Source organism: Lepisma saccharinum, chromosome 8 (assembly GCF_977018435.1).
Source record: "Lepisma saccharinum chromosome 8, izLepSacc3.1, whole genome shotgun sequence".
Taxonomy (NCBI): domain Eukaryota; kingdom Metazoa; phylum Arthropoda; class Insecta; order Zygentoma; family Lepismatidae; genus Lepisma; species Lepisma saccharinum.
In genome coordinates this window covers 29,670,001-29,814,179 of record NC_139236.1, presented here as the reverse complement: position 1 = coordinate 29,814,179, position 144,179 = coordinate 29,670,001, and the positions used below count along the sequence as shown (strand labels likewise).

Sequence of the window (144,179 nt, the reverse complement as noted above, 5' to 3'; positions counted from 1 at the left end):
AAAACTTGCATCTTCCCTTGTAGATGGTTCATTTGTGTTATTTATTTCAACAATTACATAGAAAAATCCATTAGCTTACTTTACGTCATTATTTATATGACTGGTGCTTCGGACTGAGAATGTAGTTTCACCCAATATTTTTTTAATTAATTTCAACCATTTCCGTTATAGTCCCTCCTAAATTGTATGCCGTGTACTCATCTGAGGGCCACTTTGATGTCACTAATCTTAGCAGATGTTTCGGTTACCTCATTTGATACTCCAGCTTCGACTTTTTGTTGTTAATCGTCAACGTACAGTAACCTGAGTGGTTGCTGCACGAGAATGCGCGTTCACACACCTTTCCGGCAAGATCGACACGGAATGAAACTGTTTCTCTGCCTTTTGCATACACTTCGGCTAACCACTTTCTCCTGCACGTTATTCCTTTAATCTTTCGTCAGCGTTCGAGATCGTTAGTTTCCGTCAACGTTCGGGAATCTCCGTTGCATCCAAGCTTTATCTCCAGCACCGAACGCTTCCCTGAAGGAACACGGCGGAAAGGGGGGAAGGGGAGCACTGCGGGGGAAGGGAGAGGGGGTGGCGACCCCTGCTCCAACCAATCTCTTTCGCCTTCTGATTGTTGAAGTGCATGAAGTGTTGTCGCCATTGTTATTCCGACAGAAGCATTCAGCCAATCAATTATTCATGCTACCAAGCTTTTTTAGAAGGGGGAGGGGATGCTGCGTAGAAGGGAAGGGGGAGGATGTAGGGAGTCGGTTGCCTGGATACGAGAGAGAAAGAGAGATCCGGAGAAGAGCGGCGGGAAGACAAAATGGAGGATGCGTGTGCGTTGGAAAGAATCCAAGAGAACGATGCGTAGATGTGCGTTCGATTGTTTTCGTTGCAGCCGTACAATGTAGTTTCTTTGGTTACGGTCTGCTATGAGCACCTACCGAACTGTCTTGTCTTGGCATGGTAACGATAGGACACGAAATTATAACAACTTTCTCGTTTGAGGTTAAGCCAATCTCCGTGGCGGAGCGGTTAGCACAGCGCGATATGCGCCAAGGGTCCCGAGTTCCAATCCCCACCTGGACATGGATGTTCTTTGTGAGTGTCCAAGCATCAGTTTCATCAAATATCACTCATCCCCATCGTGGCGATTAGCCAAAAATTGCAGAAAAAGCGACGTAAAATAACCTAATTCAATCAATCAATAAATTGTTTGAAATAAAAATTTCTGTCGTTCTCGTCTCGTGCTAGGAATTACAATTACCTCGTACTAATATTGGACATCTCCTTCGTCTCGTGCTGAAAATTGCTGTCTCGTTCTTGCCTCGTGGTGAAATCTACTGTATCGTTCTAGTCCGCACTCGGAATTCACCTTCCACGGAGTACTAACCAGCATAGCGTGCGCACGGGAGGAGGGGGCAGTTGCCCCCTAATACTTTTACTTACAGAAATTAAGCGTATCGGAATCTTAGCGCCATTATTAAACAATATTATACTCTTGAAGAAAATGAAGTATTTTCACGCTCATGAAATGTTCCATGCAACTACTGGGGGAGAGGTGCATTATACCCTATGTAATTGTATTACTAACACTCCCGCACAGTTTTGTTAACTTTAGATTGCTGCAGAATAAATTGCTCATACACAGGAAATTAGAAAATTATATGTAGTTGTTTTGAATCTGCTGTAATCTGGGGGAGAAGAATCGAGCGAGCAAAGTCAAACCGTACACGCTGCTACGAAGGCTGTACACCCTCCACGCAATCCCATTCCCTCTCACGTGTTCATAGGTGGAGCTATCTTGGGTCACTACTTGCGCAGAAACTTGTTTCCGTTCGCTTGCTCCAGAGAGACAGTAGAGTAGGAGATACAGTTTAAAAATCGAAAAAAAATGAGGTCTCTAAAAACGAGATTGGACCGAATCTTACTACCCGATAGTCTCGACTACCTCACCAAGACCTAATATCAGGGTTGTTAAAGGTCCAGGAACCCATACATTCTAATGGGTTCTATTGGGTTCCGTAACAGGACCGAAACCTTTTTCTCCCACAAATTAAATTCGGTCAAAGTTGCGTTGTTTCATTTCAATACGGAACTTGGATCCTATTTAAACTGATCCGGAAAAAGTTTCCTGGACCGAATTGAAATACTTTACAGATCAGTGCCGTATACTGAGTCCAAGATCTGGGCTATCTCACTATGTCACGTGGTCCTAGGCTATCAATAGAAATACATTTACCAACTCCTAAGAAACCAGGTTGCCAACTCCTAAGAAACCAGGTTGCCAACTCCTAAGAAACCAGGTTGCCAACTCCTAAGAAACCAGGTTGCCAACTCCTAAGAAACCAGGTTGCCAACTCCTAAGAAATCAGGTTGACAACTCCTAAGAAACCAGGTTGCCAACTCCTAAGAAACCAGGTTGCCAACTCCTAAGAAACCAGGTTGCCAACTCCTAAGAAATCAGGTTGACAAATCCTAAGAAACCAGGTTGCCAACTAATAAGAAACCAGGTTGCCAACTCCTAAGAAATCAGGTTGACAACTCCTAAGAAACCAGGTTGCCAACTCCTAAGAAACCAGGTTGCCAACTCCTAAGAAACCAGGTTGCCAACTCCTAAGAAATCAGGTTGACAACTCCTAAGAAATCAGGTTGACAACTCCTAAGAAACCAGGTTGCCAACTCCTAAGAAATCAGGTTGCCAACTCCTAAGAAACCAGGTTGCCAACTCCTAAGAAACCAGGTTGCCAACTCCTAAGAAACCAGGTTGCCAACTCCTAAGAAATCAGGTTGACAACTCCAAAGAAATCAGGTTGACAACTCCTAAGAAACCAGGTTGCCAACTCCTAAGAAACCAGGTTGGCAACTCCTAAGAAATCAGGTTGCCAACTCCTAAGAAATCAGGTTCCCAACTCCTAAGAAACCAGGTTCCCAACTCCTAAGAAACCAGGTTCCCAACTCCTAAGAAACCAGGTTGCCAACTCCTAAGAAATCAGTTTGACAACTCCTAAGAAACCAGGTTGCCAACTCCTAAGAAACCAGGTTGCCAACTCCTAAGAAACCAGCTTGCCAACTCCTAAGAAACCAGGTTGCCAACTCCTAAGAAACCAGGTTGCCAACTCCTAAGAAATCAGGTTGACAACTCCTAAGAAATCAGGTTGACAACTCCTAAGAAATCAGGTTGACAACTCCTAAGAAACCAGGTTGCCAACTCCTAAGAAACCAGGTTGCCAACTCGTAAGAAACCAGGTTGCCAACTCGTAAGAAACCAGGTTGCCAACTCGTAAGAAACCAGGTTGCCAACTCCTAAGAAATCAGTTTGACAACTCCTAAGAAACCAGGTTGCCAACTCCTAAGAAACCAGGTTCCCAACTCCTAAGAAACCAGGTTGCCAACTCCTAAGAAATCAGGTTGTCAACTCCTAAGAAATCAGGTTGACAACTCCTAAGAAATCAGGTTGACAACTCCTAAGAAATCAGGTTGACAACTCCTAAGAAACCAGGTTGCCAACTCCTAAGAAACCAGGTTGCCAACTCCTAAGAAACCAGGTTCCCAACTCCTAAGAAATCAGGTTGACAACTCCTAAGAAACCAGGTTGCCAACTCCTAAGAAACCAGGTTGCCAACTCCTAAGAAACCAGGTTGACAACTCCTAAGAAATCAGGTTGACAACTCCTAAGAAATCAGGTTGCCAACTCCTAAGAAACCAGGTTGCCAACTCCTAAGAAACCAGGTTGCCAACTCCTAAGAAACCAGGTTGCCAACTCCTAAGAAATCAGGTTGACAACTCCTAAGAAATCAGGTTCCCAACTCCTAAGAAACCAGGTTCCCAACTCCTAAGAAACCAGCTTGCCAACTCCTAAGAAATCAGGTTGACAACTCCTAAGAAATCAGGTTGACAACTCCTAAGAAACCAGGTTGCCAACTCCTAATAAATCAGGTTGCCAACTCCTAAGAAACCAGGTTGCCAACTCCTAAGAAATCAGTTTGACAACTCCTAAGAAACCAGGTTGCCAACTCCTAAGAAACCAGATTGCCAACTCCTAAGAAACCAGGTTGCCAACTCCTAAGAAATCAGTTTGACAACTCCTAAGAAACCAGGTTGCCAACTCCTAAGAAATCAGGTTGACAACTCCTAAGAAATCAGGTTGACAACTCCTAAGAAATCAGGTTGCCAACTCCTAAGAAATCAGGTTGACAACTCCTAAGAAACCAGGTTGCCAACTCCTAATAAATCAGGTTGCCAACTCCTAAGAAACCAGTTTGACAACTCCTAAGAAACCAGGTTGCCAACTCCTAAGAAACCAGGTTGCCAACTCCTAAGAAACCAGGTTGCCAACTCCTAAGAAACCAGGTTGACAACTCCTAAGAAATCAGGTTGCCAACTCCTAAGAAACCAGGTTGCGAACTCCTAAGAAACCAGGTTGCCAACTCCTAAGAAACCAGGTTGCCAACTCCTAAGAAACCAGGTTGCCAACTCCTAAGAAATCAGGTTGACAACTCCTAAAAAAATCAGGTTGACAACTCCTAAGAAACCAGGTTGACAACTCCTAAGAAACCAGGTTGCCAACTCCTAAGAAACCAGGTTGCCAACTCCTAAGAAATCAGGTTGCCAACTCCTAAGAAACCAGGTTGCCAACTCCTAAGAAATCAGGTTGACAACTCCTAAGAAATCAGGTTGACAACTCCTAAGAAATCAGGTTGCCAACTCCTAAGAAACCAGGTTGCCAACTCCTAAGAAATCAGGTTGACAACTCCTAAGAAATCAGGTTGACAACTTGTGACGTTTTTCCTACGCTTTTGTATTTTCGCATGGAAAAGCGTCACAATTCCTCATTTCTTCGTACGCCTTGCGTCCCGCTTGTTTCGTTAATTATAATAGTCTCCGCTAGAGGTCTTCGCTGACCTCTCGCCCCGTGCTCGCTTCTCCAGCGGAAGGCGATAACAGTTCCGATTCTTCAAGCTCCGCGATAGCAACGACGTGACTTCGGTCACGGGAGAGAGAGAGACCTTCAGTGTGTTGCATGGTTAAGCGTGCAAGTTTGCCTCGCGTGCGAGACTTAACCTCCTTTCTACTTCATTTGGCACACACTTTTTACGATATATTCTCTCTCTGCATTTTTACGATTCAACGCGAGCCAAAACTCGTTTGTTCCTGATTAATTATATTCATGCAAATGGAAGGTTGCATTTGACACTTTGTGCGAACTTCGCCGTCGTCCAGTTTGATTTGGGTGTTTTTCCCACAACTTGTGATAGGATTCAGATGTGTGACTGAGGATGGGTTTATGAACCTTTCTAGACGCGAAGCCAATGTTCCGAGGACGGAACGTGAAGGAAGGCAGGACTTCTTTTGGCCAGTCGCTCGTAGCAGTGTTGAAATTGACGTCTGGAACTTCGTGTGCTACTAATGGAGGTATGTACAGTGTCGTCTTTTCCCTCCTCTATATATATATTTCTGCAAAAATCCAAATATCGTGAAGTGTGAAAGAGTGGCGTATCTGTAACTTAATCGAGTCACTGATTTAAACGAATATAAAAGGACCAAAAAAAAAAAAAGAGGAACCGTCAAAAACCCTACTTGTTCTAAATTGGGATTAACGAACCTTATCTAATTAATAATCAACGAATAGGCTGATTGATTACGTGTCAATAATAATACGAAGTAACTTGGGGCATTTTTGCCTGTATTATTAACGTTTACCAAGGCGTGCGCGAGATACTTGATACGCACCATTGCGACCCACTTAAAATGTTGAAATGTCAAATACACGAGGTTGGCACAAGTTAAATTGGGATATATTACGAGCATCAAATAGCCGTAGGAATTATTGTATTACTTGTGGTCAAAAGTAACGATATGTGGCAAAACTAGTAGTTTATAGATAAAAGGTAAATGTTTGAATTCTTTGGCATGATAATTTTTAAATTGGGTGATAAATGGGGTTCACTTGGAACTCGTGAGTTTTTTCTAGTACTTGTTAGAATATGTAATATCCATAATTGTTTGCACGTGTCCCGTCTTGTCAAAAAGCAAATGAAAGAACGACAGTAACAATTGTACTATTGCAAGTGAGATAAATTCTCAAAGGATACGTAGTAACTGATTGATACACGAAAAGATTATTCGTCATGTTGTTGTAGCTTGATAAGTTAATTGTTCCTTGTTTAAGATTGATTATAATAAATACGTAACTCAAAAGGATCTTCGATATTTGTATACTATTTTGTGCCTCACCCTTTTCGTTTATAAAGTTTTCACGTAGGGGAAAAAGACAAAGAACAAAACTATTGTTGGTAAGAAAAAAGTAGTGACAAAGATATTGTGTGACGTAGATTACGTACATGTGTCTATATTAAATTATTGTGCAATATCTTTTTTTTGAAATTGGAAGATCTCTTAACAACTGGTCAACCCTGAGTGAAATTTTCCACGATGTTTTGTGATTTCTTTTTTTTGTTACGTGTAATTTCTTGATTGTGCGAATAATGGACGATAACTATTCTTGTTCTCTTTGAGTTCGCACAAATAGCAACTATTGGTTCTCTTTTGAGACTGAGGGGGCAGCTCTAAACGCAGGCCGTAATCCTCAATAATTCGAATTTGTACTGTTGGTTGCAGCTTAATTTTTAAGCGTGTACTTTAAATTGATCCCGGACCTTTTTCGCGCTTTCCACGGGTCAGTTTTGCCCCCTTTTTCCAAGTACTCAACCAGCAGGTTACAAATTTCCTGGTAGCAGGGCATGGTTCATTAATTTATACACCCCCTAATATCACAAAATTTTTTCCTTTACTGTTATTCATATTTTTTTTTGGTGGTATTGAAGTTACGATCCTCTCGCTTCATAACCTTTTTGTTTAATAACTTCCCCTTTTGTTCTTCCCCCCTATTTTTGTGTGTTCAAAATTTTTTTTGATAACAGTTACCCCCCTTTTTTTTTGCGAATTCTTTGTAACCCCCCCCTCTCCCTTCTTTGTGGTGTGTTTCCAATTTTTTTGATACTCTTCACACCTTCCCCCTCCCCCCCACGTCTCTTTTTTAAGAACGAAAGATTTACCCCACCCCCTTTTGTACGTATATTTTTTTGTTATTATGCCGCCACCAGAGTTGAGCGACGTTACTGATTTACTAACGTTACAACAGGATCCATCCCCTCCTTTTGTTTTACCACCACCTCCTTCCCTAACGGGTCCTCATTTCGTACATCCGTCTCAGATTACCTCTCAGGTACCGTTGACGCAAGCTACAGCGGCTTTAACCTCAACTGTTTCCGCCTTGCCTTCTCCCTTGCCTGTTACAACTGCAGCGCCTGTAATGGCCCCTTCCTCACCTAGTTTGGTATTGTCTTCCCACCACAACGGTGATACGCATATTCTCCATAAAATTATGTTGAAGAACTTAGACACTCGTGTGAACGCTCTAGTTATGTGTGACGGTCATGATCATATTGCCTTATTTACCTTTATGTTGGCTCTCCAACGCCTTGTCACCTCTCACCAATACCCTTTAGTTTGGTTACTTCATAACGTTGTTCGTCGCACCGAGGGAGTTCTACAAACTCTTTGGGCTACGGCTCTGGCATCTTCAATGTCCTGGTCGGATATGAAAACTTACATATGGCGCCATTCGGTACCTATGTCTCTATATAACACCTTGGTTAACGCTTACGTCACTCATCCTCAACGCGAGGGGGAGACTCTCCACCTTTACGTGTCGGACGTGCATGACTCGGCGGAGGCCTTGGCATTGGGCTGGGATTCAAATATTTTGGTCACGTTTATTTTACAACACCTAAATAATACATCTACAAATTGTTTATTATTTCAATCCCGCCCACAGTCCATGTCCGAGTTGGTAACTCTGGCCCATTCCATTACTCCCTTAGAGATGCAAAGCGCTTACTCTCAACGCCCATCAGGTCGTGTTGACCGGCATGTGGATTTTCCACCCCATCCAGCTGCCACCCGAGTTCAGAATTCACAGCATTCTTCACGTTCATCCCAGCCTTTTTATTGCAATTTTTGTCGTCGAACGGGACATTCCGATTCCCATTGTCGACGGCGCACTCCTTCTGCCCATTATACATCCCGTGAGCCTGCTCCCCGCAGATAATACAGAATATTGTGTCTATTTGGCTCAGGTTTGACTTTTTTTTCTCTCAGTGTATTTTGCTATTTGTATTTCTATGCAACTATTGAAGAGTAACTCTTCTGTAACTTTTGATGATGTATTTACATCTTTTTCAATGATTCATGTATTGTTGGTTTAATATCATGTTTGGTGTCATATATTTTTTGAAATTTGCCTTTTATTGCATTTTCAATGTTGAGTCTCCATTTCATTGATAAGTATGTGTTATAGTGTATTTTTACCTGTATCTTTGATATATATGTGAAGGAAGTTTGCCAAAATTTTTAACAACAATTTTGTAATTGATGCTCCTAATATTTATTCTTTTCCCCTCCAATAGGTTTTCCTCGCCTCTATCCTATCCTTTTTTTTTCTCCCCTTCTATTTCTTCTTCCCTTCTAATTCTCTTTTTTTTCTTTTTTTTGCATGTTTTATCGAGGGAACTTATGAGTCGAGTGTGCCATCTTGGAAATCATCGCTTTGGTGCATCAACTATTTAAAAATACCACCAACATATTGTTATTTAGGACTACATATTGGATAATTACAACGTTTTCCGCATTATTTATCAGAATAATTTCGCCGCATAATATTATAATGGACTTTCTTCTATATCATTGTTCTTTATATCCGGTATTCCTATGCCCAGTGTATGGTGAAATTGTGTGTTTCAATTTATGTCAATGTCTCTCCCTCTTTCTTTTTACGTGGATATTGTATTTTCTTACCATTATAAGAGGGTAAAATCAATTTGCATTTCACATATGTCATAAAAAATCATTTGATTGCAATCGATCCATTATCTTCATGCTTCATCTTTCATGATTAATGTTATGCTATTATTTATTGCATTATTTAGCGTGTGTACCTTGTTGATACAAGTGTTTAGTCAGGTTAAAGATTATATTCTAGTTCTTAACTTATTGTTTTTGTGTTTGCCACTATATATATATATATATATAGATATTTATTGATACTGGTTTATCTAATGTCATATAGGATACATGTAGTTATTAATATCCTTGTGTTTTTCGCAATGGGTCCTTTTTATAGACCATTCATTACTTAGGTTATTAGATGCTCTCAGAAGGTGTTATTTGAATGTGGGTATATATTTTGTGCCCTTCTTTAAATTGGGGGTATGTCAATTATTCTAATATTGGTGCCTATTCTTCTTTTGCTACAAGGGGGAGTTTGTGACGTTTTTCCTACGCTTTTGTATTTTCGCATGGAAAAGCGTCACAATTCCTCATTTCTTCGTACGCCTTGCGTCCCGCTTGTTTCGTTAATTATAATAGTCTCCGCTAGAGGTCTTCGCTGACCTCTCGCCCCGTGCTCGCTTCTCCAGCGGAAGGCGATAACAGTTCCGATTCTTCAAGCTTCGCGATAGCAACGACGTGACTTCGGTCACGGGAGAGAGAGAGACCTTCAGTGTGTTGCATGGTTAAGCGTGCAAGTTTGCCTCGCGTGCGAGACTTAACCTCCTTTCTACTTCATTTGGCACACACTTTTTACGATATATTCTCTCTCTGCATTTTTACGATTCAACGCGAGCCAAAACTCGTTTGTTCCTGATTAATTATATTCATGCAAATGGAAGGTTGCATTTGACACTTTGTGCGAACTTCGCCGTCGTCCAGTTTGATTTGGGTGTTTTTCCCACAACTTGTGATAGGATTCAGATGTGTGACTGAGGATGGGTTTATGAACCTTTCTAGACGCGAAGCCAATGTTCCGAGGACGGAACGTGAAGGAAGGCAGGACTTCTTTTGGCCAGTCGCTCGTAGCAGTGTTGAAATTGACGTCTGGAACTTCGTGTGCTACTAATGGAGGTATGTACAGTGTCGTCTTTTCCCTCCTCTATATATATATTTCTGCAAAAATCCAAATATCGTGAAGTGTGAAAGAGTGGCGTATCTGTAACTTAATCGAGTCACTGATTTAAACGAATATAAAAGGACCAAAAAAAAAAAAAGAGGAACCGTCAAAAACCCTACTTGTTCTAAATTGGGATTAACGAACCTTATCTAATTAATAATCAACGAATAGGCTGATTGATTATGTGTCAATAATAATACGAAGTAACTTGGGGCATTTTTGCCTGTATTATTAACGTTTACCAAGGCGTGCGCGAGATACTTGATACGCACCATTGCGACCCACTTAAAATGTTGAAATGTCAAATACACGAGGTTGGCACAAGTTAAATTGGGATATATTACGAGCATCAAATAGCCGTAGGAATTATTGTATTACTTGTGGTCAAAAGTAACGATATGTGGCAAAACTAGTAGTTTATAGATAAAAGGTAAATGTTTGAATTCTTTGGCATGATAATTTTTAAATTGGGTGATAAATGGGGTTCACTTGGAACTCGTGAGTTTTTCTAGTACTTGTTAGAATATGTAATATCCATAATTGTTTGCACGTGTCCCGTCTTGTCAAAAAGCAAATGAAAGAACGACAGTAACAATTGTACTATTGCAAGTGAGATAAATTCTCAAAGGATACGTAGTAACTGATTGATACACGAAAAGATTATTCGTCATGTTGTTGTAGCTTGATAAGTTAATTGTTCCTTGTTTAAGATTGATTATAATAAATACGTAACTCAAAAGGATCTTCGATATTTGTATACTATTTTGTGCCTCACCCTTTTCGTTTATAAAGTTTTCACGTAGGGGAAAAAGACAAAGAACAAAACTATTGTTGGTAAGAAAAAAGTAGTGACAAAGATATTGTGTGACGTAGATTACGTACATGTGTCTATATTAAATTATTGTGCAATATCTTTTTTTGAAATTGGAAGATCTCTTAACAACTGGTCAGCCCTGAGTGAAATTTTCCACGATGTTTTGTGATTTCTTTTTTTTGTTACGTGTAATTTCTTGATTGTGCGAATAATGGACGATAACTATTCTTGTTCTCTTTGAGTTCGCACAAATAGCAACTATTGGTTCTCTTTTGAGACTGAGGGGGCAGCTCTAAACGCAGGCCGTAATCCTCAATAATTCGAATTTGTACTGTTGGTTGCAGCTTAATTTTTAAGCGTGTACTTTAAATTGATCCCGGACCTTTTTCGCGCTTTCCACGGGTCAGTTTTGCCCCCTTTTTCCAAGTACTCAACCAGCAGGTTACAAACTCCTAAGAAACCAGGTTGACAACTCCTAAGAAACCAGGTTGACAACTCCTAAGAAACCAGGTTGCCAACTCCTAAGAAATCAGGTTGCCAACTCCTAAGAAACCAGGTTGCCAACTCCTAAGAAATCAGGTTGCCAACTCCTAAGAAATCAGGTTGCCAACTCCTAAGAAATCAGGTTGCCAACTCCTAAGAAATCAGGTTGACAACTCCTAAGAAATCAGGTTGCCAACTCCTAAGAAATTAGGTTGCCAACTCCTAAGAAATTAGGTTGCCAACTCCTAAGAAACCAGGTTGCCAACTCCTAAGAAACCAGGTTGCCAACTCATAGGAAATCAGGTTGCCAACTCCAGAATCAGCATCATCATCTCACCGATATCTCTAGAATTCAGGCTTCGCAGATAGTCTAGCTAGCCTAGAATATACGCTCCTGTTACAGATATAAAGGTTCTTTACGGTCCAGAACACATTTACGCTTGCAGGTTTTCACTCCAGGACCGGAATTGAATTTATTTAAAATTCCTGGACCTTTAATAACCCTGCCTAACATGCATTTTGCCTATACAATCAAAATTGTGATTTGTTGAGATATATCGAGAGTGGTTGGCCCGTTATTGTCTATAGTTTAACGCCAACAACGTGTTCTTTAGTTTGCATTTTTAAAAATGTTTCTATTATTTCGATATTAGTGATGAGACTAAGACGATTGATTGATTGATTGATTTGGTGTGTTAAGTCTACTTTATGCACAGTAATGTTAATCGGGACTGGATCTATAGTTTAAAGTGGGATCCGAACCACAATGTGTCTCCACCGAGTATCGAACCCGGGACCCCTTGGTTGCAAGGCGACGAAGCTACCACTGCGCCAACTGGGAGGGCCCACTAAGACGAAATCGGGTATCCACGATGAAGTTGCTGCCTATGTCGCCTTGTAGTCGGGTTCGATATCCAGTGAAAGTATATATAGTGTTTCGTATCCCCGCTTCAAAGTCAACTCTCGATTAGCCTAAAGTGGACTTTAACAAAAACATCCAAGACGAGATCCAGACCGAGACAAAGCTTCCGTATTCACCGGCCGAGACGATCCCTGTTGCAAACACAGCTCCAACTTGAGGCTCTCCTGCGGACACTCGTGACGTTCTAAATAACCAAAAAAAGGGAAATTAGGCTGACTTTATTGTTAAGTTAAACGGCATGCTATCACGTAAGTAATTCCTGCCGCGGCTATAGTGCTTGTTGAGTATTATTAATAATTAAGCAAATTAGCTCGCGAAACGCCATATAAAACAAGGTCTTCTCCTTCCTGGTGCAATAATTCCCCTTCCCCCTCTTCCACTCCTGCTCTGAAGGGGAGACGGTTCGTTTCGTCCGTAGACTGCATCAGGTCATGCAACAGTCAGTTTAGTTCGTTCGCGTCCATTGTCAAGCGTCCTCTCTGGCTTGTTAATGTGAGAACATCGCCCCCCTCCAACCCCCCACGCTGCTACCCCTCCCAGCCCCCTGCTACTCCCTCCCTCCCCTGGCGGAAGGGGGCTGAGGTCAAGTAGAGTGGAAGTCCATTAGAGACTGATTTTCACTGAGATCGGTTTTATCTTAGCCGAGCATGAGGTGAGGGTACGCAGTGGATGCTCACGTTGCCAACCCACGAATGGGAATTGTGTCCAAATAGGTTTTTATTAGGATCGTTTTTTAGCACTGATTGGTTGACTTGGTATATTTTATTTCGCTTTTCTTCCACTTTTGGCTAATCGTGAAGATAAGGATGAGTGATGATACGAAATTGATGAAGATACACTCGCAAAGAATACCCATGCTGGGATTCGAACCCGGGACGTCGTGGAGCGCCGTGGTAACCACTGCTCCACGGAGGTCGGTACACAAAACTTAGACTGTGCGTCCTTGAGAATGTCAAACTTCAGATCGATATTTTTTTGTGATTTTTATGGAGGTAGAGTGTGTAGTTATGTGTGGAGGGAGTGTTCAATATGTGGGTTAATTTGAACAGAATGTTTATGCACACCACTGAACTAGAGTTTATTGGAGTACCCAGGGCTGTTGGTGGTTTCATAACCCCATTTTTGGCCAGCTTGGACAAAAAGAACGTCAAACGTAGGAAAAGATGGTTAAATATAAAACAGACTTGTAAAAAATGAAGGTATCCTCGTTTTTACGGTCATATCTCAATCACCTTTCATACAGTTTCACAAGAATTGTAATTTAGAAATTACTATGTAATTTTATAAGTTATTTTAAGATAATTTTAATTGTATACGGCACTCTAATTAAGACATTTTAGTTCGAATTTCTTTTTTGATTTTGATTTGATTTAGTTTATTTTACTTCGCGTTTTGTGCCTCTTGGCTAATTTGCGAAGATGGGGATGAGTGATGAAATGATGAAATTGATGAATGGACATTCACAAACAACCAAGCCCGACCGGGATTCGAACCCGGGACCCTTGGCGTCGCAGCGCGATGTGCTAACCACTCGGCCACAGGGTCGGGCAGTTCGAATTTCTGAGCTCTAATTAATGTTTTCTTTGTTTCAACGCTTTATCCACTTATCCACGTGCAATAACTTATGAGCCACTGCAAAGGCTTTTCCACCCAACTGTCTCCAAAAAGAGGCCATTGTCGAACTTTCTCCTCCATTAGTAAAATTGCTGGTGTGGTAAGCATGGACAGAGATATTAAATTTTCATTTGCAGAGAAATTTCTGTAATTTTTGGCTGACAGAGAGCAAAAAACCACTTCTCTTCACTGGTGCAAGTGTGTAGAGGAGGCGCCTAAAATAACAAAACTGGCGTTTTGAAGCAAGGGGCAAGGGGGGGGGGGCAATTGCCCCTCTAATCATGGACGTGCGCAATCTTTCCCACGGAGGGACAAGCAAGGTGTTTTTCCATGGGGCATATTAACCCGATAATTATGTTACCCTCTCAAGAAACACCACTGGAATTTGAAATTATCGCATTAATGTAAATTACTATGACTGAAATCAAATTATACGTATGATATACAGGGTGGCAAATAATGAACTATATGAAATAAAACCGTCATAATTTCTGAACGGTTCGCCTGATGACGTCCAAACTGCGTGGCTGGCCACAGGGCATGATGGGAATTCGTATGCGCATGCGCACGCAACGTGTTTATATCGGCCATTTGCAAGTGAAAATGTCACGGTACAGCGTGCAGGCCGCCATATTCCCCGGATCTGAACACATGTGACTCATTTTTGTGGGGCTATGTTAAGGACAAGGTGTACAGAAATAACCCCAAAACCATTGCCGAGCTGAAAACTGCCATTCAGAAGGTCATCGACAGCATCGATGTTTCGACACTTCAGCGGGTCATGCAGAATTTTGCTGTTCGTCTACGCCATGTCATCGCCAGAGATGGCAGAAGTATCGAACATGTCATAACCTAAATCCGAATGTCTGTAGTGCCGTTTACATGTGCAATACAGTTTGTGTACTACGTGGTTTGTCACTAATTTCCGTTTTATTTCATATAGTTCATTAATTGTCACCCTGTATGAACTTTTAGGTTGACATTCGATTTTTAAGGGGGAGGTGTAGCCATCCTTGCCCCCTTTCCTTTCCAGACGTCCATGTCCCTAAATTAATAATTATACTTTCACCTAGAAATTGAGAGTAGAGGAATCTTATCGCCGTTATTAAACGATATTATACTCTTAAAGAAAATTAAGTATTTACAAGCCGATAAAAGTTTAAATCAAATACGGGGGAAGGGGGTGCAGTGTCGCAACCACAGGAGGCAACGGGCATTGCGCCTCGCCAACCTTGGACGGAAATCAATTCTAGGGGGTCAAGGGGGGCAAACATTGAGGTAAAAGAAAGCACAGGACAAAGGGTACTCAAGATGGAATTAGTTTTCACGTCTTTCTTGCATTATTTCTTCAGAGCCAGCCATAGCTAGGGGCGGCGGGAGTTGGCCCTTGGTGAAAAAAAATGTAAAAGACAATGCCATGCCCTCTCCCCTCCATGATTTTTTTGTGCCATATTAAATCAATATTGTTTTCTGTTTGCAAAAATTTGGATGTAATTTTTTTTCTTGTTCGCTTCGTTCGCCTTTTTCTTTTGTTGTTGTTTTCTGTAACTCATTGTAAATTACCAGAGAGAGAAGTTATAAGTACTTCAGACTCTTGCTGCTAAAAAGTTTTGTCTTAAATGCAGGAACACAATTGTTTGGAGAAAAAGGACACAGACACAATTTATTTATTCGATTTGGTCTCTATGTTGCTGCATTAAATCTATGTTGCTGCTATGTTGATGCATACATACATACACACACCCATCAATGCAATGAAATATGAACAGTAAGATAAAATGAGGTTTTTCTTTCCCGACTGAACTTTCATCAAGACTTCTGCCCCCCCCCCCCCGCCCCTTGATCAGAGGGTCTGCGCACGCCTATGATTAGTGTTGCAGCCTTAAGGTCATTTTGTAAATAAGAGTTGATACCTCATGTAAATTTGAGCTGTATACAGTCTGTCTTACAATTTGTATTGTACTTTTTAAGGTTTTCTATTTGACTCTTGTAATACAATGCATACTGCACATTTTACAAAACCACTTCTGTTAATTTTAGTGGAGGGGGGAGGAAGAGGAGATTCAGTAACTTCACCATAGGTTTGGCAACACCGCCCGCATCTCATGACTTCGGTGAATGTCCCCTGGGTGTCGCAGATCTTCCTTTGTTTTCTGAGCATCCGTCATGCAGCGCGACCTGCGATTACAACTGACAAAAGAGCATCAATGGCATCCCACGAGAGGGCGCTGGGATGGGCTTGGATTGATGGCGCAAGGGTGGAAACACATCATCAGCCCCCATCGAGTAGGCGGTGGATGTTACCCCATGGGGTAAACCCCCCGTATTACCTCATCGCTGACAGCCTGCCTACGCGAAATAATTAACATTTGTATAGAGAAAAGGGGAGAGTTGGTTGTTTCGGGGGAGCTGGATCGGTTGGCCCCATAAAAATGCGGGGGGTGACCAAGTTATTGGTACTAACATGCCTGAAGGTTGTGCAGAGGAGGGTAATTGGTATTTACAAGGTTTCGTTTCTTTATTTAGCCCCGTTGGACGCCTACGGGGGTGACGCACGGAACGAAATCTGGAATGGACAAGGAACGCACGGACCTAATCAAACAACCCCCTCCACAACCCCTCCCCCATACACAAACACACACACAACTGTTGTGGATTTGGCAAATTAAATTTCGAATACAGGTAGTTCTGTACAACATACCCAAAATTAATAAAGTAAATTAGGGCTGAGGCGATACCGATGTATCGGTATCGGAAAGTATCGGTTGAAATTTATTTACCGATACCGGCCTATACGTTCCCGGCATTTTGTTATTTCAAGGACTTTGCAAAAATGCCGCGGGACTCTCTCGCGGAGTGTAAGTATCCTGAAAATTATGTAAAATTCAAAGCTTATTATTTATTTTGCACCAGTTTTGTTTGAAAAATGAATTATTTGATAACATAACATGAAATTCAATAATCTGGTGTAATTCTTGATTAATATAGTACTAATTCGAGTGGAATATTTACACACAAATGTTACTCAATATTTTGAACAACTTTAAATTACAGTAAAATCTCGTTAATCCGGACCTCGATAAGACGTACTTCTCTTAATCTAAACAGGCCAAAAAATGCAAGGTTTAAGTGTGGCTAGAAGTCAACAAGAGCACTTCGCAAAGAAAAGGCAGTCAAACATTGATGAAATTCTGTTTCCGGCAGGCTTTGAACTGTACTGTATATGACCTTTAAATACACCATAATAAACGTGTTTTGTTTCTATAAACGTAGTTTTAATGCACTTTCTATTGTTATTTTAGGTTATTTCAGTTAATCCGGACTTTCGTTAAACCGGTCAACTTATCCCCCATTAGTCCGGATTAACGAGGTTTTACTGTATTACAATTTTTAAGTATCGGTGGGAGTCTGTGAGATTATTGGTATCGGTTCAAAAGTGGTATCGGCTTAGCCCTAACACACACACACACACGTAATGTCTCTCTGCAATCTGTAGAGCAAGGTCGCACATAACGGAAGAAATGGGGAGAGAGCGATTTGCTGCAAACGGCGGGTAGCTGCACCAACTTCTCCTCTCCTCTTCATTGGTCAAGCCCTCTCGAGTCACTACTTGCGCAGAGACTGGTTTCCCTTCGGTCACTCCAGAGATTTCCTGGACAGAGCGGAGACGGTTTGAAGAGTAAAGGCTGCAACCCTCTGTAGCAGAATGGCTGCATGGCCGTATTTAGAGGAGGGGGGTTTCTAGGTTTCAACCCCCCCCCCCGGAAACTTCTGACATGTTGGATTAATGGAAGTTCAGAAACCAAAATCTGTAACTCATTTTCATTTCTTTTTTCGAAGCATCACAAAAATTCAAGGAGACAATGTTGAAACGGTAGAACTAGAATTTTCATACATTTGGAATTTTGAAACTTGAGTGAAGCAGGATTTATTCTCGGAATCGTAGCCCACAGGCGACCCCTCCATTTTCACTTCTGCTGTCCTCTTTCCAGTGTTATTCCTGGGTCACAAGGAATATAGATTGAAAATTCCCTTATGATTGTCCCAAAATTCCCTTTCCAACTTTTAAATTCCCTTTCCGAAAAAGTCGAAAATCCCCCTTAATAGCAGTTCAAACCTAGGATCTCCAGTTTCTTAGCGCATTACGTTCGCGATTGAGGTTACAATCCATGCACCAGGCTGTTTTTAAAAAGAATAACTGTGGTTAATTGATGAAAAGGCTATAATTTTTCGTAATGAAGTTTGATTTAACCCTCCAATTGCCCCAATAATTGCTCCACACTTTTCAAAATTCTAAAATTTAGTTTTAATGTCAAACAACAAAGACTTTATGACTAAAATTTCCATCTAACTTTGAAAGCTATTTCTTGAAGTTATCTAAAATTTAATAAAAAAAAGTATAATAATTGTGCATTTCAGTACACACTGTATGAAACGTTGAAAAAAACTTGTGCTGGATATTCACTCATCTGCTGGATTGAGTAAGCCCCCTAATGGATATAATAATAATAGTAATTATTATTATTATTATATTATGGAATAAAATTATGAAATTTTAATTATTGTTATTATTTCTATTATTCAAATTTCTGGGGACGCCAATGGGAACAATTATGAATGAACCCCCCTCCGAAAATTTTTCGTGCCTACCGCCATGAGTGGCTGTAGTAGCAATCCCACACTCAGTACCTTGAACCAGTGTGTATTAATAAATATTCAACAGAATAAGGTAAATAATGTCATTCTTTTTAAAAATCGGAAAAACCTAAGAATATTTTCGACTCTAAAATAAACTTTCATTACCATATTAAAGAAACATTAAGAAATGCTTGCAAATCAATTGCGTTCATTATTAGAACGGGTAGGGACTATAGAAATATACAAACACTTAAGATACTGTATTTCTCTTTAGTACGTATACATAACTTGAATTTAGCTCTGTGGTATCGAACACATATTGTCTATACTCCGTACCAGCTAACTGTAGAGTAGGCAAAGGAAATCAAGTCTCTGCGCAAGTAGTGACGGGAGATGGCTCCACCAATGAACACGTGAGAGGAACGAAATTGCGTGGAGTGGGGGAAAGCAACTGCCTTCCCAGCAGCGTCTACTGCTTCGCCCTGACCACTTAATTTCCCTCGCTTCTCTGACGCTATGCTCTGCCTTGCTCCACTGTTAGTTGGGACAGGGTATAACACAGGTTACAAATTTAGAGCGAGTACGGTCAAAACTGTTGCGATACATGAAGTACAAACTTGAATATGTTTACCCCAGATTCTATTCATATATTAATTTAATAGATGAGTTCATTGTGCATACACTTAACTGTAGACGAGCAGTCCGTGACAAGGTGCTGCTTTGGATAACATTCAACGGGAAGCTTCGATCTTTTTTAAAGATCGCTCTATTTAAAATAGACTTTTTCAAAACAAGTCGTGACCAAAACACGAAACGAAATCCTCTTCGTGAACGTTATCAACAGTTCACAGCCTGGAGAATGAGCGTACTCTATAATGCTAAAGAAAAGCATAATAAGCTCAGCGTATGAGTTCTAAGTCCACTTTCTGTACAGTAAGGTTAATCGGGACTGAACCTACAGTAAGATCCAAACCACTATGTGCCTCCTTCGACTATCAAACCCGGGACCGCTTGATTACAAGGCAACGGCATAACCAGGAATGCTCAGCACCGTGCAACTGTCCCCATTGTGAAGCAGTTTGTTGCAATAATTAAGTAAAATAAATTGACAAATGTTACAACCATTTAACTGCAATCACCATAGTAACGACTAACAAGACAAAAGAGCATCAACATTGAATAAAGTATGTAAATAGAATTTCCTTCATTCCTTTCAGATTATGTACAACAGAAATAACAAAACATAATTGCAAAATGTCTTTGAATTAATGAACTGTTGCAACCGTTTGCCGGATACAGTTGGAGTGAAAAGTCCCAGTCCCAGGTAATACCAGAAATATCAGTACCCTGTATGTTTTTCAGGGAGTACCAGGAATACAGTCTCATATTATAGTGCCCTTGCAATGTACAAGGTGGCGCATATTGTATCTACCAACTTCAAATGACAACGAAACGACGGTGAGTGCTTGTAGTAACTTGATATCGTTGTAAAATAAAAATACGTATACACATAGGCATTTGAAACAGTTTAAAATATGGACAACACAGACTACAGTGCACCTTAAAAATAACGACCTCTAAATGTCCTCCCTCCACTTGGATGCGCTGTTGGAGGCGATGCTGGAAGGCTTTCATGACGCACCTCACAACATATGCTGCGGAATAGCGTGTATTTCTCGGCGACTGACAGTTCATATTACCAGTGACTCTCCGCTGTCTAACAACCACCTCACAATGCTGTGTGTCTCTGGAACACATGCATGGCCATCCAGCTTCCACCGTCGCAATCCCTGTCTGCACCGGCCAACGCTCCATGGTATGTATACTAATTGCCTGACCCCCAACTATCCACGGATGTAGGTATGCCACACATGCACACGTACATTATGGCAGGGTTGTCAACTCAAACTGGTAGATTCAATATGCGCCACCATATATGTGTTCGATACCCTATGGAGGCACATTATGGCTCAGATACCAATTTAAATTGTAGGCCCAGTCCCAATTAGGCTATTTGTGAATAAAAGTGTACTTACAAGAAAACTCAAACAATGTACAGTATCCCCAGAAATAAAATTTACGAGTTAAGATGCTTGGCTAAGTCAACATTTTTTGTTTGTTTGCTATATTAGCCCACTTTATGCAGAGATAGGCAAATCTGTATTCTACTTACAGTTTTAAGTTTGGCCAGAAACATTAAAATGTGCCTGCACCAAGAATGGAGCCCGCCATCTTGTGATTAAGAATGGCTAGTCAACGTAAACAAATCTGATTTTCAAATTATCTTGGTTTCTATGTGACCGTTTTTACCTTCTTCAAACCATATGTGGTAGTGGAATGGTATGTTGGTTGGTTTAATAAACGTAGCTTATTTCTGCAACTAGGTAACCGCGACTGTGGAAAGAAAGGGACAAACAATTGGGAATGACCCAGGGTGCGAAATCCTGGGGGGGGGCGGGGTGATTTCCCCCCAATCAATAATCTTGACCTGAAAAATCCCCCCCACCAAAAATTTTCGGGGGGAGAGTTTTTGTTATAACAAACAAAAGATGAGCAATTACTTTTAATTTCAAATATACTTTACTAAGAATAATATCGAAAACACACACAAATTATTGTAGTGAATATTGAATGCATTCTCTCTCAAAAGATCGTTAACAAATCTACACCAATACGCACAATAAAAGTAAAACAAGAATGCAAAACAATAATAACTATGAAATCTAATTGATTTATATTAACATAAAGCAAAAACTAAAAAAAACTTACACATAATAAAACCACTTGAACTATTTCATAATTTATTAACAACTTTAACCAGTTTTTAAAGAAATTAGCTTCTTTGCAATATCAGATATGTATAAAAGTAACAAATTAATTTCCTTTATGTAATTAATAATAATAGTATTAATAATAATAATAATAAAATAATAATAATTTATATTTTAATTGAGCAACTTATTTTTACTTTTATTAACATTACAATTATGTATATCGTATAATATACACATATTTTTGTGGGGGAGAGGGTTTGAAGGTGGAGAACTTTCTCCCCCTATCAGTTTTCAATTATTTCGCACCCTGGAGTAACCATCCTGGTTCTTTGCCCTCACTCTGGAAGAATGTTCTTCGGAAACAGATGTGAAATAAAGAAACCCAAAACTGGGCGCATTCCTATTTGCCAGACAATAATTCCAGTAAGGCATGGGTAAGAATGTAACTTTGGGTTGGGTTCGTTCGCTGTGGAGACACATTCCAGCTGCCTTGCAACCCACATTAAACTAACCAGCCTAGCTCAGAAGATGCAAGACTTAATTCATTATTTACAACTGTATCCAGTGCGTTGTTTCTACAAAGGACGTATGCAAGATATGTAGTTTCAAGTTGACGCAAACATAGGTCTCCGCGATGGTGTAGTGGTAACGTTGTTGCATTGTAATAAAACAAACTTCTCGCATCGTTGGGGAAGTCTATTACCTCTCCCGTTTACAAGGACTGGAGAACTTCACGCGAAATCAGGTCTAGGTCGGTAGCTAGGTGTGAGGTGACCTTGACCAGCAGTATGTCGATTTTTTTTCTAGTCGATAGATTTCGATGTTTATGTAACATGAACTTTGTTTCATGCCGCGGAAACCACACATAATAGAGATATTTGATCCCAAACTATGGCCCGCATTATTAAAAAAAAAGCTCCTATCCAGACTACTATCACCATTCTTTATTCGTAAAAGTGTATGCACACTCAAAAAGCGAAATAACACGTGCAAATGCTAACGCCACCTAAGCTAGCACCTTTAATGTTACAAAAAAAAAAATACTGTCGGCATCAAATCAAACACTCCTTAACTGACAAAAACGTCAAAAATTACTATCAGCATAAAAACCATACACTTCTAACCTAACAAAACAATTAAAATTACTGTCGGCATCAAATCCAACGCTCCTAACCGTAAAACTATTTGTACCATTAAATCTAAACACTCCCAAGCAAATGAAACCGATCATCACTAGTCAACGATCACTGGTCAACATTCATCATACATACTTCGCATTTTCTGTTATGTGGTTGAAGGTTTTTGAACAGTTTTTACTAACAAAAAGCGGCGAAAATGCTCTGAAATTGCAGGTTTTACCTTACGTGGGAAATTCTTTGGCATCAAATATCTCCGTTATTTGTGCTTTCCTAAAGCTGGAACCACTTTTACATTACGTAAAACATTGAAATCTGTCGATTAAAAGAAAATTCGACGTAATTCTCGAGGGGGACAGTGGGTAAACGGCCTCTATAGCTTAAACACACACAACTTGCTTTCCATGCCATGACGCACAAATATACATAATTTCCCATGGGGTTGGCAACGATGCAATGACGTAATAAATGGTACGACATACAATCACTAATCACTTCACTATAGTACATCCCCGCGAGTTAAAAACAACAGAAACCGTTCATAAACTCCATAATCTTCATAAACCATGCGAAATTTTCCACTTTCTATAGCGGAGGTATTGATGGTCAAGGCAAAAGGGTACAAATATATACAATGTGGTTCTATTCGGTATGTTTATGGTTGCTGTAATCAAAAATTGAAGCTTAAAGTGAAAGGGGGATATGAAGGCCATGACAATAGAATTACAAATCTAATACATATGATTGGTACAGCAACGCACAACATACCAAAGACTCTCCTTCGAGTCTTGGTCGAGCCTGAATTTTTAGCTAATTATAGTAAGACTCCTCTAAAAGCTGTAAGCAAAAGTGTAGTAGTCGAAATGAAAACACAAACGATACAACATTCTTCAGTTTAATGTTGTTCATCTCGCAGTCAAAATCAAACTGTCTTTTGCACATCGGTACCGAGTCTGAACGACTCGCCTAAGTCAACCTGATACTACCTTTCCTATTATCAGCATTGCCCTTGTCTAGTACTACTTTAAATGAAAAGAAACACTGACTTACCTGTCGAATACTGCGTGTAATAGAGCTTGATATCTGAACACGGTCCAACGCGTTGTTATGCCTGCTTCGGGTAGAAGATAGCGTCAAGGTCACGAGTTGCAACACTTTTACAGCACTTCTCGTCGCACGAAAAACAACGAACTGACTGCCAAACAAGGTGATTACGCCGATTTGAGATTGACTCACGTAGTAAAACATAGGCACCACCGGAAAAAAAAAGTGTTCAATGCTCAAAACAAAATGTTGCTCGAAGTCCACTTTATGTTCAGACTTGATTATAAGGCCATAGCGTTACCGCTTCACCATCGGGTAGGTTCTTTTACCAAAAAGTTAGACTTACAATTGTACATGGTGTACCAAAAGTCCCATTACCCGCCCTTCCCCTTGGAATTGTAGACAAACCTGCAAAATGTTATTTTAACAGCATGCATATGATGAGAGGATGGTATACCATTAAATCACGCAAATGGCCACCATTTACTCCAGAGGATCTGTGTGCACGCCACCATTTTCATGGCACATGTATTCTCTTACACGTATTGCGAACCTCAATATGTTCAGAGACAAATGGATTGGACGAGGATCGCCAAATTTGCCAGCACCTCTGAAATGGCCACCCCGAAGTCCAGATCTGACATCTTGTGATAATGCGCTATGGGGACACATCAAACAGAAAGTCGCCCGTAATCGTTATCAGACAACTGAGGCACTTCAAGAAGCTGTTCGTTGTGCGTTTGCTTCCCTCACGCCAGACATGTTACGGAGGATTTCACATCGCACCTGGAGGCGAATAATACTGTGCCATAAAAATGGTGGTGTACACACAGATCCTCTGGAGTAAATGGTGGTCATTTGTGTGATTTAATGGTATACCATCCTCTCATCATATGCATACAGTTAAAATAAAATTTTGCAGGTTTGTCTACAATTCAAAAAAGGGTAGCCACGCCTAGTTCGCTGGTCACGTGGTGAGTGCTAACTAATCAAATGAACATTTAAAGCAGCAAACAGACATTTGTTGAATCTTCTGAACTTGAACTCCGCTATTCGTCTCCTTGGTTAAACGTCATTTCCTTACAATAGCCTGGCACCGGGATACACCTGCACTATAGCTAGTGTTAAAAAGTGCACAGAACTAAAAGGGTCTATTGTGTACGTTTTAGTTCTCTTAGCATAAATATACTGCAATATTTCGGGGCTTCACAAACAAGATTTTATTTATGCTAAGAGAACTAAACCTAACAAACCTATTCAGTGGCGGCGATTGGGTTCCAAAACGGTGGGGGGGGGGGCAAGGAGCCAAAACTAGGGGCAAGGACAGTTTATTTTCTCTTGTTAGATAAGGTTTAGCATAGTGCGGGAGCAAAAGTTTAAAATAGACGGGGAAGCGTAACTGCACCCCCCACCTAATCGCCGACACTGAGCCTATCCTAACAACGAGAACATTTATTGTGACGTCAGTTAACTAAGGAGCTCAATCGGGTGTGCGATAAGTGAGATCTTCAGGGAAAATCAGTTGGCTGCCTCTGTAGCTCAGAAGCCGTTCTCGGTGGCGGGTAAGGTATGGAGGTTTGTGTTATGATGGAAAATGAACGCAGACAAGCCGTATAATTTTGTAGTTGTGTTGTATCTTATTTTACTTCGCTTTACCACATCTTTCCAATTTAATCGCCTCTTCGAGAATGAACCATGAACTTACGCAAGGGGAAAAAGAACATTGTCAAACATCCATATTCCTTACCAGGCCAGGATTAGAACCTGCAACTCGTAACAGCGCAGCACTGTGATAGCTACTACACCGTGGAGAAAGGCTGGTGTATTTGTGCACTTGTTATTTAGCATAGCTTTTCTACCACCTTAGGATAATCGCGACGATGAGAAAGAATAATGACACAAAGAACACCCATTCCCAGGTCGGGATTCGAACATGGGAACTTTCGGAAAGTCGACCACTTAACGTTCTCGGCCATCGAGCCACCTACTGGTATTTTACGTCGGCTTAATAACTCCCTAGGTTTATCGCGGCGACGAAAATCGATTATGATGAAGTAATGTAATGAGAAAATAGGCTTGAGAAGTAACAAACAAAACGATGAATTTATTTTCATAAACAGGCGTGAATCCTGGTACTGATGATAAAAACAAAAATAAAATTCGAAAATGAACACGAAATCGTGATTTTCACTTTGACACATATTTTTGGAAACTGTTTATTTGAAGTTCTTTTCTAACGCATTAAAACTGAATCTACTACTGTAATTATTCAGGATAGTAGAAAACGAATTTATAGCCAAGCATGAATAAACAAATGCATTTATTAAATAGCACGTACCACAACTAGTATTGTACAATATTATCAAATATTTACATTATTTCTAATTCAAGATGGGTGCATATATATTGTTATTCTGCGTGCTGAAGTGTAATTCTGGTTTAAACTACGAACCATAACATCAGTATACCAAATAAAATCTTGACGAATTTATCTATGTAGTACAACCTGAAAACGAAACATTGTAGAAGTTTAATTTAAAGGGTTAACTCAAATTTTATATTATGTCTTATACAAATATTAATATTATTATAGTACAACTCTGAAACATATTACATCCACATTTAACATAAGTAAATTTCAAACTTGTAATGTATATCAAACTGTGCTACCACCTATTGAACTAAACCTATAATTTTCAATATTTAAGTGATATAAGTACATCATCGATTAGGCTGTCTGTCTGTTTAGTAAGAAACGTCTGCAATAAGACAAAATGATTTTACGTTGTCTTATTTCTGACTAAATTGATTCTTAATATCCGATTTAACCTGGGTTCAGGTAACGCATGAAAAAGTTCCAGGCAGTGTGTTTGTGACTTCAAAGTGCTTAGAATATGCATGGAGTGTATACACTAGTGTCTACTTCGTTTGTGTAAAGTCCACTTTATGCTGATAGGCTAATCGGGACTAGAAATACAGTTTGAATTGCGATCCAAACCATTGTAAAATGTGTCGCTAGCGGGAACAAACCGGGCTCCCTTGATTACTTCACGACAGCGCAATACGATACTGTAATGAAGTTTCTGCATTTCTACCAAGTTGTACTATTGTAATATATTTCTAATAATAGCATAAGGGCATATTTAGAAGGGGATTCAGATATTGCGAAGATTTGAAATTAAATACACAAAATACTTATAGTACGATATGAAGCTCATTCATTTCTGTGATGAAGATCATAAGAATTGATTTTCGTTGAATTAACTGCTTTTTTATGTAATAATAAACTTTAAGGTTCGGGAATTTTCACCAAGAAAATGGGCTTCACAGACGAAGTGGGCATTAATTTTGTCATATACTCTTAACTTTAAAAGCGCAGTTTGTAAAAATTGTTGGTTGAGTTGGTGTTTTAAGTCCACTTTATGCCCAGTAAGGCTAATTGGGACTTGACCTACAGTTTAAAGTGGGATCCGAACCACTATATGCCTTGACCGGGTATCGAGCCCGGGACCCTCTGATTACAAGGCGACGACGCTACCCTAAGCGGTAGCCCCGTTTTCACTTTTTTCAAAATTTTACATTTCTCGTTATTTTCAATTTTCAGTTTTTTCATTAGGACAAACACAAATATCCATGTCTTACCCGGGAATCGAACCCGGAACCCCTGGCGTCGCAGCGCGCTGTGCTAAACACTCCGCCACGGAGGTCGACATCCAGTGGGTCATCGAGGAGGCATAGAATTGTATTTGGAAACGGCTATTGAAAGCATGAAAATTTCTGTATTTCTTCTGTTCGTAGTAACAACGGTTCTTATTGTTCCGCATACATTGCATTTTGCTAATCTCGACATTAATGTCAGTCCTTGAACAGTTGTTTGTTTTTATCTGGTGGCCTTAACTATAAAATAGAACAAGGAGAGACATCATAAAAAATCATATTTTCCAAGCCACTCAAGAGACTCGGTCAGGCGACCAGTCAACTCAACAAAGAAAACTGCCGACGCTATGTCAGCAATATATAATATCAGTAGAACACAACATTCTTGAATCACTGCCGGGTCTGACTGAAGTAAACAAGAAAACAACAACGAACCCGGAACAATAGATCAGCAGTTTCCAATGCTCAAGGAGATGGATAAAAAATGCCGATTTTGGGCAGAAGGGACACTCGAACGCCAACATCCAGCTAGTTCAGTGTGAGCGGAATAAGCGAGCGTCGTGAGAGGATATCAACACCCACGCCAGACCAGAGACCCTGGGTTCGAATCTCAACATTCATCAATTTCATCATATCTTCATTCATTCTCATCTTTGCGATTAGCCAAAAGTGGCAGAAATGCGAAGTAAAATAAACCCAATAAATCAATATAGGCACCTTTCTTATCACTCTAGCAAAACTAGAGCCTCCCTAGTAGCGCCGTTAACTTGTAATCAAGGGATCCTGGGATGGATACCCTGTGGGAGCCTATAGTGGTTCGGACCCCCCTTTAAACTGTAGATCCAGTTCCGATTAGCCTTACTGTGCATAAAGTGGGCTTAAAACAACAACTCAACACTAAACAACAACAACAATTCTAGCAAAAATAATGAATTTATATGAAATACCAAAGTTTCACTTGTCTATATGTTATTGTGACACAAGAAAAGGACAAATTATTGTGGGGACAAACTTCTTGCATGAAAATTACTAATTTGAAGATATCCACTTACATACAAACATTTTTCTTACGTTGGAATTTAATCAAAAAATGCAGGTTGACTCAAGACTGGAACCCAGGCCTGTTGCTTACCGTGCCATTGTTGTACAGATTAAACAACTGACTCAGCCCTGGTTTAGCCTGATTTTGACCTCTCGCTGTTTTACCTATGTGAAATTGTCCCTGACAGTGCTACCGTAACGAAATCTGTTATCCTTGAAACGCTGTTGACATCGAATGTACCTATACTCTATCCCGGGAATGTCTGGAGCAAGTGAACGAAAAATGAAAAGTCTCTGCTCAAGTAGCTAACCAATAAAAGTGTGTAATAGGTTGACCTCGGACTCTAAGGTTCTAGAAAGGGTGCTTTAGGTTCCTAAAATAGGCTCTAAAAATCCAAATATAGGTTCTAAAAACCTTAAATTAGGTTCGAAAAATCCTGAAGTAGGTTAAAAAATTAAAATTGTTCAAAATTCCAGAAAAACACTAATTAGGTATAACCGTTAAAAACCCAATTTCAAAAGAACGGTAAGAAATTTGAATATGTAGTATGTATAACAACCAAATATTAATTTTCTAACCAAATTTTCATTTGTATACATCATTTTCAAAACTATCCACAAATTAAACGAATTATTATAATACTATACTTGTGCGGTTAGCAAAAGTTACTTGTTGATATGAAGAATGAATTACGTACGTATAATCTGCTGCACAATACAATATTCACAGTCAAACTCCGTCTTGTGTCTTTGAGGATCATATTGTATGCTGAAAATGATCTTTCAACATAAACATAGCCAGTGGTGCAAATTTGAATGCATAAACGTTACTTTGCAAGGCGTGAATGCTACAAAGCACCGAACTAACGAGAAAGTGTGCAAGACCACATGGATCAGAAGTTTGCAATTTGCACTGTGCAGGTAATAGTGGTGAGAGGCATTTTGCTTTGTTTAGAGCTTTTCAAAACCATCATGGACTTGGAGGGAGGGAAATCGGCAGAGAGTATATTTCGAACTCGTCAGTCATTGAAGTTTTCGTCATCAAACAAAACAAATCCTGTAAAGCCTAAAAAAAATGGTAAAAACCTAAAAAAGGTTTGATTTAGGTGTATAAACCTACAATAGGATCTAACAAGGACAATAGGTTATTCTAGACACTATAAAATTTCATCGGTTGGCTTTTTTTAAATGAAACGTTGATGTAACTTGTTAATTCTTTTACCTGCAAAGGAAAAAATAGGTTAAAACCGAAAATCCGAGGTCTAGTAATAGGGTAAGTGAATGCATTAAGAGGAAAATGCGGCTGCAGGTACCAGCATTTAGCAGCAGCGCGTACGGCTTCGCTCCGCCCACTCGCTTTCTTCCCTTCCCTGCCGTTGCTTCATACATTCCCTAGACGAAGTATAGTATCTTTCAGAGTGCCTTACCATGGTCGAGCCTGCATTTTTTGCTAAAATGTATACGCAATTCGACTGTGTGAGCCGAATTATAAGGTAAATATTTTATTTTCTGTTTTGAGCAGAGAAATATCCATTATTCTGAGACAAGGCATAAATAGTTATAAGCTACTAACCGCTTGTAATGTATCCTGGCCTGTGGTAAAGTATCGCTGTCCTCTTTTAATATGTACTTCCGGGCTCCAAGGGCACCGTTCCTGAAATACTCATCTATGTCTGCGTCCTCCATGGCGGCATTGAAGGCTTCCGCATCCTCTGGTGGGACTCTGGCCATGAGCTGGTCGAAGCCCTCTCTCACGAAAGTCCACTGGTTCTCTACGTAGCACTCCACCATCCTCATAGCTCTGAAGACTCTCGTCTGTATCTTCAGCAACCTGGAATGGATTTGAAGTTGGCTGCTTTTTTTTCCCTCAATGGAGACCATAAGAAAAATGAATATTAATTTTCATTAAATTATAATTATCCAGGAGCGTGAAGCATTGTAACTAACTAACTCTCTAGTCTTCTTAAACCCCAATCTTTCCATCCTTACCGATTTCCTTTTATGTCCATCTCAACGTTATCCATCTTCGTCTTGGCTTCCTACAGGTCACTTACCATCAGGTTTCTTAACAAGAATCCTGTAAACTCTTCTATCCTCTCCTATTCGTGCCACATGGTCTGCACATCTAAGTCTTCTTCAATTATACTAATAATATCTGGACAGGAATACGAATTGTACACTTCTACATTATGTAACCTTCTCCACTCACCTGTCTCCTCATCCCTTTTAGGTCCAAATATTTGCTAAGGATTCTACTTTCAAACACTCTCCATTTATGTTCTTCTTTTAAGCATTGTAAGCATTACACAGTTGAGTGTAAAAAAAACAGACCGTTAAGGTAACTGGAGACACCAGTTGCAAGTGTGTTCCACAAGAAAACATAAAAATTGCCCAAGAAAGTTGTCCCACATGACAACGCTTAGATGCTTGCACTGAATCCGGGTCCCGATTAGCCAAAAGTGATAGAAAAGCAACGTAAAATAGCTTAATTGAATCTATCAACACTGGATCCGGTTTCGGTCGAACCTTTACACTCCCTCTGATGGACGTTCTGGCACTGTGGTCACATCACATCATGAAAATTGTCAGGGTACTGGTAGTTTCATGTGCAGAAAGATGTAATATTATATCCAATTCATATTCCTAATAAAATACAAATAACTGCTACGGATATCCTTCCTTAAAAATGGCAACATGAAATCAACTTGGATTACAAGACAGGTCCTGGCCAACTAATATTACATTGGAAAACCCTTTACTGAGAATATTATTGCGTAAGGTGTATTTGCGATTATATTTAATAATAAAAAATTATAGTTAGTTTTTTGCAACCACCCTGTAATTTTAAGCCACAGTTTCCTGTCTTCCGATTATAGATTGATATGTATTATCTAATTGTTTACGTTCGTAAAGCAAGTCAATAAACTTTTTATTGTGCACTGTTGTCACAAAAATAATACAAAAGCTCGATATAAAGAGCTACACTTCTGACGGATTTGAACGAAAAATCAAAATTATTTCGAAGGTCGGTGAAACACAGGGTAGTTCGGTGCCAGTGTGACCACTCACATTTATTTACATGGTTATGTTCTGCCCTGCTTGTTAGTATGATAAAAATATGCACCAGTGAAACAGAAAGTAAAATTCGTGTGGGTATTAATATGTCTGACAAATTTACAATTCATGATGGGTTAAAACAAGGAGATGCATTATCTCCATTGCTCTTTAATTTTGCCTTAGAATATGCTGTAGGGAAGGTACAAGAAACTAAAGAAGGACTAAAATTAAATGGTGTGACTCAGTTGTTAGCATATGCAGATGATGTAGACTTACTGGGGGATGAAGTGAATACAATTAAGAATAATGCTAAAATATTTTTCAAAACTGCTAAAGAGATAGGTTTGGAAGTTAACAAAGAGAAAACTAAATATATGCTTACAGGCCGAAACCAAGTGTTAGGTAATAATCAAAATCTAATTATTGATAACAACTCGTTTGAACCAGTTTCCAAATTCAAATACTTAGGAGTAATATTAACAAATGAAAATTATATTAAAGAGGAAATAAAAAGTAGGCTTAATTCAGGAAATGTATGTTACTTCCCTCTTCATAAACTTTTGTCTTCTCGTTTAATATCTAAGAAACTAAAAGTTAAAATATACAAAACAGTAATTTTGCCTGTAGTATTATATGGGTGTGAAACTTGGTCCCTTACATTGAAAGAGGAACATAAATTGAGAGTATTTGAAAATAAGATCCTTAGGAAAATCTTTGGACCTAAAAGGGATGAGGAGACAGGTGAGTGGAGAAGGTTACATAATTTAGAACTACATAATTTGTATTGATGTCCAGATATTATTAGAATAATTAAATCAAGAAGACTTAGGTGGGCAGGCCATGTGGCACGAATGGGAGAGGAAAGAGGAGTTTACAGGATTCTTGTTGGGAAACCTGATGGTAAGAGACCTGTAGGAAGGCCAAGACGAAGATGGAGGGACAACGTTGAGATGGACCTAAGGGAAATTGGTAGGGATGGAAAAGAGTATATAGAACTTGCTCAAGATAGGGAAAGATGGAAGGCCTGTGTTGCTGCAGCCATGAACCTTCGGGTTTAAGAAGGCTAGGGAGTTAGTTAGTTAGTAATGTTCTGCCCTTTCTTTCTATTTCTTGGGAAAATACTATGTACATTTTAACCTTATATCCGGAGTCAAGGTAATTTTATACGAGCGTAAAAAAACATGTATGTTGTACATTTAGAGCGTTACACAAAGAAAGTGTGTGTTTCAGTTGAACAAGGAGACATCATGCAAGTTTCAAAGACTATGAACTGCACTCCCAAACTCAATAGCGAAATTTATTTTGATTCAGACATTGCAAGAAAAAGGTGTTGTATGGAAGCTATTCATCGACATAGATTGGGGTGCCACATTCTGCTGATGTCAGTGTTCAGTGCCCGAGTGGAATTTGTTGCTTTGGGGTTTATACCGATTGAAGTAACCATAGATGGTACTATGGTACTACAAGGTGTTTCTCAGTCTTATTCAATATTTTGATTGCAAAGCACGGGTTGTACAGAACAAAGTTATTAAACTAAAAATCAAAAAATCATCTCAAATGAAACTTATAGATCCATTTCAAGTCCTGTTAAGGGCATTTTGATTCATATTATTTCAAGTTATGTTAATTACTGAATATTTATTTGCCATAATTCAAATGTTGAGAGAGTATTTTCATAAGTGGACTGAGGTGAGAAATAAATTTCTCATAGAGTTTATAAAAAGTTTGGTACTGGGTCAGTATAATTGCAAACAGTTTGACTCAAATGTTTGAATAAACGTGAAATTGTAAGCAATTGGCTACTCTGAGTTGTACGATGTGTAGTAAGAAGTGTGTTTTTAGTAATGATTACAAGTTTGGGAATTTTGTATTAATTAACTCTTTAAAAATCATTATTTGTTTAAACTGAAAGTGGGTCAATTTTACATTTATTTTTGGTATAATTTACTGCGAATGATTAGTCTTACATTTGACTTAGGGTCCTACATTTAGGGACTGCATGTCCTACTTTTCCGTTACGGTGATCTGGCAACACTATCCGGGTACGTCAGAGTAAAAGTTCGGCCGAGACTGAATTCAATGTTACCATATCCTTATAGGGTACGAGACTTAGCTCGGTAGTCTTCCCTCAACTCGAGTGATCACGTGTTCCTTGACATCACCAAGCTTTTCCTATGCTATAGTCTGCTGTTGTGCCGGGAAGCTGACCGAGAGATGTTTCTTTGCCTATAATATCCGTCTAAATGCATCATTTGTGGCCGTCTTTGGCACGTTTCATTAGGTTCTACAGTAGGAACAGTGGCTCCACCAAGTGGCGCGTCTGTGAAGCTTCCATCGAGCCACTCGGTGAAACTCTCTTTAGGAAAAAGCACACGGAGACGTCCGAACCGGGAGAAGTACGTGACAGAAAGATCCATGTGCAGATAAGAATCGCAACCACGTCTCCGCAAATCAAGTGTAAGGTGGAATTATTCCCTCAGAAGTTCGCCGCTTCGATTTTACGGACAGATGCGGTCAGTGTGAAACAATAAACCCCGCGTACCCCGATGGGAAAGGGGCCGAGAGCAGCCTAATTTTAAATGTCTTCTTTTCCATCCGAACCAGGGGGCAGGTGGAGCATGAGCCTTCTAGGTAAAAAGGTGAAGGTGGGAAAAAATTCGAGACGAATGCGAGACGACGCGGTGGTCTAGTGGGTATGGCGTCTGACTTCCATGCGGAGACTCGGGTTCGATTTCCGTGGTGGGTGATCTAAGGCCGGCCCCGCAAAAAGCGACTCCCGGGCTCACCCAGCCTAAAATGATCGGGTACCTGGGGGCAACCCTGGGAGGTAAATGCGGCCGGAGCATGGTGCTGATCACATCACCTCCAAAATGTCCGAGATCGAAAATGTGTGGGCCCTAGCCCCACATCCCTTAAATGTGCCTACGTGGCACGGTGCTATTAGCACGGGTCAAAAAACAAAATCACATGTGAACATAATAATGAATGGTGTTACCCCTCTCTGAGGTCTGAAACTAGCCATCAGCTCTGAACATGACGTTTAAAACAAACAGTAAACTTTTAATAAATCTAAATGGTCAAGAAATGAAAGTTCCTCCCTTGGTTGTTCCGCCTCTACCCACAAGTGCTTTCATTATTGCCTGATGTTAAGAAGCCACAGAGGAGGGGCAAGATTGTCTTTTTGCTCCCCCTCTTCCCCAGTCGCGCCCTAAAAAATGAGACTACATATATCTCAACTTATCTTGGTTGTGAAGAATATTTGGAAAAATATTTTTGCACTAGATTTGTGAACGTGCACTCAAGTTTCCGTTATGAAGAAGCTCACGCCATCACAGTCAGGTTTCTGCAAATCAAGTATCCCCGTAGGAATTCGCTGCTTCTGTTTGTTTTGCTTTGAAGCCTGCCAGGTTTTGTACCTACAAGTGCGCTCACATATAACAATGCACCGGCGAGGGGCACAGAGTACAGCTTAACTTTAAATCTTCCGGTGTACTTTCCGAACACGAGCTTTCTTTAGAGACCCATTGCTGTCAAAAAGGTCATCGTCCATGAGAAAATGTGCACCTTGTATTATAACGATCAAATATTGAGTAACAGGTAATTGATCTAATTACCCGTTATTAAGAATTAAGTACAATTGGTAATATTAAAATCCGTCGTGAATAAAGGTGTTTAGCGACTGCCTTAGCCAACGCTAACTTGCTCAACCACCGTTTTTTGCCCGAATCCGGATTTACATGCATTCATATGGAGAATAGCAGAAAAAGAGCAACTTTTAAACCAATGGACCAAATTGGATGAGATTTTAACCAGCGGAAGACCACATCATGAAAGTACAGATTCCAAAATTTCAGCCTAATCAGAACCGAACTACGGGAGTAATAAATTATTAAAGATCCATCGCTGGATACAATGGAAGACGGTACCCTGTTGAGATAGCCCTCGCTGGACGGGCCCGACACAATACCAGACGAGTTGGACTAATCTCTGCACGAGGGGCTGCTAGCAGAGGGCAAAGGACGGCCTGAGCATTGACCAGGATAGAAGGACAACGGTTAAAGCACCAAAAACAATAAATAGGCACATAAACGCAGAGGCTAGAGCGTCACCACGTTCAAATCTGGAATAAAAGAGATGATTCGGAATAGCGAGAACACAGTTTGCCTAGAATCGACACCGGAGTATGAGCTACGCGCGACCTAGCTCCGAGTCGCGATCAGACCCATGGTCTGGATTTGTCTTTTGACTCGAGTGAGTGTTTAGAGCCATGGAGTACAGCAGAGTAGACCCAGGGGGTCGTTTCCCCCCTCGCCGTCAACGCATCCGTGTACATACGTGTGGTTATGTGAGAATAACACCAGACACGTCCACCTGTGTCAATCGTCCTGAACAACGTCCTAAGTTAGTAGAAGTTAATAACCATTGATAGCAAAGTTAATACCGAAGTGCATAAAACAGTCAATACTAAAGTTAATAACATTTAATATCCATGTGTGTCCATGTGAAACCGCGAATGGCTCATTACGTATGTTCGTCTCAACGCCTAAGCCATGTATCTCTACGTACGAGTGACAGCGAAGGACTGAGCTAGTTTACGTATGGAGTCTACAGTATACGGGTACCGTCATGGACGTGCCAGCGAAGTGAACGAGTGAAGCCAGGATCCGATGATGCCATATGGAACTGCCGAGTGATCCACTTTCGCCAACCAGGATAACCGCGAAGTACAACGCCGGAGTGTGGACGCCTTCCAAAACTGTAGGACCACTTTCACCCTACCCAGGTCAGAGGGAATGCAGCGAAGGTAAGATCCAACCATGTGTGTGTGAGAGAGATGACGCCAATCTACAGCGAATCTGCATAAATCATTGTATAACTTAAATCAGTGCTATGGCATAACTCGACATCCTTATTCCGGCGGACTAATCAACGTTATGGATCAGAGTATATGTTAACAGCCAAACAATAGTTCATTGAAACTCCAGAAAAGATAAAAGGGTTCGCACAAAGAACAATTAATCACATTACATCTAAAACCCTAAACAGTAAATTGTAAAAGGCAATGTAACCAAGAAATAGCAAGAGTATAGACAAAGTATTAATTAATCTAACATTTGTAATTGTCATATTGTCCCAATATGCCATGGAATGTGTGTATGAATGAACGAGAGAGAGAGAGAGAGAGAGAGAGAGAGAGAGAGAGAGAGAGAGAGAGGCATGATGTACTCTTTATTTATCTGTGTTTTAATATATGTGTATATTCTGAATCACCGTAGTACTATGTCACGTCATTTCAGGTGCTTGAAAAAAAATCCTCCTAGGTTTATTCTTAGTAACTCCGACTGTAGGCACTTATCCTGACCGTCTTATAATTCATGTAATGTTTAATTAGTGTGTCACGGGGAGCGATTCTGTGTTGTTTTGTTGCTTAGTTTTGCACGCAGAAGCGTCCCCTAACAGCATGTTCTTGGAAATTCAAGCCTAGACTAATCTCCCCTTCCCTTTCCAAATTTAGACTTGGTCAGACGACCCGATCATTGTTCAGAGTAGAATAACTGCAGAAGGCGTGTTTAGGCATTTACTCTGCAAATTGTAGTGATGAGTTTGGATTTGGATGAGTCGGGGGTGGGAGATTGCCTTCAGTCCTAGGTTCTTCTCTCAAATCTGAAACATCTGAGAGGGGCCATTGATCTGAAAAGACATGTAAAGCTCAGACTGATTTAATTCAAACGCAATACTAAGTACCTACCTAGTTGCTACGATAATTACAGATCAAAATATCTAATGTTAAAGCTGTTGGCGTAGCGTGGCGACTTGCCCCATATTTAACACCTCGGCCCTCTCCAACCATGCACTTCATTTGAAAGCCTTCATTGCAAGACTTTATCCTAGAAATGCTCTAAAATTTCTGATAGTTTCATTTCTTAATCTTAATCTCTGAAGAGCAGTCTGGGATTTGAAAATATCATTATAAGGTGAAAGAATCGTTTTGTTACGCCATTTTAGAATCAGAAGTGTTTTATATGTTGAAATATGAAAATAAAAGATACCATATTGCCCCAATCTCATAGACTGCCTTCGCGGTCAGACAAAAATGGTAGAAAAGTGATGTAAAATAAATTAAATCTATCATTAATTTTTTTCCTTTTAACCCTTTCATTCATGTAATTCTTCTTTAGTATGCGACGTTTTTGTTAAAATTGTACTAAGATTTATAAAATGATGAAATGGTAAATGAGAAAACGGCCACGGGCAACTTTCTTTTTAACACATCGGTCAGAAAGGTTCAGAAACATGGATTTTCTCAATACGTTTGCACGTGTACTTCGCACCTTTTTAAAAGTAGTGCGTTTTCAGTTATGTTACTAATCATTAAAGGAATGCCTCAATACCATCATGCTTCACTGCATGCGAAGATCGAGTACCAGGCAGGGGTGGAAATTTGCTGTATCGTAAGACCTAAAATTTCAGTTTTCATGTATTATGCGCCATTTAATGGACTTATAAGTAATAAAATATTCCGTAATAGAGGTCTCTGGTCCTGCTCTTATCTCTTATGAGGCTTCGCCACTGTGGATATTCATATATTCTTTAAGTATATATTTATTATTTATGTAATATATACGTATATATATATATATATATATATATATATATATATCAATAAAATAAAATAAGCTATTTAATAATAATTACTATATTATATATATAATTGTAATAATAATTATATATATATAATATATATACATATACGTATGAGATTGTAAAAACTGGTTGATAGATTTAAAAATCTGCCCCCCCCCCTCCAAAATAAGTTCTGACGTCCCTGAAAGCACATATAACCAGGGCAGGTACTCGAGCCAAAGTACATCGATATATTGAAAGCCAAGCAACTAGGATCCTTACCTTGGTTTCCGTCCTGTTATAAACAGAAGAGAGTCTATGACGGCTGCAGGAAGAAAATGGAAGAGGCCGACTTTCATAAGATGGAGCCATCTTCTCCTCGTGAAGGAATTCCTGGTGGGGTACCACAGGGCTCCATTCAGGGGGATATCGTCCAGAGCTTTCAATCCACGGTCATTCAGATCTCGGTAGGACAGCCTGAAGTTGCTGGTAGCCGAACAGTTCAGAACAACGGTCGCTTTTGGTCTGGAACAAAATAGGCACTCTTGTAGGCAAGATATGAATCAAAATCCCTTTCATCTAGAGCGTGGAGTCAACTGACTGCACTTTGCACTTAGCCAAATTTAGACGACATATTAGGACATTAATATGAATGCTGACACCGTGCCTCCTTCACATGTACTAGTTGAAAAAATATTTATACTGTACTTACATACTTTTCATTATTATCTTTTAAATTATATATTTTTGTAATTTACATACTCTGTATAAATTATTAGCATAACTGTACACTTAACATAGTAATTCGTGTAGGGCAAAAAGCTGTTTGTTTTTTTATTTTTAGAGAATCGGTTCAAATAGAAGGTAAGCATAACCCTACTTCAAATAATAAATAATAATAATAATAGTTATTCTAGACTAGAGCGTATCAAAAAATATAATTTGGAGGGGTTCCACTAAATATGTGACATTTCTTCTGGATCTGCCCATTCATCATATCATCAAATATGTGTGTGTGTATATATAATGAAAATACTAAAGGGGTCGGGACCCCCTGCATCAAGCCGTGCATCCGCCTCTGATTCTAGGTTAGAGCACACTAATAAAGAAAACACGTAAGACTAAAAAAGCATCGCTGCACATGATCTATTCTGTAGTTTCAATGATAAGGCAATGTAGTTATTCAATTGTTGAAAAATGCACTGCAGATTCATAGTAATAAGGACATAAAAACTAAATACATTAGGTTTGGAAATAACGCTATGAAATATGGTCACCACAAACTAAAGGGGCAGATAACGGGTGTCCCACTAGCTTTCGAACCCGAAAAAAAAACGTTATAATTTCCGAACAAACATACATAGGAAAATGAAATTCACAATACACGTACCTTGTTTCATGCTGAACACGAGGCTTGGTTGAACATAGACGCACGCGTCAAAACAAAGACGGTAGGTGGCGCCAGGGGAAGTGGTGCGTGTCGGTTAGTGTGATGTGCGAGTCCCTGCATCGCGAGGATGGATCGGTACACCGTACCAGAACGCGTGTTCATTGTAAAGAAATATTGGATATCGGGATCGTATCAGACCGTTCAACGTGAATTTGGACGCCGTAAAGGACCATTGAAAGTGGGAGTTTGGTGTGCAATTTCCCGACAGCGTATCATTGGACCCATCTTCTTTGAAGATACAGTAAACACACAAGTTTACTTACACATCTTCAGTGCATTTGTGAATCAGCTGGATGATGAATAACTGCGTTGCTGTTATTTCCAACAAGACGGAGCGACATGCCATACTTCCAACGTGTCCATGGCAGAAATTGAGTCCTTTTTTGGTGACAGAATCATCTCCAAAGGATTATGGCCGCCAAGATCCCCAGATTTGACACCTCCGGATTTCTTTTTATGAGGTTTCCTTATAGGTTGTGTCTACAGAAACAAACCACGATCACTGCAAGAGTTGCGAAACAACATTGAGAATGCGATTCACGAGATCACACCGGAGACTCTACATCGGACTTTTCTCAATATGGAAGGCCGTGTATAAACTTGTCTGGACGTCTAGCGAAGACACTTGCAGCACCTGCTGTAACGATCACGTATTCAGCTTGAAACAAGGTATACGTATTGTGAATTTCATTTTCCTATGTATATTCGTTCGGAAATTATAACGTTTTTTTCGGGTTCGAAAGCTAGTGGGATACCCTGTATATTGGAGACTAATTTAGCAATGTTATTGCAGTGTAAGAGAATGTATGGGAATGACGTTTCTGCAAGTAAGGACAAATCCTTTGAGGACTTGGCAAAGTTACTACGAAGAAGAAGATCAAAGTACTGAAGACTTGGTATGTGTGGAAGCTTTTCTGGTGACTAACTATGAAGAAAGTGAAGAGGTTCTCTTGGGTTAACGTCGAAGTGAAGGGAATTCCAGTTAGTGTTGCCCACGAGACGAGACGAGACGAGACGAGACTTTGGTCTGTCCCGTCCCGTCTCGTGAAAATGCTGTCTCGTCTCGTGTCTCGTCTCGAAAATATTCGCCCGACCCTGTGGCCGAGTGGTTAGCACATCGCGCTGCGACGCCAAGGGTCCCGGGTTCGAATCCTGGTCGGGCTTGGTTGTTTGTGAATGTCCATTCATCAATTTCATCATTTCATCACTCATCCCCATCTTCGCAAATTAGCCAAGAGGCACAAAACGCGAAGTAAAATAAACTAAATCAATCAAAATCAAAATCGAAAATATTCGTGTGTCCCGTCTCGAAGGGTTCTGTCTCGTCTCGTCTCGTCTCGTCCCGTCTCGTTTTGTCTCGTCTCGTCTCGTAAAAGTGATCCGGGATATCATGGCAACAAAAGTCAAAAGTAGCAGAAACACGAAATATTTTTCCGGAAAGTGGGATAAAGCTCCAAATATTTTACCCATTGCGTGGTGAAAATAAATAAGGTTCGTTAATCATGAGGACATTAATATTAGAAATGCAGTTTGTTGGTTACTGATTGCTAGGTATCTTATGAAATCAACCTTGTGGTTTTTCTCGCTTCATACAACTGTCTATCCATCGTACATTTGTGAGTGCTCTTTTTCATTACTGCTATACCTTTTGGAAGTCTTGAAATGTTTTCCAATAGACCATCTTTCTTTCTGAATGTCGAACTTCCGTGCACTATGAAAATGTACATTTTTTCTTTAAATTCTAAGCTTGGCGCTGGGGAGCAACAAAAAAGTTTTTAAATATGTAGTACGAACACAAAAGACTATTTAAAATTTCAATATTTAGTATATTACAAATAGAAAGCATTTATTGTTCTTAATATTGTTAAACATCTTCTATGACATAAGTTTCAAAAAGTGTTTCTTTGTTATATTGTGCTGTTTCTTATGCTCAGCTTATGACGCACATACTTCTTTGTTTTCCCTTTAGCCTCTAAGTCCGGTACCACCACCGCTTGATCTAATTTATCCTTCGGCAGGCACGCATCTAGAAATATATGTCGGGGAAGGTGTCCGAGCCAAGTGTTTCAGAAAAAAATATAATAATAACATTAACGACAACAATTAAGCAAATGTTTAAATTAATACATTAATATAATTCATAGGTCTATTCACTTGAATATGTAAATTAATCAATTCTATTATTGTTATTGCATGAAATGTTACAAAGATGGTAGAAGAATAGTAATATAACAGCACGAATATTAGCTAATATCTAGCTTACGTGTAGTTAAGATCGTCAAAATCTGCATAAAAACAGCTGTCCTGGCAAGAAAATTATTGTCAAAAAAGGTGATGAATTGAATATTTGCTGAATAACAATAAAATATGTTACATCCAGTTGACGAAAAATAAAGTTTCTGATTAATATTTTATGCTCATTATTATAAGTAGTAGCGTACATAAATCTTCATTCAAAGCAGTATGATCCCAATAGAATCTTTGTTTTCTAGTAAGTTCGGCAGGAATATGTAACCCTCGATTATGCTAAACAAATATATTTTTTGTTTAGCTAGAGCAAGACCCCAGGAGGATGCAAGAAGCCGTTCCTGCAAAAGTGTATGTTTTACGAAGCGAAGAAACGTGACAAAACCACCACGTATGGAAGGCAAACCTGCATTTATTTTATATCGCACATTTACAGAGCCGTGCCTCCTGAAGTTATAAAAAATCCCAACTTCAATGATTCTTTTAGACATGCTATAGTTGAAAAAATATGTTTAGATGGACCCAAAGTGCATCATTATCAGATTATGCATATAACGTGTTATTGGAATCAACATATTTGTGTAAATTGGGTGCCTCCCCGATGTCATAGTAATAACGTCGAGGTCTTGTAATCAAGGGTCCCTCCCGTTCGATACCCAATGGAGGCACAAAGTGGATCGGGTCGCACTTTAAACTGTAGGTCGGTTCGCGATTTAGCCTATTTGTGAATCAAGTGGACTTAAAAAAAAAACAAAAAAAAACAAAACAATATCAACCTTAAGAATATTAGAATCCACTAATTCACCCGCAGGTAAGTCAAATTTCACATATCCCTCTTCATCCTCGTTCATAGACTTCATGCAATACTCTTGTGTTGCATCCCACCAGGTGCGAGAAATGTGAAGTTATTATTTCCTTTAGTGTTGCTCACGGGACGGGACATGTCCCGTCTCGTCTCGTGTCTCGTCTCGAAAACGAGACGAGACACGAGACGGGACAAGCCTTTTGAAATTCGAGACGGGACGAGACGGAATGCCTTTCTCGTCTCGTTTTCGAGACGAGACACGAGACGGGACGGGACGGCCTTTGAAAAGTCTCGTCTCGTCTCGAATGTCTCGAAAAAATAAAAGCAAAATTTTTAATCAGTTGCAAATACTTGTTTGCTTGGAATAAAATATTTCAATTAGAAACGTTGATAAGCGTGTATTAAGTCAAAATAAGAAGACTATTCTAGAGAGAGGCATGAATGAATACCTACACTTATTTCCTATACTCTTTCGAAACACAGCGTTACTCCCCATTTTTTTTAAAAAAAAATATTCCAGGTTAATAACTTTATGTTACGATAGTACTCCAGATACTAATACAATTCTGAATAACATCAAGTAAAAGGACAGGTAGAGAAGGTGGAAGGCGGGGCCAAAAGATCGTGGAGTATCTGCGTCCGAGGTTTATCTTGTAAAAATAGTCTCAGCTCTATAGGTTGGAAAGATAAACGGACCGACGGATAGGGTTTATTATTATTATTATTTAATTTTTACATCAAAAGGGTGTACAGAAGTGAATGTTATTAGGAAGTAGGAAAAGCATTGTAGGAAACATGGCAGTACAAATTGATAAGGAGTTGTTGGGAAAGTTATTAAGGAGTCCAAGATATAAGCAAGACTAAGAGAAGGAGATAATTAGGGACAAATAATCTAGCATTATCCCACTCCGAACAGCTGAGAGCTAAAGAGGAGGAGAAAATACGGGAAATATGGAAAGAAATGATTTGGTGATTTTAGTGTTTACAGGGAACCACGACAAGATTTTACCACATGATTATTTGCACGGGTTACGAAATTATTAGAATGTTATGGAAATTTCGGATATGTCTTTGTTGAGAAAATTCTTGTTGTTTCCCTCAGGCATTCTGCAGGTGGTTGGATTCGATTTTTTTACGTCCGTTTGAAGATTATTTCCAATGTTTTTTTTTATTTCTTTATTTGTTATTTAAGGAGAATACTATTCCTTGGATTGTAATAACGAAATACTGAGGCTGATATAGAATAGATTTCAAATGAAGGAAGTGCACTAAGTTCTGTATAATCGTCGTAGAAGAAAACTTTCTTCTATGAGGGGATACTTCTTCGATACTCTTGAAGCTAATGAGGGGATATTATTTGGAAATGTATTGAACGTGAACCTTAAAATGCAAATTACACTTAAAATTCGATTCAAAGCATATCGCGGGCAGGTAAAAGAACGCTTATTAGGATTTGCCACTCTTCAATCATTAGATGCAGGTTCGCTCTTTCTCGTACATATCAAAATCGAAGAACTTCTTCCCACGAACTCCATACGTGCCTGTAATTGTGTAGCATAAACATACGATGGAGTGGTAGAGTAAGAGTAAGTATTGCCAGGGTCAGAATATTTCTTGAATTCTGAGATAACTGTAACTTTTGTCTGATTTTCTATCCTGCGATAACATTTCCCTGAAAGGTGAAACACAAATTTTGCCCAAAACTCTTCAGCGTTACGAAGATGGTTGTCCTTAAAATCTTTGAAAAGGCTTGCTCGAAACAGGATGCTGGATGCAAACTGCCTCATTTGGCTGTTCTTGCCATTGAGAAGAAATGTCAAGTCCTGGACGTACCAAAGGTGCGCATTGTGTTCTCCAAAGCACCTACAGCAGAATTCTCCTACAGGAGAATTGCACTTCACTAAGTGCCTCACATTGTTTCTAATACTTAAGAAGATTCATTTCTTCCAACGTCACGTTTATTTTGCAAGAAAATTAAACTCTTAGAAGAATTATTTTCATCATTTATATTATTATCTTATAACTTAAATATTTATATCAGTAGTTTCATCTCAAGAAAGACGATGAATTATAAAATTATGAATGTCTTTCAATACTGAAATAGGCCACTAGAGACAACGCAACTTACCAATAAAAAAGAACTAATGTCTTTATTAAAACGAATCATGTGGAGATAAGCTCGTATCAAGAAGTAAATTTAGGCTGTAAACGTGCACTCTAAATAAAAGACACACACAAAACACCATACATAAATATAATAATAATTCTAATAATAATAATAATTATTATTATTATAATTATTATTATATAAGTATATATATGTGTAGTGTTTTCGGGCGTTTTAATGTGACTGCCCCCTTACAATATTTGGTCCCCCCCCCCAGTCAAATTTCCCTGGCGCCGTCACTGGTTGGAAGTAAATTTATTAGGACGAGGAAAGTAACATTAGCTGTTGACAGTGTTGCACCAAAGGACGTGATATGTGCTACTGTTTGTATAAATTATAGGAAATTTAAGCAAAAATTTATAATTGTTGAGACTTGAGAGTTGTTTCCTTCATTTGATCTTAGGAAGAGGTTTTCTGAGACAGAGTGGGATTGTTTTACACATACATGGGAAAGGGTGGTTGTTTAAAGATAGAGACGCATTTTGCACATTTTTTAAAAGTTCAGATAAAACGAGAATTTAGCCTTACTGTTATGAAAAGAAATAACGCAGTACGGGGAAATAATAACTTCACATTTTTCGCACCTGGTGGGATGCAACACAAGAGTATTGCAGGAAGTCTATGAACGAGGATGAAGAAGGATATGTGAAATTTGACTTACCTGCGGGTGAATTAGTTTATTCTAATATTCTTAAGGTTGATATTGTTTTTTGTTTTTTTTAAGTCTACTTGATTCGCAAATAGGCTAAATCGCGAACCGACCTACAGTTTAAAGTGCGATCCGATCCACTTTGTGCCTCCATTGAGTATCGACGCGAGGACCCTTCATTACAAGACCTCGACGTTACGCCATCGGGGAGGCACCCAATCTACACAAATATGTTGATTCCAATAACACGTTATATGCATAATCTGATAATGATGCACTTTGGGTCCATCTAAACATATTTTTTTCAACTATAGCATGTCTAAAAGAATCATTGAAGTTGGGATTTTTATAACTTCAGGAGGCACGGCTCTGTAAACGTGCGATATAAAATATATACAGGTTTGCCTTCCATACGTGGTGGTTTTGTCACGTTTCTTCGCTTCGTAAAACATACACTTTTGCAGGAAAGGCTTCTTGCATCCTCCTGGGGCCTTGCTCTAGCTAAACAAAAAATATATTTGTTTAGCATAATCGAGGGTTACATATTCCTGCCGAACTTACTAGAAAACAAGGATTCTATTGGGATCATACTGCTTTGAATGACAGTATCAATGAAGTTTTATGTACGCTGCTACTTATAATAATGAGCATAAAATATTAATCAGGAACTTTATTTTTCGTCAACTGGATGTAACATCTTTTTTTGTTATTCAGCAAATATTCAATTCATCACCTTTTTTGACATTAATTTTCTTGCCAGGACAGCTGTTTTTATGCAGATTTTGACGATCTTAACTACACGTAAGCTAGATATTAGCTAATATTTGTGCTGTTATATTAATATTCTTCTACCATCTTTGTAACATGTCATGCAATAACAATAATAGAATTGATTAATTTACATATTCAAGTGAATAGACCTATGAATTATATTAATGCATTATCTAGATGCGTGCCTGCCGAAGGATAAATTAGATCAAGCGGTGGTGGTACCGGACTTAGAGGCTAACGGGAAAACAAAGAAGTATGTGCGTCATAAGCTGAGCATAAGAAACAGCACAATATCACAAAGAAACACTTTTTGAAACTTATGTCATAGAAGATGTTTAACAATATTAAGAACAGTAAATGCTTTCTATTTGTAATATACTAAATATTGAAATTTTAAATAGTCTTTTGTGTTCGTACTACACATTTAAAAACTTTTTTGTTGCTCCCGAGCGCCAAGCTTAGAATTTAAAGAAAAAATGTACATTTTCATAGTGCACGGAAGTGCGACATTCAGAAAGACAGAAGGTCTAGTGAAAAACATTTCAAGACTTCCAAAAGGTATAGCAGTAATGAAAAAGAGCACTCAGTCACTTATACCGTGTTTGTTACAACCTGTCCGGCTTCCCGCGGTAGCTGATCGCTGGCTTTTCTAGCATAAACCAAGCGGTGTTGCTGCTGAAGACCGCCTGAACTCCGTGCTGGGGAAAGCCAAAACCAGGCAGCAAATTAAAATACGCAACGTGGCAACAACGTCTACGTAAGCTCCTCTCTTCTGGCTTCCATTCGCTCCTCGCTGCCCAGCAAACGACTTTTTTCTCGTTTCTCATTGGCACCAGAACTGTCGAGCGATCGCTAGCGCGGGAAACGGGACAGGTTCTAACAAACTTGGTATAAATGTACGATGGATAGACAGTTGTATGAAGCGAGAAAAACCGCAAAGTAGATTTCATAAGATACCTAGCAATCAGTAACCAACAAACTGCATTTTTAATATTAATGTCCTCATGATTAACGAACCTTATTTATTATCACCACGCAATGGGTAAAATATTTGGAGCTTTATCCCACTTTCCGGAAAAATATTTCGTGTTTCTGCTACTTTTGACTTTTGTTGCCATGATATCCCGGATCACTTTTACGAGACGAGACGGGACAAAACGAGACGGGACGAGACGAGACGAGACAGAACCCTTCGAGACTGGACACGAGACGGGACAAACGAATATTTTCGAGACGAGACACGAGACGAGACAGCATTTTCACGAGACGGGACGGGACAGACCAAAGTCTCGTCCCGTCTCGTCTCGTGGGCAACACTAATTTCCTTGTACTGCGTTATTTCTTTTCATAACAGTAAGGCTAAATCCTCGTTTTATCTGAACTTTTAAAAAATGTGCAAAATACGTCTCTATCTTTAAACAACCACCCTTTCCCATGTACGTGTAAAATAATCCCACTCTGTCTCAGAAAACCTCTTCCTACGATCAAATGAAGGAAACAACTCTCAAGTCTCAACAATTATAAATTTTTGCTTAAATTTCCTATAATTTATACAAACAGTAGCACATATCACGTCCTTTGGTGCAACACTGTCAACAGCTAATGTTACTTTCCTCGTCCTAATAAATTTACTTCCAACCAGTGACGGCGCCAGAGAAATATGACTGGTGGGGGGGAAGGCTGGCAACAAAATATTGTAAGGGGGCAGTCACATTAAAACGCCCGAAAACACTACACATATATATACTTATATAATAATACTTATATAATAATACTTATAATAATAATAATTATTTATTATTATAATTATTATTATATTCATGTATGGTGTTTTGTGTTTGTCTTTTATTTATAGTGGACGTTTACTGCCTAAATTTACTTCTTGATTACGAGTTTATCTCCACATGATTCGTTTTAATAAAGACATTAATTCTTTTTTATTGGTAAGTTGCGTGGTCTCTAGTGTCCTATTTCCGTATTGAAAGACATTCATAATTTTATAATTCATCGTCTTTCTTGAGATGAAACTACTGATATAAATATTTAAGTTATAAGATAATAATATAAATGATGAAAATAATGCTTCGAAGAGTTTAATTTTCTTGCAAAATAAACGTGACGTTTGAAGAAATGAATCTCCTTAAGTATTAGAAACAATGTGAGGCACTTAGTGAAGTGCAATTCTCCTGTAGGAGAATTCTGCTCTGTGTGCTTTTGAGAACACATTGCCCACCTTTGGTACGTCCGGGACTTCACATTTCTTCTCAATAGTAAAAACAGCCAAATGAGGCAGTTTGCATCCAGCATCCTGTTTCGAGCAAGCCTTTTCAAAGATTTTAAGGACAACCATCTTCGTAACGCTGAAGAGTTTTGGGCAAAATTTGTGTTTCACCTTTCAGGGAAATGTTATCAGAGGATAAAAAAATCAAAGGTTACAGTTATCTCAGAATTCAAGAAATATTCTGACCCTGGCATTACTTACTCTTACTCTACCACTCTAACCTATGTCTGTGCTACCCAATTACAGGCACCTATGGAGTTCGTGGGAAGAAGTTCTTCGATTTTGATATGTACGAGAAAGAGCGAACCTGCATCTAATGATTGAAGAGTGGCAAATCCTAATAAGCGTTCTTTTACCTGCCCGCGATATGTTTTGAATCGAATTTTAAGTGTAATTTGCATTTAAGGTTCACGTTCAATACATTTCCAAATAATATCCCCTCATTAGCTTCAAGAGTATCGAAGAAATTCCCTTTGTTAAGGTTTCCTCAGACTCATCATCTCGATATTCAAGTCCCTGAATAGTAAGAATCAGCGATGAATCCACGACAACTGACATGGAGTGGATCACTCTTGGTCCTGGGTTCGATACCCAGTGGAGGCACTTTAAACTGTAGGTCCAGTCCCGATTAGCCTTACTGTGCATAAAGTGGACTTCAAACGACAAATCAACCAACCAACCAAATCTTGAATCAACTTTGAATGTCTTTTAATAATTAGCGTTGTCACTAACGACCACGATTAGAATAATTTGCCCGTACTACAGATGATGTCTTGTGGTCCTCAAAATATTCCTGACGTTTTAAAACCATCCACATTCAACACTTTTTCCCAGTTCTTAAGACTGGTTAAAACTTAGGTTAATCTCGGCTATTACAGGACATAAATCAATGAGAAATCACCTATGCCCAGGTCGGCGCTCGAATCTTGGACGAAACAAATTAATATTTGTTAATCAAGTTGGTATTATATGCAGGAAAGTGATATCATGCAGAATACACCACTTTGAAAAGGTGAAAATCGTCATACTCTTATAAATGAACTCTCTTATTATTCGATATTTAATTAACTTCAGTTGGGGGGCCCGGGGGGGCGAAGTGTCTGACATGGGGAGTCCCCCTGCCCCCTCTGGCGTCGTCACTGTTTCCAACCCTCTAATAACTTCGCTGCTGATAGCCTCACCTTCGAAATGGAAGCTTGTGTGTCGGCGAATAATACAAAGAACTTGTGTTCAGTGTCCCTCTTTCATTCAAAGTCTGCCGTTTTCCTTTTCAGCTTTTCCTGCAAAACTTCCTGTCAGCAAGCAAACCAAATTACAGAATTTTTATTGCCCCTCCCTTGCATCAACTTTCATTCCTACTTTAGGCCTGGATTTATGGCACGTACCCGCTACTGCAGGTCAACCTCGCCCTATGTTTGGTGTTTGCCCCTGAAGCAACGGTGTCCATTGTTCAAAGCGAAACCTCTGTCAGTGGGGAACGGCGAAAAATAGTCTCGGAATACACCCTGGTCGTAAACAAGCTCCCGCCACCCTGACATTGCTGTCAGCTTCCCTTTGAAGTTCGATAAAACTACTTTGTGAAATGTGTTTAGTAACAAGTGAAAATGTAGACAGTAGACACTACATGTATTTTGCTCATAAACTTGAAGGCTAAATTTACAGAATAAAAAGAACAGCTACAACATTCCTTCATCTGATTTACAGAAAGGCTAATCGGGACTGGACCCACAGTTTAAAGTGGGATTCAAATCACAATGTGCCTTCACCGGGTATGGAACCCGGGACCCCTTCATTACAAGGCGACGACGCTACATCTGTACCATCGGAGAGTACCCTCATAGAACAAAGTTTCCTCCTACGACGATTATACAGAACTTAGTGCCCTTCCCTCATTTGAAATTATTCTATATCAGCCTCAGTATTTCTTTATTCCAATCCAAGGAATAGTATTCTCCTTAAATAAGAAAGAAAGGAATAAAAAAAAAGCATTGGAAATAATCTTCAAACGGACGTAAAAAAATCCTACCCAACCACCTGTAGAATGCCTGGGGGAAACAACAAGAATTTTCTCAACAAAGACATATCCGAAATTTCCATAACATTCTAATAATTTCGCAACCCGTGCAAATAATCATGTGGTAAAATCTTGTCGTGGTTCCCTGTAAACACTAAAATTACCAAATTACTTCTTTCCATATTTCCCGTATTTTCTCCTCCTCTTTAGCTTTCAGCTGTTCGGAGTGGGATAATGCAAGATTATTTGTCCCTAATTATCTCCTTCTCTTAGTCTTCCTAATATCTTGGACTCCTTCATAACTTTCCCAACAACTCCTTATCAATTTGTGCTGCCATGTTTCCTACAATGTTTTTCCTACTTCCTAATAACAATCACTTCTGTACACCCTTTGATGTAAAAAATAAATAATAAAAATAAACCATATCGGTCGGTCCGTTTATCTTTCTAACCTATAGAGCTGAGACTATTTTTACAAGATAAACCTCGGACGCAGACATTCCACGATCTTTTGGCCCCTCCTTCCACCTTCTCTACCTGCCATTTTACTTGATGTTATTCAGAATTGTATTAGTATCTGGAGTACTATCGTAACATAAAGTTATTAACCTGGAATAAATTGAAAAACAAAAATGGGGAGTAATGCTGTGTTTTGAAAAAGTATTGAAAATAAGTTTAGATTTTCATTCATTACTCTCTCTAGAATAGTCTTCTTTTGACTTAATACACGCTTATCAACGTTTCTAATTGAAATATTTTATTCCAAGCAAACAAGTATTTGCAACTGATTAAAAATTTTGCTTTTATTTTTTCGAGACATTCGAGACGAGACGAGACTTTTCAAAAGCCGTCCCGTCCCGTCTCGTGTCTCGTCTCGAAATCGAGACGAGAAAGGCATTCCGTCTCGTCCCGTCTCGAATTTCAAAATGCTTGTCCCGTCTCGTGTCTCGTCTCGAAAACGAAACGAGACGGGACATGTCCCGTCCCGTGAGCAACACTAATTCCAGTCTATAGAGAATAAAGGCCCTCAAGTTACTTCTCTTCCTGACGACATGTAAAACTCACCTGGACGTTAACACAAACTTCCTTATATTGAAGACTTTGTACTTACTGGAACCTAACTATCTTCACCACCTGGGAAGCAAGAGTGGGTTGCCCACCTCTTGAATGGTCTTACCCACCCAAATAACCTACATGACACATTTTCAGAATCGTTGTATAGAGCAAGAATTACACAATAGAGAGTGATAAGGAGTGAAAGAATGAGAGGCAGGAATAGAAAGCGAAACAGGATAAAAGAGAAGCGTGACACAGAGGAAGACAAGAATAAATAAATCGATTTAGCAAGAAAGAAAGAAAACAAAGAAGATCAGAGAAAGGTTAATATTAACAAGTGAAAATTATATTAAAGAGGAAATAAAAAGTAGACTTTATTCAGGAAATGCATGTTACTTCTCTCTTCAAAAACTTTTGTCTTCTCGTTTAATATCTAAGAAACTAAAAGTTAAAATATACAAAACAGTAATTTTGCCTGTAGTATTATATGGGTGTGAAACTTGGTACCTTACATTGAAAGAGGAACATAAATTGAGAGTATTTGAAAATAAGATCCTTAGGAAAATATTTGGTCCTAAAAGGGATGAGGAGACAGGTGAGTGGAGAAGGTTACATAATTTAGAACTACATAATTTGTATTCATGTCCAGATATTATTAGAATAATTAAATCAAGAAGACTTAGGTGGGCAGGCCATGTGGCACGAATGGGAGAGGAAAGTGGAGTTTACAGGACTCTTGTTTGGAAACCTGATGGTAAGAGACCACTAGGACGGCCAAGACGAAGATGGAGGGACAACGTTGAGATGGACCTAAAGGAAATCGGTAGGGATGGAAAAGAGTATCTTGCTCAGGATAGGGACAGATGGAAGGCCTGTGTTGTTGCAGCCATGAACCTTCGGGTTTAAGAAGGCTAGAGAGTTAGTTAGTTAGTTAGATCAGAGAAAGATAGAGAAGTGGATGTCGAGAGAAAATGAGTTTGTATAGAATGATGGGAAGCGAGATATGGATATAAGAAGAAACAGAGCCAAATATAGAAAGACAGAAAGAGCAAATGGATATATAATGAAAGAAAGAGATATAGAGAGAGAAATTGGAAGAAAGAACTGAATATAGAAAATGAGAGAGAGAGAGAGAGAGAGAGAGAGAGTGTGTGTGTGTGTGTGTGTGTGTGAGAGAGAGAGAGAGAGAGAGAGAGAGTGTAACCATGCCAAACAAAAATATGAGCGAGCGCACCTGAAAGTATATCGGCCATCCTCGAGCCAATCGGGATGAAATTATCTGATAACGTCACTGCAGCAAACACATATACTTTTGTTAAATATTTGACATTGTGAACTTGTTGACTCTGACAAGAGTAAAACTATTGAAGCGTGGTCTGTTTTACGATGGAGTAAGAGCATAAGACAACGGTTAATGAAGTCTAACTTAAACTTCCTGTAAAATTATGGAATACTGATTACAATTAAATTTATTGCAGACGTACAGAATCGTGATGCATAACGAACCTTGTGGTCCCAACATGCCACGCGGCGGCTATCATCCCCTTGACGGCCACGTCCACTGGAACATAATCGGCAATCGTGTCCAGATTTCCATAAATGGACCTCATTATGCCTTTCCCGTTCGCCACCATCAAGCCTATAGGACCGTTGAGGTTATCCATCCAGCCAGGAAAAGGGTCCTTCAATGTTGGTATGACTGAAAACAACAATACAATATTGACACTACACAAAGGAAAAAGTTAGTTTGGTATGACAAAACATAGTTTCTTAAATCAAACATTTGTTTAATTAGACCACAAAGATCAAAAACAAATAGTTGTTACCCAAAACCTTTATTCATTTATTAATTTTTCACTAGTACCAAATTGAGGCACATGGCATAGTAGTTCGAATCCCACTTTAAACACTAGGTCCAGTCCCGATTAGCCAAGGGTACTTAAAACAACAATTAAAACAAACAAATAAACCAGAACCAATTTTATTCAATAAATATTCACCACAACCAAATTATTTAAGCAATTGTTCACCAGAAACAAATTCTTTAAGTAATTGTTCAATAGAACCAAATTCTTTCATTAATTGATCACCAGAACCAAATTCTTTAAGCAATTGAGGAATAAAAGTAGTAAACGTTGTAAGTGCCAAAAGCGAAAGTGTTGGGAAATCGCATCGTTCCGCACATCGGCCCGTAAGAACGTGCACACTAGTGACCTCTTTACACGCCATTGGAACTACTTAGAGGGCTACCAGCCACATTTCACGTTTACCACGTTATAAAGCATGGCACATTTCACAGTTTAACGTGGAAAACGGTGTTTGAATTATTGTGGCACTTACAGCGTTTACCAATTTTAGTCTTCAATTGTTCACCAGAACAAAATTCTTTAAGTAGTTGTTCACCTGAACCAAATCTCTTTCAGTAATTGTTCACCAGAACCAAATTCTTTAAGTAATTGTTCACCAGAACCAAGCTTCTTTAGTAATTGTTCATCAGAACCAAGCTCCTTTAGTAATTGTTCATCAGAATCAAATTCATTTAGTAATTGTTCACATGTACCGCATAATTTTAGTAACCGTGCACTTTCAGTTTGAGTTTTGGTTATAAATTCACTTTATGCACAGGAAGGCTAATCGTGGCTGTTGTGCCTCCACCTGGTATCGAACCCAGGATTCCTTGATTACAAGGTGACCATGTTACCACTGCACCATCGAGGAGGCCCAGTGCACTTTAATTTAGTTACCAAATGTATAGCAAAGTTCCCGATTTTTGTTTGTGGTTTCAAAACAATCAAACATGTTTTGTTAATTAAGAATACATTTTTTAATTAATTAAAATAAATTTAATGCGTGATTCAATTATAGAAAACTACCAATTGGATTTCACATTATAAAACTTGAAATAGGCCAAAGAAGACATTTTAATGATTTCGTGAGCCACTACAAATTATTTCAGTGATGTTGGTAAGTTGATTTAACTAATGCCACTTATTTATACAATGTAGTTAATGACGACAGGAGATGAGAAGCGTCGTGTATGTTAGACAGAGTGCAATTAATACTCACACACGTCCGTTCGTCTTGGTATAACAAACATTACGAGGATTCACATTAACCAATATTTAATACTCAAGTTACACTCTCTATTCAAGATGTCTGAACTTCCATTTTTCATATATAATCGGTTTTCCAAACATATGAATGTTGCTAAAAATGTATGACATGTTAACAATTGAAAGATTTACCAATACTTAAAAAGACAACAGAAGAAATCTTGAGAAGAGATTTTTAACTTTCTTATAGATACCATCTGAGCATTTGTCTACATGTAGTAGGGATATGCATGATAAAACCTCCGTCACCACTCCATCACAATGACGGGGAGGGGAAGCAGGATATGTACTACCAGTAAATTCCATGCAAACAAATGCATATTTTGGCTAAAAGAGCATTTATCTAGTGGTCCGCTGGAGGACGGTAGGGTGGATCTCCACCACCAAAAATTCATGGCTCGAGTTCGGTCCTGAGTGTTCCTTTGTAAGTGTTCTCATTAATTTTATATAGCCGCAGTAGTCTAGTCTAGTCCATGTCAACCACTGTGACGGAGTAGTGAGCACCTCGCGCTACGACGCCAGGGTCTCGGGTTCGAATCCCCTTTCGGACATGGATGCATGTGTTCGTCTGTTTTGAATGAAAAGTGAATTTAGATAAATTGATATTAGTTTGATGTGTAAGGAAGGCTGCCGCTTACAGATCTTCCTTTTCTTACAAAAAAAAAGTCGGTAGGGTGTCTGATTGCCACGCAGGAGACCTAGGTTCGATTCCCGGAGCGGTGATAAAGTGGCTCCTGGTTCTGGCTTACCCAGCTTCAAGTCAATGAGTACCTGGGGGTGAAGGCGGCCAGAGCGTGATGCTGATCACATCACTTCAAAATGGCAGAAATCGAGAAATCCTCACGTTGCTATATGCACAGGGAACTTTACTTTTACCTATCATGATTACGCAATAAGTGTAGAAGAGACATACAGTTTTGATAAAATACAAATTTCATGTGTCCAATGGCGTCTCGAGGGAATTTAATTTTGATCAGCGACATTTTCAGGTGGACATTGCTTTAGTTGTCATGGGATTCCTTCTCTTTCTCCTTCTTTTTTCCCTATTCATGTTCTTTGACTCCCCTTCTGCATTCTTTCCTTAACTTCCTCTTTGTTTTCTTTCACCTTCCCGTTCTCTCCCTCTCTTCTCCCTTTATTTCACTCTTTCTCACTTTCTCTCTCTCACTTCCCTTACATTCTTTTCCTTTTCTTTCTACTATTTATTTCACCCTCCTCCCGTTATTTTCCACATTTCCCTGTTTTTCTTATTCTATTTTTATCCCATCCCATCCCATCCCTCTCTTTTCCTTATTTACTCTTTGTTTGTTTCCTTCTCACAAAGTCATCCTTCTCCTAACTCTTCTCTTTCATTTCTCTTCTCTGTAGGAAGGGGCCAGAGCCTGCCCGCACGTGCCTGAACAGGTTGTTACTTTTCTTCCTGTGTCACAAAGTTATCAGATTTAGCTGCATCTTTACACTTCAAAATCGCTCTTCAACTGCTACCAAAGTCGTTTTAAACCCATGCAAACTGAGATGATGGCTTACCTATAGAAGGCCTGAAAATGACGGCAGGCAGGGGCCCACTATGGTCATTTACTATATGCTCCGCCAGAGATTTCGAGAAAGCATACGTGTTCGGAAGATTCCCCAGAAACCTGAAAGATAAAAGGAATTAAAAGATGAAAGAAATACACTTCGAAAAGATTAACTACAAGCATCAAATAAGGAATGTACTGGATTACATTTCAATGTAAACTTCCACTTTATAAAAATACATGCATTATTTTATTATTTTTATTTTATTGTTGTAAATTGAGGATTTAATGCACAAGCCTTATCTTTCACTTATACAATCATGGTTCTAATAAAATGTATCAGTATAAGAATTATTTACTTAAATATAGGATGCAATACATTATTTTAAAGCGTGTAGTTCGGTAAGGAATGCACTTGAATATAAAATATATCTTTATATATTAATATGTTAATTAATATATTTAATATAATATATTTATTAATTTAATATAGTAATTTAATATTTAATATAATTAATAGAAAATATTTGGACAAAAAGAGATGAATCAAAACGGGTGGGGAAGGTTTCATAATACTGAACTGCGTTATCTGTATTTATCCCTTGATATTACTAAAGACCACTTCTGTGGACAGGACTTGTGGCAAGCATGAGAAAGAAAAGAAAAACTTATACGTAGGATCCTTATTGGTAAACTTAGTAGCACGTAACTTCTAGGAAGACTAAATCAAGGATATTGCAATGGAGCTGAAACAGGGTCAGGTGGAAGGCTTTTGTTGTAAACCTTCGGGTTTAGGAATGCCAAAGTTCTAATATATCACTTGGCTAAACAAAGTCCAATACAAATCCCTTGATGTGACTTGAATTTTTCAGTATTCTGTAATGTGTTGAGAAAATCTACCAAAATCTACAAATAATAATTGGACATCTACAACCACTACTTCCTTGATTCCATTACAGATAAAAATGGCCGAATGACTTTTTGGCGCCAATCAAACTGCTTCCATATTTCCTCAGCAGCATCAAATAGTTAGATTGGATGCCAAATACGTAAATCAAGATTTATTTTGTAAAATCTAAACTCTTTGGAAAATGACAAATCTCAAGAAAATGAATCTTCACATCTTTTGATATAATATTTCCAGTTTTTTATGACTTACTTTGGTGTCATGTCTTCTAAAACACTGTCGCTTTCTCTCTCGACGAAATCGATCACTTCTTTGTAGTTGCCATGAGGTGGGTAAACGACCTCTTCAATCACGCAACGGTCGGTGTTGCAGTATGTAGTGGACACATGGACGAAAGCCTGGAATGGGTATTTATAAGTATACATGGAAATCTGATATCTTAAACATCATAGTGACTGAAACACAACTGATTCGTATTCCCGCCAATATATCTGCAAGCAGTGAGCACACCAATGCAATAGCCCAATCAGACAGCTTCCCGCCACTCACGTGCGCACTCTTGCGTCAAACATTTTGGCGGGAGAAAAGCAGGAGTTTATCTGGTGCAGTCATGGACATCCAAGATTTTTAAAGTTCAAGTCCTGATTCGAACGCCAGTTCAGTATCTTTGACCTGGATGAAGCAGACCGGAAGGATATCTGGTTTGGAGAAGCGCTGTTGTCACATTTACCTGCAGTGTTTAGACATCCAACACGAACTGCGACGACGTTGCACTCCCAAAATCACATTGTATACATATATATTATATAGAATAAAAAAAATACAATAACACAACCTAGAAAAGATAACCGCGACCTCACGTTATGAAATCTCTAAAGAAACTGGATTGGCAACATCTCGTTTACTCCACGTGGACTAGGAACTGTCAGTTCCTAAAATGGGTCGCTATTGGTGGGAAAGGTCTGAGAGGAGGATATACTGAGCTCCACGTAGACTTGACTAATGGATGTCAGAGGGAAATTGATCTTTCGGAATTTTCCTTGAAGTAAAGTGGCGTTCGAATTATGGCCAGGGAGAAGCAAGTAAGGTAATTATCTCCAAAAGATGGGCAAATGAGTCAGATTTTTCAACTTAATAGTGATGTTTCCTTATAAACCTCTACTTTAGTTTTAAGTTATCATGTTCCTATAAAACCTTTGTAACAATTAACAGAAATTACTACAACTAAAATTATATATGCAAAATATTGGTTGAAATTCATTTCCAGTGGGAGGCCGTCACCCCCTTGCCCCCATTCAGGACGTCCATGGGTGGACTAGCGCTCAGTGACGACGCCAGGAGAAGGGAAAAGGGCCCATACAATCCTGGTCAACAGCTCTGTCACCATACGGATCCCAAAAACAAAACTAAAAAAGTATAGTGCTTTCTTAAACATCTACTCATTTTTAATGGTATATGTATAAGACTGAATGTTCAATCACATATATTTTACCATTTCTGCTGTGATGACAGGAAGCTCCTCCGCAACTGAATTGAATTAATTAAATTTAGTGTAATTAAATAAATAAAATTCCAACGAGAATTAAAACAACAATAATTCAGTAATGTCTTTTATATGATCAAATTATGTAACCGATAAATAAATGGAGGGTGTCTCTTTTTGGATTTTAAAAATTCTGTTGACAGTTTCAACTCTTCCAATTACACTTTTTTAGCACTGACTTTGAACCAGGATATCTTGAACCATCATACTCACAACAAGGTTCGTCATCCCGAGAGCAATCTTCACAGCCTCCCTGGTGGCTCTGGCATTGACGAGGACGGCGTGCTTCAAAGAGTCGTCGAACTTCACGGAGGCCGCGCAGTCGAAGACCACTGACACCTCCTCACTGAGGGTCTTGTGGTCGTGACAGCTGATCCCAAGACCGAGCAGGGAGACGTCGCCGTTCACTGGGATCAGCTTCCTGAAGACCTCTGGCCTGTCCTCCCTCAGGATGTCGAATAGCTGTCGAAACGGAGGGACCGTTATTTTATTTTGTACTTTTTGATATTCATAGTGCTGAACAACATATGTTTTATGGTTACAGCAGAACATAAAATACAGTTTATGTTAGTTAACATGGAAAATAACACTAGGGAACAAATTAAACTTTTTTTCTTTCGTCCACAGCAAAATTACCTGACTTCTATGGAACGGGAGGGCTGATTTCGAAAATGACCATAAAAATGCTCTAACATGCAACGTTTAGTTGTTAAAGGTATATTTCAGTATTTATAGAAATGTATACAAATTAATGTACAGTGCCATAAAACAGACATCAATTAAATGAACGGTGACACAGTTGAACAATCAAATTAACAGTGAACTATTTATCAAAATTCATAATCTAAGTATAGAAAAGTAAATGTTCAAAAAATGAATTCATATCATAATTGGGAAGATGTCAAAAATGCCTCTGTTTTAATGACTGTCTCGTTTGAAAAATTACCATGAATGGGTCCCTGCAAACGGAATTCCATTTCAGAAATGTCCTGATAGAACTGTTCTCCCTGTACATCTCCCACGTTCCGTGGACGTATGTCGAGATGAGAAGGGGAAGATACATCTCTATTAACTATACGGCAACAAATTTGTTTGTAACACCTCAGAGGCTTCCACGATGGCGCAGTGGTAGCGTCGTCGCCTTGTAATCAAGGGATCCCGGGTTCGATACCCGGTGGAGGCACATAGTGGTTCCGGATCCTACTTTAAACTGTAGGTCCAGTCCCGATTAGCCTTACTGAGCATAAAGTGGACTTAAAACACCCAATCAATTTCTTTGTAACACCTCAGTAGCTCTGACACTAGAAATTTATTGTTATCTTATTTTCTATTTGTCAGAAAGCCACTCACCATTGCTTTGAATGAAAGCCAAGCAGCTAACTCGAAAGTTTGCAGCTTCGATTCAAACATTTCTTATTTCAGGTCATACAAAATTGTTTCCTTTAATTTTGATGTCAGATTAGGAAAAATCATTGAAAGTAAAGAAACCCACTTCCGTCTTTTTCCAAGGCATTCACCAAGTTTTCGTTAACCCAAAGTTTAATGTGTAGAGGAGGAAGAAGAATCTTCTTTGCGTCTACCAGCGGCACTACTTCACATTTCTTTATCCAGGTAAATCCTTTCCCCAATATTTAACAACATAATGATTGTCTGCTTCACTATTCTATAGACACATAAAGCGGCAATTTTTCAAAAACCCTCCTAGTAATCCTGTAAGCAATGCGATAACCTTAATATCGACACAGATTACCCATCCATATTCATTATAACGTATAGCTCTTAAGAGAGCTGATATCGTTTCGGATGTTTTCTTGAAACCCACATCATGAAGTAAAGTAATTAATCATATAACATTGCTGTTGTGAAGCAATACAGCTTTCAAACTTAATTTTGAAGAGTTAATTAATAAAATCTACATACAAAACTCTAAAAATCTCTACATTTGTTTGCGGAAACGAAAAAAAGAAAGATAAAAACATTCTACAGTATATTGAATACGTATGAAAGAATAATTTGGAAAACTTTACGCAATGTTTCTCCTAGTAAGTCACCGGAAATGAAATACTGAAGTTTTGTATGTTTATTGATCAATCTTGTCATTTTTTGCCTCCGTACTATGCCCTGGAGGTAACTTTAGGTAGTAAAGGTGGCTGATCACATCAGCTCCAAAATAGCTGAAATCGTCAATGTGTGGAGCCCTACTGTGCCTTCATGTTACTGTGCAATAGACATGGGAAATTTTAACTTTTACGATTAGGTTTTTCAGGGCAAAATAATTTACCTTATTTTAAAATGTTCGTGTAATTCGTGTAATTTACTCAAAAATTGAAATTATGAAAAATTGTTGCGTGTTGGAGAATTTTGAGGGTCATTTTCGCATTCTGCACCCCAAATTTCTATTCCCTAGTGTACTGTAGAAAAAACAAAAAAGTAATATTACATTAATTTACTATAGTTAAAACAAAAAAATACAGATTTATAGAAATAGCTATAAAATAAGTTGCAAACCATGTTCCATCATACAGAGTGTCCAAGTAGTTTCGGTACTTCTACATTATATTACATACTTTGAAGCAAATCTCTCGATAAATTGATCCCTGTAACTGGATCAATATAACATACTTGCAAACTTTAAGTTAGTACATCGTTTTCTCCTTCGTAGCCACTCCTGTACTCACACACACGTCACTAGCCGTTCCTAGAAATGTAACTAATGTTCACTCACATTAGCCATGGCTCAAGAAATGCCACACGAATTGGAGCAAGCGTCCCATGTGAACCTCAGAGCAGGGATACCAACCACGAAGACGAATCGTTCCCAAAGTGACCGATATCAGCTAAATTTCAACACGGTCTAAACACGATATATGCAAGTGGAGGTACGGGGACTTTTCGGACATACTGTACTTGTTCCATCATGAATTTCATCTTATCACCATTTTATAGGTCATCGCCTTTAGTCGAACGAGAAAGAAACAAGTCCGAGTCTGCTGCCACGCGCGTGTCAGGAGTGAGAATAAGCGTCAAATTTGCTCCTGCCACGTAATTCGTCTGCTGAGAGGATGTTACAAATCTTAAGAACTGATTTGAAATGCAAGTTTATGATTAGTGGGAATGAATGTACAGATAATTTAGAACCTTTTTTTTTAGAAAGCATTTAGCGATATTATTTTAATGCTAACAGAACCTAACCTAACTACGAGAGCATTTAGGTTTATTATTAGAAGACTGCTGAGGGACCTAATCTTAAAACATTTTTGTGAAAGTAATCGCTACAACTTCACAGTATGTGTTACAGACGTAATTGCATACATAGCATGATGGGATCACGATAAAACAAAGACCGAGTCTACTGCAACGCGCATCTTTTTTTGAGGTTCCAGCAGAACAAGAACGTGGCAGCAGACATTAGCAAGAAACAAACACACCAAACAAATCATAAATGTAGAACTCTTACCGGTAGGTTCACCATCTCTTCCAATCTGACTCCAGGGTTTTTCTTCTTCTTGCTGCGGAGAAGAACGTAGATTTTGTTGACCCCAGGGCATGACCTCAGCAGCTTTTCTATCAGCACTTTTCCAACAAACCCAGAGCCTCCGGTTACGAAGACGCTCCTGCCTTGGTAAAACTCCGGAATCCTTAATTTGGTCTGCTGTAGTTGACTCATTTTAGAGCAGACTGAAAACGCATAACACGTCTTACCAACAATAATCTTGTTCCTGAATCGGATATAAGTCTTATGATAACTTTTTGATTCGCTTAAAAGTAAATTTCACTACCATAAAAATATTTCTCGCTCTTGTTGTGGAATTGTGAAAAATCAAGTAGCGTCATTAAGAATAGAAGTTAAAACTTGTAAACATCAAGGTTGAAGCTACCGATTTATTATTATTAGATATTATTATTACCTGCAATCTATCTTTGTTTTTCCCTGCCGGACCCTGTGGCCGAGTGGTTAGCACATCGCGCTGCGACGCCAAGGGTCCCGGGTTCGAATTCCGCTCGGGCTTGGTTGTTTGTGAATGTCCATTCATCAATTTTATCATTTCATCACTCATCCCCATCTTCGCAAATTAGCCAAGAGCCACAATACGCGAAGTAAAATAAAATAAATAAATCAATCAATCCATCTCTTTGTTTTCAAATAAAGATCCTATCTTACATGTTTGAGTCCACTCCGAACTGCTGTGTGATAAAAAAATTTAGTATTTGCCTTTTATTAACCTCATGAAAATGCCGAGAGTACCCGAAGATGCCCGAAATAATACAAGAAGGCATTTGTCTCTAAAAACTAGAAATTTTTAGTTTGATTGATTGATTTGGTTTACTTCGCTTTTCTGTCACGTTTGGCTAATTGCGAAGGTGAGAATGAGAGATGATATGATGAAATTCATGAAGGAACACTCACAAAGAACACCAATGCCCAGGACGTGATTCTAACCCTGGATCCCTGGCGTCTAGCATGTTGTGCAAACCACCACTCCGCCACGGAGGTTCGTCTTGGAAACTTATGGCATGGAAATTCCATAAGCAGCTTTCGCGCGTTTCGGCCTGGCGCACTGTAAACGGCGTTTGGTCCAACATGTCACCTTTCCCGCACAAGCGACCGCTCCACAGTTTCTGTGCCAAACAGAAACGAGTAAAGAGCAATTAGCTGGACCGAAAGGAGTGAATGAAAACCAGAGAAGCAACGCTTACGCCTTGGTACCTCGTACTTTAATTGCATTTTCTAATTAAATTAAGATAGCTCATTTTTGCTGAGTTTTCGTGGAAGTAGTTAGTGTGCTGTGCGTATATTTCTGCATTCCCATGAGCTATATTCGCAGCCTGGTTTTCCCCAACAGAGTAGGTTGACAACAGCGACAACGCGCATAGTTTTTGCTACAAACGTTAACATTCGGTGAGGATGTGAACAGCAACAGCTTAGGGCATTCCCTGTTTCGTGGCAGTTGAACCATTTGATTTCACAAGAAGCAAACGACAGGAATTCTCTTGGCCGACGAGATGTTATGTTAGAAATCTTTTTTTGAAAAGGGTACACGGAGTGGGTTGACAAGATATTGTAAGATTGTTATTATTTGTGTATCTTTAATAAAGAAAACTGTAATTAGTGCTTTGGAATACCTCTGTAATTTTAAGCCATAGTTTCCTGGCTTCGGATTGGTAGTTCTTGATTTGGTGTGTTTCTAATGATTTGCATTGATAAACAAAGCTAATAACCCTATATTGTCCACTATTGTCATCCAAACAGCGTTACTAGTAAAGTATAAAAGTGCACCGCACTACACTAGTGGTGAATTCCGCCGAGAAAACATAATAATTTGGTCCAATTGTCAGTGATATACGACCATTCAAAGTAACACGCTACCACCACACCACCAGACCATTCACGCCAGAGTAACTCTGCACCAGTGTGACTGTTCGCATAGGTATACGTATTTGCAGTGTTTTGTTTGTTCTGGCGTTTTCTGCCGTGTATCATTGTGATCATATCATACCCTGGGTGGGCGAAAAGCGCAACTCAGTAACCTGTTTACTCGTTATTACAAAAGGCCTCCCGGTGGCATAGTGGTAACGGCGTTGCCTTGTAATGAAGGGGTCCCGGGCTCGATACCCTGAGGAGGCACATGGTAGTTCGGATCTCAATTTCAACTGTAGGCCCAGTCCCGATTATCATATCTGTGCAAAAGTGGACTCAAACATCATTGTTAAAGCAGAAAACATGTAGATAGAAAATCAGCGAAGTTGTAAGAATTTGTCTCGCAAGATAGGCATTTTTCTAGATCCTCATGTCTTGATCATACGTGAATGGGCATTCACATCTATTGACATGTAACGAGCAACTAAAGCTACATATTTATAATTGAGTCTCAGGTGTTGTTTTAAGTCCACTTTATGCACGGATAGGCGAATCGAGACTGGACCTACAGTTAAAAGTAGGATCCAAACCACTATTTGCCACCACAGGGTATCGAACACGAGAACCTTTGATTAAAAGGCAACGCCGTTAGCACTACGCCACCGGGAGGCCCTTTATAATAACGACTAAGCATGTTACTAAGCTGCGCTTCATGCCCACCCACGGTGGACATAGCCTAAGTGTTGTTTGTGAGTGTCCCTTCATCAATTTCATCATATTATCACACATCCTCATCTTCGCGGTTAGACAAAAGTGGCAGAAAAGTGAAACAAAATAAACCAAATCAATCAATCAATAAGAGAGTTGGTTGTGTCTCTATCTCGTCTTGATTCACAAACTTCCCTTTAACCACTTTAAACAGAATGCCTGATATTTCATCTTGTAAATGTGTGTAAAATGAAGCTTCGCATCTTTACCGAAACAGGTGTTTACACTGAAAGCCGTTATATTCCGATCACATTTAGGCCTATTATCGTAAATGAATTAACTCTGACTGCTCGATTTGAATTGTGAATGTAGGTGTACAGTGGCGGCGATTGAGTTCCAAAACTGGGGGGGGGGCAGTTTACTTTCCCTTGGTATAAAAAGTGGCAAAGTGGCAAAAAGTGGCCTAATTGCCGCCACTGTAGGTGTAGATGGAACAATGAAAATGAAGAGGGAAACGGTAACAAGTCAAAATTCATCACTATACAAGTGCAAATCATAAATGTGTTGCTATCAGTAGCGTCGATTGGGTGCCAAAACTGGGGATGAGGAGGGGGGAGCAAGGACAATTAGTTCTTCTTAGTAGACATGGCATAGTACGGGGGCAAAAAATAACAAAAAATGGGGGCTTAACTGTAGAGTACTCAGGCAGACGGTAACAGGGAAAGAAAAAGGAGAGAGAGAGACATGGACATAAAAAAGAAAGAAAATAAAAATGAAAGAAATAAAAGGAGAAAGTCCAAATAAACAAGAGAGATATGGAAATAAAAGGAAACAAAGAAAAAAGAAAGGAAAAAGATAAAAGAGAGAGAAAGAAAGAGAGAGAGAGAGATGGGGAAAGAATAAGAAATCAACAGAAAGAAAAGTGAGAGATGAAAATAAAAAGGAAGGAAAAATAGAAAATGAGAAGAAATGGAGAGAGGAGGAGGAAGGTAGTGTAAGAGTGAAAAATAAGAGAGAGAAAGAGTGTGTGAGAATCTTAGAAGTCATTTGTGACTTTGGAGAGGACCACCTGAAAGTACAGGGTGCCCCACAAAAAAAAACACGAAATTTAAAGTTATTTGTATTTTATACGTGTTATTTTGTTGTTTTAATGTTTCACTGTCAAGATTATTTGTAATGTGATGTGTACCAGGTTGTGTATAGAGATGAAATGTGCACCCAAATGTTCCACGACGTAAACAGAGCAATGGACCGGGATGAATGGACGTGGCAACAGGACCGAGCAAAGGCCCATGCAGCCAGGGACACTGTGGTATGGCTCAGAGTCAATACTCCTGACTTTATTGAACCTAGCGACTGGCCGTCAAAAAGTCCAGATCTTAAGGTAATGGATTTTTGCATATTGGGTCTACTGTTACACCAAGTTCAAATACAGAGGAGAGGAATCACAGACATTGACTGCTTAAAAACTGTGTTGACAGAAGATTGGAACAATATTCCGCTTGAAACTATCCAGAAAACCACTGCAAGTTGGTTACACCGTCTACGGCGTTGTGTAACAGCCCATGGGAAGCATTTTGAACATTTGAATTGAATATGGCAAAGTGTAACAAAGGTACAGTCATATTAAATGAGCTCAAAAAAATGTCCTGTTTTCTTTGTGGGGCACCCTGTATATCCTTCAGCCGAGAGCCGACAAAACCAAATTATCAATGTGATAACACTGGTACTCCGACGTTCTGGTTCTACAACTGAAAAATTTCTTCTAAATCTATCACTAAATTTAGTATGGATTTAGATCTTTTCCGCTACTCCGGTTTGGCAACATTGCTACAAAACCCAATCTGTCTAGTGGGAGAGGATTTTGAGACAATCCCTCAGTTATATCGCATCATAGTATGGCCTGCATTAGCCTGAACATCTGTACATCTTCAAATCGTAAGCAAGGTAAGTTCTGCTTGATCATTGTACACGGTAGAAGAAGAAACAAAAAAATACTAGTTCATTTTTCGCTTCTCTGTCAATGACAAAATACTTACCTTTCGTGGAAACCTATCGACACTTCAGCTTACACATCGAAAGTCAAACGCACTCTTTGCACATTCTGCCCAGTCAGAAAATTCTCACCACTTATCTGCAACACGTTGCTGTGTCTACTACGCTGCTTACGTGTGAATTACGCTTCTCCCAACAGATGGAGCTGCTTGTTATTGCACGTAGTAAGCAAATGAAAAAGAGTGAGATTGTTTTGACTGCATCGTTCTTCATTGCATCATTGTTTGGTATTTCCTGTACATAACATGAAGGCACTGGAAGTGTGTGTATGGAAAAACTTTTATACCTTAATGGTGTCACGGTGTCGAGTTCAGCAGATGTTTTATTTATGCAACATATTAGATTGAATTTTTTAAAGTGGATTTTTAAGTTCATCCGTGGTGCTTACCGGGATCAGGGATCAAAACTAGAAAATACTTTTAATAACTAGTGAAAAATAGTTGTTATTAAAGCAATTGAATTCCTAGTGTGACAATATTCACAATTGTCTTGTATACTGAGATGTACAAGTATTTGCCGGCAAATTTGTCCTTCAATTCCATCGTATCATTACTCATCATCATTGTCGCGATTAGCCAAAGATGACCAAAAATGGATTATAAATAATGAAAATAAAATAAAATGAAAAATTTGCTTGGTAATATGTCTGCATCCCAGTCTACATAAGTACTGTAACATTTGCAGTATTGAGATTTTGGTGTGATTTGTTTTAGAGTTGAGTTGGTTGGTTTGAGTTGGTGTTATAAGTCCACTTTATGAGCAGTAAGGCTAATCGGAACTGGACCTACGGTTTAAAGTGGGATCCGAACCACTGTGCCTCCACCGGGTATCGAACCCGGGACCCCTTGATTACAAGGCGATGACGCAACTATAACGATCGGTGAGTGCTGTGAACTCCAAATTAAATCCACAACTCCACGGGAAGCCCTGTATATGATAGGAATCTCTATAGACTAAGCGTTTTGCCTCGTGCGATGGGTAGCTATATTAAATTGGAGCAAGTACATTCCCAAACAATATCAATTTAATTTATACGCTGAAACCGCATCCAATTATTCGCTGAGTTTCAGAGCCGCCCACTGATTGGTAGCGCTGGTTGCAATGACGATAGAACTACAACGACCATATAAGACCAGGCAGATCAAACATAGGGACTCAAATTTATTAGATAATTTATATTTTTCCCACTAAAAATAAATATGATTCACTTCGATCGTTAACTTCAACTGTTAAGCACTGTACCACTATTCATCAGCACACCCTGTACGAAAACTGGATAGCCAGTAAGCTGATTATCAATTATTTCTTATTATGGCTGAGATGAATGTGAGTTCTTTTCAAGATGCCAATTAACCTTTCATTCACCGAATCACATGCATGAAAACAACAATAGCTGACATGCTTGAAACCTGCGTTCCTAAGTATTAATGCCTGAGAATGTCTGTGGACATGCGGAGTTAGCAATATGGAATCCAAATCAAGTGAACATTACTCAATCCCTTTACTGCAATAATGATTTCCCAATGACTAGTGCCAATTGTACCTTCCCCCTCTGAAAAGGAACACTGTCATTAATACATACATAGGGATGTGACGACCTCATCGCCCAGTGACTTGTTCACTGCAGTTAGTCAACCAACAGAGTGAAATAGTCAACATTTTGCTCTGTTGGGATTTACAGAGCAGTCCTGTCATGGCTCTATGAGCGTCCCACAATCGGCAGAAGTGGGGTATGGTTGGTGGACTACAATGTTATCCTCCCAGCTAGATATGAGAGATCTGCTGACCAACGACAGGTGCGGTCCACCACTCATATTGGGGGTTAGGCGTAGAGCTGACAACTCTGCACTGTAAAATGACATGTCAAGAAACAGCAACATGTGGCCATGGATGTTCCCAAGGTAAAATAGTCCCCCATTCGGATCTCCCGGCGGGGACTACTTTGGTAGGTCCCTGGACTAAGGATAAGATCTACATTAGGAATAAGGATATTAAATTAGGCACCTGGAATGTTCTGAGCCTTTACCGGCCTGGGGCATTTCAGTGTACAGTTAATGAGATAGTTAAGTATAAATTAGATGTAGTAGCTGTCCAGGAAGTTAGGTGGCCAGGAGAAGGGAATTGTAAAACTAAAAATTATACTTTTTTATATGGTGATACTGAAAATCATAATTTTGGAACAGGCTTTTCATAAATAATATAATTATCTCGGCTCTGAAAACAGTAGAATTTATTAATGATAGGATATCATATGCAGTTTTACAGGGTAGGTAGTGTAAAATTATTTTAATAAACATGCATGCACCAACGGATGATAATACTAAAGATGATTTTTATGCAGAGTTAGAACAGGTCTTTGATAAATTTTCTCAGTATGATATGAAAATTCTGTTAGGTGACTGTAATGCACAGATTGGCAAAGAAGAGACATTTAAACCCACGATTGGTAAAGAAAGTCTTCATGAATTAAGTAATGATAATGGTATAAGATTGATTACTTTTGCAACCTCAAAGAATTTACTTGTGAAAAGTACCACTTTTAAACATCAAGATATCCATAAATATACCTGGTCTTCTCCAGATGGTAAAACTCATAATCAGATAGATCATATTCTCATTGATAAGAGAAGGCATACTAGTATAATTGACGTTCGTACACATAGAGGTGCTGACTGTGCCAGTGACCATTATTTAGTAATTACTAAATTAAGAGAAAGACTCGCAGTGATAAATCATAAGCAACAAAATCTAAAAGTTATAAAATTTGATACAGGAAAGTTTACTGATGAAAGAATTAAGAAAGATTACCAAATTAAACTGTCAAATAGATTTGATGTTTTGCAGGATTTAAATGATGATGAAAACATAAATGAAACAGACGTAAATAAAATTGGAAGCACATACGTAATGCAATAGAATCAGCAGCTAAAGAAAATATAGGATACCATAAACCAAGAAAAAGTAAGCCATGGTTTGATAATGAATGTCATAATCTAATAGAAATAAGAAATCAGGCTAGACTTAGGTGGTTAAATAACTCTGATGATACAAATCTAAGCAATTATAATAGAATAAAGCGAGAAGTTAACTGCAAGTTTAGAAGTAAAAAAGGAGATTACTTGAAAAGCAAAATTAACGAAATTGAATCAAACAGAAAAAACAAAAATTTCAGAGATTTATATAAACGTGTAAATGAATTTAGAAAGGGGTGGCAACCTAAAGTAAACTTGATAAAAGATAAAGATGGTGATTTTCTAGCTGACCCAAGCAATATTCTAAATAGATGGAAGAACTACTTTAATGACCTTTCAAATGTTCATGTAGGAGATAAATCAGAAGTAAATGAAGTCCACACAGCAGAACCTTTAGTTCCACCACCTAACTTGACTGAAGTTAAAGATGCTATTAAAAGGCTAAAGAATAACAAAGCACCTGGCATTGATATAATACCAGCTGAGTTAATTAAACAAATGTCCATCAGCTATTCATTGATTTAAAAAACATACAGGGTAAGTCAAAATGATGGACCCGATTTCAGACATTTATTCTGTGAAATATAATAAACAAATGTTATTGTGAGACATGTGCTAAGAAAGGTAAACTGTCAAAGTTTTGTTTCAAACAAATCACAAGTGTTCTATGTGAGCACCTCGCGTAACACGGCACACATCAAGCCGATAGTCTATCTCCTGCCAAACCTTGTGTAGCATGTTGCGGTCAATATCAGCAATGGGTGCTGTGATGCGGGCAGGCATGTCATCCAATGTTGTTGGAAGTGGTGGTACGTAAACATGATCCTTGACAAAAACCCACATGAAGAAATCACGTGGGACAAGTCGGGGTAACGAGGTGGCCAATGAAGGAGAGGTTGATCCTTCGGAGATGCACGGCCTATCCAACGTTGTTCCAATGCCCCATTGAGATGGTCCCGAACCCTGCCATGGTAATGCGCAGGGGCACCATCCAATTGGAGAATGAAATCTGTGCTATCCTCTGCAAGCTGTGGAAGGATCCATAGTTGCAGCATATCAAGGAAAACAAGTCCTGTCACAGTACGTTCATGGAAGAAAAAGGGCCCATAAATCTTTTCATGGGAAATGGCACAAAAGGCATTCACTTTGGGAGAATCGCGTTCGTGTTCCACAAATTCATGGGGGTTAGCAGTTCCCCAAATCCTTACGTTGCGTCTATTCACTTTCCCTGAAAGGTGAAAAGTTGCTTCATCACTGTAAATTAACCTCTCAGAGAACCCATCTGTATACATTAATGCGAGGAAATCAACACAGAAGGACGCGCCCAAAGCATAATCAGTGTATTTTAAGGCTTGAACTAGTTGCAAGCGGTAGTATTTCATTTGTAAACGTTTCCGCAGAACCCGCCAGACAGTTTTCTGTGGAAGTTGAAGTTCTCTCGTTGCCCGGTAGGTGGACTTCTGTGGACTCCGCACAAGACATGTGCACACTCGTTCCAGTGTCTCTTCCCCAGTCGACGGATGGCCAGTCGATTTTCGTTTATAGATGCAGCCCGAATCTCTGAAATGTTAATACCACTTACGAATGGCCGGCCTTCCCTATAGGTGGTTCTCTCCGATATTTGGTACGGAAATGCCTTTGCACACTAATCACAGACTTTTTCACATGATAATCAAGCATACAGAAAGATCTCTGTTCTCCAGTCAACGCCATTTTCCTGCTCGCTGCTGACTCCTAGCTGTAGAAAGTGGAAATACTGCGTGGAAACTAAACTTTGAAAGTTAACCTTTCGAAGCGCATGTCTCACAATAACATCTGTTTATTAGATTTCAAAGAATAAATTTCTGTAATCGGGTCCATCATTTTGACTTACCCTATATGATTCGGTCAAAAGAGATAAATTATATAATATATTAGTAGAGTTTGGAATACCTAAGAAGCTTGTTAGTATTATAAAAGTATGCACCAGTGAAACAGAAAGTAAAATTCGTGTGGGTATTAATTTGTCTGACAAATTTACAATTCATGATGGCTTAAAACAAAGGTAAAAAAAAGGTAAAGTGCTTCCCTGTGCATAGCACCACGCCATGAAGGCGTATAGGGGGTGTGGGGGTAACGCCCCACACTATCTTGATCCGGTCGTGAGTGGGGGTGATGTGATCAGCATCACGCCCCTGACCGCCTTTACCCCCTAGGGTTTCCCCCAGGTACCATGTTATTCGACGCTGGGTGGGCGCCGGAGCCGCTTCCATCGTTAGAAAAGTTCCCGGATTTGAACCGGCCGGGGATCGAACCCGGGACCTGTTAAAACAAGGAGATGCATTATCTCCATTGCTCTTTAATTTTGCCTTGTAATATGCTGTTAGGAAGGCAAAAGAAATTAAAGGAGCACTAAAATTAAATGGTGTGACTCAGTTGTTAGCATATGCAGATGATGTAGACTTATTAGGGTATGATATAAATACAATTAAGAATAATGTTAAATATTTTTCAAAACTGCTGAAGAGATAGGTGTGGAAGTTAACAAAGAGAAAACTAAATATATGCTTACAGGCCGAAACCAAGTGTTAGGTAATAATCAAAATCTAATTATTGATAAAAACTCGTTTGAAAAAGTTTCCAAATTCAAATACTTAGGAGTAATATTAAAAAATGAAAATTATATTAAGGAGGAAATAAAAAGTAGGCTTAATTCAGGAAATGCATGTTAAACTTTTGTCTTCTCGTTTAATATCTAAGAAATTAAAGTTAAAATATACAAAACAGTAAATTTGCCTGTAGTATGGGAAAGAGGAACATAAATTGAGAGTAGCTATTTGAAAATAAGATCCTTTGGAAAATGTTTGGACCTAAAAGGGATGAGGAGACAGGTGAGTGGAGAAGGTTACATCATTTAGAACTACATAATTTGTATTCATGTCCAGATATTATTAGAATAATTAAATCAGAAGACTTAGGTGGGCAGGCCATGTGGCACGAATGGGAGGGGAAACCTGATGGTAAGAGACCCGTAGAAAGGCCAAGACGAAGATGGAGGGATAATGTTCAGACGGACCTAAAGGAAATGGGTAGGGATGGAAAAGAGTATATAGATCTCGCTCAAGATAGGGACATATGGAAGGCCTGTGTTGCTGTGCAGCCATGAACCTTCGGGGATAAGAAAGCTGAGAGTTTAGTTAATTAGTTAGTTATAGCAATATATTTAACACTGCGATTTCTTTGTGGTGAAATGTTAACACAACGAAATACAATTAATATATATTTATTTTGCTGAACACCGACAAAGATACATCCAGCTGATCAAGCGATCTTTTTATACTCAATTATTAACGACAGGGTCACATGCCACTTTATTCAGTTAGCATTTTGTGCCCATTGACCCCGATAAACAAACAGTGCAGTTATTTATAGAACTCAGCTGTTCAAGCTAACGTGACGTGACGTCATCCCCTGTTACAATCTATTCGAAGAATTACTGGTGTTCACATGTGAAATTACAATGTAAACACCCCCTAAAACCCTAAAACAAGCAGTTTGTAGGTGACTTGTATTATCATGAGTTTATCTTTCAATAAAAATTTGATCGATTACGGTAACATTTTGGCAACGTAAATGTCAATCATTCACTTTTTGTGATGCAGTTACATACTATCATTCGTCACTTACCCTATGCTCAAACATATAACATTACCCTTACTACATGTTCAAGAGAAGCTCGGAGTTCACTGAATAAGAACATCAAAGAATATTTACAATAATTGATATGTACATCTCAGTTTTTTCACCGATTGCTTATACTCGCCAAGATGGCTGCCTGGCGCGCTCCCTTCCCCACCCAAATTAACTATGGTACGCGTCGACGAAAATGGCCAAAATTCGATGCACAGGAATGCTAGCTTTTATAATTAGATGCAAGTAGATTCCGCGGTATCACGACCTCATATAGAAGCTCATAATAGCCAGAGAAAATTTTTAAATATCTGTCCATGCTATATATTGCGCGCATAAATTCTTGGCAAAACATGTTACACAGTCCTTTGTGTTTCATTGGATCCAATCAAATTCCATCGCAATCCTTTGTGCGTTGGGATGATCACCGATATGTTTGATCGGCGAAAACTCAATCCACCTCCATGTCTCCTTTCCTCACGAACAAATCCTTGAATCGCTCATTTTACCTGCTCCTCAGGAAACGAATCCGTTCTTAGGTTCCCTGATGAAGTTCAATCTTTCGTGCACAGTTGCATCCAAAACCCAATTTAAGTTTGTCTTCTTCACAAAACAGATTATTCGACCATTGCATTGCTTTTATGATAAATCATTTACATAAATTAAAGAGAAAACAGCCATTGTTCTCTTTGTAGACACCAGGTCAGCCGAGAACACGTATTGTTTGCGAACTGTTCCATTGATCAGCTGATTCATCCGTCCTGTACGCTGCTGTGACCAGGTGTACAAACATTGATGTGAATAGCCCACAAATATCTATAACAAGTGTGGCAGTTATAATACAATTTACTCATTATAAACATGAATTAACATATTGGACCGAATGAATACATATAAACAAGAAACTCCTATGACAACATATGTCATAGTTGGCGCCCAACAAGTGGCTGGACCCAACAATATACACCTACTGGTAGAATTCTACTAGATACGACAGATCTCTTATAATACACAACCATAAAGGAAAAACCACTACATACACATGAAATTCACAATTATGAATCATCACCAATTATATACAACATTTTTTCATTATCTTTCACTGCTTGGTGATAACAAGAATCTTCCCAGAGAGACAAAAGTCCAAATCGCACCAGTCACCCTGTGCTTGAACACTTCCGCTAATGCTGACTCCTGACTAAAACCAACAATTGCATGCTATCCAGGTGAAAGGTTATGCCCACTTGATCACGCAACCGCAAAAGTCAACTCGACATATTGCCTCCGAAACTCAGCGTCATAAAGGATAGATCAGTTTATTTTGCACGGGTCTTAACGATTTGGCCTGATATCTTTAATGATATCAATTTCCATGACCGTCACATTTGTACAAATCTCCATCAGTATTCTCTTTATAATCTAATGGAAGGCACTTCCAACCCATTACCCAGTACGCGCCGGAGCATCAGTCTAGAAATGAAGAAGATTAACATAAAAGGAAGAACCAACATGAACTATTTGCAGTCAAGAATCGCAAAGTGAGGGAGGGGCACTTATGTTCCGGTCCGCCGCGAAATTGCACCGACTTGGCAAACTTACCCGCCGCAGGCACTAACTCAATTGACACACGAGAAATTAATCTCCCTATGCTTAACGACCCTCAACTTCGTTTCGAACCCCGACATTGGAATTTTCTTGCCCATTGGAACTCAACAGTTTCAGTAACGATTCTTCTGCCCCATCCAGATTCATGTCTAGTATTTTATTTACCCAAAATTTTAATTTGTCAATGGAACACTGCCATAATTTACAATTCTCAATTGATTGATTACACTGGTCAACAGCCAAAATGCGACATGAGTGATATATACAATTTCTAGTCAATATTGGTCCCCTAAATACGAAACTGTCATTAAAAATCGCAATTGACTAATTATAATTGAGTTATAGGGCATTGTTGATTTGGAGAAGTTCCCTATATATATGGTATTGCATAGTTGTAAGAAGTAAATGTTGAGTTTTTCTTTTCTTATTTATCTTTATTTACTTGTTGTAAGGAAAGGGGGAACTGTTCAAGACCAGCCACAAAACCTCTTTATTCATTATTTTGTGAGGTTTTCTTTGCAGACGTGATTGTGGCTTTAGAAAACTAGGTTGAGTGTGTGCATTTATCGAAGATCGTGTTTGCGTATTACGTGATCCGTTTATGGTAAGGTTGGCATTTAATTAAACTGCTGAGTGATTTGGCAAAAAATGCCACTTAAATGCATTAACAATGCTAACAATTTCTGTTATGTTTGTGGTCAAATTGTGTTTTCTGGACAGCGAAGAAATATTACCCCTGCTATACGAGCAGCCTACAATCTGTATTTCGGTAAATACTGCAAATGCGGAGATGAAGATAAGACTTGGGATCCATATTTCTGTTGTAAGACCTGCTACACGAATCTGCTGGACTGGTTGAATCACGGAAGACCATCGATGCCATTTGCTATTCCCATGATTTAATTGGAGCACACCAATACAACGTATGTCCAATACTAAAAAGAAGACCATGGTATTTCCAAATATTCGTTCTGCTACTCGTCCTGTGGCGCATAGTAATGAACTACCTGTTCCAAAACCCGTCGAATCCTATTCTGTTGTCTCACAAGACGAACCGTACGATCCACAACCTTCCACATCTACAGATCCTGACTTTACAGGTGAAGTTAAACTTACAGAACAGCACAAGGTTAGCCAGAGTGAAATGAATTATTTAGTGAGAGATTTTGAACTTTCAAAAGTCAAGGAAGAGCTATTAGCCTCCAGACTTCAACAATGGAATTTTCTGGCTAGTAATGTGAAGGTGTCATTTTATCGTGACCGTCAGAAAAAGTTGGGAGAATACTTTTCTACCGAAGGAGATCTGATATACTGCAGTGATATTAATGGTTTATTGGGGGCTATGGGCATTAAATACATCTGTGAGGAGTGGCGGTTGTTCACAGATGCATCGGTATTAAGTCTAAAAGCTGTACTGCTTCATAACAGCAATCAATTGGCGTCAATCCCTTTTGGTTATTCTGTGCAAAAGAAAGAATCGTATGATAGCCTAAAATTCCTCCTTCAATCAATTAAATACAACAACTACAAATGGAAAATATGTGCAGATTTGAAAGTCATTGCTATTTTAACTGGACTCCAACAAGGATATAAAAAATATTGCTGTTTTCTCTGCGAATGGAATAGCAGAGACAGAGCTTCTCATTTCATTAAAAAGAATTGGCCATTACGTCAAAGTATGGAAACTGGAAATATGAATGTACAAAATGAACCTCTTGTTGAATCTGTAAAATATTATACTTCCTGCACTTCATATAAAGCTTAGACTGATCAAAAAATTTGTCAAAAAGTTGGATCGAAACTCTTTGGCATTCAAATATCTACTTAACAAATTTCCAAAAAATCAGTGAACAGAAGATCAAGGAAGGAATTTTTGTGGACCCTCAAATTCATGAACTTCTCCAGGACGAGATCTTCGAACACCTGCTAAGTGATGTTGAGAAAGGTGCATGGACTTCTTTCAGAGAAGTCTCAAATAATTTCTTGGGAAACAAATGTACTGAAGACCATGAAAAACTTGTAAATCATTTGGTTTCATCGTATCAAAAAATGGGTTGCAATATGCCCCTTACATTGCATTTCCTACACCCTCATCTCAATTTCTTCCCGAAAAGTTGTGGGGAGGTAAGTGAACACGGTGAGCGTTTCCACCAACAAATATCTGTAATGGAGAAAAGATACCAACGGAAATGGAGTACAGAAATGCTTGGCGACTATTGCTGGACAGTAACCAGGGATAATCCTGAACTTCACTACAAGAGGGAAGCAAAGAGGAAGCGGATTGAATCCCACGTAAGTAGTAAAGAACAAACCATACAGTAGTGTAGTAGAATGTATGTATTTTGTGATTAATGTAAAAACTTTGATTCATGAATTTACTTGGAAAAGGCAAATGGAAATGTAACCATGTTTTGTACTGTTTGTATAATACAGTTAAAGCTTAAAAGTCATATGCACACCAAGCATACGTCATTACACTACGTTACAACATTGGGAAACCCGACTTTTCGACAATACCTCGTATAATTCTTAAACCGGAAGTCGAGTGGCATTTTCATTGTCACTTTCATGTTCAGCATTATGGATTGATAAAGAAAAGCGAATTTTCATCCATGTCGCAAAAAAAAAAAAAATTGTTGACCAGTGTTATCGAACCTTTCCCCAGACACGCAATCAATCAACGAGAATATTGAATTATTGTTATTTTTCACACACAGGTAGGGTTCAACAAAGAGTTTACAATATTTCTTTATAACTCTGTCCTTCAAGTCGCCTGGGTTTTGATTTTTTTATGAAGATCAAATTTCCCTCCTCAATCATGGGATTAGAAGCTTTGTTGGCATTAAGTCTTTTCGTCCTTTCATGACTATTGCCGAAACTGGGCAGATTTGACATAATTAACTTGCCACCCCAAGTGACATTATCACCTACGTCCAACAATGGAATGTCTGTCAATCTCCTCCGCATGTTCTATCTGAGTTCCGACGGAGAGTATCCCGTTTGAGCAGTAATGGAACCGTTCAAGAGGTACAAAGCCTCAGCTATGTGTTCTGGGCATTTGGCATGATTTTAACAACACAGTACAGCTGGCAGCCGACGAGAAGAGCGCTGGCAGAAGAGGTGTGACGTACTGCCAGGCGACTCCACTCTTTCGCGTGGGGGAGGTGCTCTTCCGCCAGAACTCTTCTCGTCAGCTTGACAATGACCCGCCAAGAAGAAAACAAGACTTCCTTCTCCCCGACCACCCCAACCACCCCTAAATTCTGCAAATGAACCTGACCCTCCCTTTCCCTCTGTGCCCCGTCTCCCTTCATTCAGCGATCTTCTCGTCGGCTGCCGGCTGTACTCTCGTTAAGCGATTTAATTCAGAATGATACCGTTCGACAAGGTTAGAACACGGGTGATATACCGGAGTGTAAATAAGTTGTACTCCCCATGCTTTCATCAATTCTTGGAAAACTTTCGATTTAAATTGTGGCCCATTGTCCGAAACTATCTGTTGCGGGACACCTAAGTGCACAAAATAAATCTGAGTTAACTTATTTACTATCGTCTTGGCAGTACTATTACCAATGAGATAGGCAACCATATACCTGGATGCAGCATCTAAAACCGTAAAGAGAAACCTTTTCCGCTTCGGACCCAACGTGAACGGATCTTGGAGGTCAATGAACAGTAATTGCCCAGGTTTGTTCATCGCGTGAGATCTTGCGACGAGTTTTGCCGGATGTTTATTTAGTTTGGTGCTCCGACAGAGCTCGCAATTTTTTACACAAGACTTTACGTCCGTCTGCATCCCTTTCCAATAAAATACTTGATAAATTTGAGATAGGGTTTTCGCTATACCGAAATGTCCCATGTCATCATGACATCCACTCAACACTTTTCCAATCAAGTTGTCAGGAATACAGATCCTACAGCGAGAATCTGTATGGAAATCTTTAATGTTTAGTACAACGTTATGTAATATATACGTTTGGTTCCACGTTCTAGGTCGAGGGTTGACTTTCACCATCGTGCCCCTTAAATGATCTATGATTTGTTTCAAATTAGTATCCTCACTCTGGAACAAAATCAATTCTTCTCTAGTGACCATTTCCTTAACTAACTGTGAGACAGCTGAAATATTAACTAAAAATTGTTCATCCAATACATCGGGAAAATTCATGCTCAGTGTATCAGTCAAAACATTGTCGCTCCCTTACAATACTGTACCACAAAAGAATATTGTTGAATTTGGATGAACCATCTGGTAAGTCGAGCATTCCAAGAATGGGCCGATTCCAACCACGTAAGGGATTTGTTGTCTGATACGACTACAAACCGTCTACCTTAAGAAAGGTGGAAAATGTCCCTATGGTAAACAGGATGGCTAAAACCTCAATTTCAGTCGAGGTGTATGACTTTTCGTATGATCTGAGCAGTCTACTAACAAATCCTAAAGATTTCATGTTTCCCTCTTCGATTTGAAAGCAATAAGCCTCTATTCCCACAAGAGATGCATCCGTTTGAATATAAAACGTTGCTTCAAAATTCGGAAAATTCAGTGTCACCTGTTGGACTACCAGGGACTTTAGTAGCTTAAACGCTTCATCTGCTTCCATGGACCAACGCCATTTGGTCTTCAATTTCAACAATTCATATAAAGGATTCGAAATGATGGCATAATTGTGTATATATTTAGCCAACCAATTGAAACTGCCTAGAATTTTTTGTAGTTGTTTCAAATTTTCTGGTTTACGTAAGTTGACTATTGAGTTCACGTAAGCTGGATCTTTGGTGATGTCCTGCGTGGAGACGATATGTCCTAAAAATTTAAACTCTTTAACCGCAAATTTCCATTGTTCCAAGTTCAACGTGAAACCTGCACAGCTTAGCCTTTCCAACACCAAACCTACGTGCTTTAGATGCGACTCGAAGTCCTTAGACTTGATGATTATATCATCCACGTATACAACCACAAAGTCTAAGAACGAACCGAGCACTCTGTTCATCACGTCAACAAATACCGCTGTACCGTTCACAGAGCCAAACACCACCCTCCTGAATTGATACAAAATACCCTCGAATGCAAAAGCAGTGTACCTGCGATTGTCATCATGCAAAGGTACGTGCCAATAGGCATTTCACATATCAAGTGAAGTAAAAAATTTACAGTCCAAAAAATAAGTCAATAGATCATTAATTTTCATTGGAGTCAGTTGCATCGGTTTAACATGCTGGTTGACTTTCTTTAGATCGACCCACAGGCGAATTTCCCCATTAGATTTCGGGACAACTAACAACTGTGAACGGTATTCTGAGTCTGAGAGTTCTATTACCCCCCATGTCAACATTCGATTTAATTGTTCCCTCACCTTATCCCTGTATGCATAGGGAATACGGTAATTCTTTGCAACGATCGGAACCTTAGTGTCAAGTTCCATTCGATGGACATATTCTTTACACAACCCTGGCTTATCCTAAAAGGTCTGTTCAAACGAGGTTAGCATCCCTAAAAAACATTGAATTTAAATCCCCGTCTAGATTTAGAGAACCTTTTAATTTATCTGTCCAATCTAAGGGTTGATCTTCTAATCCGGGTGAATTCAAAGAAACGTTGGATATTGGCACCTCCGATTCCAGAGTGTCGACTTCTTTAAGAGGAGTAAACTTTAAAAGAGCCCTGCCATTGGGTGTTCTATAGAAAAAGGCCTCCTCGTCAAAATTGAGTTCCCCGTGAATCCCATATATGACATCTAATCCTAATAACACAGGAATATTTAAATTTTTTACTACGATAAAACGCACATAGTAATCATAGCCCCCCAAATTGATCATTACCTTCGCAATTCCCTCTACTGATTTTGCTTTTGAGCCGGAATAATCAATCAATTTTATGCCGGAAGCAGGTTCCATCCATGGCCTAGAGATTAATGATGAGATGTATTTCCAGACGCTCATTCCCAATAGGCTCGCCTCGGCGCCACTGTCGCAGAGGGCTACAAATGGTTTATCTAAAATAGCAATTTGAATCAAAGCAGAAGCGCACCGTTTAGAATCAATATTTACAGGTACAATTAAATTCTTCGAATCATCAAAATCACTTCCTTCCCCGATATCATTAATATTTACATACATAATTGCAGGATGTTCTACCTTACTCTCATCCCCCGCCCGTAGGTCAGAGCTTCCCTCCGGTTTTCCGAATTATGTCGTTGCATGGACGGTTCATCAACAGCATGAACCTCGGCCTCAACCACAATCTGCGAATTTGGTTCAGTAGCCCTTGGATGAGATTTTCCTAAGATTCCTTTCCCCTAAGAAAATTGAGCACACAAGCCATACCTTCCTTGTTCCAGTGCACGCGATCCATTTCTCCCCGTGAATGAATACCTAATAAGTCTTCAAACAAATTGACTCGTATATAGCCCTGACTGCTGAAGGACAGCGAAGAGATGTCATGCACCTTGACATTTCTATCATTGTGAAGTGAAACTATGAACTCATTGATCCCTTTCCATTTCCTCCAAACATATGCATTTTCATTACGCATAATGCGTGCTAAATGATGTAGGGTCAACCAATTAATTAATTTTGTTCTGTGCGATAACAGCTCTAACGTTTCTACCGTGTTGCGCTTAACAAATTCTTCACATTGGAAGTTAAGGATGTCATTCGTGCCAATCATGAGAATTACCGAATCGGTCAACTTTGAACACGATCTTAATCTACTGTTCTGCTGCTCGGTGGTTTGCCCACTCACCGACATTCCTATACCCCGATTACCTTGCTCATCAACGTTGAGTTGACCGTTACAAATCTTCTGAGAAAGCCTAAGCAACATGCTATCGCCGATCAAATGTTTCTCTTCCAATAATGGTTCACAAGTATTTGACATCTTAGCTACATCCTTTCGACCTTGCTGTACTACAGAGGCGATCCCTTTACCAGGAGGATTATTCCCAAGCAAGCTCACATCACCTCCTTCGATGCGAGTCGATCTCCGTTTCCCGACGAAGAATCCTCTACAAAATCTCTGTTATTATGCCATCGCCTTTTGGGTTAGGACTCGAACGAGTGCCCTTCCCACCATTCATAGAAGGAGTTGTCAATGTTGGAATACACGACTTGTCCTGGATTTCTGAATCCTGCGAAGCAACCATAACTTTGTTAATCCCTGCCTTGAAACTCTTGACCCTCAGAGGAGGAGTTAGGTCTCGCTTGACAACTGCCACTTTCAGCGACTCAAAAATTTCTATTGCGTGAGTTTCCTCAGCGAAAGACGAAATGTCCTTCATCACCAAATGTTCTCTTAATCTGTATGGTAAGATAATACCCAGTTGAGCCACAATATGCGACTCTTCTGCTTTTGGTTGGATGGTACGATGCAACTTAAAGTTCTTAGAGAAGAACTGTAACACGCTCTCCTCAGAAGTTTTTTGATACGGCGAATTCAATACTTTCGCAAGGCAGGTGCTACGCCACCTTCAGCTTTCATAATGATTGATGAATTCTGATTTGAACAAATCATATGAGACCAACCGAGCCTTTCTTTCGGAAAACCAGATCTTCGCACTCTCAGTCAAGAGTTTTGGCGCATATTTAATGTATTGAACCTGATCGATACCATATAACTCCAGACGTTCCTCCACTCTTTCGAGGAATTCAGTTGGTGTTACATTTGTAATCAGGCCATTAAAGTTAGGGAACTTCAACAAATCTTGAGTTTTTATAGTGAACAACTTCGTATGAGCCAAGCCCCGATTCCCCTTACGATCAGATTGTTCCCGGTTTCCTTGGCCAACACCCTTCAGAACTTCAACTTTTTCTAAAGACCCACACGGTTTAACCCTTCTACATATGTCTGGTCTTTAAACAACTCTTCCCTTTCAATGCAGTAAGGCCCTTCCCCGGTCTTTCAGCTTCCGTAGAAGACTCTCCACTTGAAACACAGTTGCAAACAAACTGTTTTGATTCTATGACTGCCCTACTATATGCAGCGTCAGAATTATCCGCAGAGGTGGCCTTATCCTTACGACCCACCCCAGTGTCTCCAGAGACCAAGTGACCAACATCTTTACTCTTAACTGGTTTACCTCGATTAACTTGCAGACGGTCAACTTTACATTTGCCTTCTCTGCCCCAGCTATTAAAACAAAATCTTGCTATCTCTGCCCATCGAATCCTGAAGGGACCTCAGTGTCACCATAACTTCTGCAGGCACGGTGATAACGACCAGAGCTTCATTAGCTTGATCCTGAAAAGAAATATGTTTCAACGGCTGAGAAGGTGAAGAAACTTCCTTCTTTACTACTACCACCTCACTATCACTAACCGATTTTGTAATTCACGACCTTTTGGAATTCGACTCTTATCTATATCCCTACCTGCCAACTGATCCGACACCCTTTCTACTATTTGCCCTACAAAGGATTTGAAACGAATTTCATTGTGAATTCCCATCTGGTCCAAGGACTTTTGCACACCCTGTACTTCGACATCCAACCTACTTGCCAGATCTTCACATTTCTTATCAAGCCCCTCTGCCCTGCTTATGCATTCAATCCTGTATTGTGATAACGTTAGCGTAAGTTCTTTGATGCCCTCGCAATTCCTGACCAGGTTTTGCCGGAAATTTAAGATACATTTGTTTGTATCCTTGAGGTCAGCCCTAAGGTTACCTACCAAGCTACTGGAGTGCTCAGTCAATTCAGACTTTAGTTTTTGACTGCTTTCCTTAAGTTCCTGCTTGAGCAAAGAACTTAAGGAAAGTAAAGATACTGTACTTACGACCATCCGGCTACCTCATATAGAAGCTCATAATAGCCAGAGAAAATTTCAATTATCTGTCCACGAAATCTTCTGCCTGCCTGGTAGGTGGACGTATTCAGTAGCTGTGAGATTGTTCTTTGATTGTTGGCATTACAGCTAAATGTGTACAATTATCAGCCTCTATAAATCGTATCACTATGCTTCGGATTAGGTCTAACAGGTGTGACAAATGAATTTGTATAAGTAGGACGACGTTCAAAATCTAAAGATGCGTTATGTTTTATTTTTCTGTGTGTTTGTTCCTCAATTGAGTACCTACAATGACATGATGTTCGTTTCATTGTTATATCCATCCTTATCGTTTCAAATATTCGAGAGAGAGAAATACGATGGTAAAGAATCAAAGAGTACACAAACTACCCAATTCTTAAATGCTAAGAATTGGAAAGATTAAAATTGGGCTCCCAGCATAAAACTTCATATCAAGGGTCTCGGGTTTGATCTTCGGTGGAGGTAATAGTCCATTAAATGGTTCTGATTCCAGTAGAAGCTGTAGCTCTTGTGCCGATTACCCTCTGTGTATATAGTGGACCTTTATACAAATCCATTCAACTAATTATTGCAATACGGTGCACGCTTGGGCAATTTTTTTTGCTCGCACTCCTAGCCCTACATGTTAATTAATTAAAATTTGTGAGGTTAGAAAATAATTTCTGAAGTGTCATCATAGTGGCCAAACCTGATTCTGTGCAGGAGAAACACATCTAAAACTATTGATCCAATTCTGATCAGTATTTATGCATAATATATTCTGAATTAAAATTATGTATAATCTTCAGCAGTTACTTTCACTAATCAAAATGCCCAGTTCAAGAGCTGCAAATAAATTCATTGCTTCTATGTTAATGTACAGTCACGGACACTTCTGGGTTATAACGATTCCAGTACGTATTTGTCTCCTAGTATATGATGGGGAAAATGCATCATCTCAGTGATTTATCTTTGGAATGGACTGCAAAATATGTCATTCGTAAAATTATACCGCAGAAATCTTATTGAGTATATACCTTTTCCTCGGCATTAGCTAGCCCCCCGAGAATTTGACCCCGAAATATGTAGCCCCCCCCCCCACTTATTTCAGGCTAGCGCCGTCACTGACTAGGTGGAGGTACAAAAATATGAGGAATATTAAGAAGACATTAGTTTCCTATTAAATTAATATCCTAGTTCTATGTTTTATTCCAGACGAAAGGAGGTGAGAAATGGAGGAAAAATAACAGGTCGGTCTAATTTCTGTGTTCCAGGGGCCTAGGATGGCAATGACAACCCCCTTCGCAGCTACTGCTCTATTTCTCACTAGTCTAATTTGATATAATTTTAAAGTCTTATCTATGACTGTAGAAGTATGTTTTAACCCCATGCTGTTACCAGCCCTAGAAAGAGAGAGAGAGAACAAGAGATGTATGCAACATTCACACACAGGCAGACATCATTCTTTGTTATCTTCCTTCTTTGTATGTGTTTATGATATTATTCTTAGTGAAGTATGTTTAAAGTCAAAACTAATTGATTATCTTTGTTGTTATAACACAAACTCTTACCTTCGGAAAATTTTGATGGGAGAGAATTTTAATAGAACAAGATCGTTGGTGGAAAGATGGGACATCCCCCTTCCGCCATGGGAATTCGAGTCCTAAACCACCAACGCTATGAAATGATATCCTTATAATGAAGAACATGTCTGAATGTGAATTAACCAAAAAGAAAATAGAAAATGGACATTTTCTCATCAAGACTGCTGTTCGAAAAGAGGGAGTAAAATTGGTGAACTGTCCCGACCAAATTGGAACATTTAGTATAGCTTCGCATAAATGGTTATAAAACTAAAATTACTAAATTATAGGGGTGTAAGGGGTGACCTTCCACATAGTACACCCAAATGTCAACCTCACTTCCACGTTAGTACACCCTGGACTGAAGACTAACGAGGCTCTGGCGACTGGCCCCATGGCCAGTGTAATTTTGTTTGTATTGTCCTGTTCTTTTGTCTTTATGTGTGCTGAGTGCCCCTTTACAGCCTCAGCTTTTAACGAAAGTCAGAAGATTTTAATATTTTATGATTTTAGTTCTGCAACGTTAGAGTTGTGATTTGTAACGATAAGGGGCTGGACCCTGTATAATGTGAAGGGTGCAAAATAGCCTTAGTGCTGACGCACCTACAATTTTAAATTCAAATTCAAATTACTAAATTATATATAGTAGGCCGCAGATTTCTGATGTCTGCCTCTCTCCAGAAACAACACATTAATTTATCAATGAAGGAAATCGAAATTCTTGCAAAATCTTAAAAATCGTCCATGTTATTTTTGTAGGTTATTATAGGTTTGCAGTAAAATATTTCATGGTTCGAGGGAGGGGCATGTCCCCCTTGCCCCCCTCCCGGGTACGGGCCTGATATGATTAATTTTTTTAACATTTTTTACAAGAACATGGGCGAACAAATACTACTATTACTTATTATGACTATTATTATTAGGTACATGATTTCATTATATGAAGGGAAAAATTGGCCAATGAGGGAAATTTCCACCCTTGCAAAGGATATTTGCAACACTGCCATACCTTCGAAGGCATTGACACATGGAAACAGTTTCCAAAGTCAACCGCCAGTAAAAAAAATGCGTTCACTAAAGTGCATCGAGACATGTTGAAAAGGGGTGAACCATTTGTGTGTTGCATTTCCACGATCCTTAGATACTTGCCGTTTTACCAACTATTGCCGTCTGAAGCAATATGTAGTATATACTATTTGCTAAGTGAAATAATTCTTGAAGCTTTCCTGGTGGCGAATTCCGAAGAGAGAAATGCCCGAGAAAACCTCTTCAGTATTTGCTAAGTGCTTATTCAGGCACAAGTACCACAGACAAATGCGTCAGTAAACATTCTGTGCCGATTCATCGATGGTAAATCAGATAGTTGTCCTTAAGTAATTTCAAAAGTATGAAGTGAAGTCAGGTTACATAAGAAAACAATACTAAACTGAGATTAATTTGCTTACATGTATTTATTTACTGTATTGAGAGGTTTGATACTGTGGCAAAAGCAATTATCTTGAACGCAGCTTCAAGCAAGCAGTAACCATAGCAGAACTCCAAGCAAAGATAGTTTGATAGTTTTATCCAAGTAGTATAACCTGGAAAGAAAAAGTATGAATCATAAGTGATTATTCTAAGAGTACAGTCAAATACAAACATATGTGCACTTGTTAAGAATGTAGAAATGCCCCCTGTTTCTTCCTATGCCATATTTACGTGGTTTCGGGGTCAGATCCCCACTTCAATTTCTCCTCTTCTTGACATTTGAGGGGGGCTTGCCCCCTAAAACCGTTTTTTAGCTGAAACACAAAAACACGTATTTCTTCCTTTGGACCCCTCTATACACCTGCCAAGTTTAATGGAAATCGGAGGGGGAGATTTAGACCTCCCTTGTATGTGTATTAATTAATTACAAATCGCGCACGCGCACACACATACTATATATATATATGTGTATGTATGTATATTATATATATATATATATATATATATATATATATATATATATATATATATATATATATATATGCATATTAGCAGGTAACAATATGTTATAAACACATTCTTACTTTCCAAAGAAGCGCATGTGGGATGGCGAAACGGATTCGGATCCGGATCCGAATCCGAAAGTACCGGATCCGGATCTGAAAATTCCGGATCCGAAAAATTTTAGGATCCTGAACCAACGGGGGTAAAACCTTACAGCGATGCCAATGCGCTAACCAGCATGGGATTTTCCCAGGGAAGGGAAATTTTGAAATTAACTAATATTACAGGAATGGGAAAGAGTGGCTGGCATGTGATAGGGAATTTGTCCTCTAGGCCAAAACAACACTGTCCCATCGAACACAGGCAGAACTCACAGGCCGCTGACCTTCAACCAACAAACCACGCTTTACGATGTTTTCAACCCTTCTGCTGCTTTGTTTATGACTGGCTGGGGTAGACTGACTGGCCGGAGATGACAAAGGGCATTTTGCGAGTGGAAATCGCGTTGAAGGAAGTTTTAGAAAATTAGGTTTCTTACTGTGTGGATTTTCTTAAGTGTATTGAGCGAGTGAATTACGTATCTATGTTTTGAATGATCTGTGCTGCGTCGTGTAGTGAACGAAAATGAGTGACATATTTAACGAACTATTGCCGAAACAATTTACTCTGCTTTTGCATGAGGATAAACTTCAAATCGTGAAGATATGCAGGTCTCTGGCAGCGCAAAGAAGAGAAGAATGGATTTGATTTGTTATTTTGCGTTGCTTTTCTGCCATTTTAGTTAATCGCGACGATGAGGATGAGTGGCGATACGATTAAATTCATGAAGGGACATTCACAAAGAATATCCATGTCCATGCCTGGATTTGAACCCGGGTCCCCTGGCGTCATAGTGCGCTGTGCTAATAACCATTTTACCACAGAGGTTGCCAAGAGAAGAATGGAGTTCCTGTCCAAATTAAATATTCAAGGTAAGATGTTTATTATACGCGTATATTTTATTCTCGCACGTAGGCCTACATAAATATTTCACAATATGGACCTCTATATTTTATAAATAACCATGAAATATTTGAAATGTTTTCCTTATTGTTTTTATATTAATGAAACAGTGATATTTTTAAATTATTACTAAATTGTAATGTATGTATTTTAATCGCAATGTCACATCACCTTAAAATCCAAGGAATTGAACGAAAAAGAGCCTCCCATTTGAACATTATGATAAAAAGATATAGCCCTGGTTTTAAACCCAGCATACGCCACTGGCTGAATTGAAAATAGCGTCAATGTTCAGCTGTGAGTAACGCTATTGCAAAATTCTGGTTATATACTGAACATACCTCGTATATTTTCAAACCATGTAATTGATTGAGTTGCTGTTTTAAGTCTACTTTATTCATAGTAAGGCTAATCGGGACTGGACCTACAGTTTAATGGGATCAAATATACCATGTGAATTCTCATTAAACATAAGAGAGTGTAACGACCGCCATGTTAGGCAGATTTAAGTTGTAAATTGGCATTTATTTTATTCGTATACTTTCAAGTTAAGAACTTGGATTAAATTATTTATACTTAATTGTTTCCATAATTCATGTATATATTTACGTTTTATCTTATATTATTCGCGTATTTTTGCAATATTTATTCAAAATTTATAGGCTAATAATTATCCCAAATAATATATGCAACGTTTTCATTGTTTTTCAAGCACAAGTTAAATACATTTCTTCTTAATATCGATTTTTGTTCAACAATGTACAAGATTGAAGTAATTTGTCTTCGTTATAAACTAAATCTTTATTTAATCATTTTTTTATGTGCAAGGACAAATATGATTTATTTGGTAAAATCGGTTTAGTTATTTCTATATAGTTTAATATTGTAATATTATAGCAAAGTATTTCTCCCTCGTTTTCAATAAAATATCGTATTCCTATTGGCTGTTTATGTTAGGAGTGGGGGAACCACGCTTCGTGTTCTTGGCGATGTAAAAACTTCCACGTTGGCATTTTTAATTGTTGCCAACCCTAACTTTAGCTTACTATCGCTAATTAACATTGATGTGTTATATAAATTATCAGTTTTTCTTGTGTTATTTTATGTTATGAGTTTGTATTGTAAGTTAGAACAATCTGTTATGCTGCGCCTCGCGCTTGAGGTAGGCAGTTGAGGTCTTGCTATTAACTGTGAAGGCGGTGCGCGGACTCTCGTGTTAAATAAATTGCTTATCACTGCCTGCGAGCGTGCATGACCCAACAAATTATAACTTTTAACTTGTGCGAATCAGTATGTACGCGCGCGATTCGTGATTAAAGATTTTGGACATTTTAATTATAACGTATTTGGAATTTTATTTACTGTCACGTGTCGCAATTCGGTGGTTTCCTTCCTGGAGGAAGGGTGGATCGTCTTAATCCCGATCCCTGGGTGAGAACTGGTGCTCCCAACTGACCAGCCGGAGCAAGGAGCGGTGTGTTGCCAATTTGGATCTCCATACCCTGGAGTTACGAGTGGTGGCACGTAGCATTGCATTTGTGGCGCCGCAACGTGGGGCATTGCAAGAGCATGATCAATTTATGTGCAAATCCAATCCACTTTATATAATATTGTTTCCTGAGGATCTGCATGTGACCTGACCTTATCAATCTGCTCCTTGCTTGACGCAGAGTCGAGTTGTCCTCTTTCATGAGGACCTCGCGCGTTATCAAGCAGACGGTCCTCGTGTACTCCATCATGTCCACGCCCTCCATGGACATGTTGAACTCATCCTTGTCCTCCTGGGGAATGTTGGCCGCCAGGGTCTCCAGATTGTCTCTACAAAACGTCCATTCATTGAACAAGTAGTACTCCAGAGCTTCCATCGCAGCCCTGATCTTCCCTTGTATCTTCAGCAGCCTGCAACGAAGAATTACAATTCACTTTCAATTCAAGACATTCAAGTAGAGAAAGGTGAATAAGAAATAAAACCTAGCATCTTACTAACTAACTCTCTAGCCTTCTTAAACCAGAAGGTTTATGGCTACAGCAGCACAAGCCCTCCAGCATAGTCAATCATATTAACATAACTTTCTTTCCGTGCAGAGTTGTCAACCCCCAATATGATTGGAGGACCGCATCTGTCGTTGGTAAGCGGATCCCTCGGATCTACTTGAGAGGACCACATAGTAGTCCACCAGCCCTACCCCACCTCTGCCAATTCTGAGACGCTCATAGAGCCATGATAGGACAGCTCTATAAATCCCAGTAGTGCAAAATTTTGACCATTTCCCTCTGTTGGTTGAATAACTGCAGAGAACAAGACACTGGGCGATGAGGTCGTCACATCCCTACGCCAGCAACCTAGTATCAATAGTGTGAAATAAGCTTAATATAAATACATGCCCCCATGTACAGTAAACTTCAAAGATATGAATACCCAGAGTACCCATCACGGTATCGGTAGTATCGGCAACTAACCCGTCTTGGGGCGTCGATTGGAACGCGCCGCCACTATTAAATACGACAAAAGTGTAGTGGTGTAGACTTGGTGCCAAGCGTTTGAAACGTGCATCCAAGTCGGTACCGTGACGCCACTAATGTAATTAAAACTTCCACAAAGGGGATCGTAGTAATCCAACAAATCCAAGATTTGTTAGGACACTCAGATTTATATCGGTACTTTCACTTCCTTAAACTTCGTATCTATTTAAATGTGAGTACATGTTTCATTTTTTACATATTTTTATTAATTTATTATCTTTATATATTTTCTTTCGGTAACAGTAGTATAAGCCGGAGACACATTAAACTCGGTTGTTTTCAAATAAAAATCATTGCTACTTACCTCATATGCATAGCGGAAGATTTTTCAAGCTGGCGATAACTTTTTTTCCATGAAAAACACGTTACTTTTAACATTATGATTCTTTACTTGTCGTTCCTAATTCGGCGGCCAAAGCTTGACTCACGTTGTCTGTCGTCAGCTGATATGCAGTACTGTCAGCTGATGTGCAGTGTTGCCAAACGTATGAACCTACAAATGTCGCACAAGCTATTCACAAAATGTTTTTAATCGACAATTGTTCCACAAAGAGCTATCGAAACTTGTTCCACAAACCATTCACGTAAAGTTAGGTTAGGTTCAGTTAGGTTACGAAAATTTAGAAAAATTATTTTCACCAAAAAAAAAAAAATAACTTTATTCATTTCACCGAAAAAAAATTAACTTTCACGACACTTAAATGTATTGCATGCGACCGGCATGCTTAAAAAATTCATGGACTCTTCTCTCAAGTGGGAAATTTTTCTTGAAGAAGTACTCCGATAAGTAACCCGTGAAGTGATGTTTCTTGCGACCAAACATTGGGATGGAATGACGGACATTACGCCAGGCTCTTTCGATGTTTTGAGAATGAACTTCTACATTGGCGCCTCTCATTCTTTGCTGGTTTTAATTATGGATATGTCCACTTGCAGGTGTGTCGATGAACTCCACACTGTGGTTAACTCTGAGGTGCGTGTACCCTGCTCCCTGCAAGTTTATATATGCTTTCCAGCAATCTGAAATAATAATTGTTCCAGGAAGAATGAATTGCTGTATTACTTGCAGCAGAGTTTGTTCGTTGCGGTTTTCTACAGGAACCATGAAGAAACGATCACTGTTCTCCCTTTCAATTCCTCCAAACACCCACTGACCCCCAACTGGACGTGTCCTTCTATTCAAACATCTTTTGGTCTTTCCGAACTTTGCTTCATCAACTTTTACAACCACTCCCGGACCTCCTATTGGTCTCGAATTTGTAATCACCCAGTCTTCACACACTTGCCGGCAGTGGTTTGATCAATCCACGATTGTTATTGAACATATGTTCAGTTCGAATTTGATGTATTCTTGTCTTGGGTAGGGTAACAACAGCCAAATTTTACAAAATTTCACGATATTCGGAACAGTTAATTTACTTTGTCCTATAAATGTACCCTTCCTTGCAGAGATTTTGAATCCACATGGAAATCTTTTATGCTTTAATTTACCACGCCCCTGCACTCTTTTCGAACATATGTACAGCCATTTCCCATCCCGAGCAATGTGTAGCTTACACATACTAGAACATTTCGGACATTCCATTTCTTCTTTCACTATTCCATGTTCGATTAGAAAATCTCGAGGATCTTCAATATCCGGGAACATTTTAACAACGCAACCTTGACACGTCATCTTGTCAAACTTCCGCGTGGTTGCTACACTGTGAGGGGGTTACATAACCAAACGCACGGAACATTTGATTCTAGTGATGGGTCGTTCGTGAACGAGTCGTTCCTTTTGAACGACTCCCTCCCGGGAGCTGTGAACTGCCCGCTCCTTCGGGGTGAACGAGCAGTTCCTCTGTGGTCGTGAGCTTTGCGTGTGTTACCAGCCGCTCCAGCAGTTCTTGCTCGCAGTCGTTCACTCCCAAGTACCTGCGAGAGAGGAGCGACCGTGTTTTGTTTCTGCTTGCCGTATTGTTGTGGTGGTTATCCACAGAGAAATTCGCGCAACTCTATTTATAACAACAATACAATAGCGGAACAACAAGGGAGGGAGGGAGGGATTGGCTGGTTATCCACTTTTAACACTTACTGTGACATGTTTTCGCAACGTGAGAATAACTATAAAAGGAACTTCGGAAACAAGCTCCGATGAAACACACAGGGTTCCTGTTCTGTACTCTTCTTTATTCAAATGTCTTTCAATCGGCAGAACTACTATCATAGAATAGCATTCTATGCTACTATCGTAAAGAAAAGGTGGGGGCGGGAAGACTGGGGAGAGCGTGTGAATTTAAGTGCTATTATTTGCAATCCAAGTATTAGCGTTGTGTCCTCCATTCTCTTATGGGTGTTTGTTTGGCCGTTTATCCAATTGCATGGACATCCGCAAGTGGAGGGGCAAAGGAACGACGGCACCCTGAAAAATGATTTGCGGAATACAATTATATATTCAACATATATTATTTTATTTCAGTCGCAGTAACTTGTTCATTATTAGAATGCTGTAGAAGGAACATAACAATTTCAAACTGAAGGACTGTCCCATTATTACGTGGAATATGACTCAATTGCTTCCCTCCAGAAAAAGAATACTGCGTACGTTCATGTTTAATTGTCACAGTTAATCTAACGGTACGAAAACGTAAGCAACGAATCCAACGAGACCCGTAGCCAGAAATTTCATTTCGGGGAGGGGCTCATATCTTATCAGCAGCCGCCATCTAAAGGAGAAAAAGGGTGTAGAAGATGAATTTCTCATTATATTACAACTTATTATGCAAGATGTTTAATCTTGCTAAGGGAGTAAACTTAATTGCCATAATACACTATTTAAATTACACATTTGTAGGATTTCAGCCTTCCGAGCCGCTCCCCATACCTGAATCCAACAAAGAAGACACAGAATCTGACAAACTTATCTAACACCAAAAAAATTTATAAGTTGAAATACATTAAGATCTCCCCCCCCCCTCCCCATCAGTCTTCAATGATTTCGTACCCTGACCGGTACATTGTTTCCTTCCTGCTGTGTATGTTCTCTTCTCCTTTTTTTCATGTGGAGTAGTAGGTGAATTTCCTCCCTCCCTAATCCTTTTCATTCAGAATAACTCCAGCAACAATCCTCCCCACCCCTTCGCTCAACTCCACGAAAAAAGAAAACTTCGAGTGTTGTCCGTCGTTCCTTTGAACGACTCCCTCAGTGAGCAAGCTCCAGTGAACTGCCTCGCAAAAGGAGCTGCATCGTTCCTTTGAACGACTCCTCGTGAACGACTCCATGCGGTGAGCGACCTCCGGTGAACTGACTCCCGAAAAGGAACGGCCATAACCCATCACTATTTGATTCACGTAGTCGACGGTAATGGCGGCACGAGCTATCGCACAACGGATATGCATGATTGACGAAAAATACCTTATTTACAGGCAAAATACGTAGCACGATTCTAAAAAACAATATCCCCGTCTTCAGAAAGTCCTCAAGAACACAATTCCGTTAGTACTTTCTCGTCTTTTCTCCTCTAAATTTTAAGAAATCCGTCTCCGGCTTATACTACTGTTACCTATCTTTCTTTTCTAATACCGTATTCTATTATTGTTCATCTTCCTAATTTACTTTGGCGCTAATTTACACTGTCATTCATGTATATTAGAGCAATCTTCTGTCTTGCACGTCTTGTGCTACCATCTCTGTTTAACATTCGTAATCACCCACGATCATCAGACTCATTAGTTACGTAACTGACTGATGCTACCGACAAAAAGAGTTCGATCCGAGGAACCATAGGATTCGAGCCCAGGAACACCAGACATAAAATAAACAAATGAATTTAATGTTTAAGCCAGACCTAACACAATTCAATAAATAATCAACAAACAAGATGCCAAACCCGATTGTAAATTAAGGAAGTAATTAAATATTTTACAAATACCAAATTTGTGCTAAGACTCGTCTAGCAGCTTGGCTGCAGCCTTTTCTGCATTAAGATGTGTGAAGACACCGAACCAAGATAGGTCCGTCATGTGGAAACTCATTTTGTGAGAATGGGACACTGGATATAACTTAAAACGTCATGTATTATATCAATCTACAGTGTTAGAAATAGAAAAGCAGTAATTGTGTATTTGCTTGATATGAGTATTTTGTGCATGTTTTTTGAGGTGAATATTCTGTGTATTATTTTGCGGGATTATTATTCTGTGACCAGCAAGAGAAATGTCATGTACTGAACGACTGTGTGTGAAATTAAACCTTAATTTACTTATATTGGTGTTTCGTTTTTAACATTTGGCGACCGTGTGACAGGACAGGGAGACTTTGTGTAAGGCAAAGATTGAGACGCCATGGAAAAGATAAGTAAATTAAGAACAGTAACGAGATCGTCGTTTACGCGCGTAGCGAATAACATTGAAGCGGCGCGCAATGGTGATTGCCCGGATTTAGTGGAAGTGCAGAGTAATTTCCGTTTGTTGCAAGATAAATTCGGCAAATTGCAGGATCTGGACACACAGTACAGTGATTTGTTGATGGACGACGATATCAAAGAAGAGGATTTGATCGTCGAAGCAGAAAATGCAGATAAGTATGCATGTAACTTTTATCGAATCAAGACTATGGTGGAACAGTTATTAAGTAAGTAGGTGTTGAACAATGGTAGTGACGCAGTTAGTGATACATCGGTAAACTGCAAACGAAAAATCAAATTACCGGTAGTGGAACTTAAAAAATTTGATGGTAACGTGAAGAACTGGTTACCCTTCTGGAGCCAATTCAAACGAATTGACAAGGACGAGGGCATTGACAATTGTGATAAATTTCAATACCTTGTACAGGCTACCGTACCGGGTTCAAAAGCGCGTCAATTTGTAGAAAGTTTTCCCCTCAGTGATGAAAACTATCCCAAGGTCATTGAAGGACTTAAGTCACGTTTCGGCCGTGATGATGTGTTAGTGGAAGTTTATGTTCGTGAACTTTTGAAGTTGGTGTTACACAACTTAAATGGTGACAGTAAGTTGGAACTGGCTGTTCTTTATGACAAAATGGAATCACAGTTACGAGCATTAAGTACATTAGGAGTAACGTCAGACAAGTGTGCTGCAATGTTATACCCTCTTGTTGAGTCATGTTTACCAGAAGAATTTTTGCGAGTGTGGCAGAGAAGTTCTGCAAATTCCACTGATTCTAAATTGGAGAGTCGTCTGGAAGAAATAATGTCTTTCCTGAAGAAAGAAGTGGAAAATGAAGAAAAAATAGCACTTGCTGTAGCTGGGTTTGATCTGAAGAGAAAGAAGGAACGTAGTAGTCGTACTGAATCTATACCCACGGCAGCTGAATTGATTAATTGCAAAGGGGATTCTTCAAAGTGTCTATTTTGTGGTGATTCGCATGTTTGTGAGGAGTGTGTGAAGGCACGCAGTTGGTCCTTTGCGGAAAAAGCTAAAATGCTTAGGGAAAAGGGGTTGTGTTACAGATGTTTGAAAAAAGGCCACCTTAGTAGAAACTGTAGGGTAAAATTAAAATGCAGGATTTGCAAGGGGCATCATGTTGAAGTGATGTGCTCTGGTCAAAGGACTAAGCAGGGAACAGACTTTCCAGGGAAGCAGACTAAGTTACAGACGGTTGTTGAAAATTCCTTGACGAATAATGAACATGTTGAAACGTTTCTGCAAACATTAGTTGTAAAAATAAGAGGACAAAGTGCTGAAAAATATGTAAGAGCAATCATTGATACTGGTTCGCAACGATCCTACATTTGTACATCTACAGCAAAGGAAATGAATTATGAGGTTGTAAAAAGAGAAAATGTCACACATGCACTTTTTGGTGGCATTCTTTCTGCACCATATGAACATAATTGCTATCGTGTCAGACTGACTAGCATCAGAGGTGATTATGCTTGCAATTTTGAAGCCATGGATCAGCCTAATATTTGTGACAGTGTAACATCTGTTACTGAAGGTCCTTGGTTAGCAGAGTTGAAACGGATAGGTGTAGAAATTTCCGATAGAGAAAATGGTCCAGTGGAAGTTTTAATTGGTGCTGATATAGCTGGTAAAATTTTCACTGGCAAGAAGTTTGCTCTAAAATGTGGATTGGTAGAAATGGAAACACTGCTTGGTTGGATACTAATGGGCAAAGTTACTGCACATGAAAGTCATAGAGTTTCATCCATGATTGCAGCTTCAATGTTCTGTAAGGAAGCCTCGGTTGCAGACTTGTGGAAATTAGATGTTCTTGGTATTACTGATCCTGGAGAAAAGAAGTCCAAAATTGAAGCTCAAGAGGCAGTGATGGATTATTTTGAACAAACTCTGACCATTGACAAAGAAGGAAGGTATGAGGTAAAAATGCCATGGGTGGAGGGACACCCACATCTTCCTAGTAATTTAGAAATGTGTAAAAGAAGACTGGATACACTTGTTGAAAAACTGAAGAAAGATGACTGTTATGAAGAATATTGTCAGGTTTTCAAAGAGTGGCTAGAAGAAGGCATCGTCGAGGAGGTTTCATCTGAAGAGATAGACACCAAGGGACACTATTTACCTCATAGACATGTTGTAAAATTGAACAGCGAGACCACCAGGATACGCCCTGTGTTTGATGCTTCTGCAAGAGAAAAGGGGTATCACTCGTTGAACCAGTGTTTAGAGAAAGGCATTAATTTGATTGAAATAATTCCTTCAATTCTGACACGTTTTCGGTTACGCGAATTGGGAGTCGTCTCAGATACAAGGAAGGCTTTTCTGCAGATTAGTTTATGTACTGAACGACTGTGTGTGAGATTAAACCTTAATTTACTTATATTGGTGTTTCGTTTTTAACATTTATATAAAAGCGACCGTGATTTTTTGAGATTTCTTTGGAAAGATGAGAAAGGTGACATAAAGGTTTATCGTCACAAGCGAGTTGTTTTTGGTGTAAGTTGTAGCCCATTTTTATTGTGTGCAGTAATTGAACACCATCTGAAGCAAGCTCTGAAAAAATGTAATGAAGAGAGCTGCAGCTATTCCAATGATATCATTGCACAGCTGTTGCAGAGTTTTTACGTAAATAATTGTGTTACTAGTGTGAGCAATGAAGAGGAACTCCACCAGTTTATTGAAGAAGCTAATCATTTGATGGCAGAAGCGAAATTTGAACTGCGAGGGTGGGAGTATACCTCACTAGGAAACTTGTCGGAAGATAACAGAATATCTGTATTAGGCTTGGTATGGGAAACAAGAACAGATAATTTGGAATTGAGACCAGAATGTTTCCAAGGAATGAAGTTTCCAGTTGTCTCCAAAAGAGTTATTTTGTCAACTGCCAACAGAATATTTGACCCTATTGGAATTACCTCTCCAGTGACATTGTATCCAAAGATCCTTCTTCAAGAAACATGGTTGTTAAAATTGAGTTGGGATGAAGAAGTGCCTGAAGAAATGGGAAGAAAATTCAGACAGTGGGTTGAAGAATTACATTATTTGAAAGGGCTTGTATTTCCTAGGTGGATTGCTGAAGGCTCGGAAGATTGGAGTTTGCATGTGTTCTGTGATGCTAGTGAAAAGGCATATGCAGCTGTAGTATTCTTGAGAACCATTGATAAGGGACAAGTCAAGGTGCAATTAGTACAAGCTAAATCAAGGGTAGCTCCGATAAAGAAGTTAACCATACCTCGCTTGGAATTGATGGCAGCTATTATTGGAGTGAGATTAGCAGCTTCAGTAACCGAATCATTGGACATTGGGGACATACCAATTAATTTTTGGACAGATTCGACTACAGTTCTTGCATGGATTAGACGCAATGATCCGTGGAACACCTTTGTAGGAAATCGTGTACGTGAAATAAGGACGATGAGTAAGAGAGAATCTTGGAATTATGTAAGTAGTGCAGGTGGACCGGTCCACAAACCTTAAGTGGGGTTCAGTGTTGCCAACCCACCCCAAGAAAATTTCACCAAAACCTCAAAAACTCACTTTCTCTTCATGTTGCGCGCCTCATTTATTGCGCTGACGATGTTTCACAGCGCAGAAAAAGCCGGTACGAGTAAATCCTCAAGTGGGGTTCGGTGTTGCCAACCCCACCCCTGATTTTTTGACCTCTAAGAAAACCGCACCAAAACCTGAAAAACTCACTTTCTCTCCACGTTCCGCGCCTGACGATGTTTCACAGCGCAGAAAAAAGCCGGTACGAGTAAATGCACTTTCTCATCCTCGAAGGATGAAAGTGCCTTATCGTAATTTTCCAACTCCCGGCCAATGTTTATATATCGTGACCTTTGTAAACCTCTCGGGAACGATGTGCCACACACACACGCGTGCGCGCCTGTATTGTGACGCAAGCAAACAAAAACAAATAATAATTGTTTTTTTTTTTTTTTTTAGGATTCCTGGCCCCTATAACCCCGCCAGGAGTGCGTGGTGCCAAACCAAAAAAAAGGTTCTCTAACGGCTGCGGTTAGATAACCACACCTCTATAGAGTTTCACGTGTTTTTTTTGTTTTTTTTCTCAAACTTTCATGAAACTCTACAGAGGACTTCCGTAAATGCATGCAACGTGTACTAACGACTCTAGTGTTATTTGATGTTGTAATTTTGGATATAGAGTTTTATTGTGAGATAGATAAAAAATTATGTTTATTATAATATTTTCTTGATGAAGATGGAAAATGTGTGTGTGCTACAAATAAAGTTGCATGCTTTTTTTCTAGTGTGTATGTGTATGTGTGCTCGTTGTTCTGCAGCACCTGAAATGAAAAAAAATATTCATTGTCGTGCTATAGTGCAAAAAAAAACTGATGAAAAAAAAAAGACATTGTAACTGATAACTGGTGAAATTGACATTGTAACTGATCTGAACTAGTGAAAATCGTATTGTGCCATTTTAACTGATTGTGCTAGTACAAAATTCTTATTGTAACTGATTGTGCAAGAAAAAATGTTAAACCTGTTAAAACTGCTCCGTGACCCTCTTGTTCTTTACGTCGTGGATGAAGGACTTCTCTGCGACCAGGATGACGCTGCACACGGTGTCCTCGGGCAGCGCGTCGTGGAACTCGCAGACGACCTTGATGTTGGTGCGATCGTTGACCACCACCTGCTTCCGCTTCGTCGTGTTGATGACGAACATCGGCCTGTGGGTTTTGAATTCGCTGGGCGTGTAGTACATGTCGACGTTTCCCTCGGTCACGCGCTTGTAAGCCGTGTAAGCTTCGTAAAGTTTGAGGTAATCATCTTTGGTCATGTCGAGGTTGTAATTCTCGCGCGGGAACACTTCGTTCCTGCCATTCTTCAGATAAACGTTCTTGATCTTGCAGTCGTCGAACTTGCTGGAATCTTTTTCCTGATTCTTGTCCCTCCCGGTCTGAAAGAGCACTACGACGAAATCTGGCATGTCGAACTGTATGTTGTTGAACTGCGTCGTTACGTCGAATTCCATGTGACTCCCCGACGCTATCTTCTGCACGCACTGGTAACCGTGAAAGTGAATCGGCACCTGTGGACTCTTCAAGATCTCCGCTTTGTACTTGAGAGCGTAATTCGTTTCGTATTCCACCACCGGCATTCTCAACTCCATGCTCCGGATGACGCACTTGGCTGCTTCGGGTAAAGTGTTGGGCAGCGGCGTGATACTGTCCGCGTTCAAGTTACTGCATCGCATCAGTGCGTCGTTATCGTTGGCCGCTCTTCGAAATGTGATTCTCAGTCCTCCTTTCCACATGACCTCCTTGTAGTCCGAGAAGAATCCAGGAAGCAGACGCATGGGAAAGAGCACCGTGTGACTTCTCGTCGATATTTTGGTCCCCGCTTCGAATCCCCACGCCTGATAGTACGCTGCGTCCGTTTTGGATAATTTCAATGTTCCCACTGCCGTCGACGTGATGCCTGGATAATCTATTCTGTCGATGACCGTACCGTGTTTCCTCACCTCCACCTGCGAGAACAGGTGAGGCACGAAGTTGTCCTCGAGTTTCAAATTGGCATTGGGCGGAAACGCTTCTCCGCTTTCCTTTTTCACCACGTCGAATTGAAGGTAAAGGTTCGCTCTGTGAGGATTTCCGAACATAGGTTCTATTCATACTTTTTCTCACGTATAGGTGTACATGATGAATCAGCAAACAGATTTTTCCTAAGTCTTACCGTTTCCAAGATAACCCCACTTCCGGTCGCCATTTTCGATTTCCGAACATAGGTTCTATTCATACTTTTTCTCATGTATAGGTGTGCATGTTGAATCAGCAAACAGATTTTTCCTAAGTCTTACCGTTTCCAAGATAACCCCACTTCTGGTCGCCATTTTCGATTTCCGAACGTAGGTTCTATTCATACTTTTTCTTACGTATAGGTGTACATGATGAATCAGCAAACAAATTTTTCCTAAGTCTTACCGTTTCCAAGATAACCCCACTTCCGGTCGCCATTTTCGATTTCCGAGCATAGGTTCTATTCATACTTTTTCTCACGTATAGGTGTACATGATGAATCCGCAAACAGATTTTTCCCAAGTCTTACCGTTTCCAAGATAACCCCACTTCCGGTCGCCATTTTCGATTTCCGAGCATAGGTTCTATTCATACTTTTTCTCACGTATAGGTGTATATGATGAATCCGCAAACAGATTTTTCCCAAGTCTTACCGTTTCCAAGATAACCCCACTTCCGGTCGCCATTTTCGATTTCCGAGCATAGGTTCTATTCATACTTTTTCTCACGTATAGGTGTACATGATGAATCAGCAAACAGATTTTTCCCAAGTCATGAATTGGAGGGTTCTATGACAACCTATATTAATTCTCGTAAGAGAACAGAAAACACAAAAAAAAAAAAAAAACACGCATAGAAGTCTGTCGCAGACATTCGACAATCAACGAAAACAAGAGAATGATTGCCAGTATATTCGTGGGCCTAACGTTGCTGGCCAGAAGCTTGCCCGTCACATGCGCTATTGCAAAATGCCAACGAGCCTGGGTTAGTAGTCTTACCCAATCCTGGTACTGTGGAGCAATTTCAAATGCATAGTGCTATGGTACCACACCCGGCAATTATTATTGCCGACTTCGAGGCATTCCTCGAACCTCTGTCCACCTGCAAACCCACAATCCAAAAATTTCTTCAACCACGCCGTACCAAATTCACGAGGTCTTATGTTGTGGTGTGGCGAAATCAAAAAATTGCCCCTCTACCATATGTGTATCGTGGACCTGATGCGGCCAAGCATTTTTCTGGAGAGAATGGTTGTGGAGGTCAACGAGATACGAGAGGTACTGTTGGATCCTAAACCCATGCTAGACTTAACTCCCGAAGAAGAGCGTATGCACGATGAGGCCACCAAATGTCCAGTGTGCGACAGATTTTTTAATGATAGTATGAAAGGAAAGAAGGTTAAACACCATGATCACTACAGTGGAAAGTATATTGATTCCAGGTGTAATGGGTGTAACCTGAAGGGGTGAGACCCGCGCTTCGTTCCCGTATTCTTCCACAACGGCTCCGGATATGATTTTCACCACCTCATCAAGCATCTTGGTTACGACGATGGAAGAATTAAAGTTCTAGCACAAAAACGAAGAGCGCTACATCAGTGTGAGCAAGTGGGTGCAAGGCATAGAAATTCGGTTCCTCGACTCTTTGAGGTTTCTTCATGCAAGCCTCGATACCCTTGCTGGGGAGCTTAGCGACGAGCAACTGCTTATTACTTCAGCCAATTTTTTCCGAACTTGGACATTGGACTCATAAGACGTAAAGGGGTTTACCCCTACGAATACGTCACTGACCCTACCAAAAGTTCGAGGAAACATCACTGCCTCCCCAGGATAAGTTTATTAGCCGGTTGCGAGGCTCGGGCATCAACGACGAGGACTACCAACATGCTCGGTACCGCGCAGCGCGAAAACAACGTTGAAACGTTTCGGTAAACATTCTTATACGTTCTTAAACGTTTCAACCTTTATATAAGAACGATAAAACGTACTGTGAAACTCATCTTCACGATTAGTCAAACGTATCATTCATTCGCTGTTCATATTTTCCATCTTTAAATTCTAATAATTATGTATTTTCGCTAACTTGTTCGACACGTCGAGCTATCCTCAGCCAAACCAATATGGAATCGTGGCTATATCTTTGTATGCGTCGGCTGTGCGAACATGATACACCAAACTGTCTGTGTCCGTGTAGAGAAGGCTGATATTATTATTATAGTGCAAGCGTAGTATACCATAATATATTTGAAACATTCGCAGCTTGCTCAAATCCAATATGGAAGCACCAACATAGATCGGCTTGTTGAGCCTTACCCCACCACGATTCATGTGTACCAAAGCAAGCTCCTCATTATATATCGTTCTTGACTTGAATAGTGGACTTGCGACAAGCTTCCTACATTGTGTTTTATTTGTCACCAGCCTCACATATACACGATTTCGCACATTCTCCATGGTTTTGCCAAACACCTCGTTATTCATTGATTTGAAGAAGTTGCGAGCAAGTTCAGAGGTAGCTAATGTGCGATGTTTGGTGTTGAGGTCGATGTATGGCTTCAACCATGGAGAATGCTTGAACACAAGCACTCGGTGAATTGCTGTGACCGAGACCCCATGCTTCATTAACCACCTAAGGCTCCGATAGTGGAGCACATATTTCTTTTTTGGTTTGAAATCCATGATGAGCTTGGGCTGCTTTGAGTCGGGTGGACACTTGAATTCCGGAGCAAGCGAGAGGTCACAAAATACATCCTGTAGTTTTTCGGAAAACTCAAGGTCCACCTCGGCAAAGAACCCGTATTCCTCATCATCGAAAGGTTCGATTTTAAAGTTTGCTGGATCATCCCAGAAGAAATGTCCATATGGGAGTGGCTGCATCATGGAGTGTCCATAAAGATTATTTACGTCCGTGTACATGATATAGCTTGTAGGTTGGGACGGATCGTAACCAGTGGCCATGTGACGATTGTTGGCACAAGCATAGCGTTGCGACACCTGGACCATGCCACCTCGCTTAGCATGTTCAACAAACAATACCATTGTTTATGTCCGAAAGAAGCTTAAGCTTTACTTTCGTCACAAGAAGCATGGCCGACCACGCTAGTCCAGGGTGGCTGTAAAAATAAGCAGGGTCCAGGCTGTAGATATTTATAGCAGTTGTACGAAATGCTTGGAATACATCGGCAAGAAGGGTCACGTCAAGCTTTTAAATAGGCGTCATGATAGTCACCAAAAGTTTTACAAGTCAATCGATGCCACATAGTCCGAGCATGTTGGTAGTCCTCGTCGGTGATGCCCGAGCCTCGCAACCGGCTAATAAACTTATCCTGGGGAGGCAGTGATGTTTCCTCGAACTTTTGGTAGGGTCAGTGACGTATTCGTAGGGGTAAACCCCTTTACGTCTTATGAGTCCAATGTCCAAGTTCGGAAAAAATTGGCTGAAGTAATAAGCAGTTGCTCGTCGCTAAGCTCCCCAGCAAGGGTATCGAGGCTTGCATGAAGAAACCTCAAAGAGTCGAGGAACCGAATTTCTATGCCTTGCACCCACTTGCTCACACTGATGTAGCGCTCTTCGTTTTTGTGCTAGAACTTTAATTCTTCCATCGTCGTAACCAAGATGCTTGATGAGGTGGTGAAAATCATATCCGGAGCCGTTGTGGAAGAATACGGGAACGAAGCGCGGGTCTCACCCCTTCAGGTTACACCCATTACACCTGGAATCAATATACTTTCCACTGTAGTGATCATGGTGTTTAATCTTCTTTCCTTTCATACTATCATTAAAAAATCTGTCGCACACTGGACATTTGGTGGCCTCATCGTGCATACGCTCTTCTTCGGGAGTTAAGTCTAGCATGGGTTTAGGATCCAACAGTACCTCTCGTATCTCGTTGACCTCCACAACCATTCTCTCCAGAAAAATGCTTGGCCGCATCAGGTCCACGATACACATATGGTAGAGGGGCAATTTTTTGATTTCGCCACACCACAACATAAGACCTCGTGAATTTGGTACGGCGTGGTTGAAGAAATTTTTGGATTGTGGGTTTGCAGGTGGACAGAGGTTCGAGGAATGCCTCAAAGTCGGCAATAATAATTGCCGGGTGTGGTACCATAGCACTATGCATTTGTAATTGCTCCACAGTACCAGGATTGGGTAAGACTACTAACCCAGGCTCGTTGGCATTTGCAATAGCGCATGTGACGGGCAAGCTTCTGGCCAGCAACGTTAGGCCCACGAATATACTGGCAATCATTCTCTTGTTTTCGTTGATTGTCGAATGTCTGCGACAGACTTCTATGCGTGTTTTTTTTTTTTTTTTTTTGTGTTTTCTGTTCTCTTACGAGAATAAATATAGGTTGTCATAGAACCCTCCAATTCATGACATGGGAAAAATCTGTTTGCTGATTCATCATGTACACCTATACGTGAGAAAAAGTATGAATAGAATCTATGCTCGGAAATCGAAAATGGCGACCGGAAGTGGGGTTATCTTGGAAACGGTAAGACTTGGGAAAAATCTGTTTGCGGATTCATCATGTACACCTATACGTGAGAAAAAGTATGAATAGAACCTATGCTCGGAAATCGAAAATGGCGACCGGAAGTGGGGTTATCTTGGAAACGGTAAGACTTGGGAAAAAATCTGTTTGCGGATTCATCATGTACACCTATACGTGAGAAAAAGTATGAATAGAACCTATGCTCGGAAATCGAAAATGGCGACCGGAAGTGGGGTTATCTTGGAAACGGTAAGACTTAGGAAAAATTTGTTTGCTGATTCATCATGTACACCTATACATGAGAAAAAGTATGAATAGAACCTATGTTCGGAAATCGAAAATGGCGACCGGAAGTGGGGTTATCTTGGAAACGGTAAGACTTAGGAAAAATCTGTTTGCTGATTCATCATGTACACCTATACGTGAGAAAAAGTATGAATAGAACCTATGTTCGGAAATCCTCACAGAGCGGACCTTTACCTTCAATTCGACGTGGTGAAAAAGGAAAGCGGAGAAGCGTTTCCGCCCAATGCCAATTTGAAACTCGTGGACAACTTCGTGCCTCACCTGTTCTCGCAGGTGGAGGTGAGGAAACACGGTACGGTCATCGACAGAATAGATTATCCAGGCATCACGTCGACGGCAGTGGGAACATTGAAATTATCCAAAACGGACGCAGCGTACTATCAGGCGTGGGGATTCGAAGCGGGGACCAAAATATCGACGAGAAGTCACACGGTGCTCTTTCCCATGCGTCTGCTTCCTGGATTCTTCTCGGACTACAAGGAGGTCATGTGGAAAGGAGGACTGAGAATCACATTTCGAAGAGCGGCCAACGATAACGACGCACTGATGCGATGCAGTAACTTGAACGCGGACAGTATCACGCCGCTGCCCAACACTTTACCCGAAGCAGCCAAGTGCGTCATCCGGAGCATGGAGTTGAGAATGCCGGTGGTGGAATACGAAACGAATTACGCTCTCAAGTACAAAGCGGAGATCTTGAAGAGTCCACAGGTGCCGATTCACTTTCACGGTTACCAGTGCGTGCAGAAGATAGCGTCGGGGAGTCACATGGAATTCGACGTAACGACGCAGTTCAACAACATACAGTTCGACATGCCAGATTTCGTCGTAGTGCTCTTTCAGACCGGGAGGGACAAGAATCAGGAAAAAGATTCCAGCAAGTTCGACGACTGCAAGATCAAGAACGTTTATCTGAAGAATGGCAGGAACGAAGTGTTCCCGCGCGAGAATTACAACCTCGACATGACCAAAGATGATTACCTCAAACTTTACGAAGCTTACACGGCTTACAAGCGCGTGACCGAGGGAAACGTCGACATGTACTACACGCCCAGCGAATTCAAAACCCACAGGCCGATGTTCGTCATCAACACGACGAAGCGGAAGCAGGTGGTGGTCAACGATCGCACCAACATCAAGGTCGTCTGCGAGTTCCACGACGCGCTGCCCGAGGACACCGTGTGCAGCGTCATCCTGGTCGCAGAGAAGTCCTTCATCCACGACGTAAAGAACAAGAGGGTCACGGAGCAGTTTTAACAGGTTTAACATTTTTTCTTGCACAATCAGTTACAATAAGAATTTTGTACTAGCACAATCAGTTAAAATGGCACAATACGAATTTCACTAGTTCAGATCAGTTACAATGTCAATTTCACCAGTTATCAGTTACAATGTCTTTTTTTCATCAGTTTTTTTTTTTTTTGCACTATAGCACGACAATGAATATTTTTTTTTCATTTCAGGTACTGCAGAACAACGAGCACACATACACATACACACTAGAAAAAAAGCATGCAACTTTATTTGTAGCACACACACATTTTCCATCTTCATCAAGAAATATTATAATAAACATAATTTTTTATCTATCTCACAATAAAACTCTATATCCAAAATTACAACATCAAATAACACTAGAGTCGTTAGTACACGTTGCATGCATTTACGGAGGTCCTCTGTAGAGTTTCATGGAAGTTTGAGAAAAAACAAAAAAAACACGTGAAACTCTATAGAGGTGTGGTTATCTAACCGCAGCCGTTAGAGAACCTTTTTTTGGTTTGGCACCACGCACTCCTGGCGGAGTTATAGGGGCCAGGAATCCTAAAAAAAAAAAATAATAATTATTATTTGTTTTTGTTTGCTTGCGTCACAATACAGGCACGCACGCGTGTGTGTGTGTGGCACATCGTTCCCGAGAGGTTTACAAAGGTCACGATATATATACATTGGCCGGGACTTGGAAAATTACGATAAGGCACATTCATCCTTCGAGGATGAGAAAGTGCATTTACTCGTACCGGCTTTTTTCTGCGCTGTGAAACATCGTCAGGCGCGGAACGTGGAGAGAAAGTGAGTTTTTCAGGTTTTGGTGCGGTTTTCTTAGAGGTCAAAAAATCAGGGGTGGGGTTGGCAACACTGAACCCCACTTGAGGATTTACTCGTACCGGCTTTTTCTGCGCTGTGAAACATCGTCAGCGCAATAAATGAGGCGCGGAACATGAAGAGAAAGTGAGTTTTTGAGGTTTTGGTGAAATTTTCTTGGGGTGGGTTGGCAACACTGAACCCCACTTAAGGTTTGTGAACCGGTCCACCTGCACTACTTATGTACCGGGTATTATGAACTGTGCTGATCTTCCTTCGAGGGGGTGTTCACCCAAACGGTTAATGGAATCAAAATGGTGGGAAGGTCCATTGTGGTTAAAAGAAGTTAAGAGCGAATGGCCTGAACAAAGCTACACATGTCAAGAAGAAATTATTGCCCAAGAGAAGAAGAAGACAATTGTATCTAGTTTAGCCAATATTGAAGAAAGGGATGACTGGTACTATCACAGATTTTCCAGATATGAACAGATTGTTCGACTGATAGGGTGGATCAGAAGATTCATTTTCAATTGTCGTCATCCAAAGAACCATAGGACAGCAGAATTGTCAATAGAAGAAGTAAATGCTGCTGAAAAGGTAGTTATTCGACTTGTACAAAGAGATTCTTATGTCGGTTTGGAAGACAAGAAGCTGAAATCTTTGTGTCCATTTGAAGACAAGGAACAAATCATAAGACTGAAAACTAAAATCCTAGAGCTTACGGATAAAGAAACATTTCGGTGTCCGGCTGTCTTGCCAAGCTCACATCTAATTGTGAAGAGGCTTATTTATTCTAAACATATTGAAGCTTGTCATGCAGGTGTACAAGGTCTGATGAGTATTCTTAGAGAACAGTTTTGGATATTGAAAGGCAGAAAAACTATTCGTTCTGTGGTGAAGGGTTGTGTGATTTGTCGGAGACATAATGCTAAAAGACTGGAAGTAATGACGGTGTCTTTACCTGAACATCGAGTCAGAGATGCAGCAGTATTTGAAATAACAGGAGTGGATCTAGCCGGACCTGTTATACTTAAAGTGGAGAAAAGGCTTGGATTTGCATATTTACTTGTGCTGTTTATAGAGCTGTACATTTAGAGCTAACTTCTGGCTTATCATCTGGATATTTTATTCAGTCATTTCGAAGATTCATTGCTCGACGAGGTAGACCACTAGTTGTTTACAGTGACAATGGGACGAACTTTGTAGGCACTGAAAATTTGTTGAACAAACTAGAATGGGAAGATGTAGTTGCTTTTGCAACAATCAAGCGCATTGAGTGGCGATTCAATCCACCCACAGCTGCCTGGTGGGGTGGATGGTGGGAGCGTTTGATCAGACTCATGAAGCAACTATTGAGAAAGGTTTTAGGGAAAGCTTCACTGACCTACGAGGAATTTAGTACGGTGCTATGTGATTGTGAAGCTGTCATGAATGCTCGACCACTAACCTACATATCAGAAGATAATTCAGACCTTGAGCCCTTGACGCCCTCCATGTTTCTACAACAGGTCAGAGAAGTAGGCGTGCCTGACCTCGATGAGATACAGAAGGTAAATCTAAATAAACGGTGGAAGTATTGTCAAAGAATTCGTGAGACACTAAGAAGTAGATTTCGCAGTGAATACTTGGGTCAGTTAGTGCAGCATTGGAATGCTAAAAGTTCTTGCAGAGAAGTGAAGGTTGGGGAAGTGGTTCTTGTAGGTAATGACAATTCTAAACGTCTGGACTCGCCTTTAGCACGCATTGTGGAGCTGATACCTGGACGTGATGGTGAAGTACGTCTCGTAAGGCTGAGGACTGCAACGGGAATTATGATGAGACCACTACAGCGTGTTTTTCCCTTGGAAATTCAGTCAAGTGAGTTGCCCGAAGTGCCCAAAATGAAGAACACTGAGGAAAAGACAGTACCTGAAAAGGAAAGTGTTCCGAGAGTCATCACCACTCGTCTGGGAAGACGAGTGAACCCTCCACAGAAGCTGAGTTTGTTGGTACAAAACTCATGTTATGAACATTATTGATTATGTAGAGTCACTAATTGTCTTTGCGTGACTCTAGGTGGGAGAATGTTAGAAATAGAAAAGCAGTAATTGTGTATTTGCTTGATATGAGTATTCTGTGCATATTTTTTTAAGGTGAATATTCTGTGTATTATTTTGCGGGATTATTATTCTGTGACCAGCAAGAGAAATGTCATGTACTGAACGACTGTGAGTGAGATTAAACCTTAATTTACTTATATTGGTGTTTCGTTTTTAACGTACAGCGTGTTATCCTACATTTTAAACTACGTTTAATGACTTATCAAATGACTGCGACAAAAATAAATAAGTAATGATAAAGAGTCAAATAAAGCTGTTGTAGGCTAATTTTGCAAATTGTTACACCAAATTATGTACAGTGAAAACGCAAAAAAATCAGTATCTCTGTTATTGTAGAACATATCTCACTCACACCGGCCCCTGTGGCGGAGTGGTTAGCACATCGCTCTACGACGCCAGGAATCCCGAGTTCGAATCCTGGCCTGGGCATTGATATTTGTGAGTGTCCATTCATCAATTTCATCATATCATCATCATCCTCATCTTCGCAAATTAGCCAAAAGTGGCACAAAAAAGCGAAGTAAAATAAAGCAAATCAAATCAAATATCTCACTCAAATTAACAATTCGATATTATTGAAAAAGTGTTTGTGTTGCTCTAGGTATAGAACAGAAATTTCAAATTAAGCCCCTATCACACGGAACTTGATTTCTACTAGGAATGCCCTACTTGGCGCTGAACTGACTTTCTAGGTAGAAATCATGGCCGCCTGGCTGACTGCGTGACTGGTTTGGAGGAATAGGACATGTTCTAATTGCTACTTGCTTTCCTCGACTGTATTCTGTGGAACAGCCAATCAGAGCAAAGTTTGGCCATGTGAAGACAATCTGTGAGTTTGCAAAGAAGCGTTTTTTGTCTGTGGTTGCTGTTTATGTTATAGTTTCTCCGTTTCTCGATAAAAAAAAGTAAAGACTGAAGACTTCAGTTCATTACTAGTTAGGTGTTTATGCAAAGCGATGAGATGTGTATGTGGCAAATATGATTAGTTGAAAATGAAAATCCTTATTATTACAAGTGTATTAATAAATGTTTGACTTTTTTGTGTGTGAATGAATCCTACGAATCTCATGCATGAATAATGCAAACCCGAGTTAAAAAGCTTTTTCGGTACGCATTGATTACCAATCTCTAAAGTGAGAATCATAGAACTTAAGACCTTCTGTAAACAAAAGCACGTGTACCCTAACAGTGTTGCAAACTTATGAAAGAAAAAATAATCCACATAGCCTACAAGGTGTAAAAACATTCCATTTGTTAACAGATGCGGAATAAGCAGTGTATAACTGAGTGATGACCTGTTGAAAGTTATTGAATGTATGTTAAAAAAATAAATTTAAAAATGTACATCTTGCCTGGTGGCCGACTTTGACTCATTACCGAAGTTCCCTGGCTCGAATCCCGGCATGGGTGTTATTTGTGAGTGTCCCTTCATCAATTTCATCTGACGATCACTCATTCTCATCGTCGGGATTAGTCAAAAGTGGAAGAAAAGCAACGCTAAATTAAAAAATCAAATACAAAATGTACATCTTATCCCCCAGAAGTAAGACGATTCCGTACCAAAGGATTAATTTTTTCTCATATTTTACTAAAAAAACCTTGCTAGAAGAATGTGACACATGAGATAAATTACGTTTTGAAACCGGGGTTTCGTCATTAAATTTATTTGATGTTGGAAAGTGTTATGATTTATTTTATAGATAATGAAAGTAAGCTAATACATATGATTTGATTGACTAAATTAATAATTATGCAGCAAAGACACCAAGGGAAACTAAAACGGCAACTTAGAGTAGCATAAAAGTGGGGAAAGAAGACTGTAGAATACAAAAATATTTTGAGGCAGTCACATTTTATTGTACGCTACATATAAAATAAAATGCATATTTGGGGGTGAATTTTTAAATATTGTCACATTTTTCTTCTCTCTTGTTGAGAGGTGTTCATTTTAAATCAACCTCCTTCACCCTACGGCCTGCCCTCCTTCACCTGCAAAAATATTCCGGAGTGTGAGGATGTCACCATCCGGATGGTGAACACCTCTGTATTATAGATCGACTCCTGCGTCCCACCCGCTTCCCCATCCCCATCCCCGGAGGATCGTCACTGACAATGTGAAATATACTATCATATGCCGACAATCCACATGCCACTTCCGTTTCTCTACTTGACTTAGTGAGAAGTATTGTGGTTGGCAACAGCCTAATAACAGATTTCTTCCGCATCATGTAGTCCGTCCTATGAAAGTACGCTAATGGAAGATAAACGTGTAAATTACATTGGATTATACATTTTAAAATATATTTTCATTAAAGGTTTCTGTTTATAATAATAATAATACGTGATTATTGTATAAATTACAATCGATCACGTGAACAGCAAGAAAATAGCGCCAGTTTCGAACATGGCAACTTCCATGCGTGCAGGAAGGTCTCCCATGTTTTCAGAGTAGTCTTTCGGAAATACGGCCGTTTGAAAAGTGGCAAGAAGCAGGTTGTTCTTAACGTTTATGTGACGTTGTGTCGGTGCTATCCTGAGCAAGCAGTGAAGTTGGTGTCCAAGTGTAATTGTGTGTCTGCGTCTTTGTATTATCGGTGTGGTGAAAGAAAGAAAAACGATCGGTCAAGTTGTGAGTCTCGCGAAAAAAAAACACGTTGTTGCCCGTATAAACAAGTACACCGATTTTGAGATAAGCGCAATACAACGCGAGGTGTTTTCGTATTCTTTCAATCAAAGAGCCGTCCTGTCCACTGTGGAGAAGATGTTGATAGTGATAATTGATGACGATCTCCCCAATTTTAGCAGTCGACGCTAAATCGCCTCTTGTGCCACGTTGAGTTCCTTTTTGGCAAGCAAATTTGACAGACCGTACTCTGACAGGATGATGTCTAGCGCCGAAAATGCCTCAAGTTCAAAAAGGAAGTACTGAATCAAGGTAAGAAAATACATTACTAGCACGAGACGTGCGTAAATAATGTGTTTATTATCGTCTTCTTGTTTTCTAGTGTACGAGAAACCGAGAGAAAGATAAACCATCTCTTTTTATTCCCCGGCTTATCTTTGTTTAGCTTCTGCTAAAACTGGCGGTATATTTGTTGCACAAAGGAGAAAACAATACTCCACATGTCAACAATGTTGGCAATAATTTAGTGGAAATAAAACCAAAAGGCTTGAATTACTGAAACGAATCTATCTCTCTCTCTCTTGTATAACTTTGGCGCTGTCATACTGAGAGAGGAGGGGGGAAGGGGGATCTGTGAACTTTTGGCGTAGAAAAATATGTTCATTCTTGAAAAAGAACACATATTTAATCACTTGTAGAAAATTTATTATACTTCAATGTGTATATTATCAGTTAAAATAAGAATACGTTTTTCCATGTTACGTAAAATTAAAGGTTGCGAGTGAGCAGCATATGATGGCCGCACCATTCACGAACAGCTGGCGCGGAGTGATGTTACTCGAAGTGAGACGGTTGTTTACAGAAGGTCGGAAGGTTCGTGATTCTTACTTTAGTTCATACTTTTCTTTTTTGATAACCATGCAACCGTGTAACCATTGCACAGAAACGCTTACGACTGATTATGTAAAGGAAGAAAGAAAACAAAACCAGAGAAACGACATATTAAAGTAAAATCTACATTAGTTAAGTATTCCGACAGATGGCATCCATTTCTATTTTCATATACATGTTGATAAATTTGCATAAATAATGCGAAAATGCAATAAATGGCCCCATCCCCCCTCTTGAATACGGGCCTGACAGGAACTATATAATATACCCCAGGAGTTGCGAAAGTCTCTGCATGCAAACTTCCTTAATATTATTTTTTGAAGTTAATTTTCTGTTCGTGCTGTAGCACTCATGTCAATAATGTATGTACGAGTATAACTAATTTGTTGAAGTAAAAAAAAAATATGTGTAAAATTGTTTCGTACATGTAGGGTTTTAATTGATTGATTGATTTGTTGTTTTTTAAGCCCACTTTATGCACAGTAAGGCTAAACGGGACTGGACCTACAGTTTAAAGTGGGATCCGAACCACTTGTGCCTCCACAGGGTATCGAACCCGGGACCCCTTGATTCCATACATGTAGGGTTTGTCAACAGGAAGGTGACGTAATATTTTTACTATTTGAAACGTAACAATGTTCGAACATTAGACAATAACTATTCATTGTTGAAACTCGTTACGGTAGCAATGAAGTTACATCCAAAACAGATAGCTCTGGACGAGTTCCTAAAATTATTGTATTCAACTTTTATTCAAGGTAAATACGAGGGCGGATTGAAAAGTTCGTGGCCTGAGTAGGAAGGAAGCTTTTAATTTTAAGTTTCATACATTAGTTGCATAGCTATATCCTTTGGTAGTCACCGTGTAAAATTTCATTTCATTTCATTGCTCTATTGTTTCAGGCGAGGACTTTTAGTGGGCAGAAGTGACGGAAATTTGTGACATGGAGAAAATAGAGCATCGCGCTGTCATTAAGTACCTGCATAAAAAGGGTTAAACACCACAGCAAATTCATACGGACATGGTAGAGACGCTTGGAGACTCCGCGCCCTCGTATTCCATGGTGAAAAAGTGGGTGGCTGAATTTAAGCGTGGAAGAAACAGCATTGAAGATGACCCCCGCAGTGGCAGGCCTGCAACGTCGACCACAACAGAAAATGTCAATAAAATTTGTGACCTGATTTTGAGTGACCGCAGAATCAAAATCCGCGAGATAGCTGAGACTGTGGGCATTTCCTATGAGCGAGCACAAAACATTATCGTGAACGATTTAGGGTTTTCTAAGGTGTCTGCGAGATGGGTACCCAAGTTGCTTTCAGTTGAACACAAACGCACTCGACTCACCCTTTCCCGTGATTGTTTGGAACTGTTTGAAAGTGATCCGGAGGAGTTTATTGGCAGATTTGTGACTATGGACGAGACATGGGTGCACCATCATACACCGGAATCAAAACAACAATCAAAGCAATGGAAACGACAAGGATCTCCTACCCCAAAGAAAGCCAAACAGGTTTTGTCGGCAAACAAGGTTATGGCATCAATATTCTGGGATGCTAGGGGCGTTATCTTAATCAATTTCTTGGAAAAAGGAAAGACTATCAATTCTGAATACTACTGCACCCTGCTGCGACGTTTACGCGAGGAAATTAAAATTAAGAGGCCAGGAATGCTGCGAAGAAAGGTGTTGTTTCACCAGGATAATGCGCGCGTTCACACGTCCCTTGCATCCATGGCAGAAATTCATTCCTGTGGGTTCGAACTGTTGCCGCACCCATCCTATTCGCCTGATCTGCCCCCCTCGGACTTTCACCTGTTTGGAAACCTGAAAAAGTTTTTGGGGGGTCAGCGATTTTCTTCGGATGAAGAGGTGAAAAGTGATGGACTGGGGTATTTTGCAGACCTTGAGGAATCAATTTTTAAAAGTGGTATAGCAGCGTTACCGGAGAGGTGGCGTAAATGTATCTCCCTCGAGGAGGATTACGTGGAAAAATAAAACATAACTTATCCAAATATCTTCTCATTTTCTAGGTCAGGCCACGAACTTTTCAATCCACCCTCGTATTGTTTATTAAGTTGTAATTCCAGGACAATTGCTGATTTGGTGAAGAGATACTGCCAGTTGCAGGTTAGTGCGTCTTATAACCATATACAGTAAAACCTCGTTAATCCGAACCCCGATAAGCCGGACTTTGCTTAATCCGGACAGGCAAAAAGCCTCAAAGACTGTTTGGTTGTAGGACAGTGCATATCACCAACTTATGCAAGATATTTACACAGTGTATTTTGATCAATTCAGTGCGCAGTTAGAGATGGGTTAGTTCAGGCAAAAAGCATGAAACTGCGTGTAGGTCTACATTCGGGTATAAATGTGCGAACATGAGGAAAGCTGTGAAGACACTAGTAGGGAGTTTCCAGTCAAAAAAGAAAAGAAAGGAAAAAAAAACATTGGGTCGCCCTGTAAACAGGAGTCTGCAAGGTTTCGAGGCTCAAGCTTCTAACATGAAAAATGAAAAACACTCACCGTAGCCTTGATCCTCTTACACGAAGCACCACGTCTATGAGTGCGGCTAGGAGGAAATGGAACAGGAACACTCTAATGGCGTGCACCCATCTTCTCTCGGTGTAGCACCCAACGTCAGGGCACCAAAGCGTCCGAAGTAAAGGAACCTCAAACATCACTCTCTTGCCAATCGCTGCCATGGTGCGGAAGGTCATCAGGAATTCTCCCGTTCCCGAACAGTTCACAACGATCGGACTTTCGCACCTAAAAATAAATATATATATATATATATATATATATATATATATATATATATATATATATATATAATTTTTGTATTCCATATAGTTTAGTCGAAATCAATTCTTAAAGTTGTTTACTTTATGATACACCCTTTGTGTGTGTGTGTGTGTGTGTGTACAGGGCGTGTCAAAGGTAGGAAACGTCGTCCTAGTTGGTAAAATGCTAATAATGTGTGGGAATGTTCTGTTTGATTGCAACGCCACCTCTCGGAAATGTTCTAACAAAGAGCAAACCTCGGACCGCGCAAGGAGTAAAGCACTCGGTGTTTATAAAATACAATTCAATGACGGCTTGTAACTACACATTCGCACACATTATTAGCCTTTTACCAAATAGGATGACGTTTACAAACAATGAAGTCAGTGGCGGCTTGTAATCACACATTCGCGATTATCTCGAAAACGGCTCGTTTGCAGACCCATGTTTACTGAGACTTTTTTGCTTCTATTATCGTGTACTTTCACCTGTGTCAGTTTGCGCTATTACTTATGAGACACCCTGTACTTACACACACACACACACACACACACACACACACATACAGGGTGTATCATAATAGAGTAAATAACTTTAAGAATTGATTTCGACTAAACTATATGGAATACAAGAATTATATTCGTTGTGTATAAATCTATAACACTTCGAGTTTCTATGAATGTCTACAAATGTTCAATGTGGCTTCCACCAGTCATGCGACACACATCACATCTTGCCACTCTTTTTCCAAGAACACAAGAACTCTTCGTCCAACAAAGCAAGGGCTTTTCTTATTCTCTTTAATGTTTTACATTCTGCGGCATAGATGGCACATAGACTTTGTCTTTCACAAAGCCCCAAATGCAGAAGTCCAGGGATGTAAAGTATGGGAACTTTAATACACAGCCTACGTTTTCTGCACCTTTGAAATTCTTTAACACTACACCAGTGCCACAAGGCAAAAGTCTTGCGCATGAAAACGAAAACTTGAAGATTTTTCATTGTTGTACAACAAACCTCATTGTTGTGCTTCAGATATATTTAAAAAAAAATAATAAACCTGATAAGTTTTTTACTCTATTTTGTATATAAACTTATTACAGAGTAACGTCTTGATCAACAATATTATACAACCAAATGTAACATGACGTAAAGTCAACCAGTATTTCGGTCAGTGCCTGGTAATCAACAATCAACGTATCATGTTAAAGATAGTATATACTAGTACTATCAATTAATTATCTCCACCTAAACGTAGCAAAAGTATATTGGGTCTACACCTGTGCATATCTGACTCTAATCATGCAATGCGTATATTCATAGGCGTAACTTGTCGGGGGCAAGAGGGCACTTAACCCCCTCCAAGAAAATACAGGTTTATTAAAATTTACAAGTTAGGGGACCTGAGGAGCAGAGTAATAAAAAATAATAATTGAAATTTCGCAAACGTCAGTTATTTAGCAAATAATGCTGGACGCCGTTTTTATGGGATGGAAAACTTTTCAACTCTCTTCCCTCAAAGTTTAGCTCCAGGTTTGATTCCAACCCCTCAAAATTAGGCCCAGCTTGATTCTGTCCCCTCAAAATTAGGCCCAGCTTGATTCTGTCCCCTCAAAAGTAGGTCCATTTTGATTCTACCCCCTCAAAATTAAGCCCATTTTGATTCCAACCCCTCAAAATTAGGCCCAGCTTGATTCTGTCCCCTCAAAAGTAGGTCCAGTTTGATTCTGCCCCCTCAAAATTAGATCCAGTTTGATTCCAAACCCTCAAAATTAGGACCAGTTTTATTCTGTCCCCTCAAAATTAGGTCCAGTTTGATTCTGTCCCCTCAAAATTAGGCCCAGTTCGATTCTGTCCCCTTAAAATTAGGTCCAGTTAGATTCCAACCCATCAAAATTAGGCCCTGCTTGATTCTGTCCCCTCGAAATTAGGCCCAGTTTGATTCCAACCCCTCAAAATTAGGTCCAGTTTGATTCTGTTCCCTCAAAATTAGGTCCAATTTGATTCCAACCCCTAAAAATTAGGCCCAGCTTGATTCTGTTCCCTCAAAATTAGGTCCAGCTTCATTCCAACCCCTCAAAATTAGGTCCAGTTTAATTCCAACCCCTCAAAATTAGGCCCAGTTTGATTCTGTCCCCTCAAAATTAGGCCCAGTTTGATTCTGTCCCTTCAAAATTAGGTCGAGCTTGATTCTGTCCCCTCAAAATTAGGTCCAGTTTGATTCCAACCCCTCAAAATTAGGCCCAGCTTGATTCTGTCCCCCTCGAAATGAGGCCCAGTTTGATTCTGTCCCCTCAAAATTAGGTCCAGTTTGATTCTGTCCCCTCAAAATTAGGTCAATTTTGATTCTGCCCCCTCAAAATTATGCCCAAAATTATGCCCTCAAAATTATGCCCATTTTGATTCCAACCCCTCAAAATTAGGGCCAGCTTGATTCTGTCCCCTCGAATTGAGGCCCAGTTTGATTCTGTCCCCTCAAAATTAGGTCCAGTTTGATTCTGTCCCCTCAAAATTAAGTGCAGTTTGATTCCAACCCCTCAAAATTAGGCCCAGTTTGATTCTGTCCCCCTTTAAAATTAGGCCCAGTTTGATTCTGTCCCCCTTTAAAATTAGGCCCAGTTTGATTCTGCCCCTTCAAAATTAGGTCCAAAGTTACGCCCACGCGTATATTAGAGATTCTCTTATGTACGTGTTGCTTAAGAACCTGGCCGTGTATTATAGGGTAAATTCCCTAGTAACACGACAGTTGTGTGAAAAGGAGGTACATAAACTGCCTTGATAGTCTTGATCTTGAATGGTGGTCATTTTGCAGAATGCATATCACTTTCTAGTGTGATCTCTGCAGGGTTGCCCGGTCAAGAAAGTGAAAAATATATTTCAGGAGTAAAATTAATTCATTCATTTTCATGATGTTGATGAAATAAACGGAAATATTAAAAAGTGGTTCTCTAGTGGTTCTCAATTCTGGAGTCAAGTTTGAAAGCATCTGTTGACGGGTTCTCGAGATAATCGTGACAAAAGTTAAGTTACGCAGGCTTGACGAGGAAAATGTTCAGATTTCTCGCCGAGGAAAAGCTCAGCTTAAGTGGCACTCCATTCCCAAACTGTATTTATCCTTTAATTAGGCAGATCCTTATTTATTACTTCTTAGGATTATTTTTCAACATTTATTTGAGTTTGCTGTTTAGAGTAAGAATTTGACAAACTAAGGTAGTCTATGAACATAATTCGAGTTTAATTTTAGTGTGTTGCAATGTTGATCAACATGCCTTAAGGTCATTCAAATACACTAGATTATTTTGCACACTTTGTGAATCTTATGACGAGTGCTTGATTAAAGGGGGGTTAGTGGGACTTTGGCACCTACAGTCTCGGACAAAGAGACCACCTCTGAGGAAAATTCCTTTGGAAAGGACCACGAAATGAGAAAAACATATATTTTATGTTAACCATCTAACATAACTTGCCCTAAAAGTCATAACTAGAGAACGATTGATATATGTATTTTAGGACATGAAATGAAGTAAAATGAACACACTTTGTTGCCCCTTTTTGCACATTTTCGTGAGATTAATACATTCATCCTCTTTTTTAACCCTTCTTTAATGCTTCAGCACTCTTCCTTACTTTTCTTTTACGTTTTGTTAAAAAATTGGACAGAAAAATAAATGATTTTCACTCTTCTTCAGCAGCTACATAAAATCCTGTAGTCTCACTTGTAGACCAGAACGAGAGCTACAAAATGGTATAATATAATCATTTCAGCCCAATAGTTCCCAAGATAATGTAGTTTCTCCATCTATAAGGATCTCCTGAGCTCAAAGCGTCAGCTACTTACATTCGAAAACATAGAAATGTTAAGCGTAATTCAGTATAACAAGTTGGTTGAAACCCAGTAAATGCGACAATTACTTCCTAAGTACTGGTTACTTTATGTAATTATTACTAATTATATTATTTGCTACAGTATTGAATAAAGTAAGTTAATGTAACTGGTTTAGACCTGAATAAACGCATTTTATCAGCACCTTTATCGCACCTTTTTGAAAACATTTTCAAAACTTTCTTTTCCCTTTCCCGACCATAATTTTGCACCTTAAAATCCTTTCCCTAGTCATAACTGATTTGTATATTGGGGAACTCCTTATGGGGATTGATTATTTTTTTATTTTTTTAATAAATATCCGTCATTACGGAAGTCAGTTTCAAGATATGCCGTGCAGTTTTTCGTTTGAGACTCAGGAACTTAATGAACAGAAGTCGGAATAAACTTTAGCTTTGGATATAATATCTCCAATACGAACCTTGTCCGTCCAATATGCCAAGCAGCAGCTATCATACCGTTGACAACAATGTCCGCTGGAACGTAGTCGAGTGGGTTGTCCAGTTTCAAGTATACTGATCGGATGACGCCCTTTGCTACTCCAGAGATCAGTCCGACGGGGCCGTTGAAGTTGTCCACCCATCCTCCGAACGGGCTTCGGAGGGTGGGCGCCACTGCAAGAGAATGGACAAAAACATTTAAGAAAAAGAGAGTAAGCCCCGAAAGATGCCCAACCTCCACCCGCATGCATTCAGGAGTATGCGCTTATCGCCCTGGTGCCTTTAAATCAAAACGTCTGTATCCTCAGAATTCTGGTTCCCTCGTTTTTCATGTGTTCTTTTTTTGTTTTATTTAATTTTGATTTACAATGGTTGATTAGTTTACAATACATGGTGATATGGATTGTTTGCTTGTTTGTGCCTGAAGATGTTCCGGTGTCCGGGACAAATTCAGATATTAGGTTTTACAATATAAATTAGCTTAAGAGATACATAAAAAGATTATACAAGCCAGCCCCGCCAACTTCTTCCAGATTCTGGGCCGGAATGCTTTTTCGTGGCCCACTCTGTATAATATTTATAATATAAATAAAATTTTAAAAAAGCATAATATAAGCTACTTCATCAGTAAACATTATACATATATCTAAAAGGTAAATAGGGCGAAGAATTTTGATTGTTCTATAAGGGTTGCAGAAAAGTAGTACACAGAAAAGTTGACAATGGACACGCTAAGGCAGATATCAAATAATCAGGTACAGTGATGGTATGTGGTATGTGCCCTAATTTGCTATATTACACAAGTGGGCGTGGTGGCGGTAAGTGGTCGACTTAGGGTTCAAATCCTTCCCTCCTCCATCACTGGCATGTTAGATTAGTGCTAGCCAGTGGCGGCGATTGGGTTCCAAAACCGGGGGCAAGGTGTCAAATCTAGGGAGGCAAAGACAGTATATTTCCCTTTGTAGATAAAGTGCGGGGGCAAAAGTGGCGAAAAGTGGGGGGCAACTGCCCCCCTCGCCCCCTAATCTCCGCCACTAGCTAGTTCAGAAACGAAAATCCGCAAGTCATTTCCAAAATCTTATTAAAAGCTTACAAAAATACAACTAAGAGGGCCGACTTCCGTGGCGGAGTGATTAACACAACGCGCTACAACACCACCGTTCACTGGTTCGAATCCTGACCTGAGCATGGGTGTTCTTTGTGAGCGTCCCTTCATCAACTTCTTCTCATCACGCATCATCATCTTCGCGATTAGCCAAAAGTGGAAGCAAAGCAACGCTAAATAATAAATCCAATCAAAACATTGCTGAGAGAATTCTTTTGAGGGAAAAACGAGCCTACCTTTGAAAACATTGGAACACCCGAAATAGATTTATTCTTGGAATAGCCAACCGCGACTCTCCTCCAACTTCATTTCTTGCCGCCCTGTTCCCAGTGTTGCTTCTGTCTTAGGGGGCGGTGGAATAATCGCGAATCCAAAATTTAAAACAGGATTAAGCGCGAAAGGAATTAGAGCGAAACGGACTATTCTCTATCTGCTATAAGAACGAAGTCAATTTTAACAAGTACACGTGTTCAGAGGAATCGCATTGGTTGTTCGACTCTTTTTTTATGAGCTGTACTGCTACGACTAATATATTCGTGGACAATATAATACCTGAACTTACATATAGGAAAGAAACTGTATCTCAAAAGCCACGTGGTTATGTTTACAATAACTTCGTTCTTATAGTGGATCGAGGCTAAGCGCGAACAGAATAAGAGATAAAAGATTAAGCGCGAAAATTTCACTTTCGGGCTTAACCCCTTTCGCGGTTGTTCTGGTGACCCTGGTTTAGACTGAAAATTCCCTTGTGATTTCCCCCAAATTCGCTTTCAGACCTTTAAATTCTATGTTATTCAATAATGTTTAAAATCCCCTTGACAAGAGTTCAAACGTTGGACATCTGGCTTCGTGGTGTGTTACCCTCATCAACATACTATCCTCTCACCTCAGCGTATTTATTCGGTACCATAAACCCACAGCTTGTATAGTGCACTGCATATAATACTGGTAAATATAAGACCAATTATGTGTGCACTGTTCCCCGTGAAAGTTGTCTATTATTATCCAGGGTGCATGCAGATTTTGACAACTGAGGGGGAACCACGACAACAAAAAGTTTGGAGATCCCTGAGTTAAATGAATAATCAGATACAATGCTTGAAAGTTGAAACAAAGTACACATTCACTGTCTTCTAAAATGGCTGATAGTCGTTGCAACAGGGACAGCAGCAGGGTGCGAAATCCTGGGGGGACGGAGGTGATTTCCTCCCACCAACAATCTTGGCCTCAAAAATCCCCCCCCACAAAACAAATTCCAGGGGAGAGTGTTTTTGTTACAACAAACAAAGTATCAGGAATTACTTTCAATTTCAAATATACTTTACTAAGAATAATATCGAAAACAAACACAAATTAGTGTAGTTATGAGTGTTGAACGGCCGGTTCAAATCCGGAAACGTTTCTACCGTTGGAAGGGGCCCCGGTGCCAACCCAGCGTCGAATAACATGGGTACCTGGGGGAAACCCTGGGGGGTAAAGGCGGCCAGGGGCGTGATGCTGATCACATCAACCCACTCACGACCGGATCAAGAAAGTGTGGGGTGTTACCCCCACACACCCTATACGCCTTCATGGCGTGGTGCTATGCACAGGGGAGCACTTTACCTTTTTTTATGAGTGTTGAATGCTTTCTCTCTCAAGAGATCATAAACAAATCTACACTAATACGCACAATAAAAGTAAATCAAGAATGCAAAACAATAATAACTATGAAAGCTAATTGATTTATATTAACATAAAGCAAAAAGTTAATAAAAACTTATATACAGGGTGACTTGTAATTAGATGTATTCCCTGAAAGGGGTTAAAGTAGAGACAATTTGCAATAAATTTGACCATATGATACCCCATCCGAAAATTAGTAGTTTTCGAGATAATCGAATTTCTATTGCTTTTTTTAAAAAATGACAATTTTCCACATAAAAAGATGAATTGAGAAAATAAACTGCTCATTGTATGGAACTTATTTCAGCGTTTTCTGATAGCTAACAAATAAGTGATTCGTTGAAAAAAAAGTTTTTCCCAAATAACAATCACATGTAAATAACGGGTGGGTCTAAACTTACAAGTGGTGATAAAAAAATGCACTCTTAGTTTACTTGGCAACGTATTAATAAAAAAAATGGTATGACACGAAGCGTACAAATTACTTAAATTACTTCCTTGATTCATCAGCTATCCAACAAGGTACAAATGTTGCTAACATTCACATTTGTGTACAAGAAATAATACTTCATTCATCTTCATGTGAATGGAATCAATGAACAATACAATTAAATAACATTACACGTCTTGCTCAAAGTGGGCACCTCCGTTACGAATGCAGGCACGCAGGGTTTTACGGACTAGTGTTGCCCACGAGACGAGACGAGACGAGACTTTGGTCTGTCCCGTCCCGTCTCGTGAAAATGCTGTCTCGTCTCGTGTCTCGTCTCGAAAATATTAGTTTGTCCCGTCTCGTGTCCCGTCTCGAAGGGTTCTGTCCCGTCTCGTCTCGTCCCGTCTCGTTTTGTCTCGTCTCGTCTCGTAAAAGTGATCCGGGATATCATGCCAACAAAAGTCAAAAGTAGCAGAAGCACAATATTTTTCCGGAAAGTGGGATAAAGCTTCAAATAGTTTACCCATTGCGTGGTGAGAATAAATAAGGTTCGTTAATCATGAGGACATTAATATTAAAAATGCAGTTTGTTGGTCACTGATTGCTAGGTATCTTATGAAATCTACCTTGTGGTTTTTTTCGCTTCATACAACTATCTATCTATGGTACATTTATACAGAGTTTGTTAGAACCTGTCCCGTTTCCCGCGCTGTCACGTTGCGTATATTAATTTGCTGCCTGGCTTTGGCTTTCCCCAGCACGGAGTTCAGGCGGTCTTCAGCAGCAACACCGCTTGGTTTATGCTAGAAAAGCCAGCAATCAGCTAGCGCGGGAAGCGGGATAGGTTGTAACAAACACGGTATAAGTGAGTGCTCTTTTTCATTACTGCTACGATCGTCAAAATCTGCATAAAAACAGCTGTCCTGGCAAGAAAATTAATGTCAAAAAAGGTGATGAATTGAATATTTGCTGAATAACAAAAAAAGATGTTACATCCAGTTGACGAAAAATAAAGTTCCTGATTAATATTTTATGCTCATTATTATAAGTAGTAGCGTGCATAAATCTTCATTGATACTGTCATTCAAAGCAGTATGATTCCAATAGAATCCTTGTTTTCTAGTAAGTTCGGCAGGAATATGTAAGCCTCGATTATGTTAAACAAATATATTTTTTGTTTAGCTAGAGCAAGGCCACAGAAGGATGCAAGAAGCCGTTTCTGCAAAAGTGTATGTTTTACGAAGCGAAGAAACGTGACAAAACCACCACGTATGGAAGGCAAACCTGCATTAATTTTATATCGCACATTTACAGAGCCGTGCCTCCTGAAGTTATAAAAATCCCAACTTCCATGATTCTTTTAGACATGCTATAGTTGAAAAAAATATGTTTAGATGCACCAAAAGTGCATCATTATCAGATTATGCATATAACGTGTTATTGGAATCAACATATTTGTGTAAATTGGGTGCCTCCCTGATGGCGTAGTAATAACGTCGAGGTCTTGTAATGAAGGGTCCTCGCATTTGATACCCAATGGAGGCACAAAGTCGATCGGATCGCACTGTAGTTCGGTTCGCGATTTAGCCTATTTGTGAATCAAGTGGACTTAAAAAAAAAAATCAACGTTAAGAATATTAGAATCCACTAATTCACCCGCAGGTAAATCAAATTTCACATATCCCTCTTCATCCTCGTTCATAGACTTCATGCAATACTCTTGTGTTGCATCCCACCAGGTGCGAGAAATGTGAAGTTATTATTTCCTTGTACTGCGTTATTTCTTTTCATAACAGTAAGGCTAAATTCTAGTTTTATCTGAACTTTTAAAAAATGTGCAAAATACGTCTCTATCTTTAAACAACCACCCTTTCCCATGTATGTGTAAAATAATCCCACTCTGTCTCAGAAAACGTCTTCCTACGATCAAATGAAGGAAACAACTCTCAAGTCTCAACAATTATAAATTTTTGCTTAAATTTCCTATCATTTATTCAAACAGTAGCACATATCACGTCCTTTGGTGCAACACTGTCAACAGCTAATGTTACTTTCCTCGTCCTAATAAATTTGCTTCCAACCAGTGATGGCGCCAGGGAAATATGACTGGGGGGGGGGGGGGGGGAAGGCTGGCAACAAAATATTGTAAGGGGGCTGTCACATTAAAACGCCGGAAAACACTACACATATATATGCTTATATAATAATACTTATAATAATAATAATTATTATTATTATAATTATTATTATATTCATGTATGGTGTTTTGTGTTTGTTTTTTATTTAGAGTGGACGTTTACTGCCTAAATTTACTTCTTGATTACGAGTTTATCTCCACATGATTCGTTTTAATAAAGACATTAATTTTTTTTTATTGGTAAGTGGCCTATTTCAGTATTGAAAGACATTCATAATTTTATAATTCATCGTCTTTCTTGAGATGAAACTACTGATATAAATATTTAAGTTATAAGATAATAATATAAATGATGAAAATAATGCTTCGAAGAGTTTAATTTTCTTGCAAAATATACCTGACGTTGGAAGAAATGAATCTTCTTAAGTATTAGAAACAATGTGAGGCACTTAGTGAAGTGCAATTCTCCTGTAGGAGAATTCTGCTCTATGTGCTTTGGAGAACACATTGCTCACCTTTGGCACGTCCAGGACTTGACATTTCTTCTCAATGGCAAGAACAGCCAAATGAGGGAGGCAGTTTGCATCCAGCATCCTGTTTCGAGCAAGCCTTTTCAAAGATTTTAAGGACAACCATCTTCGTAACGTTGAAGAGTTTTGAGCAAAAATTGTGTTTCACCTTTCAGGGAAATGTTATCACAGGATAAAGATCAGACAAAGGTTATAGTTATCTCATAATTCAAGAAATATTCGGACCCTGGCATTACTTACTCTTACTCTACCACTCCAACGTATGTCTGTGCTACCCAATTAGAGGCACCTATGGAGTTCGTGGGAAGAAGTTCTTCGATTTTGATATGTACGAGAAAGAGCGAACCTGCATCTAATGATTGAAGAGTGGCAAATCCTAATAAGCGTTCTTTTACCTGCCCGCGATATGTTTTGAATCGAATTTTAAGTGTAATTTGCATTTTAAGGTTCACGTTCAATACATTTCCAAATAATATCCCCTCATTAGCTTCAAGAGTATCGAAGAAATTCCCTTTGTTAAGGTTTCCTCAGACTCATCATCTCGAAATTCAATTCCCTGAATAGTAAGAAACCGCGATGAATCCACAACAACTGACATGTAGTGACGGGTTTTTTTCGATCACCTTTGGTCCTGGGTTCGATACCCAGTGGAGGCACTTTAAACTATAAATCCAGTCCCGATTAGCTTTTCTGTGCATAAAGTGGACTTAAAACACCAAATCAACCAACCAACTAAATCTTGAATCAACTTTGAATGTCTTAGCGTTGTCACTAACGACCACGATTAGAATAATTTGCCCGTACTACAGATGATGTCTTGTGGTCCTGAAAATATTCGTGATGTTTTAAAACCATCCACATTCAACACTTTTTCCCAGTTCGTAAGACTGGTTAAAACTTAGGTTAATCTCGGCTATTACAGGACATAAATGAATGAGAAATCACCTATGCCCAGGTCGGCGCTCGAATCTTGGACGAAACAAATTAATATTTGTTAATCAAGTTGGTATTATAAGCAGGAAAGTGATATCATGCAGAATACACCACTTTGAAAATGTGAACTCTCTTATTATTCGATATTTAATTAACTTCAGTTGGGGGCACGGGCGGGGACGGGGGTGGAAAAGTGTCTGACATGGGGCGTCCCCCTGCTCCCCTCTGGCGTCGTCAGTGCTTCCAACCCTCTAATAACTTCGCTGCTGATAGCCTCACCTTCTAAATGGAAGCTTGTGTGTCGGCGAATAATACAAAGAACTTGTGTTCACTGTCCCTTTTCCATTCAAAGTCTGCCGTTTTCCTTTTCAGCTTTTCCTGCAAAACTTCCTGTCAGCAAGCGAACCAAATTACAGAATTTTTATTGTCCCTCCCTTGCATCAACTTTCATTCCTACTTTAGGCCTGGATTTATGGCACGTACCCGCTACTGCAGGTCAACCTCGCCCTATGTTTGGTGTTTGCCCCCTGAAGCAACGGTGTCCATTGTTCAAAGCGAAACCTCTGTCAGTGGGGAACGGCCGAAAAATAGTCTCGGAATACACCCTGGTCGTAAACAAGCTCCCGCCACCCTGACATTGCTGTCAGCTTCCCTCTGAAGTTCGATAAAACTACTTTGTGAAATGTGTTTAGTAACGAGTGAAAATGTAGACAGTAGATACTACATGTATTTTGCTCATAAACTTGAAGGCGAAATTTACAGAATGAAAAGAACAGCTACAACATTCCTTCATCTGATTTACAGAAAGGCTAATCGGGACTGGACCCACTGTTTAAAGTGGGATTCAAATCACAATGTGCCTTCACCGGGTATCCAACCCGGGACCCCTTGATTACAAGGCGACGACGCTACCACTGTACCATCGGGGAGTCCCCTCATAGAACAAAGTTTCCTTCTACGACGATTATACAGAACTTAGTGCACTTCCTTCATTTGAAATCTATTCTATATCAGCCTCAGTATTTCGTTATTACAATCCAAGGAATAGTATTCTCCTTAAATAAGAAATAAATAAATAAAATAAAAGCATTGGAAATAATCTTCAAACGGACGTAAAAAAATCGAATCCAACCACCTGTAGAATGCCTGAGGGAAACAACAAGAATTTTCTCAACAAAGACATATCCGAAATTTCCATAACATTCTAATAATTTCGCAACCCGTGCAAATAATCATGTGGTAAAATCTTGTCGTGGTTCCCTGTAAACGCTAAAATCACCAAATTACTTCTTTCCATCTCTTTAGCTCTCAGCTGTTCGGAGTGGGATAATGCAAGATTATTTGTCCCTAATTATCTCCTTCTCTTAGTCTTGCTAATATCTTGGATTCCTTAATAACTTTCCCAACAACTCCTTATCAATTTGTACTGCCATGTTTCCTACAATGTTTTTCCTACTTCCTAATAACATTCACTTCTGTACACCCTTTGATGTAAAAATTAAATAATAAAAATAAACCATATCCGTCGGTCCGTTTATCTTTCCAACCTATAGAGCTGAGACTATTTTTACAAGATAAACCTCGGACGCAGACATTCCACGATCTTTTGGCCCCTCCTTCCACCTTCTCTACCTGCCCTTTTACTTGACGTTATTCAGAATTGTATTAGTATCTGGAGTACTATCGTAACATAAAGTTATTAACCTGGAATAAATTGAAAAACAAAAATGGGGAGTAATGCTGTGTTTTGAAAGAGTATTGAAAATAAGTTTAGGTATTCATTCATTAATCTCTCTAGAATAGTCTTCTTTTGACTTAATACACGCTTATCAACGTTTCTAATTGAAATACTTTATTCCAAGCAAACAAGTATTTGCAACTGATTAAATATTTTGCTTTTATTTTTTCGAGACATTCGAGACGAGACGAGACTTTTCAAAAGCCGTCCCGTCCCGTCTCATGTCTCGTCTCGAAAACGAGACGAGACACGAGACGAGACGGGACATGTCCCGTCCCGTGAGCAACACTATTACGGACATTTGGCCTCGTAACTCGTGATGTGATGGTGTCCTTGATGTGTTGACCAGCTGTTAAGATCCTCTGCCTGAGCTCTTCTTGCGAGTTTACCGGTGTCTTGTCATGTGGCTCCAAATGTAAAAGTCGCCAGGCGTCAAATCGATCGGGGGATCGAGCTGGGCAGTCATCATGCTGATAAATCATGTCACGTCTTGTAGCTAGAGGCACATCCTCCAACAACATTGGCATCCCGTTCTTCAAAAAATGTTCATAAGTGATGCCATTTAAGATTTGGGGCAGGAAAAATGGCTCGATCAAATGATGACGCCCATACATACTTCTGCCTGGGCGTGGACAGTGGCTGGATTAAAATTACGCAAAGAAATGGATTGGCCGAGGCCACCCGATTCCCTGGCCGGCTCGTTCCCCCGATTTGACACCTTGCGACTTCTATATTTGGAGCCACATGAAAGAATTAGTTTACAAGACACCGGTAAACTCGCAAGAAGAGCTCAGGGAGAGGATCTTAACAGCTAGCTGGTCAACACATCAAGGACACATCACATCACGAGTTACGAGACCAAATGTCCGTAAAAACCTGTGTGCCTGCATTCGTAACGGAGGTGCCCACTTTGAGCAAGACGTGTAATGTTATTTAATTGTATTGTTCATTGATTCCATTCACATGAAGATGAATGAAGTATTATTTCTTGTACACAAATGTGAATGTTAGCAACATTTGTACCTTGTTGGATAGCAGATGACACAAGGAAGTAATTTAAGTAATTTGTACGCTTCGTGTCATACCATTTTTGTTATTAATACGTTGCCAAGTAAACTAAGAGTGCATTTTTCTATCATCACTTGTAAGTTTAGACCCACCCGTTACTTACATGTGATTGTTATTTGGGAAAAACTTTTTTTTAAAACGAACCACTTATTTGTTTGCTATCAGAAAACGCTGAAATAAGTTCCATACAATGAGCAGTTTATTTTCTCAATTCATCTTTTTATGTGGAAAATTGTCATTTTTTAAAAAAAGCAATAGAAATTCGATTATCTCGAAAACTACTAATTTTCGGATGGGGTATCATATGGTCAAATTTATTGCAAATTGTCTCTACTTTAACCCCTTTCAGGGAATACATCTAATTACCAGTCACCCTGTATAATAAAACCACTTCAACTATTTCATAATTTATTAACATCTGTAACCAGTTAGTAAAGGAATTAGTTTGCCAGTTTATAATATCTGATATATATATATATATATATAAAAGTAACAAATTGGTTTATTTATTTGTAATTAATAATAATAACAATATATTTTTAATTTAGTATTTTTTAACTTTTAATAACATTATAAATATGTACATATATCGTATAATTTATACATATGTTTGTGTGGAGAGGGGGTTGTACGAGTAGATTAAGATATTTCTCCCCACTCCCCAGTCTTCAATGATTTCGCAACCTGGACAGCACTAATTAGTCGAAGCAGCAATAGCAGTAGTATGTTTGTCTTAATCTTTCCTCACGTCGCTTTTCTGCCATTTTTCTAATCGCGACGATGCGAATGAAAGATGATTAAATTGATGGCCATTTACAAAGAATTGCCCATATTCAGGTCATGACTCGCACGTGTAATCTTCGGGAAAGGAGGCGGCTGAATTAATTGGACGCTCTTCTGCATTATTATGTATGAAAACACATGGAGTTTGTGTATTAAGAATCATGTCATGTGTAATATAAAACTATATACCCACCTACTGACGGCCTGTAGATGACGACTGGTAGGACATCGCTGTGGTCATTTGACACCTGTTCCGCAAGAGACTTGGAGAACACGTACGTGTTTGGGAGATTGCCAAGAATCCTTCAAGAAGAAGAAAAAAACAAGTGCTTCTAACTACAGTACAGTAAATGGGTCTTTTCACCAGCATTTGAAAAGTATGAGGTAATGTTTCTTTGCTCAGAATGTTACCGACTTACAGTTCTAGTTATTCATTTGTATTTACATGTTGGTTTTCTATTTTATTTTCCGTAGCTTTTCCTTCACTTTTGACTAACACGAGAACTTCAGTAGCGAGATTCAAAGTTAACCATTTAGCGAGCTCAGTCACCGAGCCGGTGATGATTTGGTGTTTGAAGTCCTATTTATGAACAAGCAAGGCTAATCGGGACTGGACATACAGTTTAAAGTGGGATCCGAACCACCATGTGCCTCCACCGGATATCGAACCCGGGACCTCTTGATTACAAGGCGACGACGCTACCACTGCGCCATCGGGGAGTCCCACCATATATACGGCGTGAGTGTGTGTGCGTATGTGTAGACAAAGAATGTGTTATTATCTCCGCCATGTAAAATAGGAGTAGAATAAATTCTGCTTCATAAGGACTTTTCTTCCAATTCTTGAAACTGTCATTGTTTGGAACAAATTGAATGAGCTTTGCAATTTACAATTTGCCTAATGTCATTGCGAATATATAAAATAGAAATCAGTAACCATAATATTGAAAAATGAAGATCAACGATAACCGAAGAGGGGTGAATCTAGAAAACAAAAGAATTGAGGAAGAGGATGAAATTAAGAATATAAAATACGAGTGTAAAATAAGTTTGGTATATCCCTGTGAAACATGGATGATAGCAAAGAAATGATTGTTAGAATTGGACGTCGGGAAGTAATATATAACGAAACTTTATGGAAAATGGAAAAGGATAGACAAAAAATAAATAAAAACAGAAAGTTGAGATGGGTAGGATATACTCTACGATGAAAGAATAGCATCCAGAAAGAAGCATTAGAATTGGATTCTCAAGGGAAGAGAAAATGGAGAACGGCCTAGGGAAACCTGGATGAAGGAAAAGGAAGGGAGAGGAGAAGGTGCCGGAACAGAGTCCGATGAAGGATTTTTCTGAAGAGCTTGTGTGTGTGCTCCATCTAGGAATAAAAGGAAACAAGTCATCTATATCTGCAAGAACTCTGGCAAATGTTTCATAGCGATAATATGTTTACAATTGTCACATTGATCACCCATCTACCTCCTCATAGCCGTAGCCATGATACATATTATGAATGGCAAGGTTGTGGAAGTCAGCTACGAAATTCTTTCAATGCACTTACTTGGGAGTTAGCACTTCTAGATTCTTCTCGTCCTCAGCTTCCACGAGGTGAATTATTTCTTCATATTTCGCACGAGGAGGGTAAACCCTCTCCTCAATGACGGGTTGGTCTGTGTTGCAGTAGGCCGTGGAAACATGGACGAACGCCTGGAAAATTGTGAATACATTAGGGGCATTCCAGCGTTACGTGTGGGACATTTTCCACACAAAATTTAAGGTTCTAGACAAGAGATAGGATTAAAATATTCATAATGAACTGATTTAATTGAATTATGAAGTACCTTATAGCGTCTGCTTGCTAACAAATGAAGAAAAAAACTTGAGTATGATGGCATAGGCTGAATGCATGAAAAACATTAACAAAAATGCGTTACGCTTTAAAAATGTAGCAAATTATGACTTTATTTGTCTGTGAAGCATATAGGCTGCAGATGCTAGTATATTCGACGTGCTAGCTACGTTAACGACCGGCTGGCTTTGAAGTCCACGGAGCGCGCCCACCAGCTGCAACAATCACATTCAACGCACAGTGTTGACACACATCTACTCTATGGCACCTTGTCCCTCCGCGTACAACCACCTTCCCACGGTCTCCACATTGAAGTTGCAAAGTACGGCAACAGCGTATCCGCAGTCATGTGACTGAGACTCTACGTGGAGTAGACGAGCAGAATGGCAGCTGCGCCCATTGGGCGAAGGTTGGATGTGATTGGACTCGCCCGCTTTTTAACCCCACCCACGTTCGTGGCGGCGGCTTTCTTCAGTTCTTGGACGTTAATGAAGTAAACGAGTGGCCTATAACACTTATTGGTGAAATGTGCAAATTATATGTCAATACCAATACTTCATGTCAATAACAAAATGAATTAATATGAAAATTATTATTGCTTTTTTTTATCGCATAAAGGTTTATATGTTTGTGAATGCATATAAAAACAATAATAATTTTCATATTAATTCGTTTTGTTATTGACATGAAATAGGATCACTTTTCGTGGAATGGCCCATTAATACATTGTGCGGGCGTTGTTATAAACAATGCGATCATTTCTTAAAATTAATTTTCGCTCCATAGTTAATACGATAGGTAAAAACGTAAGGCAAAAAATGCACGCTTGAATATGTTATTTTTCTCTCCAGTACATTGAATTAGTGTTTATTTCCTTTTTATGACTGTGCAAAGTGGGTAAATAGCCTGACTGTTGGCTCCACTATGAACATAATACAAGGCTTGTGTGTACGTGTGTGTGTGTGTGTGTGTGTGGAGCAGGAGCGTATATTCTGGGCTAGCTAGGCTATCTGCGAAGCCTGAAGTCTAGAGAATAAAATTCAGGAGAAAAATCGATCAGAAATCATATCAGTGAGATGATGATATTGATTCTGGAGTTGGCAACCTGATTTATTATGAGTTGGTAACCTGATTTCCTATGAGTTGGCAACCTGATTTTTTACGGGTTGGCAACCTGATTTTTTAAGAGTTGGTAACCTGATTTCTTATGAGTTGGCAACCTGATTTTCTATGAGTTGGCAACCTGATTTCTTAGGAGTTGGTAAATGTATTTCTATTCATAGCCTAGGGCCACGTGACATAGTGAGATGGCCCAGATCGTGGACTAAGTATACGCCACTGGCGTGGAGTATGACCTCCAAGATCCCTGAATTTTTCTAGTCAAAACGTGTTTGGGCAAACGGGTGTCAGAGGAAATTTTTGAGATGTGCGCTGCCCACCCCCGCATTTCCACAGCAAAATCTCTGATTTGCAACCTGAAATAAACCTGCCTTGCTACTTACAACTATGTTTTCCATTTCGAGGGCTAGCTTCACAACTTCCCTTGTTCCTCTCGCATTGACGATGACAGCATACTTTAGTGCGTCGTTAAACCGCACCGTGGCAGCACAGTGGAACACCACGGACACATCCGCAGTAAGCCTTCGTCTTATCTCCTTGTTAATCCCTAGTCCCATTTGAGAAACATCGCCTTCTACGGGAACAAGCTTCTTTAAGGCTTCTGGTTGTTCCTCTTTTAATCTGTCAAACAGCTGAAGAAACGAAAGAAATCGAGAGGTACAAAAAAAGGTTTACTTTCAAAAGACTTTTATAAGTTGTATAATAGCTATCGTACAGGAAAGCTCAGAATAACAATACACAATAATAATAACAATAAACAGATCTGTGTGCAACTGTAGATCAAAATTATTATTACCTGTCAGATGGTAACACTGTTAAGCCTTGTTTCCATGTTAATAAAACAATCGAATGTTGACTAAGGCTAACTTTATTGTAGAAAAAAGTTATACATTAAAACGTAACGTTTCCACACTCTAACAGGGTCTTCTTCAGACAAAGATTCACAATAATTTCTGTAATAGTGTATACTTTTTTCTGCAATAAATTTTGCCTTGGTCAGCATTTCATTGTTTTATTACTGTCAAAGTTTGTATGAAGTCCGTTTTTATGCACAGAAAAGATAATTGGGAGAACCATACAGTGTACTTTCATAGGAGATCGAATCGTGACCCCCTGAATAAAGGAACAAAACTTGTTGACTTTAGTTACAGAATACAGCACATCGCACCACCTCAATTAGTATGCAGGTAGAACACATTATAATAACTGAAAGGTTTTATGAACACCCTGTACCTCCAGTTTTCGTCCTGTTTTAATTCCAAGTAATACTTGAAATTTGAAAGTGTAAATAATAATAGTAATAATAATAATAATATAAATTTACAGAGTAGCCGTAAACAGTATTTTTTTAAATATTATTTGGGCTGAATGTGTCGTTTCTTTTATGAGGTGCAATTGTCTTTGTCGACAACTGTTCATCTAGAGTTGCACCAAATATTATTATTATTATCATTATTGGTTTATTTATTGATTTAGTTTACTTTACTTTGATGTTCTGCCACTTTTGGATGATGATGAGTGATGAGATGATGAACTTGATAAATAGACACTCACAATCGCCCATGCCCAAGCCGGGATTCGTACCCAGGACCCCTGGCATCGTAGTGCAATATGCTAACCACTCCGCCACGTGGACCCGCTGAAAGCCTTTTGAAACCAATCTTTGTTGTACTTCAATGGTTTTTAATATGGATGTATTCCTTGGAGTGCAACAAAGTGATAAATTTACTAACTTAAGTCTGGCTATTTCTTATTTTAATACACTTTTTGTTGCTGTATTCTGTATAATGTATTTGTATTGTGATTCTTTTTAAGTCATTTCCAACTTCTGTATACTAATAGTCGTGAATATAATGTTCAACGTGAACCGAGAGTGTTAGCTGACCCTTCACCGTTCTCTGGTGTTGAGCTTAATCCTATGATGTAATGTTTGGTCATTTGCTAATTCAAGCTATAAAATATTTCAGTCAAAATTACAGCAATTTAAAAAAAATGTTTGTAGCAAGGTTTCCTTGCACGTATGGTTTAATGTTGACGCCAGTCTCCTTGCAATAATTGGGCCTCCCACATGGCGGAGTGGTAGCGTCATTGGCTTGTATTTGAGGGGTCCCGGGTTCGATACCCGGTGGTTCGGACCCCACTTAAAACTGTAGGTCCAGTCCCGATTAGCCTTACTGTGCATAAAGTGGACTTAAAACAGCAACCCAAACCAAACCAATCCTTGCAATAATTGACGGAAACAATTGCTAGAAGTGAATCAGTGTACTCACGATCGTGTTGGTAATTCCTTGTAGCCTTTCCGCTGCTGATGTTCCCTTCTTGCTACGCAACAGAAGGTAGATCTTGTCTATTTCTGGACAACACCTGAGGAGCTTCTCCAGCAGAATTTTGCCCACGAATCCTGTAGCCCCCGTCACGAAGATGCTCCTCCCCTGGTAGAACTCGGGAATCCCCATGGTCTTGGGGTTGTAGCGTGGACTTCTGAAGAGAGGAATTGAAAATTGTTTCTTTTTCAAAGTACTGCTGCATTTTTAATTCGTTAAACGTCAACTAAAGTTATCTTGATAACAACAACATGGTGGGGTGTCCGGTAGAAGACATGTTAAATGTTTGGCTCATATTTTCAAAGAAAACATGTAGTATTTTAAAATAAACAAGCACTGACAACCAAACAGGAGAGGTGACATATGATCGCTAAACACGAATGTTTGCAGAGAAGCAGTCCGTTGATACTATAAAGATAGTTATGTATAACAAACCTTATTTATGTATTTTATTTGACTCAATATACTGTAATAAATACGAGGGAGCTGATAAGTATTGAGCCTTACACAGAAAAAAATGAGCTAGGAGGGTGAAATTTACAGGGTATACTGGTCAATTCTTCTATATGTAATGGTGCAAAAATCGACTTTCTATGATTTTAACTTCCCTTGGTTTTTCAGGTCCAAAGTGAAAATGGCAGCACCTCCAGAAAAGCTCTCCAAAGGCTTCATTCTGTTGCATGACAATGCCTCGCCACACACTGTAGGTGAAACACTGCCTACACTGGCCTCGTTAGGCTTTCAAGTGTTGCCCCATCCACCCTATTCGCATGACCTGGCTCCATCTGACTATCATTTATTACCCCATCTGAAAAAACATCATGAAAGGACAACGATTTGGGAGTGTTCAGTGCTGCAAATGAGTGGTTACACCAGCAGTAGGAACAATTTTATTTGCAGGTGTTTGAAACGGTACACAAGGAGTACACTTCCTTACAAGCAACATTGCTCTCTCCTGGAAGAAAAAGCATCTGGTTTGGTCTGTGTAGAAAATGAGTTTCTGGTTGTTACTCCCTGATCCCAACTCTCTCGTTTTCGTGTGTACACTCTTTTTCATTATTTTGGGACATGTCCCCGTGCTGCAGGAATGGGGAAGAATGAGGAAACTGCCTGCCTTCGTTTGGTTCTCTTTCAAGCTAGCCAATGCATCCTACAGTAAAAAAGACACCTGGTGAGTTGAAATGAATTAAAATATCTCACATTGAAAATGTTGGGATTTTTTTCTTCCTTTTTCCTATGATACGCCACTGCATATACCTCCTTTTTGTGGTGATGGAGGAACTTCTTACTTTCTTAAAATTTTTAGAGATATCGCGGGTTGTCGTACCTCCAATATCATGACTTAAGAAGCTGCAGGACAGATGCCGCAAGTGCATTGACTTCCTTGGGGAATATGTAGAATAGTGTGGCAGCTACAGCTTCCTAGCTAATTTTGTTCTGGGTAAGGCTCAATACTTATCAGCTCCCCCTCGTAGGGCTCGGAAGTTGATGAAAAGTCATATTTTTTTCCTTAGCCTTGAAAACAATGCGAAACCTGATAGCAGTCCGTTTTCCTTCAGTTAAAAGCCGAAAACATTGTTTTTTGGCTCTTATGTCATTTTTCAGTATTTTTTGCCTTTTTTGTTCCATTTTTCTTCATTTTTGAGGTTTCTCTATCTCCTTCCCTGTTGTTCCGTGAATTTTAAGTGCATTTGCTAGCATAACTTATAATTTCAAATTTCCTGACATGGCGTTTTTGGCAAGTTCGCCATTAAGCGAAAATACGGTCAATGCAAAAGCACAGTATTGTTTTTAACTGAAATGTTTTGTAATGGATTAAATAATCAATTGTGGTAAATTTATTTTTCATCCAGCAAACTACTGTCCCACTCTGAAACGAGGTGAATGAATTACACAGAAAAATCTTGCGATGTACCTTTGAAGTAAAAATAATTGAAACCACATTAACACTTAATTAACCCTTTGCTTCGGTAGTTTAAACCACCAAATAACCAGTTTCATCGAATTATTCAACTGCTCTTTTGTAATTTATGAAAAAAATGAAGCTTTGTTTAAGAATGAAAATTATTTTAGGTCATTTTTTTAATTTAAAGGTCATTTTAAATTTTTCAGATTTCTAAGGTCATCAGGTTCCGAGCTTTATAATGTTTTCTTCAGTGGTAACGAGCTTAGAGCTCGGACTCTGATGCTCTACTGTTATCTCCTGCATTCATTACAATAAATACATCTCTTAAAAAAATATCGAATTAAAAGCAGTTGAAGAGCTACGGTACCAAAATATTATACCAGTGAGCATGGATTTTGCGAAAGCTTACTTTATACTTCAACTCTCATTTCAACAATATAATTATCATTTATTTCGTGTCTAACCGTACATACAAAAAATTACAAAAAGCCCAGTATAAAAGAACACATGACCTATTAAGAGATGTTTGAAATTGTCTGTTTCAAATTAGGAAAAACTATATGTCGAACGCAGGCCTTGACCAGCATTACGATTGGGAAATGTACACCCAACTGCAAATGTATTTTCCATCACCGTTTTCATTCAGTCTGTGTTCCATAAAGTGATGATCGTGATTTGAAATATAAGCGTCAATAAGCAGAGGCCATCTATACCTCGCGTTACATAATTCCACACCTTAAAACAACACAGTATGTAGAATTAAAAAGAAGAATTAATATAGTAATGCACAATTTGTCTACTATTATGTTTGCCATTGGCTGTACAGTACATGAGCTTTACAATCAGATACATATTTAATACTCTATTTCCAACAATTTTGATTAAAATAATGATAATAAGAAAGAAGCACCGATAGCGTAGTGGTCACGTCATATCCTTGTAGCTAATCAATACTCGATGGAGTATTGTTCGATACTCGGTAGAGGCACAGTGCACAGTAGTTCGAGTCGCAATTGAAAGTGGACTTAAAACATCAATTCAATTCGATAATACGAAAGGAAGAAAATTTGCTTATACGAATCACTATGCGCATTTCTTGAACTTACTGTAACTGATGCTATTCCCTTGCCATTTGCCAACAGTCACTGACACTTTAATCACAGATTAAATAACATGGCACCGTGCCAGTGTCGAATCTACAACTGTAATCACTGTCTCTAAGCAAACAAATACTTGGGTCTTCGGCAGCAGGTACTATTCAATTTCAGTTCCTGCTCCTTAACCCTCTTACTACGCAATTAAGAAACAGCACTCTTAGGGAGAATTCACACCGAAGAAACATGCGACACGTAACACGCGACATGCAACACGAAACACGTGTCTCTTGGAAGCCAACACTCAGTAATCAATGCAACCTTTCGAACCGAAGAGACACGGCAAGATGCACGTGTCGCGTGTCGCTTACGTGCCTCTCGGACTGTGCCGTTTTCTCAATACCATGCATCGTGTTGCTTCAGTTTGTTGTTCGCACATGCGCAGCGAATGCTTCATTCCAACGAACTGTATTTTTGATATAATAAATTATCGATATGTACAATGTTTAACAATGTTTTAAGATTTAAACACAACGTTCATTTCGCTTTATCAAGTTTTTTGATGCAGTTATCTATCGGCTGTAATTTGCCTTTAACATCGTGAAAAGAGGCAGTGTTTTGGCCATTTACCTGACAGCTTTTATTTGAAAAAGTCAGCGTATGGAAGCACATTAGTCCAAACTATATTAGTCAACATGGTAAAGTACTCTAGTGCATTGTTTTTCAACAACCGGGCCGCGACCCGATACCGTGCCCTCGTATCAACTATACTGAGCTGTGAAATGTTCTGCTGAAACTGGTTGACAACTATCATAATCCCAATATCATATTTGAGTCGTGAGTTTTCATTTTTTAAGTCCATTTTATGCACAAATAGACTAATCAGAACTGGATCTGTCCGATGCCTCCCCGGTTATCGAACCCGGGATCACTTAATTACAAGAAGACGACCTTACCACTTTGTCTTCCATATTTTTATATTTGTCAACAATCAAACTATTATTACTCTTATGATTATGCTAGAATTTATTTATCAATATTTAATTTCATAGGTACGTGTTAATTCATGCATAAAATCTTAAATACTGTAAAGATTTACGAGGAAAATTCTTCGGCTAAGGGCATTGACTTAAAAAAAATACCTTGACATGGTTTCACGAAGGTTGAGAACCATTTCTCTAGTGTTTAAGTATTCGCTTTATTCAGGCTGAAAAGTCTAGCGTATACAGTTTGAGGTAAGTGCATATTTTTTCTCAGTTTTCTCGTGCACAATATGCCTCTCCCAAGGGAGAATTCACACCGAAGAAACACACAACACGCGACACGAGTGTTTCACACCGAAGAGACAAGATGCACGCGGCAAGCGACGCTGGTTTCTTTGCTCAGTTTGCATGATGGTACCGATATAATTGCATTAATCAGTTTATTAGTCACCCGTAAATAACGTAACAAGAGACATTGTTACATGTAAACTGCGTTGTAAAATTTGTGCAAGTTATTGAAACTTGGGAGAGGCATATTGTGCACGAGAAAACTGAGAAAAAATATGCACTTACCTCAAACTGTATACGCTAGACTTTTCAGCCTGAATAAAGCGAATACTTAAACACTAGAGAAATGGTTCTCAACCTTCGTGAAACCATGTCAAGGTATTTTTTTTAATTCAATGCCTTTAGCCGAAGAATTTTCCTCGTAAATCTTTACAGTATTTAAGATTTTATGCATGAATTAACAGGTACCTATGAAATTAAATATTGATAAATAAATTCTAGCATAATCATAAGAGTAATAATAGTTTGATTGTTGACAAATATAAAAATATGGAAGACAAAGTGGTAACGTCGTCTCCTTGTAATTAAGTGATCCCGGGTTCGATAACCGGGGAGGCATCGGGCAGATCCAATTCTGATTATTCTATTTGTACATAAAATGGACTTAGAAAACGAAAACTCACAACTCAAATGTGATATTGGGATTATGATAGTTGTCAACCAGATTCAGCAGAACATTTCACAGCTCAGTATAGTTCATATGAGGGCACGGTATCGGGTCGCGGCCCGGTGGTTGAAAAACAATGCACTAGAGTACTTTACCATGTTGACAAATATATTTTGGACTAAAGTGTCTCCATAAGCTGACTTTTTCAAGTAAAAGCAGTCAGGTAAATGGCCAAAACATGGCCTCTTTTCACGATGTTGAAGGCAAATTACAGCCGATAAATAACTGCATCAAAAAACTTGATAAAGCGAAATGAACGTTGTGTTTAAATCTTAAAACATTGTTAAACATTGTACATATCGATACTTTATTATATCAACAAATTAGAGGTTAAAACATAATGCAGGTTGGGCTCTCTTCTAGAGTCTAAATACAGATCGTTGGAATGAAGCATTCGCTACGCATGCGCGAACAACAAAATGAAGCAACACGATGCACGGTATTGAGAAAACGGCACAGTCCGAGAGGCACGTAAGCGACACGCGACACGTGCATCTTGCCGTGTCTCTTCTGTTCGAAAGGTTGCATTGATTACTGAGTGTTGGCTTCCAAGAGACACGTGTTTCGTGTTGCGTGTCGCGTGTTTCTTCGGTGTGAATTCTCCCTTACAGTTACACTGCTGCCAGTCGAGCAAGTTCAGTGGTCGACTTTCTATCTCGCCATCTACGTTCCCGGACTCGAATCCCGACCTGGATGCGTTTTGATGCACCTTGATGCGTTTTTATGCACCAGAATGCATATTTTTTGATGATGCATTTAAACGTTTCGTCTGAGCTACAAAAACTCTGTAGCTCCGAAAAAGATGCAGGAAGGTTCATCAAAACGCATCAACTGATGCATTGAAGTGCATCTCGACTGAAAGAAAGCCTCACTTGAATCAAATGATGCACTTTGGTGTTTCTTTCACAACATACGAAAATGCACCCAAATGTATCAAATGTGAATCTGATTCGTTGAAGAAGCCATAAAACACACTTTAGTGCATCAATCGATGCATTCTGGTGCATCAATCCATATGATGCATTTAATTCTCTGAGTGTGGGTGTTCTTTGTGAGTGCCTGTTCATCACTTTCATCTCATCATCACTCATCCTCATCGGCGCGATTAACCAAGGTAGCAAGCAACGTAAAATATCAAAAAAAATATAATATTTTCAAGGCCTTAACTTACGTTATATCTCGGGATAAGTCCACTAATTTCACCTTTATAGTTCTCGAAGTTTCTGAGATCCATATCGTTCAAATGAACGGATACAATCATTGTATAATAGCCTTTTTCTCAGCTTTTGTTAGCTAGTACTCTAAAAATGAATACCACACACCTACGATAGAAAGGTAAAAAACACTGGAAAAGAAAAAGGAACACTTACATTTGACAAGCAGAGACTTCCATTAGAGAAATCACTTCCTACAGTGATATCATTCTGTTGAGAACTGCCATGACACAATTTCTTTCGAAAACAAACACTTTAAAAATGCTTTAAGGTCGTGTTGGGGGCAAAATCCTTTCAATTGTACAATACTATAATGAATTATGTAAAAGGAAAAATTAATTTCATTGTGATCTGCGATCTTGTTGCCATCTCACCTATTCTGTCACTAGATCTGGTGGTTTTGTGAAGGGGTGAAAGTAAGAAAGCGGTCCCAAAATTGAATCGGTTTAAAGCGCCCTTAGTACAATCAGGATTTTTCGTACGGTGATTTAATATAAACAGGATACAATATTTACATGTAGTAATCGTGTAATAAAATAGTATTACCAAAAGTCGACCTGACTGAGGAAAATGAAATGAAAGTTGCACTGACATTTGTCAAGAGCCCCAAAAAGTCAACATGGTGAGCGTCCCTGGAGCTTTCCATACCAAGAACGTCGTTACAACGCTTAATGCGTAAATTGAAAATGAAGTCACTGGTATTGTATACCTACTTTTGGCCCACCCTGTACAATGTTTTTGACCTGATGTGTAAGTTTTATTGATTTTATTATATTCATTTGGTTTATTTACTTCACTTTGATGCCACTTTTGGTTAATCGCGAAGTTGAGAATGAATGATGAAATTGATTAGAGGACGACACACATGAAGAACACTCATATCAAGACCGGGATTCGAACTCGGGACTCCTGGCGTCGTAGCACAATGTGCTAATCACTCTGCCACGGACGTCGTCGTTTAAGTTTTTGTCTCCATACCTTCATTACGAATCTGCCCCGTCCTGTACAAGTAACTTTGTAGTTTTTATGGCAATTTCGGAGGGGAGGGAGGCTTTACAATCTCCTCTTTTAAAAATTGAAGTATGGATCTCCTAGATAAGGTGCCTTTACTCAGAATCAGATGATAGTAATGCAATCAGTGACGGCCTCCCGGATGCCGTAGTTGTAACGTCATCGACTTATAATTCAGGGGTCTCAGCTTCGATACCTGGTGAAAGCACATAGTGATTCGAATCCCAACTGTAGGTCCAGTCCCGATCAGCCTTTCTCTACATCGTACATAATGAATTGATTTTCAAATTGTATATTTGTGATGAACACAATATGAAAGAATTAACTTTGCAATGACTGAAGACTTTCTAAAATCTTATCTTAAAATCTTATATTATACCCTATTATGGTTTTTAATGTCCGTTGGTAAAAAGTATATGTTGTAAGACTCTCTAAAAAACTTATTTTATACATACTACATCATTTTTTTAATTTCTCCTAGTAAGTATAGTAGAACATGAGATTTTTATAAATTAATTTCGGGTACTTCTGGCAACCAATCCAGTCCATTCAGATGATTTTTGTGTTAGTTTCAATGTCTAGAAACACTGACGTCATTTGTAATTTCTAAAGTAGAGAGATGATCATAAGAGGAGTATAATTTTTTGTTAACAGTCAATCCTATATTTCACCCTATTCACTTTACGTATGGGTGGTACCAAAGCGAGACGGACATGTTCTTTACTGCACCGTGAAAACAGGAAATAGCTAGTTCTGATAGTTTAATAAAATATCTGATTCTCTAACATCTAACTATTCTCTTGACTGTCCTCACTTTTCTACATTCATTTTTACTTATATTTCCAACCCTTCATTGTCAAATTTATTCATTTACTGCTATATCTTCTGTTTCTGCACAAACAGGGCCTTCAATCTCAGATGGCGTAGTAGTTACGCTGTCACCCGGGGTACCGAATTGGATCTCCGGTGAGGGCACATTGCACAGTATTTCGGCTATCACTTTAAACTGTAGGTCCAGTTCCGATTAGCGTAACTGAGCATAAGTAGACTTTAAATCAACTTTGGCTTTCTTCGTAAATAATGCACTTTCCATCTATTGTGACTATTATTTCCCAATTTTAGTGCAGTGATTGTCTATTCTTAAGTTTCTTATCTCTGCTTATGGCG

At 39.4% G+C, this 144,179-nt stretch overlaps 1 protein-coding gene across 1 annotated transcript; it reads right to left on the bottom strand.

Annotated features, from left to right (window-relative positions):
- Positions 1 to 25,825: 25,825 nt before the first annotated feature.
- LOC145991720 (uncharacterized) lies at positions 25,826 to 135,921 on the bottom strand. The gene is made up of 17 exons (XM_083127777.1): positions 135,736 to 135,921; positions 133,849 to 134,097; positions 132,059 to 132,204; positions 130,694 to 130,803; positions 120,090 to 120,282; positions 115,528 to 115,770; positions 89,674 to 89,931; positions 86,580 to 86,639; positions 81,765 to 81,991; positions 61,782 to 62,002; positions 58,538 to 58,786; positions 57,034 to 57,179; positions 55,885 to 55,994; positions 52,751 to 52,943; positions 38,087 to 38,329; positions 29,697 to 29,954; positions 25,826 to 25,931 (listed from the first exon to the last, which is right to left on the bottom strand). The coding sequence occupies exons 1-17, from the start codon at positions 135,919 to 135,921 to the stop codon at positions 25,865 to 25,867; spliced, it is 3,159 nt and encodes a 1,052-aa protein (XP_082983903.1). The 3' UTR covers positions 25,826 to 25,864.
- Positions 135,922 to 144,179: the final 8,258 nt, after the last annotated feature.

Coding starts and splice junctions, on each gene's coding strand:
- LOC145991720 (XM_083127777.1), bottom strand. CDS start 135,921: ATGGGGATTCCCGAGTTCTACCAGGGGAGGAGCATCTTCGTGACGGGG. Junction 58,787..61,781: donor AAGAGATGGTGAACCTACCG/GTAAGAGTTCTA, acceptor CCGTTTCGACAG/CTATTCGACATCCTGAGGGA. Junction 52,944..55,884: donor CATTTTCAGGCCTTCTATAG/GTAAGCCATCAT, acceptor TGTTGTTTTCAG/TCATACCAACATTGAAGGAC.